Here is a 144,179-nt window from a genome sequence, read left to right on the forward strand (position 1 = left end):
CAAGGACAAGGAACAAGTAGAGATATAGCAACAGAGACTGAAGGAGGTGGTCGAAGCCACTTGCAAGGAAATTCCAGACATGGATGTCTGCGAGGATGAATTAGCAGAAGACAAGGTCGTGAAGCTTGACCTTGCAGTCAGGGAGCAGAAGGATAAAATTGTCGCATTACAATTCAAAAATGAGATGCAAATTAGTGAGTTGCAGATGAAGTTGCAACCAACCACGCCACCATAAGTATGAAAATAGAGGGAGGTTGAATTAAAGAATGGGATGGCCAACATCTCCGCAACATTGGAAGACTGCGAAAAATTGTTGGATGAGAGCATGCAAATTTTGACTTCAGTGCAGGAAGATCCAAATGTTCAAAAGCTGCATGAGGAAATGCATCAAAAGCAACATCAGTTGGAAGAGAGTCGGGCAGCTGTAGAGACTTTTCCAATCTCGCAGAGGCTCGCAAAAATTAATGAGTCGAAGGAGTTGCAAAAGAAAATCGAAGAGATGAAGAAGGAGGAGTAGAGTTTGATAGAAAGGACTTAGCCTTGGCAAGATGAGTCCCTTCAGCTATCTTAGGCAGTTGACGAAAAGCTTTAGCAGCTTTGACAAAGGGAGACAAACTTGACAAAGAAGGTTAGTGCACATGTCACAGAAGCATTATTGGAAGAAGTGTGCAGCAAGGAAAAGTCATTGGCAGAGATTCTGCAACAATTCAATAAGGCATACAACAACATTGCAGACAAGATCAGAGGCAAAGCAGCTAAGTGACTCAGGATGAGTCACATGTGAGTGTTGGGGGCCTATTGGGCACAGCCCAACATGGACAGATTTTTGGCAAGGAATCCGAATTTTGTGGAGCGCACAGTACAAAGGATGTTGGAGATTGCGAAGTGGACCACACAACAAAGAAGCAGAGCACAACGAAGACCGTGCACCAAACTCATTGCGCAATATAGGGGCTTCACGGTGAAGCCCCTCACTTTTTGTATAATCATATAATAATGTAAAAGTTGAATCATTTTAGACCATAGTCCCTTGTATTTTGGAAACCATGGTATTGAGTCCATGGTAATGTAGCGATGTAATCCCTCAATGTAATAGTATATATAGGGATGAGTAATAAAGAAGGAAGGCATATATCCATGAATTGAATCCAGATCTATGTTTATGGATGAATCCTTGTGATCTGTACTTCAGAAAAAAGGGGCGAGGGTCCGCAGTTGAGTGTGCGGAGGCCTAGGTCTGCAACTTAGTGCACAAATTGTATGCAACTTAGTGCGCAGACAATCTGTAGCTGTGTGCACACGTGAAGAACTGTTTGTTGTACCAAATTCTCTATTATAAGCAACAGTTCTTGTGGATGTAGTCCCACATTGGGTTCAATCTCCAAGTTGCTTCCCTATATTATCGGGTTGATTTCCTTTTGGTTTCCAAACAAGAAGAGCCTCTATGGCATATACATCATTGAAACCTCTCCCCCCTCAAGTTTGAGAGAAGATGATTTTTTGTCTCCGCTAGAAATTGTTCCCTTTCATCTAGTTTCCAATTCTTAAAGGCCCAATCCTTTATAATCCCTTTGATAATTTTTAGGTTTTACTCAAACTGACTTGTTATTATGACTCCTACTTGTGGATCATACACTTTCCAATGTTATTTTACAAGAGAAAGTAATCCCTCCTCCTTCAGCCAAGAAGAGTTCATTTGGAATGAGCTTGTAGGATTCACCTCAATCCCTTTTACTTGTAGCATAATAGGAGAGTGCGCATAGTTCACAAAATAGAAGAAGAAATAGATCAAAGACTTCAAAATAATCCTCTTTGAGGGGGCAACCTCCTTTACATTACACAAATGCACAACTTGTATGATACAAATGACAATACCTCCTTTCTATATATAGGAGTCTAAGGGGTCACAATATAATCAAAGTCGATATAACAATAATAATGTATGGGCACAACAATAACAATAGTGGGCTTCTATGGGGCAGAATAATAAAATATGGGGACTAGATGGGCACAAAAATACAATAAGTGGGTTGCACTAATAACAATAAGGGGCTACACTAGTAGTATAGGGACCTAACACATCATAATATCCTGATTGTTTAACTGAACAAGTCTTCTAAAAGCAAGTTTTTTGAAGGACTTGTTAAACCTTTGTAATTGAAGGAAGAACTTTCATTAGGAAACTCCACTAGGGGATTTCACTACTCTAAGTGCCCTGTCAATAGATTGTTGAGTTCCTGCAATCAATTCTTTGCATGTTTTTTCTTTTTCTTTTGTGAGGTGAGATTTTATTCCCTCCCCTTCCCCCCAATTAAAGAGATAGAAATCTTCCCAAGACCACTCATCAGAACTTCAGTGACAGGAAACATCGTTATAGATCTTAAGTTTCACATGATATCACCTTCTACCGCCTCATCACATAGACCTTTTAAGGTTGATACTACTAGGGAGGATTAGCTAGGGTTAACCTCCGAGTAGGGACACATTGCTAGGGTGGGGGAGAAGGATGTGACCAACGAGGGGTTTGCAGGAGTTTCCACAAAAAACTTCACCCAAACTTTTCCAATCTTTGAAAAATAAGTAACTAATAAAGAAATAGAAGGAAGCATAATGGAATTACCCAATGAGAGTGTCGAGTTGTTTTTGTCGATGATCATCTAGATCGAAATTGGTTCCTCAAGCCTTAGGAAGTCTTATTGTTGTGGCCTTATGTCCATCATCGAAGAAGTGGAAGATCTTGTGGGAACTTCTTGTAACTCTCTATCGACTTGATCTTTCATTAATACCACCTTACTTAAAACATAATAATCTAGAGCATCTTTCTTTTTCTAGGAATTGGCTTGTCTGTCTAGGGTTTTTTGTGCATTTGCAAGTCACAATCCTTTGCCAAATGCCCATATTTTTGGCACCTTCTATGCTTGAAAGGTACACCTCTGTATTCTAGAACCTGTAGCCTTTCTTCATCTTTGCCAATGTCAATAGTCTCTGACAAGCCTTCATGAAAATGTATTTTTACTAGAACTCAAGCCATAGTTCTATCTCCAGTTTCCTCATATGAAGAATTGAGTTCTAGGTAAGTGCCCAAAGAGTTCCCCAACCCATCCTTTTACCATTTTAAGGTTGAATTTCCAGCCTCTTGCTTGACCCTTTAGGGCTTTTTCACTCATTTCATCTACATTCCTCATTGAGACATCCTCTTCCACCATAAGATTTAACTTTGTTTGTATTTGTTTCTTTTTCAAGACTCGATTCTTCGTACTCTTTTCACTTGTAGCTCTTTCTACCTAAACAAAGGGTTTTGTTGTAGCCTTACTTGAACCCTCTTTTCCTGAACAAAATTTAATAGCCATAGTATATTTCAGGGCTCCATTTCCTTCAGATCCAAAAATCCCATTGGCAAAGCTGCTTGACACATGTTGAAAAACCTAGCCGAAGAGAGGCCTTCAAAAAGGGGTAGGGACATAAGGTTTTGAATACTGAATCTCTCAAAACCTATGTATGGGACTGCAAAACCCTTGGAGATTATTGGAAACCCCTGCATGTTATGAACCATCAAACTTATGATAATGAAGGGTTAAAGGACATCATAAAACATAAGGGGGGCGTTTGAGATTGACCCCAAGAGAACCCACAACTAGCTTACTTCCAACGCACTGCCTCAAGGCTTGGAACTTGTGAAAACCTTAGATTTTTTTGTAGAATGTGAGGGTTTTGAGCCAAAAATTGAGCCCCCAGCCACGAATGTGACCCCATTTCAAGAAGAGAAATATGGTTGGGCATCCCAATTCCTACGCTAAAAGCGCCGACCTCCACCTATCCTTACTTGATAATTTGCAGTGGTTATCCAGATCAATTCTTCCACAAATTCATTAGGTTCAATTCACCTACTCCCCCATGAAAACTCCTAAGAAAAACCAATAAAAAAAAACTAGATCAACCCTTCCACAGATTCATTAGGTTTATAATTCATCTGCTCCCAACGAAAACTCCTAAGAAAAACCAATAAAAAATTCTAGATCAACCTAGGATCTGATCCACACACCCTAGAACAGGCAACTGACCACACACAAAACCGTTTACTGCTAGAAAATTGTTAGAGCCTCAAAAGTAACAGCATGCTAACAAAAGATGTCGCCCTACCTAAAAAAATTCTTGTCATGTTCCCCTAAATCTATCACTGCATGTGGAACCTAGTGGAGGATGCAAAACCACTCTTAACATGTGTCTTCCCTCGACATATCAAAAACCCATTGCTGCAATAAACCCTTTTTTTCTTCACTATTGTTGCTTTGTGCATGACTACCCTTTCCTTTCATTATAGTGGCTACTCTAAACTCATGACCTTGACCATCTTCTAAAGAGGAGCCTTCTAGAATTATGATCATCCTTAGCCATCGTTGTTGAACTCATTTTTCATGTTCCCTTAAAACTATCAATGCATGTGGAAACCAGTGGGGGGCGCAAAACCACTCTTAACGTTTGTCTTTGATGTGTATTTCCTCAACATTTCACAAACCCATTGAAGCGATACACCCTTCTTTTCTTCATTATTGTTGCTTGGCGCATGGATACCCTTACCATTCATTAGAGTAGATACTCTAGACCCGTGTCCTTGACCATACTTCAAAGAAGATCCTTCCACTATTGCGATCATCCCTAGCCATCGTTGTTGAACTGTAGAAATTTCTACAAATATAGCTCTGATACCATGTAGAAATTCCTTGTAGATTCAAAATGCTAATTGTAATTTACTAAAACAATAGACTTGAATCTACTCTACTCATCAGCGGAAACAATTAAAATGATCGCAAAATCATGAAGCATACAAGAGAAAGAATTCAATCAGCACATTACACAATGATTTCTTTGGGAAAGCCACAGCTAAAACCCCCTTCTATCTATATATTTCATTAGTCAAAAAATATGAGAATATTACAATGCTTTGCTCAAGCTCGAGCAACTTCTGCACTATCTCTATCTGTCTCACAACTTCCTAGGCAAGCCGAGGCCAATATTTAAACAAATTTTGGCTTGCCCAAGTCCCTATATCCTTACGTTGTTTCCTTAGGAATTAGCCCCTATTAATTAGAGAAATTCCTCAATTGGAATTGCGCAATCCGTCATAGGCCTTCCTCTCGCTGCATGCACCACTTTTACAATTCGAATGATTATACAACTGATAGTACACTATCTCTGGACTCCAATCTCAACTGGGTAACTCTCAGATCTAACATGCATGAGTTATTTATGATTGAATCATTAGTTAACTAGTTGATCACTGTAGGCATCACCACACTACTAGACCTCCCACTAGTTCCTCCAACAATTGGAACTAGTTTAACTGAATTTAACTGAGTTAAAATGAATTAATTAATTACAACTCAAAATAAACTCAACCAAGGCTCATATAAAGTAGGAGACACTCTACATGGCTCAAGTTAGGCCCTCAATTCGAATTAATTGAGCCAACTATATCAAATTAAGTTAGTTAACTAATACAAGTTGTCATGTGATGTGAAATTACAATTTTATTCCTAATTTAATTCAAGGACAAAATTAAATTAGGATTTTCTTGTCGCATTTTCAACACTCCCTCTCAACAAGAAAGGAATTATCTGCTACCCTAATCCTGCCTCTATGAAACTTGAATTTGTGTATTGACAATGCCTTTGTCAAAATATATGCACCCTGTTCCTATGTAGGAATGTACTCCAACAACATGATTCTCCTATGCACACAATCTCGTAGATGGTGATACCGAATGTTGATATGCTTGGACCGATTGTGAAAAACTGGATTCTCAGAGAGTTTGATACAACTCTGATTGTCACACTAAATCACTGTAGGATCCACTTGCTGACCAAATAACCCAACAAGGATCCTCCTCATCCAGATAGCCTCACAAGTTGCTTGGCTAGCAGTCATGTACTCTGCTTCTGCCGAACTGAGTGCAATTGATCTCTACTTCTGCTATACCAAGAAACTACTGTTGATCCTCATCCAAAATTATGTAGGAATGCAACAAACTATAGATATACACATAAACATAGAGATGAAACATAAATAAAACTTCCTTTCATTAATATCAAAGAACCGAAATATGCTTAGATACAGAAATGGGAATAAACTAGATTAGGCTATGGTAGCTTATGTTTGTGAAGATATGTGGCGGCTACATGCCTCTGAACTGTGTTATAATGAGGCTCAAAGGCATATTTATTATTGAGAAACAATGGAAATTCCTAAACATCCAAAAACCTAATCCTAGGAGATGAAGCGCCAAAATTGTGGGCCCTATTTGGGTAATTTGGTACATCTACTTACCGGGGTTGTAACTTTGGCATACGATCTCTGTTTGGCTATCATAATACCTCGTTTCGAAGATCTTGAAGAGGAGTCCGAAAATAAGCTTATACTTTGGTTTGGGGCATTTTTAGTCTTTGCATTTTCCCTAAAAACATCTTTTAGTCCCTTAAACGACTCTGAAAGTTTAGGACCCGAAAAAACTAGCAAAAATAGTAAGTTGTGCTAAAATTAAGTAAACTAAAAAGAAATAATGGTGGGGTCCAAGTGGAATAGGTGGGTGGCCACCAATATCCACCTGGATCAGTCCAACCCCCTTAGGAAGCAATGGTCCCCATTGCATTGAGTGCCTTCATGAGATGGGGAAACTTCTGCTGAACTTGGTCCCTGATGAGCCACTTGCCTTGGTGTAGGTGTTGGCTAGCTTTGACAACCCGATACAGTTGGATCTTCTGCTGGCGAGTGTTCTTGATTTGCTCGTCCATGATCCAATAAGTTGTGGCATGTTTCATGCATTCTGCATTTTACTATGTTGGTATCAATTGTTCTGCAATGTTTGATGTGTCTAGTAATGGTGGAAAGTATGGTCGAAGGCGGTCCACATTGAACACTTGGTGTAGACCAACAAATGGTGGAATGTTGATCTCGAAATAATTGTCCCCTACAACCTTAGTGATGGTTTAAGGCCCATATCGGAGCGGGTGAAGCTGTAGTGGGGCCCAGTGAGGTTCTCCTTCTACAAATGTAACCAAACTTTGTCGCCCACATGGAACTTGTGTGGCACCCGATGCTGATCGTGATGCTACTTGTACTTAGGATTGGCTCTGTAAAATATGTCATGGACCTATTGGCGGTTGTGCTAAATGTGCTCAATGGTGTTTTTAGCCCTGTCATCTTTAGACTAGACATGAACCTAATTTGCTTGAGTAGCTGCAAATGGTATGGCCACATCAATGGGACATAATAGTTGGAATCCCAACCCCACCTGAAAGGGTTTATGGCCAGTTGAGCTATGGAGAGCTCTATTTTCGTTGTGCTCGACATAGGGGAGGCTTTCATCCCATGTGCGTGGATGCTTCGAGTTGTACATATGCAAAATGTGTACGATCATCCTGTTGACAACCTCTGTTTGGCCATCAGTTTGGGGATGGAAAGTCGTGGAATTAGTGAGCTTGGTATCCAACATCGACCATAGACTTGACCAAAATGTACTTAGGAACATGTTCTCCCGATCTGAGATAATGGACTGTGTGATACCAAAATGTATCCACACTCATTCAAATAAGAGCTTAGCAGTGGCTTCTACTGTGATACTCTTCTTGTAGGTCGCCAAAATGGCCATCTTAGAGAATCTAACGGCGACCACGAAAACAAACTCGTTGCCATGCTTAGTAGAAGGAAGTCCCGACATGTAATCCATGCAGATGGATTCCTAAGATCAACTAGGAGTAGGCAAAGGACTATATAGGCCTTGCTTCTTGATGGTCAGTTTGGCAATGGCACAGGGAGTGCATGATCTGATGTACTTCCCAACATATTGTCGAAGGTTCAGCCAATAAAAATACTTTTGTAACACTGCCACTATTTTCTCTATCCCGAAATTTCCAACTACTCGACTATATTGTGCCTCGCAAATCATCTTGGCACACTCTCTTAAAGGAACAAAGAGGTGTCCCAGGTGGCATAACAGTGCATCTTGGAGGTGAAAATTTGGAACTTGCCTTCTAGGAGTGTCTGGTATGTGTTGCTAAATTATGGATGGCTCTTGTAAAGATGTGGCCACCTCACAGTCCTGTGCCCACAAGAGTCGAGCACAATGGTCAACGCCATGACCGATGGTCAGTTGAGGCTATCTGCAACATTGTTGTTACTGCCCTTATTGTACTTAATGTTTAAATGGAACTGTTGTAGGTATGTGGACCATTTTTGATGGTGATAGTTCTGCAACTTTCCTTGTGTCTGTATGAACTGCAGGGGTCGGTGGTTTGTGTGGATGACCATTTCCTTCCCCAAAATGTAATGCTTCCATTGTTAGAAGACTTGCACAATGGAATACATCTCTTTGTCATAGGTGGGATACTTTTAGTCTATGTTTGAAAGTGTCTCACTGTGACATGCCACTAGATGCTCCTGTCGAGAAAGAACTGCACCAATATCATAGTCGGATGCATCTATCTCGGTTTCAAATGGTTGTTGCATATCTGGTAATGTGAGCACTGGTGCAGAGCAAAGGCGATGCTTCAACTCGGCAAACGCCTTCTGTTGGGATTTAGACGAAAAGAACTTTGCTTTCGCTCCTCCCTTGGTGACTTGACTCAAAGGCCAAATTATATGAGAGAACCACAACATGAACCTATGGTAGAAGTTGGCAAGACCCAGAAAGTTGCGAAGCTTTGTTAGAGTGGTTGGGGCTAGCCAATCCCGAATGACTTGTATCTTTGTTGGGTCCACATGCACACCCCGCTCATCAATGATGTACCCTAGATATTGAACATGGGTCATACCAAAAGTGCATTTCTCCAAATTGGCACAAAACTTGTGTTTTCGCAAGGTTTGGAGGACCTGTCAAATATGGTGGAGGTGTTCTTCCCAACTCTGGCTAAAGATCATAATGCCATCCAAATACACCACCACGAATGAGTTGGTGAAGGGTCGCAAGATGTCGTCCATCAACCTCATGAAGGTTGTTGGGGCATTCGTCAACTCGAAAGGCATGACTAATGATTCAAAAAGGCCCTCCTTGGATTTGAAGGCAATCTTCCACACATTGGAGGGTTCGATTGGTACCTGGTGATAACTGGACTTCAAGTCAATCTTGTTGAAATATTTTGCCCCCATGAGCTCGACTAGAAGGTCATCAATATGTGGGATTAGATACCTGTTTGGAACAATGATCTTGTTCAGCACCCAATAGTCAATACAAAATCTCCAGGTCCTGTCCTTATTTTGTACCAACACGATCGGGCTCCCACAGGGTGATGAACTTGGCCCGATGTGCCATTTCTACAACAACTCTGCCTCTTGATTTAATTATTCTCCAGAACATAATCAATAGATCTGCCCATTGGGTAGCAGCACACCCGGGGTCAGATCGATGGAGTGCTTGACCTGACAATGTAGAGGTACCCTTGTGGGTGAGGTGATGATGTCCCTATACTCCTCTACATCCTTGTCCATCTGTTGCTGTCATGTGGAGGAGCCCTGCCTGGAGGTCGTGGCCACAATATTCTTCTTGCCTTGAGGGCGAATCATAAGGAAAATAAATTTACCGGTCTGGGAAATGATCTTACCGCATTGCTTTGCGGTGATCAAAGGAAAGGCGGTAAATGGTGCTACCTCTGGTATCCTCTACAACTTATTGCGCAAAGTAATAATAATAGTGTGAGGCCTACACTCATACACAAAAAGTCACTTCCACAAGTATGGTTGGCCTAATAAAACATCACAAACTTCAAGAGGATCAACATCACACAATACCTCATATGTGAAGGGCTTGATATTGTAGGGAAGGTGACACTATTGGTTGATGCAGAGATCTCGCCCCTGGTGAAGCCACCCAATGGTGTATGATTGTGAGTGTGGTGTGGTCGGTAGGCCCAACAACTTCACGACCTTTGTTGAAATGAGGTTCTTTTGGCTCCCGTTGTCGACAATGAATTGCAACGAAGAACCCTTCACCCACATATGTGAGTGGAAGAGTCGCTCCCCCTCCTCTAGATCTTTGGGGTTGTCCTTATGGATCTTGGTGGTGGCAACGGTGGCACTAGGCTTCACTTCGATAATCTGCGTCCCTTTCTCATTCCCCTTGTAGGAACATGCATCTGATTCTGAAACCTTCAGCACCACCACCAATGACTACTTGGCTCGACACTCACTTTTCTTATGAGTGGGGCTCTTATGGAACTCACACCATTTCCCTGTGTCCTTCTTTGTCTTCGTGGTGTTGTTCTTTTCTTGCAGCTTTGGCGGGTTGTTTAGGTCACCCTGCCTTGGCTTTGTCCTTTGCTTTGTGGTTTAGGGGCACCTTTCCCTTGCTTCAAATTCGCAAATCCAAAGTCTCGCTTCTACTGTTTAAATTTATGCTCAATCTTAACAGCATATCGATAGGTGACGAAGGAGGAGATGTCCAGGAAATCCATCTCATCTAGATGTACTTGTGTAGACAGTCATGGTACTTGAGTACCAAAATCCACTCAGAATCCTTGATACCCAACTTTGTGCAAAGGGTATGGAAAACATTTGTGAACTCCGAAACATCTTGGTCCCTTCCCTGCTGTAGCGTGGTCCACTATTTATCTTCATAGCTCCCAACAGGGTAATATTGTTCCTTGATGGCATCATTAATTCCAAGTGGGTGCGACTAAAAACAATGAGGATTCCCTCTCGTACTTTTGTTCATAGTAGGTTTCCCACCAGTTCTTGACATGTGGGGTGGCTTTGAGGAGTGAAAACGTAATATTTTCTAGATTGGAAAAGTCATGAACTGAAAAATATCCTTCCAAAAAATTTAACCGTCTATCTAAGAACTATGCATCTATCTGTTCTTCAAATATGTGAATGTCAAAGTAAACTTGTACCTTAAAAGGAGTGGTGCCTCCAGAATGGCTGCTGGATGAAGATGTGTTGCCTATGGGTAGTCACCGAAGGATTTAGGCAAAGTTATCCATCATCGTTTTCCTTTTTCGCTCGAGGGCTTCCTCGAGCAATATTTTGAAAGGATATCCTGCTCCCTCGTCTTTCTTTTCTTCCACCATGGGAGGTCGTCAGGGTTTGCAAGGTTGGTCTTGCAAAGGTTCAACCAGTTTGAGCCCTAACTCCTTATATGACCTCGTTGAGGACATGCAAAGAAAAACATAGAAAAAGCAAAACACTCTGATACCACTAATCCAGACTTATGCAAGAACGCAACAAAATACATATATACACATAAACACAGAGATGCAACAGAAATAAAACTTCCTTTCATTAATATCAAAGAACTGAAATATGCTTACATACAAAAATGGAAATAAACAAGCTCGATTGATGGTAGCTTATCTCTGAGAAGAGATGTAGCGACTTACATGCCTCTGAACTGTGTTACAATGAGGCTCAAAGGCCTATTTATTATTGAGAAACAGTGGAAAACCCTAAACATCTAAAAACCAAATCCTTGGAGGTGAAGCGCCAAAACGGTGGGCCTCGTTTGGCTAAATTGGTACATCAACTTCCCAAGGTTGTAACTTTGGCATACGATCTCTGTTTGACTATCATAATACCTCGTTTCAAATATATCAAAGAGGAGGCCGAAAAAAAACAAGTAAACTAGTTTAGGACTTTTCCGGTCTCTTTGTTTTCCCCAAAAACGTCTTTTAGTCCCTTAAAATTACTCAGGAAGTTTAGTAAATGAAAAACTACCAAAAATATAAAGTTGTGCTGCAATTAAGGAAACTGAAAAGAAACAATGGTGGGGGTCCAAGTGGAATAGGTGGGTGGCCACAAATATCCACTTGGATAATACCCAATACTGAAGATTCCCCTTGATGTGCTCTTCATGTGGGATGGACTCCCTGCCCAATCTACATTTGTGAAGCCTTGGAGCTTCACTCCCTCTATCCATTTGTACCAAAGACCAAACTGAGTGGTGCCTTTGAGGTATCTCAACACATATTTAGTTGCCTTCCAATAAAGTTTGGTTTGCTTAACCATAGCTTGACTAAGTTGGTTAACTGCAAAACATATGTCTTGTTGTGTGTTCACCAAATACATAAGTGAACCCACAAGTTGCCTGTAAATATTAGCCTCCAATACTTCACCGGAAGTATCATCTTCCTTCCTCCAATTCCCTGCTAGAGGAGTCTCCATGTGGAACTTATTCAATATCTCATTGACATACTTGCCCTGAGAGACAAACAAATCCTCATCTCCTTGCCATACTTCCATAGGAAGGAAATAATGCATGAGCCCCAGGTCCTTCATCTCGATTTTTCTTGCAAGATCCTCTTTGCAAGATTTTACCAGCTTCTCATCACCTGTTAGAATTAAATCATCAACATATAATACTATAATCAACAATTTACCTTCAATCACAATATGGTAAAGGTTTGCATCTCCTTCACTTTTGGTGAAGTGCAACGTGGTGAAATAACTGACAATCTTGGTGTACCAAGCATGGGGTGCTTATTTCAATCCATACAACGCTCGATTGAGTCTGTACACATGCGAATCTCTATTGAAGGTCTCAAATCCTTCCAGCTACTCATTGTACACCTCTTCCTCAACCACTCAGTTGAGGAATGTTGTCTTCACATACATCTGATGTATCTTCCATCCCATTTGCGCTGAAAGTGCTAGAATAGATTTGATTGATGAGTACCTTGCTACTGGAGCAAAGGCCTCCTCGTAATCAATTCCCTCCACGTTAGAGAACCATCTGGCCACAAATTTGGCCTTGTGTTTCTCCACACTCCTATCTGCTGCTTGCTTTACCTTGTAAAGCCATATGGAAGTAACCACTGACTTGTCTGTTGGTCTTGGGACCACTTCCCAAACATTATTTCTGATTATGGAGTCATACTCCTTTACCATGGTACCAAACCATATTGGTTTTTGCACTCCTTCTTCGAATGAGGATGGCTCAATCTCTACAATCTTGCTCATCAGAGCGATGTAGCCAATGTACCGATCTGGTGACCTCCTCTGCCTGCGCTGTGATGTGGGTGCTCCCACATTCTCTCTAGCATCATGCATTAATCTGTCAGCCTCTTTGGTGTGCTTCCTTCCATCTCTAGAATTCTTTACATGAGTGGCTGCTTTCACTCTCTGCTCCTCTTCCTGTGGCCGCTCCACATCATCTTGAGGTTCTTCCTTTGGAGCTAAAATATCCTCATCTGCATGCAACTGATATCCCTCTCAAGGGAACATCTCATGGCCTTCTCTTCATTGAACTTCACATCTCTACGAACCACTGTCATCTTGTGAGATGGCAGGTACACCCAATAGTTGTGAGGTATATCAGTGTACCCCACAAATATGTCCAACTCAGTGGTTGGCTCTAGCTTTTTCCTTGCATCCTTGGTAACATGACAGTAAACTAATGAACCAAAGATCCTGACGTGTGCCACATCTGATTTCTTACCTAGAAAAGCTTCTTCTGGTGCACTCATCCCAAGAATCCGATGAGGACTCCTGTTCTGCAAATATACAACTGTGTTGCATGCTTCAAACCACAAGTGCAACGATAAGCCCTGATCATGTAACATTTCCCGTGCAGCTCCCACAATACTCAGTTCTTTCTCTCAGCCACCACATTCTACTGTGGGTCATGGGGTGCTATTAACCCCTATTGAATGCCTTATGAGGTACAAAAGTTCTTGAATTCATTCGACACATATTCTCCATAGTTATCGCTCCTGAGAGCCTTCACTTTCATGCTAGTGTCTTTCTCAACAAGTGCTTTAAATTCACAAAATTTAGAGAACGTATGAATTTTCTTCTGCATGAAGAAAATCCAACACTTACATGAGATATCATCTACAAACATTACATGATACCTGTGATTGGCCGTGGAGGTTGTTGAGAACGGTTCGCACACATTTGAGTGAACTCTTTCAAGGATCGCTTGCACTTGACTATCCTTATCAAGAAAGGTGGCTTTAGTGTACTTCCCTAATGTACACCCTTTGCGTGTATCTCTCTTCTCTAGTGCACCCTTGGGAAGTCCTGTAGAAATCTGCTGCATGACCTTCAAAGCTCTGTGGTGCAGGTGACCCAATCTTCTATGCCACAATTCACCGATGTCTCGGCTCCGCACCTTCTCTACTTTTGTGCTCAAAGCAACATAGTCTTCTACATCTAATTTGTAGAGGTTCTTCACTCGAACCCCAATTCACTTCACTTATCCTGAGGTTATGTGACGAATGAAAACATTTCCTTTGCTAAATATCACATCATAGTCACGATCCTCCAACATAGCAACTGAAACCAAATTCTTCTTCAGACGTAAGACATGCATGACATCTTTTAATGTGAGAGAAGAACCAAACTCCCTCTGAAAAGTAACAATACTGATTTCGGTCGCATTATAGCTTCCATCATCTCCCATTTCAATGCACATCTCAAGGTCCTTCTCCTCCAAGTCACTAAAGAATTTTTTGTTGCCGGTCATATGGAATGAGGCTCCACTATCCATATCCCACACATTACCCATCACCGATGTCACCATGCAAGCGATGAGGGTGAAATCCAACTCGAATTGTGAAGCAAGAGCTTCACCTGCTGCTACTCTTGAGGGCTTCTTGTCGACCTTCTTGTGTAGACACTTCGTGGAATAATGTACCAACTTATGACAGTGAAAACATTTAATCTTCGACAAGTCCTTCTTCTTTCCGCCCTGACTGGAATATGATTTGGAATGGGATGACTTCCCTTTCCCTTTCTTTACCTTTCCAGCTAAGGCACAATTCTCCTCCTCATCATGCTTGGATGAGGATCCATCTCTGGTGTTCCGTCGAATCTCTTCTTGCACCAAGTCGGACCATAAATGCTTCCACTCTAGTAGCTTCTCCCTCCCATTTACCGAATCCTAGTAGCTGTGCCAGCTCTTGGGAAGGCCTAAAAGTGCTAGGTTGACTATATCATCTTCAGCAACTATAACACCAACACTTCCAAGCTCATCCCGACATTGGGTGAACTTGGTCAAGTACTTTGGTATTGTGTCACCCTTCTCCATCTTGATTTTTCTGAACTTGTCCTTCAGTGCCAGCTTCCTGTGGTCACTGCTGTTTTGAAACAGGTATGCCAACGCATATGGAGTCTCCTTACCATGGAGTTTTGAGGTAATATGATCTCAAACTCCTTCTAGGATAATCCTTCTCGCCTTTGCAACACATTTTCTCCACTTTGTTAGATCTTGAGCATCAGTTGTTGGAGGCTTAGGAATATCTTTGTCTATGAATTCCTTAAACCCGTTGTCTTCCAACACTGCCTCCATCCTGTCCTTCCAAGCAATATAGTTTGAACTACCCTCAAGGGCATATTCGAGTCTCAATCCGTAGAACAACAACTCGCTGACTCTGAAGTATGATACTGCAAATTCGATTTCACCTGTAAAAGACAAACTCGTATTCTCCTCTTCTAGAGTGATTTATGCTCCGATACCATGTAGAAATGTCGACAAAATCTGGCTCTGAAACCATGTAGAAATTCCTTGTAGATTCAAACTACTAATTGTAATTTACTAAAACAATAGACTTGAATATACTCTACTCATCAGCGGAAACAATTAAACGATTGCGAAATCACGAAGCATACAAGAGAAAGAATTCAATCAACACATTACACAATGATTTCCTAGGGAAATCCACAACTAAAAACCCCTGCTATTTGTATATTGCATTAGTAAGAAAATATGAGAAGATTACAATGCTTTTCTCAAGCCCGAGCAACCTCTGCACTATCTCTATCTATCCCTATTAATAGACGGAAATTCCTCAATTGGAAGCGTGGAATCCATCATAGGGCTTCCTCTGACTGCATGCACCACCTATACAATTCATATGATTATACAACTGATAGTACATTGTCCCTAAACTCCAATCTCAACTGGGTAACTCTCAGATTTGACATGCATAAGTTATTTATGAGTGAATCATCAATCAATTGGTTGATCACTATAGGGAGCACCACAGTATTAGACCTCCCACTAGTTCCTCCAACAGTTGTAACTAGTTTAACTGACTTTAACTCAGTTAAATTGAATTAATTAATTACAACTCAAAATAAACTCAACCAAGGCTCCTATAAAGTAGGAGACACTCTACATGACTCAAGTTATACCCTCAACTCGAATTAACTGAGCCAATTAAGTCAAATTAACTTAGTTAACTAATACAAGTTGTCATGTGACGTGGAATTGCAATTTTATTCCTAATTTAATTCAAAAACAAAATTAAATTAAATTAAGATTTTCTTATTGCATTTTCAACATGAACTAATCTTCAAAAACCAAATTTCTTACTCATTATACTACCATTGAACTCATTTCCATGCCACTCTCCATGGTTCCATTTCATATGGCCACTTCTCCATGGTTCCATTTCATATGGCCACTTTCTTAATGAATGTTTAAAACAATAATATTTTATACATATATTTTAAAATTTAAATTTACATTAAATTCGCTAAAACGGTTTCAAATTTCAAATTTATATTCTCTAACATAAAGTTCTCAACAAATTTATCAACCGATATATTATATAACACAAACCACTCAACAAAGTTATTAACCAAATTACACTTATATAAACAATAATAATATCTATAACAAATATTTTGAAATTTAACAAAATTACACTTATATAAACAATAATAATATTTATAACAAATATTTTCAAATTTAAATTTAAAATTGCCTCATAGAAACTTCTAACAAGAGGTTTATATATAATAAATATAACTAAGAGGTTACACCACACAACACAAAAAGTTATTTATATAAAGGGTATTTACTTAGGAGTTGTCTATAATGCGAATTTTTGGAGATTCCGGTGACGGAATCCGGTAGAAGGAATTGAGATTAAATCATGATTTGTTGCAGTTAAAATGGTTTTTTAACTGCATATTCGGATTTAGCACCCTGAAAAACCCCTGAGACGCTTTGATTGTGCAGAAACTAGCTATCAAACTTGCGATTCCAATAAATTGCTGCCGGATTTTCACCGGAAAAACCCGCCGGAAAGGCTTTCAAAAAGTCGCGTTATAGACAACTGCATTTACTTAGTTAAATGGACTAAGTTCACATGGGATTTCCACGAGACCTGGTCCATATAACACATTTATATTTGTATTACGCTGCATAAGAAATTTTCAAAGCTTAAATTTAACACACTTCTCGAAGAGTGTTTTAGTTAAGAGGTTACGCCACATAAGACAAAGTTAGCTACAAAGATATTATTCTATTAAATTCACATGGAATTTACTGGGAGACAGTCCATTTTCTCGCATCAGTGTGATGCCACGGACAATTCTAAAAATGGAACATAGCAACGACATCACTTATAAACCAGGGCCCAAGGAAAGACACTGTTTAAACTTCGTTGGATCCAGATATTCAAGATTGCTTATCACTTCAGTTCAGGCTTTAAATCTGAGAACTGATCTGTGGTTTGCTGGGCTATGACTTTGTCTCTGTTACTGCTATTTATTAACTATGTCAAGATAAAATAACCTTGCTCAACGAGGGAGAAAAGGGCATACTTGATTAGTTCAATTTTCTTTTCCCATTGACTGCTTCATCGGCTTTGCATTTACCCACAGGGGCCGCGGGCAGAAATTCAGAACTTTCGCATACTTTGATCAGTTCGATTTTCTATTCCAATTGACTGTATCATCGTCTTTGCATTTAGACAAATGAACTGTGGGCATTGCAGTGCTGGTAATGATGTTAAATAATATATATTTGACGAGGAATCAGGATATAATGCCAAGGAGTGATGATGTGGGTCCATTTCACCGAGTTGACCATGCACAACATGTACCAGAACAGGCAGAGGACCAGGTAATCGATGGGGAGTACCAAGCTCATTATTCCCCATATTAAGCTATGACATCCAATACAAAATTTGCCTTTGAACTCTACATATTCCTGGGGTACTGTTGGAGATGGAGATACATTGAGAGCATATTTCACAAATCTGTATTAGCATCCCTATCATGAACGGATCTCCTCTGTATCTGAAACTTTGGTGGCAGCAGATCTGGATAAATTAGAGGGAAGGAGACATGGCGTTCAAATGGGTTCATGGAGGACTTGTTGGGACATGGTTTATGATGCTTATGGCAGGTGTGTTCTTCTCTGTTGGCTCTGAAGAAGGCACGGTGTTGGAGTATGACAGGACCCAACAAGCACCCTGGAGAATTCACACGTTATTTTCTGTGGAATGTAACAACTATTTTGACTGGCAGACAGTCGGACTCATGAATAGCTACAGGAGAAGTGGACACCCAGGCCCCATAACACGGTTGTTGAGCTGCACAGATGAGCAGCTCCAGAAGTACAAAGGCATGGATCTGGCCCCCACTCATTCTGTGCCATCTATGAGCCGTCACCCTGTCACAAATGATTGGTAAATACATTGTTATCCCTTTCTTTGTGGTTTTTGTACATTAAGTAGAAGTGATCGTTCGCTGGTTCAAGTTCCTATGTACTTGTTCTTCATATGCACTGTCTGCCTCGTGGGCCTGTGATTACACGTGCCTTTGAATTTGTTCACAAATTGGCAAATGATTTTGATTTTGGGCTGATGATGTTCATGGCTTTACCGTAAACGGTAATTCTATGCTTATTAGGTACCTACGTTCTCATCATCCCGCTGGCAGATCTGCATCCTCAGTTTACAAATTTTAGAGTGTCACTGCCTGTCTGTTCTCAATTTGCTTCAGGTGGCCTGGTGACTCTGAGCATTGTTCTAGTCACCTCTCAAAAGGATCCAACATAGTCATGCAAAATGTTAAAAACCATGAGCAACCAGAAAGATAAATAGCAGAATAAACACATACATCATGCACAAAACATGATTATTTAGCCTGGAAACCCTTAACTGGGAAAACCAGCATTCAAGATTCCAAGTTGGCCAAATAGTAGGCCACTTGAGGCATCTTACCCTAGAGTCTCTCAAGCCTTTAAACAGGTTTCACCAAATCTAATACCATGGGCAAATACCATGGGTTGTACAAAACCATGGGCCCATAAACCATTACCGACAAACCTATCAATGACCATATCAAGGTTATCTTATTTGCTTCATGACCAAGTCAAGATTAACCCAAGATTCTGTTGGAAAATGTAACTAGGTTCGGTCTTCATTTAATGTATTTGAGTCATCTTGTAATGTACTTGTCAAAAGAATAAAGAAAAGAATTATATTATTATTATTATGACTTATTAAAGCATGGGTTTCATGGTTGGGTTATCACGTTTTAGGTCAAAGTCCCCATTGAGGACTTCTCGGATTTATTTTGGGTCAATAGAGTCATTGTACTTTTAGAGAGATCCTTCGTGGGCTTTTGAATCATGTAAAAAGGTTAAGTATTGAGTCATATATGAATTATGTTGTCTCCACACCGAGTCAGCCTTAAGATGATCAACTCGGCCTTGAGAAGGCTATTCGACCTCACCAAAGGACTATAAAAGAAGCAGTTTGAACTCCATTTGAAGCACTTACTCTCACAAGCAAGTTCGATATCTCTTGAAGTTGGAAAATGTGCGAATTGGAAGAAGGGAAAGGAAGTGTGAGTTTGGTCTAGGAGAAGGAAAGGAAGAAAACCGAACCTTTGGTGCAACTATCTCTCTCTCTCGTGCCCTAGTTTGGAAGATTGAAGTTCTTTTGTCAATGCCATAGCCAGTTGTCATGTGACGCTGCTACCATTATAGGTCGAAGTTGCTATTGCTGGGTGTTGCTGCCATAGGAAGTTATACTGGGTCAATATTGAAGTTTCTAAGAGAAGATCAAAGTATTCCAGTGAAGATCGAAGTCTCCAAGGCAAGATAGAAGTGACTGGGTCAAAGAAAGTGTTGCCACTCGTGCTAGGTCAAGAAGGATCATCTGCAAGAGAAGAGGAAGGTTGACTTGGTGTGGAGGAAAGTTTGTGTCAAGGTCTAGAGTCTTGGAATATCTCCGGAAAACTATTGAAGGAAGAATTACTGACTAGTTTTCTCCTAAAGAGGGGTTTTGCCCTGGCTGTGAGCCTACATTTGTTGTCCATTGTTTTATGTGCTTTTGCTTTGGTAATTGCTTGATGAACTAAAAGAAAGAAGATATAAAGAAACATAATAAGAAATCAAGAACATCACAAGTAATTATCAAGTATAAGAAAATCTTTTTGCCTTTCTGATTTTCTAACATGGTATCAGAGCTTTGGTAAATAAAGAAGGAAAATGCAGTCCCAAAGCACTTGATCAAGGAATCATTCAAAAGGGTTATTCAAGAGAAGAAGTCTACCATCTCCAAAGACAATGTCTAACACAATCAAGGGAGAGAACACACTAAAGGGGCCTCAAAGTTCAGGTCCTGGAAAAAGAGGATTGACCTCATCCTTGAAAAGAACAAGGTATTAGACTTGGTCAAAGGAAAAGTAAAGAAGCCTACAGAAGACTCCAGTGATGCTAACAAAGTAAAGTTCAGGGAATTAGAATTGGTGGCCATGACTCTAATGGTAGAAGGAATAAATGACAACCTTGTCCCATTCATAGCCAACATCAATCATGCTCAGGAAATGTATGAAGCCTTGTCAAAGTTATTCACTATTAAGAACATTGGTCAAGTAGCAAGTTTGAAGAACGAGCTAAGGACCACAAAGATGACTAAAGAAGACACAGTGGCTTCCTTTGTGAAGATAGCAAGCACTAGGGATGATATTTTGGCCATTGATGAAATTGTTCCCGACAAAGAACTCGTGATCACTGCTCTATTAGGATTACCACCTTCTTGGGGAGCATTTGCTGTAGGACTTAACAGTTAGAAGGAAGCTCCCACTTTTGAAGAACTATGGACTGCCTGTAGTCAGGAAGAATTAAGGGTCTCATTAGTTGCAGTCCTGAAGGAGTTTCAAATGCCTACACAACTCAATATAAATGAAAGAAATCGAAAGGACCAATGAAGAAACTTGACATGTCCAAGGTAGAATGCTATCAATGCCATAAGAAGGGTCACTACAGAAGTGACTGTCCCGTCAACCCAAGAAATAAGAAGAGAGAAAGAGATCACGCTAACATCGCTGAAGAAGAAGATCCAAAGAAAGCCAAACACGAAGAATCTGACATATGGAACTTACACTACTAAGTCCTTTACTTTTAGTCTTAGATGTCCTATTTTGTATTTTTGATGTTTTAGAGTTTATAGGTTTTAACATGTTTTTGGAAAAATACATTTTCTTTTGTTTTGATAAGTTTATAGGTATCCCTCAAGCTTTGGAGGGGGCCCCCAACATCTCCCAAAGATAAGTATCTCATTTCCTTTCAGTTTTTGGTTTCATATACTTATTTAAGTTTTGATTATACTAAATATTAATCACCATTCTCCCTCTATTGCCTTGATTAGGAAAACATTTTCTATATCCTCAGGGAGTATTGAAGAGAGCCACCCAAGAAAAGGTTTGTCAAGAAACAAAGGTATGCCTGAAACTACAAAACATTGATTTCTTTTAAATATTTATTCATTTGACAATCTATTACTAACATTGTTATGTTTAGCTATATTGAATCATAATGATTCTTGTTTTGGGTGATTCATCACTTGATAAATCCACCCCACTCATATTCTTAACTGATTTTATGGAACCCTAGATAGGTTCTTTGAAAAACCCTAACCTAAGGGTATGCTAATGTTAAATGTCTGAAACCCTAAACTGCTTAGGGCTATTGAGAAATGCTATTTGAAGTCTTTATTGGTTATGTAATGTTTGGGATTTTGGTATGATCAGGAAAACCTAACTTGTTAGGGTTGAATGATAAAGTCTAAAATCCCAAATCTTTGAAGTTTTGGTAAATTTTGGGTTAGCTATGTTCTTATATTGAAACCCTAACTCATTAGGGTTTGGTGGAATGTGTAAGCAAGACCCTTATAATGTCTTAGAAATGATTTCCTTGGAATGTGTGTTTGTCCGATCAAACCCTAGTCTAATCAAGTTTGTTTGTCTAACTCTTATTGATATTTGTGAAGTTGGGTTTGACTAACACATGATATGAAATGCCTATGCATGATGATGAAGTCCTAGATGTATGAGTCGATCTGTTTATTGATGATCATGAATCCTAGGGTTTGAAACTAAGCCTTAGTCAATGTTTGTTTCTCTAGGATGATAGTATTTGTGAAATTCTAGGGTTTTGGAGTTAAACCTTAGTAGAAGTGAAAATCTCTGATGACAATGTGATAATTTGAGATTTGTGTAAGATTGTTGAAATCTGAGTTTTAAGTTGTGATTGATGTTTGATTGAAAAATCTAGGGTTTGCAACTGACCCTTGTGGAGGTTGGTCATGTTGATGACTAAGTTGTGATTAATTCTCATGTATGAAATTTAGGATTTGTATAAAACCCTAGTGGGAAGTCTAACATATGAATTTTGAAAGTTGTTAGATGCTTTGTAGATCTATATTTGTTTGAATTATTTCTAGGGTTTGCTATATGTTGTAGTAAAAAACATTGAAACCCTAGATGTAATGAAAGTTGTTATGAAGTAGTCTATGGTTTATGACAATCTCCCTAGCAAGATGTTGAAGAGTATGTGTCTCTTGTTTGTAAATAAGTTTGAATATCTGATATATATAAGGTTGAAATGCTTTCGTAATTCTGATATGGCTAACTTCATGCTTCTATAGATTTGGTTGTACTTGCTATCTAAGTTGTGCAGGTACATAATCTTCAATATGGTGAAGATGTTCGTTGATAAGCATGATGTGGATGATGATAACTCTGATGAAATGGTTGGAAGCCACAAAAGATTCTCTGATGTCGAAGTAAAGAAGTTGATCTCCCTAGATTAAGAGGGAGCCTAGATAAAAGGAATATCCCTAGTTGAGAGGGAGGGCATAGAATAGTTTTGATTGGAGAATGTTTGAAGATATGTTGCTATATATGAAGTAGGAAAGTAAAGTAATATTCTGTCAAAGATTCGATTGATAGTCCTACTATGTTGAGGAGCAACATTTGTTGTCTGAAAAACCCCGAAGCTTTGTATTTGATTATGTACATGTGAAAGTATATTATTGATTGGGGTTGTGTTTGTACAGGTGAATCTCTCGAAGGTTTTGATAGCATGCTAGTTACCAATCAATTTGATTGGAGAGAGATTTGTTATCCTTGCCCGTTGGATCAAGGAGTGTTCAGGCTTTGTGAGTGAAGCATTGCCTGGCAGGATATCTGGCCAACACTTTGTGTTGATGTCTAGGTCCCGAAGTTGGAAAGGTGGTGTTGATTATAGAGCTCTGTTTTGGATACACACCTGGATCCCTGGGTTGATGGTTAGCAAATAAGCCTAATGGTACCTAGAGAGGTTGAAAGCTTGAGTCCATCTTAGTTCCACTTGGATAGATTGCCTTGGTAAGGAATCTAGTCCATTGCATTGCGGTGCCTAAACTGTTGAGAGAACAATGGATAGATTGCCCTCGACAGAAATCTAGTCCATGACATTGCAGTGCCTAAAGTTCTTCATGATTCATATAGTTGAGATCTTCCTTGTACTTGTATATGATGAATACCTCCCTAGTTAAGAGAGAGTGTTGGAAAATGTAACTAGGTTAGGTCTACATTTAATGTATTTGAGTCATCTTGTAATGTTCTTGTCAAAAGAATAAAGAAAATAATAATAATTATTATTATTATTATGACTTATTAAAGCATGGGTTTCATGCTTGGGTCATCATGTTTTAGGTCAAAGTCCCCATTGAGGACTTCTAGGATTTATTTTGAGTCAATAGAGTCATTGTACTTTTAGAGAGATCCTTCTTGGGCTTTTGAATCATGTAAAAAGGTTAAGTATTGAGTCATATATGACTTATGTTGTCTCCACACCGAGTTAGCCTTAAGATGATCAACTCGGCCTCAAGAAGGCTATTCGACCTCACCAAAGGACTATAAAAGAAGCAGTTTGAACTCCATTTGAAGCACTTACTCTCACAAGCAAGTTCGATATCTCTTGAAGCTGGAAAATGTGCGAATTGGAAGAAGAAGGGAAAGGAAGTGCGAGTTTGGTCTAGGAGAAGGAAAGGAAGAAAATCGAACCTTTGGTGCAACTATCTCTCTCTCTCTCTCGTGCCCTAGTTTGGAAGATCGAAGTTCTTTTGTTGATGCCGTAGCCAGTTGCCATGTGATGCTGCTGCCAGTGTAGGTCGAAGTTGCTATTGCTGGGTGTTGCTGCCTTAGGAAGTTATACTGGGTCAAGATCGAAGTTTCTAAGAGAAGATTGAAGTATTCCAATGAAGATCGAAGTATCCAAGGCAAGATAGAAGTGACCGGGTCAAAGAAAGCGCTGCCACTGGTGCTAGGTCAGGAAGGATCATCTGCAAGAGAAGAGGAAAGCTGACTTGGTGTGGAGGAAAGTTTGTGTCAAGGTCTAGAGTCTTGGAATATCTATGGAAAACTATTGAAGGAAGAATTATCGACTAGGTTTTCCCCTAGAGAGGGATTTTTCCTTGGCTAAAGAGCCTACATCTGTTGTCCATTGTTTTATGTGCTTTTTCTCTGGTAATTGCTTGATGAACTAAAAGAAAGAAGATATAAAGAAACATAATAAGAAATCAAGATCATCACAAGTAATTATCAAGTATAAGAAAATCTTTTTGCCTTTCTGATTTTCTAACAGATTCCCCCTTTAAACACGACTTAGGATAGTCGCAAACCCCCTCAAAGTTTATCTACGATGTTTCCAAAAATACATGTTCCCCTTATCACCTAGTTCTATGTCTAGACTTGATCGGTGAACCATTAAACCAGGGGAATGGATGCCTAAGTAGGTTTTACAGCCATATGCCCATTTAACATTTGAATTAAAAGAAATCGTCTCCATAAAAAACACTATATGCTCAAGTAAATGATGCAAAAAACATCTATCTACTTCTTTATCCACATCCTTGCTACTCCAAATACAGTAAGCTGGATTAAACATTCTTTAATCAAGTATTATTTTTCTACATCCATATGGTTTCACTGTGTCATCATCAATCCTCATGATAACATTCCTCGTACTTTCCATTGTACTCACCATTGAAGTGAATCAACCTCACTCAACCTTCAACAATTGGTTAGGTTATTGCTGAATCTTGTAGCCTGGGATCCTACCACAAACTCTTCTAGTGGATAAACCTCATCAAAGAATTGAATAATTGGCTTGTCAACAATAACCAAAGACACTAAAACCAATAGTAGCTTCATAGCCCATGCTAGTGACACACACACACCAAGATCCTTCTCTCAGCATGGACACACCAAACCACTCATGTCCATCAAGCAACAAAACATGAGACCCATGCAATTGCATAAATGGAGGCTTGCCTTTGTTATTCATCAAAAATAAGAATCCAACAATCCCTCTAGCACATATACATGATGCACTCAACAATCAATCAATATCCAACTCTGTCTAGGGCTTTGCTCTACATGCAGATGCACCCAATAACCATGTAGTCCTATATATATTGGCCAACATGATGACCCCAATAACCAAATCAAGCTACCTCAATAACCATCAGAAATTTAGGCTTCTAGAATGACCATAAACCACACCAACATTTCACCATATTGAAATACCTTGACCAAGCAAAGATCAAGTTGTTGACTGACTCATACTTATTATGGACACCAGATAAGGATGAAAACCTTCACGATCTATCTTCAACCCTAGAACACTTGGCATTGGCATTATCATTGGCACTGCCTCACCATGATCTCTTGAGCTCTCTACTCCAACAATCTAGACTATCTGCTACCTAATGCACAAGTAGTTGACAAGAGGGATTTTGATAAGGAAAAGCACATTCACATCTCTAGGTGCCCGACGGGATTTTGTCCTTCGATAATTGTGATGGCAACAACAACGACAATTGGAGGGGAGAATTAGAGTCAAAGTGCTTCTTACAATGCCATTCCATTACCCAGAATGCAGATCTTCGTGATGCCTAATGGAGGCTTGCCTCATCCAGTAACTGATTGGGAAAATAGTCTTGAATTCTGCCACAGTCAAAATCATAGGAAAAATAATGGCCACCTATATCAAAGTCACGATCACCATGATCAATGTCATGGCCATGAATGTTGGTGCGACAGGACTCCTCGTGCCTAATCTCCTTGGGCTCGTAATTGTTTCCTCCTCTGCTCTCTAAGTGTCTCATTACTAGACTACTAACACTTCTGTATACTGGGTCTCTTGACATCATCTCTCCTTTGCTTACATACCCAAGCAATAGATAGTGAGTCCATCATTAGAGAAATACCCAAGCCACTCTCGTTAAAGAATCCAAGCCTACGCTTTGATACCACATATTAGAAACCAAGAGCAACTAGAGAGATAAATAGCACAATAAACACATATATCATGCACAATAGATAGTGAGTCCATCATTAGAGAAATACCCAAGCCACTCTCGTTAAAGAATCCAAGCCTACGCTTTGATACCACATATTAGAAACCAAGAGCAACTAGAGAGATAAATAGCACAATAAACACATATATCATGCACAAAACACTATGATTTATCTGGGAAACCCTTAACCGGGAAAACTGGCATTCATGATATATATCTTTACTGACCTTATCCAGGCTGTCCAAATAGGAGGCCACTTGAGGTATTTTACACTGGAGTATCTCAATCCTTTAAATAGGCTTCACCACACCTAATACCATGGGTTGCTCGATACCATGGGCCTGTAAACCACCAGCGGTAAACCCATTAATGATCGTATCAAGGTTATCTTGTCTACTCCACAACTGAGTCAAGATTAACCTAACACAAAAGCAGGTGTGTTGGGGAGGGGCAATGATAAAACCCCACTAGTCTGCCTCTGGGTGCCTTGAAGAGGGGGTAGGTCCTACCCATACAGGCATTGGTAAATGCTGTGTCCTTTAAAATTAGCATTTTTGATTCGTAAATGTATACAGGCCAACAATCCTTGAACCCTTTTCCTGGAGATTATGGCACACTGCTAACTTTTTTTGGGTTAACACCATCTGAATACTAGATAACATTTATATAAGTAATGCCATATTAAAACTCATGGACGATAAAAAAGCCAGACCTGAAGAAGCTCATCATCTTCCACATTGATGACAGATAACTGCTTAAACACTATCAACTTTATAATGTACTGAGTTGCTTCATCCCTAGCAGCTACTGGCATGGGAATGAGGGAACACATGATTCTTTGAAAGATTTAGACATTGCATGATGTTTTATGATTCTCACAAGCTTGCCGTGCACTGCATTATCAACCCTCTGCAATATCAGAAGAGCAGCTGAAATGAAGATTTATTGTGCATTTGTAAGATATCACAAATTTGGTGGACCTATAAATCCCTTGGATAGATCTCATATATATTGTGCAATAAGAATAAGGTCTCTGTGATGAATACTCTATACAACCATTTATGATCCAAAAAATAAGATAACCTAGAACAAGTCTCTCCAGCAATTACTAACAGTGGATGAATTCAAAGTCATGAATGGAGATCCTAGATTATGGTTCTTGGTACAAATATCTGTGAAAACTCAATAGTATCACTATATTTGGATAGAAAACTCTTTATCTAGGTGGACAACTAGTGAAAAGGGGACTGATTTCACTTGGAAAAGGTTTCTAGTTTCTTGCAACATCTTTTATGACATTATTGAATAACATTTTGTGAGACCTCAATGACAGTTCAAGTGATAAAAAACGGTGGCATTGACCGATGCCAGAAACATCCAAATTTCATGGGAATGATCTATGCGGGTAAGAAGCTTTCAAGTTACAGTGCTTGAGGAGCTATATATGCATGAGTAAGAGTGGGGTCAAATCTTAAAACCAGGCATGCTTTAGTGCTTTGGGGTTTTAAAGTGGTAACACTTTTAGAGAAAAAACTGACTTGATGAGTAACAATAACTCTACAAAAGCCAACAGTTGTCTAATCTAGTAATCAACAACGTGTATTTTTGTTGGCATTTCTTCTGAAGGAAGGAGTGCTGAAATGTCTTCATTATACTTATTTACCAGCAAGAAGGCAAGAAGAACACTTTAACTTTTGGATCAGACAAATTTCACCCATTATTTAATATATTTAATCACCTTGTTTGAGCTATGCACGTGTAATAATGGTCAAAATGCACATGATCAGTTTACTATTTCACTTTATTCCCTATTCTATGAATGCCACAATTAGTTTCATCTTTGTTGCAGTTTTTTTTGTTTTGTTTTTAAAACCTCAAGAGTTTTTATATTGTAAAATTGTATCCAGGTATCCTGCAATAAATAAACCAGCAGGTGTTGTACACTGGCTTAATCATAGCCAAGATGTAAAGAATGTTGACTGGGTTGTAATTTTGGATGCGGACATGATCATTCGAAGACCAATAATTCCTTGGGAACTTGGTGCAGAAAAAGGCAAGCCTGTGGCTGCATACTATGGGTATGTACTTCAAGTTTCTTTTGGTTCAGCTTACCTCAGTCACTCTTATTGCATTAATCATTTTAGAATTTTTGATAAATGTTTAAGTTCTATTGTACTTCTTACAAGATCCAAACTGTGGGCTTCTTCACGCAAATCTCATTTTTCTTTTCTTCTAACCCAAGTGCTGTTGCAAAAGAAATGAGTATATCAGTTATTGCAATTGATTGTTGAAACATGTAGCTCTTTATCTTCTAAAGTCCTTTTCGAGGCTCATAGCGAGTGACATTATTAAAGAAAAACTATTAGAGGGTTTAAGATGAGGCATCTCTACAATCTTGATTTCAAAGTCGCTGTCAAATTTACTATTTGGCATGTCCAAATTGAATAGCCTGAGCTGGCTTGACTGGCCTGCCAGCTTTGGCAGAAGGCCTGAGGTAGCCTTTGGTATCTCTTCCACCTGCTAGTATTTATCCGATTATTGTAGAAGCTGGCAGCAGAAACCCTGAGAACAATGATTGTGCTGCCCAAAATGCGAAGAAAATTCGTACTGAGGTCTACCATGAGGTAATCCTGATTCTGAAGAAACTCCCTTGGATATATCTGTTTCTGAATACAGTGTGTGTGTGTGTATTTGTGTTCAGAAATATATATATATATATATAATATACAGAAATAGAAATATCCATGACATTGTGTATAAAGGAAAAACCCTGTTGGACTATTTTGTGGGTAGAGCCACCCCAGAAATTGTCATTAACACTTGGGTAAGGGAGTTCTGGGAATCTCATAGCTGGCGTTGTACTCATTCTAGCTGATTGAATGTTTAGGATATTGTCACCATTGGACCTTGGGTGTGTAAGAATAACTTCATTGCTTTCTCCCAGTGGGATGAGGGTATTTGTTAAAATTGGCAACTAGGGCCAAACTCCATGTGGGTCTACTTATTCATGGCAGCTGATATTTTTCTTGGATTCCTCTCGTCGAGACGTGTAGGATTGATCTGAAGGTCATCCGATTCCGACATGTATTCAGGGAGATATGAATTTATTTGTGTTATGGGACAATTTGTCAAGCTCGGCCAACAACCAAATTGCCCCAACTTGTGCTCAATGTTTTAGTATAAAAAGAGGCGGCTTGCTAGTCATTTGAACACACTCTTCTTGTGATCTCTTCCTCTCCACTTGTCTTTGGGTTTTGAGTGGGAGGAGAGATCCTAAGAGACAACGCTGCCCTAATGAAGAGATGCCCTAGATCTGAATGCTGCCATGGGAAAGAAGGATCTACGCAGCCCTAAGCTGTCCTAAACGCAGGTCTAAGAGACCCTATGACGCTGATCTATGAGACCCTAAATCTGTTGTAAATGTGCCTTAGCCGCAGGCTTGTGAGAAGATTTATCAGCAGAAAAAGGAGACATATATACAGCCTATCTAACGCTGTCCATGTGCCCCAAAAGCAGGTCTAATAAGAGACCTTAATACGCAGTTTGGAAGGCTTATATTTGCTGTCCCTAGCCGCAGCAAAGTAGCCTAAGTTAAGGGTCTGTTCCTTCTTAGGAGGCCGAGTCAAAAGAAGCATTGGATCAACCTGCTGGGGTATCATTGTGCTTCAGGAAAACTGTGTGTTAGGCCGCAGGCCATAACACCACAGTCATATATCTCTTATGGGCATTTGAGGGCTCAGATGATCATGATCTAAGGAGCTGTCAATAGATGGACAGTAATGATAGATGCAACATGCTGAATATAGCACAGGTATGTTGGGTACAACATAGTGTAAATGGCAGCAGCATTATATTGCAGCAACATGATGATGATGTACTGTGTATGCATTGAGAGCATGAAGGGTACAGCATAGTGCAGCTAGTAGGATGCAGCAGTATGATGATGAATGCTGCAATGAGGTGCAGCAGAATTGATGATGCACTGTGTATGCATTGAGTGCATAAAGGGTACAACATAGTGCAGCATGAAGGATGCAACAGAATGTTGATGAAGTACAACATGATGGGCACAGCATGATGATTGGGTGCATCACAGTGATGGGTGCTGCATGGTGATGGAGTCACCTTGGAGGATTAGTTGAAGCAGTATGCCTTCACTTGAGTTCAGATCAGCGGCCTCATGTGCCATCTTCTTAGAGAAGATCTCTGCTCGTATTTAGATAAGTCAAAATGTTGACTTCTAATGTTTATGTACTATCTCTCTCTCTCTGCTGAACTATTGAAGAACATATAAGAAGAATTGATCAAGGGTTTCCCCACATTGGGGTTTGTCCTTGGCTGACGCCACATCTTGTGTCCTCTTGTCTTGGTTTGTCTTCTGCGATTTATGTTTATGTTCTATCTGCAGTTTACTATCATGCTAAATGTGATTGCTAATCTGGAATTGATGTTGAGTTAATGTGAAAAATTGAAGTAAATTGCTCTAAGCATAGAACATACCTAAAATTAACATGGTATTAGTGCTGAGGTGAAGACAAAGCCCAAGCAAGAGTGAGAGCAATCACTGAAGACAGTTAGAAAGGGAAAAAAACGCTCAGTGTGTTCCTATTCACTGTTGATTTGGGGTAGCATTGGATGTACTCTAGCCACAAAATTTGGTGGAAAGGTTGGGGCACATGAGATCTCCAATACCCAGAAAGAGTTTGGGCAGATTCTAAACATATCAGGAGATATTAAAATAATTAATATTTTTAATGGAGTCACTTAGGGAAAATAAAATATTAATGTGTATTATCTGTGTTAGAGTGGTCCAAAAGACATGGATCAATCCAGATCTAATCTTAGCCGTTGATCAGGGACTTAATCTCGGTCGTTGAGATGTCAACAGGAAAAGTATAAGAGGAGGTTTGAGGGTCACTTGGAGAGAAAACCAAAGTGATTAGTCATTCTATTCTTTAGAGTAGGGTTTGCTAAGAGAGATAGAATCAGTGATTAAGAGAGCAGCTGAGGGGCATTGAGTACAGAGGAACAAAGAAGGCAGAGATTGTGGTGGGAGAGTAGCGCAACAGCGAAGGAGGGTGATGCAGAGTCAGCAAGGGCTCACGCAAGGCCACGCAGAGGCAGCCAAGTGTTGCGCAGAGCACCAGAGGGGCCAGCGTAGCTGACGCAGAGGCTCCCAGAGCTGACACAGGGCCTCCTAGGGCTGACACAGGCCAAGAAAGGCTGATGTAGGGCCAGCGTGAGACAGAGAGGGGTTGACGCAGTCCAGATTGGGCAGATGCTGGGGTTGCAAGAGCAGTTTTGTGTTGAGGAGCTGCCAGAAGGGTTTTCTGGGGTTTCAGCCAGGAGATTTCTCTCAAACTGTGAGGTATAGCTGCTAAGGAAATTCTTTGTTGGGAAAGCCAGTTACGGCACCCAGATTGTACTCTGATATTGCTTAATAGGAAGACCCTCAGATAGTTGCACCGATTTTCCCGCATTGGGTTTTTCCAGGGACATTGGTCCAAAAATAATGGTGTCATGTGGTGTGTTTGTTCTTGTTTCTTTTAGTTGTTGATCTGTAATATGTTGAGCATGCACTGGTGTTTATTTTTAGTGTTTACTTTGTAAATAACTTGTTAAAGAAAAATAACAAGTAGGTAGGAATAAATCAGAAAAGGTGCATGAAGGGTTTCTTAACTAAGTAAACTTAGAAACTTCAACATTCACCAAGGGTGAAGTCGATTCAAAGAAGATTATCAGAGTGGCACAGCGGAAGCATCTGATGGCCTACCTAAGGGTGGAAGGAAAAGCAGATGCCTTGTTTGCAATGAGCTTGGCCATTATGCAAAGGAGTGTCCGAATAGAAGGGACACATCACTTGTTGATGATAACAATCATTCCAGGGGCATTTTCAATGACTGAAGGAATGACAAGATCATTTGCAAAGTGAAAAAGAATGCAGGTGATCAAGGAAATGGCCAACTCTTCAAAGAAAGCAAGGAACTCTAGGTATAAAGAATCAAATATTGTTTCTGATAAGCTAAAGAAGTATTATCTTATATTGGCCCTCTCCACTACTTCTTCTCCAGACTCTTTGGGAATCTGGCTTATTGATTATAGTGCTTCAAGGCACTTCATCGGATAGAAGGAAGCTCTCTCTAATTTGATAGAGAAGGAAACAATCGTGGAGATTATGCTTGGAGTCAATGCCACCTATCTCGGAAAGGGTGTAGGGAATGTTATCCCTCAATTGAATAAGGGTAACACGATTCATTTACAAGTTCTTTATGTACCTGATCTCAAGAAGAACCTGGTGTCCATTTCGGCAATTGAAGTCAAAGGTTTCAAGGTGGCATTCATTAATGGACAGGTACGTGTTTGAAAAAGGAATTTTTCAAGATGCTTTAATTCAGGGTTGGCAATTTGTATCAAGTTGTAGGAAGTCCATTGGGGACCATGTTAGTTGACACATCTCTTCTATAGCATCAGAGGTCTGCTCATTATGGGGCCCTACCTGATGTGAGTCAGATGGTGAAAGGGATGCTTGAATTCAAAAAGAGCATGGAGGTACATGTACGAGATGTACCGAAGGAAAACTTACAAGGGGACCATTCCCCTCATGTAGCAAGACCTTAGATTTGGAACAACCTGAGGGGTTTGAGATTCATGATCAGGAATCTTATGTATTCAGGTGGAAGAAAGCCCTCTATGGCTAGAAGAACAACCCGAGGGGTTTGAGATTCATGATTAGGTTTAGGAATCTCATGCATTCAGGTGGAAGAAAGCCCTCTATGGCTTGAAGCAAGCACCCCAGGCTTGGTATGAAAGGATAAACAACTACCTGATGAAGATGAGATTCAGTAGGAGTGAAGCCGATCCAAACCATTTCTTGAAGGCGGTGGATGATAGACCTCTCATACTGGCACCTTATGCGGACTTCCTCTTTCTAACAGGTGCAGACCCTCACATTTGCAAAAGTAAGAGGGAGTTGGATCCTAGATTTGGAATGGTGCACTGCAAGCCCGTGACTACCTCGATGAAGCTTAAATTTCAGAAGTTATGTGGTAGCAATGCTGGACCTGATTTGGGAAATGCCTCTGAGTTTCATAAGCTCATTCGCGTTGATGTTCTTGGTGAACTCCTGTCCGTATATATGTTTTGGTAGTTAGAATGTTAGGCTCATATATGGTTGAGCCTCACTGGATTGGTGCCAAGAATCTTTTGAGATATCTTCGGGGCACAATATCTCATGGATTGAGATACATTGCCGGAAATTTGAAGCTGCATGATTATTCTGATGCTGAATAGGCAGGCAGTATGGAGGATCACAAGAGCACTTCTTGGTGCTGGTTCTCTTTGGGTTCTGCTTCGATATCTTGGATGAGCGGGAAGCAGAAGTCGGTTGCTTTGAACACCGCTGAGATCGAATACATAGTTACGAGTATGACCTCGTGTGAAGCTGCCTGCTTGAGGAAGCTCTTTAGTGAGCTGTCTGGACACATGCTAGATACCATCGTGATCTTTTGTGACAACCATAGGGGGATTCGATTGTTGAGGAATCCCGTATCGCTCCAAGCATATAGACATCAGGTACCACTTTATCTGGGATATGGTACATCGAGGAGCAAGAAGGCTCCATCGCATTGGGACTGATGTGCAGGTCGCCGACATTCTGTCGAAGCCCTTGGGAAAGGTCAAATTTGTGACTTTCCGAGAACGACTAGGAGTCGTGGAGAGACTCTCTCCTAAGGGTCCTGTATGATATGGACATTGAGCTCTGGGAGCTCCGGGGGGCTTGGGGGTACATCTTGGAGCGATGAGCAACCATAGGGTGAGTGGTTCAGCCTTCCCCTAGTGGTCTGCTATGTAGGCAGGATGAGTGGTTCATCCTTCTCCTGCTGAGACACAGTCATAGGGTGAGTGGTTCAGCCTTCCCCTAGTGATTTGTTGTGTACAGGGTGAGTGGTTCAGCCTTCCCCTGGGATACCCCTAGCGACATGTAGGCAGGATGAGTGGTTCATCCTTCTCCTGCCGAGACATCCTACCCATGTAGTCTGGGACTCATGGGAAGTACCTCTCATCTGGCCAATGAGTAGGGAAATGAGGATAGGGACCATAGTAGTACCGATGGATGCATTGTGTTACTACCGTACTCCCTATGCTAGGATGATATTGATTTGGGATCAATTGGAACTGACTTCGGGTCAGTAAGAGTGATATAACTCACTCTCTTTTGGAATTGATTTCAGATCAGTAAGAGTGGTATGACACACTCTCTTCATTGGGACTGACTTTGGGTCAGTAAGAGTGGTATGAGACACTCTCTTTTATATGGGACTGACTTCGGGTCAGTAGAGGATGGTATGATACATTCTCGATCACTTCTTCTTCTTCCTAGTTTAGCAGAGCAGAGCAGAGTAGTGCAGGGGACTGATCGTAGAGATAGTACAGTACTACAGTGTGGCAAATGGATTAGCAGATGGAGTTCTCCCTAGTTGAGAGGGAGTGTTAAAATTGGCAACTAGGGCCAAACTCCATGTGGGTCTACTTATTCATGGCAACTTATATTTTTCTTGGATTCCTCTCGTCGAGAGGTGTAGGATTGATCTAAAGATCATTTGATTCTGACATGTATTCATGGAGATATGAATTTGTTTGCGTTATGGGACAATTCGTCAAGGTCAGCCAACAACCAAATTGCCCCCACTTGTGCTCAATGTTTTAGTATAAAAAGAGGTATCTTGCTAGTCATTTGAACACACTCTTCTTGTGATCTCTTCCTCTCCACTTGTCTTTGGGTTTTGGTGGGAGGAGAGATCCTAAGAGACAACGCTGCCCTAATGAAGAGATGCCCTAGATCTGAATGCTGCCATGGGAAAGAAGGATCTACGCAACCCTAAAAGAAGATGACCTAGCTTCTAACGCTACCCTAATAAACGTTGTTAATGGAGGAAGTCCCTACACTGTCATGGAGGACAGCCCTAGTTTCTACGCTGTCATGGAGGACAACCCTTATCTTAGCCACAATAAAGCCCTAACGTTGCCCTATATTACAGTCTAAGAAGAAGTCCTAAACGTGGCTACGTTATGACCTTAACGCAGTCATAAAGGAGGCTTACATAACACAATCCATGTGCCCTAAACATAGACCCTAAGACGTTGCCATATGCTGTCATATAAGGATGCCCTAGACTCTAACACAGTCATGGTGAAGAAGGCTTTAATGCAGAAGAGAAGGCATCTATATCGTTGGTCTAGAAGAGACCCTAAGCTGTCCTAAACGCAGGTCTAAGAGACCCTATGACGCTGATCTATGAGACCCTAAATCTGTTGTCAATGTGCCCTAGCCGCAGGCTTGTGAGAAGATTTATCAATAGAAAAAGGAGACATATATACAACCTATATAATGTTGTCCATGTGCCCTAAAAGCAGGTCTAATAAGAGACCTTAATACGTAGTTTGGAAGGGCTTATATTAGCTGTCCCTAGCCGCAGCAAAGTAGCCTAAGTTAAGGGTTTGTTCCTTCTTAGGAGGCCGAGTCAAAAGAAGCATTGGATCAACCTGCTGGGGTATCATTGTGCTTCAGGAAAACTGTGTGTTAGGCCGTAGGCCATAACACCATAATCATATATCTCTTATGGGCATTCGAGGGCTTAGATGATCATGATCTAAGGAGTTGTCAATAGATGGATAGTAATGATGGATGCAACATGCTAAATATAGCACATGTATGTTGGGTACAACATAGTGTAAATGGCAACAACATGATGATGATGTACTGCGTATGCATTGAGAGCATGAAGGGTACAACATAGTGCAGCTAGTAGGATGTAGCAATATGATGATGTATGCTGCAATGATGTGCAGCAGTATGATGTATTGCAGCAGCAAAATTAATGATGCACTGCGTATGCATTGATTGCATAAAGGATACAACATAGTGCAGCATGAAGGGTGCAACAGAATGTTGATGAAGTACAACATGATGGGCACAACATGATGATTGGGTGCAAAACAGTGACAAGTGCAGCATGATGATGAGGTGCAGCATAGTGATGGGTGATGCATGGTGATGGAGTCACCTTGGAGGATCAGTTGAAGCAGTTTGCCTTCACCTGAGTTCAGATCAGCTGCCTCATGTGTCATCTTCTTAGAGAAGATCTTTGCTCTTATCTAGACAAGTCAAATTGTTGACTTCTAATGTTTATGTACTATCTCTCTCTCTGCTGAACTATTGTAGAACATATAAGAAGAATTGATCAAGGGTTTCCCCACATTGGGGTTTGTCCCTGGCTGGCGCCACATCTTGTGTCCTCTTGTTTTGGCTTGTCTTCTACGATTTATGTTTATGTTCTATCTGCATTTTACTATCATGCTAAATGTGATTGCTATCCTGGAATTGATATTGAGTTAATGTGAAAAATTGAAATAAATTGCTTTCAGCATAGAACATACCTAAAATTAACAGTTTTTCAGTAGACTAGACAACCCAACTTTCTTTCCCTGTGTGGGTGGAGTTTCCTGGCCTTCCCACACAATTTTGTGCTTTTCTGGAGCACATTTCTGTTCTAGTTGGAGGTTTCTTTAGCCATGAACTTTCGTGCTTTTTCTACCCTACACCTCAAAAAATGGGTGTGCCTTTGTATAACCCTCTCTAAAGAGTTCAAAGAGTTTGTACATTTTTGGGTAGGGGACAATATGATGAAACACCTGGTAGGTATATGAACCTGCCAAACACATTCTTATGTTGCCAGAGTCTGGACCATAATACTTGTAACTGCTCATTGATAGTCCAACCTAATCTCCAGGAAGCCCCTGCTACTCAGGGAAATCAGGTTCAGAATGGTCCCTATTGTTTCCCAAACCTACTTCTTTAAGATGCAAAGTCGTTGCATTGCTTAGAGCAATTCTAGGTCAACTTTATAGGCAATGCCTGCTGTCACCTCGGCATTCACCTCTTTCACATCACAGTTGGTGCTTTTCTAGTCATCCGGGGGTGTCCTTGATATTTATTTCAATGAAGTTTACCTCAATATAGAGCTCATAGTCACCTTAAACAGATACAAAATAAAGACTACTGGCTGAACTGATCATCAATGGTGTTGCAACCACTATGGAGTTAATATATTTGCTAATTGGGGTCCATAATGGGAATGGAGAAATCTAATAGTGGGTTGCATTTTTAGTGAATCCAACAAGTGAGCTTTCTCAGCTTAATACTAAAAACAATGATGAAGACATTTGACTAAGTAAATGACCATTCATTAACATCCTTAAACACTAAATTAAAGAGAACAAGGAGTAGATTCATTGAACAAAGCTGCATAGTTCCAACAAAGTATGATCAATTTGTCTACTAACCATTTGATGCTCACAATGAGATATTGGGGGATTGATAGAAAGATCACTTCGGCAATTTTCCCTCTTGCTGCACATTTTGTGTTGAGTTCTGTTGCTTGGAAGGTACTTCTAGTCTTGTGTCTTGACTAGAAGGACCTTGATTTTCCTCTTTAGGAGCTTGCATGCGACATGCAGAGTGTGCAAGTGAGTTGCACGCATGCGAATGTGTTACATGTGACATGCATGAGATGTGCATGTAAAACAAGCTAAATTTATGACTTGTACTCGAGTTAAAGTAGAGAAATCTAAAGATAGGATAGTTAACTAAAGTAAAGTCACTTATCTTTAGTTAACTTGAACTAATTTTGGCCGTCAATCTTAGCTTAGGAAAGTTATAAATTGAGCCTAAGTGTTGAGGCTAAGACACAAGAGTAGCACAAGATTGAGAGAGGCTTCTCAGTAACTATGTGTTGGGTTTGAGAGAGTGCAAAGAAACTGGTGATCAGTTTGTAATTTGCATTTTCTCAGTTGGGCCATTATCCCTAGTGCGGGAGCCCAAGTAAGTTCCGTGATTAATTTATTAATGAAGAACTCTTGATTGGGCAGAAATTTGTTTATGTGTGATTCAGACCGAGTAATTTTGCTTCCACATAATATTTTTGGTTAGGAACTTAGCCGTGTTTTCGTTCAATTAATAATTGTTATGAATAGAATATCGGATGTTGGGTTCGGGAAACTCAACATTTCAGGGATCAACATAAGGATACACCAACAGATAAAACAAAGGATAATTCTCTAAAACCCTTGAATGCAGTCGTGGGTACAAGTTTGAGATACCGAAAATGAAGAAAAGAAAGGACACTTCTAGATATTCAATACAAGAACAACACATAATTAATGGTCCTTTGGAAATCCTTATTTCCTCAATTAGATGTACAAATCTGATCATTATTGACATGGTAAGAAATGCTCATTTCTCAATAACCCTGTCATGTGTTTGTAAACTTGATCATCACGCCAAAGTAAAAGATGTTCAATCTTTTATTTATGTTAATGGCACATTTTCATTATTTCTCTGTAGGTATTTAGGACAGTTTGCCATCTCTCTTTTCATTATAATCAATCATCTTAGTTTTGCAGGCGACTTTTCAAGAAGTGGGAATATTCAATGGCAAGCATTTTTGTACATGCTACTTTTATAGAAGAATGGGTGTTGTCACTTATTTCAACTTTAGAATCCTACCCTTACATCACCTTTAGAATCCTGCCCTTGCTTTGAATGAAAGTGTGGGCTTGCTTTCTCTGTTCTTTGATGTGAATCTCAGATAGGTTGACATGTTCTTGTGCAAAGTTTGGAGATGGCTTGATTCTCCTCTTGTACCTGCAGATAAATGCATGAAGATTTCATAAGCCCATCCTCTGATAAATGAAATACTTGATCTCCATGACTTGTTGAAGATTGGTCATTTGGAGGTCCCTTTTATCAAAGCCACAATGTCTATGTTGTACGAGTTTCTAGCTAATCTACTGAGTGTAATAGATGCATGGGCAAGCGTTTAAAGCATGTCTCCATTTTTGTATAATTTCATTGCATTAAACCATGAGTCCCTCCATGGCTAATTGGGATATTATTGCAAAAAAGGACATTGCTATTCATTTTCAATAATGGTGGGTCCTAGTGTCATATGGCATTGGTTGATTGTTCCACATACACAATGATCAGTGTTGATCTGTTGTCTTTGTTGGCTCATTTTGATTGAGCTTTGGGTTGTATATGCTCTCATGCTCATCCAATGATGTGCACACTTTCCCTTGGCAAGTTGGCTCTAATGACAACTATCCTCACAGCATGAACATCCATGCCAAGTGTCTCCTCTTTCCACCTCATGTGTGGGTCACTTTCCTTCTTGTTAAATTGGCAACTAGGGCCAAACTCCATGTGGGTCATCTTATTCATGGCTGATAATATTTTTATTAGATTCCTCTCGTCGAGAGGTGTAGGATTGATCTAAAGATCATTCGATTCCGATAAGTATTTATGGAGATATGAATTTATTTTGATTATGGAATAATTATCAAGCCGACCAACAACTCATGTAGGCTCAGAAGCCCAAGAGATGCATCTATTCATCATCAACATTTGTATATAAATACAGGAGGTCTTTTCCTCATTTGGACACACTCATCTCATCACATCTCTCTCTCTCTCTCCTGCGCAGAAAAGAGGCTCTTCTCCTACTACGCAGAAAGGGACTCTTCTCTCACACGTGTGGAAGGAAGGACACAGAATTTAGGGCTGCAACCGCAGATCGGAAGTTTGACTAGCGTTGACCATCAAACTCTCTCTCAGAACTGCACTATAGGTGGAACTGACTCTCTTGAGAAGGCTGCATTTTTTGGTGAAAGAATCAAGCCGATCCGACGGTCGGTTTGCAAGATATTTCTGCCCTATTTTAGGGTTTGCTGTTGCTGATCTAGGGTTTGTTGCTGCTGATGTAAATCAGATTTATGTACTATTTCTCTTCGCTGAATTATTGAAGATAAAGGAAGATTTGATCAAAGGGTTTCCCCATATTGGGGTCTGTCCCTGGCTAGCCGCCACATCTTGTGTCTCTTGTCTTGGCTTGTTTTCTGTCGATCATTGAATGTTCTATCTGCACTTTACTTAATGTACATGTGATTGCTAATCTGTGGAGAATAATAATAAAAAGAAGTAAACTGCTCTAAGCATAGAACATACCATAACTTAACATGGTATAAGAGCTGAGGTGAAGACAAAGCCCAAGCAAGAGCAAGAGCAATCACCGAAGAGAAGATTGGCAAGGCTATCCTAAAAGAACTATGGCGTCCTCAACACTCTTCCCTACCGAAGACAAGTTTCGTGAGAAGTCTGACTATCACGGATGGAAGATGTCTCTCGATCTAACCTTAGAAGATCAGGAGTGTTGGACCATGTGAGAGGCAATATTGTTGAGCCTTCATCAAATGCACCTGCTGCTGCCAGGAACAAATGGAAAACTGGTGAAGTCAAAACAAAGAAGATCATCCGGGACTCTATCGACAAGCGATTGGTGGCGTACATCTCCGACTTGAACACCTCCAAGGAAATCTACGATAGACTGGTAAGTTTATTTAAAGTTAATGATGCAAATCAAATCTTGTTTCTTAGAAATAAGCTGAAGGAAATTAAGAAGGGCAAAGATGAGAGTATGCAAGCATACTTCTTAAGAATCACCGAGATCAAGAACGATCTCCTATCTATTGGGGAGATTATTACTGATAGGGAAATGGCACTCACGACTCTTGGAGGATTACCATCCGAATGGTACGTGTTCAGGACTACTCTTCTCAACAATAATGTAATTCCTGGTTTCGAGGAATTAATGGCAAGATGCATTCAAGAAGAAACAAGGATAGAAGAGTAAGAAATGCCCATGCCTAAAGGTCCTCCTGCTGCCTTTTCTTCTCATGCTAAGAAAAGAAATAATTCCGGGACTAAATAAAAAAGAAAGGCTGGACCTAAGGGTGGAAGAAAAGGACGATGTTACATTTGCGATAAAGCAGGTCACTATGCAAGAGAATGCCCTGATAGAAGGGACTCACACCGGGACGATGATCAAAATCCCTCTCATGGCAATCAAAGGAATGGAAAATCTAATAGTAGAGGTAAAAGGAGTGCTGGAAATCAAGGAAGAGGACAATCATTCAAGAAGGCTAGAAATTCCAGGTATGAATCTAACACTGTTGACAATAAGCAGGATGAATATTATCTACCAGCTGCTCTATCTACCTCTGCTCCTTCGGACTCGCTGGGAATTTGGCTTATTGATAGGGATGTCTCAAGGCACTTCACTGGTTACAAAGAAGTTCTCTATAATCTGATAGAGAAAGAAACTAACCTGGAAATTGTCCTTGGAGATAATATGAAATATCCCGTGAAAGGTGTAGGCAATGTCTCTCTTAAATTGAATCAAGGTAATACAATCCACTTACAGGATGTATTATATGTACTTGACCTCAAAAAGAACCTGGTGTCCATCTCGGCAATGGAAGACAAAGGCTACAAGGTGACCTTCAGCGATGGCAAGGTACGTGTATGGAAAAACAATGTTAAAGATGCCTTCACTCTTGGGTTTCGAGTTGATTCATTATATCAAGTCGGTGGAAGTCCGTTAGGTGTCATGTCTTGTGACACATCTCTTCAGTCTGAACTTTGGCATCAGAGGTTTGCCCACGTTCATTATAAAGCTCTCTCGATGCAAGACAAATGGTGACAGGGATGCTCGAATTCCGAGTAGAGAAAGAAGGTGTATGTCCGGGATGTGCCGAAGGAAAGCTCAAAAGGGGACCATTCCCCTCAAGCCAAAGCAAGACCTCTGATATATTACAGTTGGTTCACTCAGACATATCTGGTATGATGCCTGTGAACTCCTTGGGAGGATATTCATATTACCTTACTTTTACAGATGACTATTCTCGAAAGACTTGGATATACTTCTTGAAAAAGAAGGATGAAGTGTTCTCTTGGTTTCGACACTTCAAAGCCTTGATCAAGAATCAAACCGAAAAGAAGATCAAGATCTTAAGGACTGATAATGGGACTGAATATGAATCTAACGAGTTTCATGACTTTTGTAAAGAGGCTGGCATTAAGAGGGAGACTACTACACCATATACTCCTAAATAGAATGGTGTGGCGGAAAGGAAGAACCGTATGATTGTGGAAGCTGTCCGTGCCATGCTCCATGATCAAAGACTTCCGAAGTTTCTATGGGCCGAAGTTGCAAACACCGCCGTATATGTACAAAACCGATGCCCTCATCAAGCATTGGGTTCTAAGACTCCTGAAGAAATGTTCATCAGTAAGAAACTTGACGTATCTCATTTTAGAATTTTTGGAAGCCTTGTATATTTTCATGTGCCGAAAGAGAAAAGGAATAAATTGGGTGCATCTGGAAAGAAAGGAATCTTCGTGGGCTATGGTGAAAATACTAAGGGCTATAGAATCTATGTAGCCGGTCAAAGGGAAGTCGTGATTAGTCATGATGTCACCTTTGACGAAGATATGGCTCTCAGCAAGGTGAACAATCTTCCTACTTTAAGGAGCTCTCAAGAAGTTGACACCAGGGAACCAAAAGAAAAAGATGATGTAACAATGCCCGATGTGGATGAACCCATGGATCCTATTGATCCACCTGAGCCTTCCTCTTCTAGGAAGAGGCCCTCTTGGCTTAGGGGGCTACTCGATGATGCTGAAGGACACACTGCACCCCGAGGAACCTTCCGTGAAAGTAAGAAACCTAACAGGTATCAGGGATACTTGACCATCATAAGCACGATCATACAAAATGAGCCTTCGTCATTCTCAGATGTCGTCAAGCATCAAGTATGGAAGGATGCTATGACCGAAGAATATGAGTCTATTATGAAGAATGATGTCTGGGAAGTAGTTCCCAGACCCCAAGACAAGACAATTGTCACTTCTAAATGGCTTTACAAGATAAAGCATGCAGCAGATGGAAGTACAGAAAAGTATAAGGCTTGTTTTGTCGCTCGTGGCTTCTCCCAGAAGGAAAGTATAGACTATGACGAGATATCTGCACCTGTTGCCAGATATACCATCATCTGCTTGATCATAGCTCTTGTGGCTTCACAAGGATGGAACCTACATCAGATGGATGTCAAGACCACGTTCTTGCATGGTTCGATCAAAGAAGAGGTCTACGTGGAGCAACTTGAAGGATTTGAGATTTATGATCGAAAATCTCATGTATGCAGGTTGAAGAAGGCTCTCTATGGGCTGAAGCAAGCACCCCGAGCATGGTATGAGAGGATCGATAGCTACTTGATGAAGCTGGGATTCACTAGGAGTGAAGCCGATCCTAACCTTTACTTTAAGGTTGAAGATGACAAACCTCTCATACTGGTGCTGTATGTGGATGACCTCTTTCTAATAGGTGCAGACCCTCTCATTCACAAATGTAAGAGGGAGTTGGCTTCTGAATTTGAAATGAAGGACCTAGGACTGATGCACTATTTCCTAGGACTTGAAGTGTGGCAGAAGCTAGGGGAAATTTTCCTATCTCAAGGAAAATATGTGGTGAAGATATTGGAAAGATTCGGTATGGTGGACTGCAAGCCTGTTACTACCCCGATGGAGCTTGACTTTAAGAAGTTAAGCGGTAGCACTGCTGGACCTGTTTTACGAAATGCCATCGAGTATCGTCAACTCATCGGAGCATTAATGTTCTTAGTGAACTCCCGTCTAGATATATGCTTCGCAGTCAACACGTTGAGTCAACATATGGTTGAACCTCACCACATACATTGGATTGGTGCCAAGAATCTGTTGAGATATCTTCGTGGCACAATTACTTATGGGTTAAGATACACTGCCGGAGATGTGAGACTACTTGGATACACTGACGCTGATTGGGCAGGCAATGTGGTGGACTGTAAGAGCACTTCCGGGTGCTGTTTCTCCTTGGGATCTGCTTTGATATCCTGGATGAGCAGGAAGCAGAAGTCGGTGGCTTTGAGCATTGCCGAAACAGAGTATATTGCTGCTAGCATGGCCTCTTGTGAGGCAGTCTGGTTGCGAAAGCTCTTCAGTGAGCTGTTTGATTTTTCATTGGATACCGCAGTGATCCTATGTGACAACTAGAGTGGGATTCGTTTATCAGAGAATCCCGTATTTCATGATCGCTCCAAGCATATCGATATCAGGTACCACTATATTCAAGATATGGTACTGCGAGAAGCAATAAGGCTACAACATATTGATATGGATGAACAGGTCGCTGACATTCTGACAAAGCCCCTAGGGAAGGTCAAATTCCTGACTTTCCGAGAACGACTTGGTGTCGTTCAAAGACCCTCTGATGAGGGTCTTGTATGATGTATTGAGCTTTGGGAGCTCCGGGGGGGGGGGGGGGCGGGGTACTTCTTGGAGCGACATATGACCACAGGGTGACTCACCATCCCCTAGTGGTGTATGTGTACAGGGTAAAAGAATCAAAACTTTCCCTATGACACCCCGTGGCGACTATGTAGCAGGATGATTAGTTCCCCTGTGAGGTCTGGATGATGTCTTCTCCATGACGATTGTGTAGAAGGATGATTAGTTCTCCTGTGAGGCCTGAATGATGTGTTCTCCATGGCGATTATGGAACAGGATGATTCGCTCTCTGGTGGGCCAGGATGATTAGTTTTTTGTGGCACCCACTGGACATGATGATTCACTCTCCCGTGGACAGGATGATTAGTTCTCCTGTTGAGGCATCCTACCCATGCAATCTGGGACTCATGGGAAGTACCTTTCATCTGATCAATGAGCAAGGAAATGGGGATAGGGACCATAGTAGTACCGATGGACGCATCGCTGTATCTACCGTACTCCCTATGCTAGGATGACCTTCATTGATTTGGGATCAATGATACTGGTCTGGGACTAGTGGTAGGAGTTGTACCCACTATGACACTGACTTCGGGTCGGTTGAGGACTGGTCTGGGACCAGTGGTACACACTTTGAGACTGACTTTGAGTCAGTGGAGGATGGTATGATACATCCTCGATCATTTTTTCTTCTTCATAATTTGGACAAAGCAGAGCAGAGCAGATCAGAACAGGGTAGAGCAGAACAGAGCAGAGCAGGCAGAATAGAGCATAGCAGAGTAGGGGTCACGCTGTACAAGGCAATGCATTTGATGGATGAATAGTAGCAACCGACTGACGAATTGCAGATGGAGTTCTCCCTAGTTGAGAGGGAGTGTTAAATTGGCAACTAGGGCCAAACTCCATGTGGGTCATCTTATTCATGGCTGATAATATTTTTATTAGATTCCTCTCGTCGAAAGTTGTAGGATTGATCTAAAGATCATCCGATTCCGATAAGTATTTATCGAGATATGAATTTATTTTGATTATGGAATAATTATCAAGCCAACCAGCAACTCATGTAGGCTTCGAAGCCCAACAACCGTATCTATTCATCATCAACATTTGTATATAAATACAGGTGGTCTTTTCCTCATTTGGACACACTCATCTCATCACATCTCTCTCTCTCTCCTGCGCAGAAAAGACGCTGTTCTCCTACTGCGCAGAAAGGGACTCTTCTCTCACACGTGTGGAAGGAAGGATGCAAAATTTAAGGCTGCAACTGCAGATCGGAAGTTTGACTAGCGTTGACCATCAGACTCTCTCTTTGAACTACGTTGTAGGTGGAACTGACTCTCCTCAGTAGGCCGCATTTTTTGGGGAAGGAATCAAGCCGATCCGACGGTCGGTTTGCAAGATATTGTCTGCCCTAGTTTAGGGCTGATCTAGGGTTTGCTGCTGCTGATGAAAATCAGATTTATGTACTATTTCTCTCTGCTGGATTATTGAAGATAAATGAAGATTTGATCAAAGGGTTTCCCGATATTGGGGTTTGTCCCTGGCTAGCCGCCACATCTTGTGTCTCTTGTCTTGGCTTGTTTTCTATCGATTGTTTAATGTTCTATCTGCACTTTACTTAATGTACATGTGATTGCTAATCTGTGGAGAATAATAATAAAAAGAAGTAAACTGCTCTAAGCATAGAACATACCATAACTTAACACTTGTACATGTCAGCTCCAAAAGCCCTTGCCACATTTCAATCCCTTGCTTCTTGGGCCTCCTTAGGTTTCTATCACCTTCATCTTGATTATAGGCTGTTGAGCATGAGAAACTTTGTTGACCGGCCCTAACTTGGCCAATTTGACAATTTACCATAGTTTTATGCTTGGTGGATGCATCCCAATCTTGCTTGCAACTCTACCTCTTTGCTTGGTGAGGAGAAGGTTAACACTCTAGCCCACTCACTATGCACATGATTTGCACAATCAACTAGAAAAAGGTGCCAAACTTGGAGCCTTATATTTAGATGAATTTCTCAAATTTTCTTTTGACACCGTGCTAAGGAATTGTGCATTGGCTTGCGATTTGCTTGAACTAAATGACCTTCCATAGATATAAGGATCACAAACTCTTTCTTTTTGCCCAAAATCCAATCAAGATGAGTCACAAGATGAATTCTTTCGACAATTTTCATTTCTATGATAGCTCGCATGGAAGTGGCATAGTGATTGTCAATGTTTGTTGGAGCTTGAAAAAAAGGGTAATTTTGGGCTCTAATTGTGCCCAAGATAATAACGACAATGATGGGGAGTGAGTGTACCTTGTGCATAAGAACCAAAACAAAACATAAGGCCATACTAATAAATCCCCCATCGTCGGAGGTCATAATCAAAGCAAGCTATCAACCCCTAATAATGACAATATGGTGGCATGGATGCCATTGATGTCCTCCTTGTGAGGGTGTTGCTAAAGGGTGTGCCCTTTGCCTCCCTTGATTGACCATTAGTTGAAGATGTGGCAAATGCTTTGCTAAAAAGGCCCAAACCTACTACATTGGATCAATGGCTTGAATGTTGGAAGGGCCTAAAATTTTGAACCCCTATAGAAGGACCTGTGTGGAAGTACCTGTCTGAGTTGTTGAAAAGTGTAACTAGGTTCGGTCTTCATAATGACATGTAATTATGATTTTATGTAATGAGATGTAAAGAAGAAAAATAAAATTATTGTATTGACTTGCTTCATGGGTTTCATGAGCAAGAGATTTTATTTTTGAGTCAAGTCTTTAGGAATTATTTGTCATCTAGTCATAAAATGATAGAGTCATTGTCATGTAATGAAGTCATGTTACACTTTGTAAAAGGTCAATTTTGTCTATGTAAAGTATCCTCCAAGACCTTGTCACTTATCCTCTTCAAGTCAACCTACAACGATGGAAGAACATGCTAGAAGAAGTCGGCCTCACTACTTGTCATCATGTCGGCCTAAGGGTCATGAGTTGATGTGTATAAGTAGCCTCACTTAGCGTCACTTGAAGGCCAGCAACTTGACATACATTCGGTGAAGAAGTGCGAAGAAGAAGGGCTACAAAGAGAAGTGAGAAGAAGTGATAAGGAGAGTCTCTTCTGGGCAAGCGAAGGAAGTTTCTTCTAGGAAAGCGAAGGAGGATTCTTTTGGGCATAGCAAACAAAGTTTCTTCTGGGATCAACGAAGAAGAGTTTCTTCTGGGGCAATGAAGGAAGGATTATTCTGGGATACTTTTTCTAGGTAACCGAGATAGAGATCTGGAGACTGAGATTCTCTAGTGGAAGCTAGTGAGATCATAGAGACTGAGTTTCTCTAGGAAAAGTTGAGAAGAAGCAGTGTGAAGTATAGAGACCGAGTTTCTCTAGAAGGAGCCGAGGAGAGTAGTTCAAGATCAAGAAGAAAGTCGAGAAAGGGAAGAGGCAGAGCATCAAGGTTGGTGACAAGGTTCTTGGGAGGATACTAGAGTCAAGGGTCTTTGTCATGGTCTTGGTACTCATTAATTGAAGATCTAAAAGAAGAATTTTGATTGGGTTTTCCTCTCAAGAGGTGAGAGGTTTTGGCCCTGGCTAACAAGCCTACATACTGTGTCACTTGTCTTTTATTGTGCATGTTGGTAATTGTCTTGATGAAAAGAATACAATAATAACATAATGAAGAAAAGACTATAAGCTAAGAAGTAAAAGTATATCACAAGCAATTATTAAGCAGATAAATATTTTAACTATTCATGCCCTAGATTTCTCAACATGGTATCAGAGCTTAGGTGCTAAAGTCAAGAAGGGGCATTCAATCAAGAAGACATCAAGTACTGGAAGAAGGATTGTAGCAGATTCAAGGGCTACCAAGGTCGAGATTTTAAAAACCCTAGATCGAAGAAATCTACACTAGCAAGAGTCTTGAAACTATCTTCAAGAAGGAAGGAAGACTAAATCATTCAAGGAGTATCGTGAATCAAGCTCTCTCTCATCAATCTCTCAATAGGCAAATCCTCTATCAACATCAAGATTAAGGAGGAAGCAAGCATTAATTTCTCAAGTAAGTCTATGACTATATCTGATAATAACAAAATGTCTTTTTGTAAGGAAAGCAATAAATTGGTTGGGGCTGCAAATTTCCTTGCATGGAAGAAAAGGACAAACCTAAATCTTATTGAGAATGAGGTCATGGATCACATCAAGGGATCGATAACCCAACCTCCAAAGGAAGATACTCAAGCACATGCTAGATTCATGAAGGGAGAAGTAAGAGCCCAGAGGATTCTTATAGAATCTATAAAAGACTCTCTAATCCCATATGTGTCAAAGTTGGAGACTGCAAAAGCAATATATGACAAATTGGTAGAGTTGTTTTCCGTAAGTACTGCAGGAGAAGTAATCTCATTAAGGCAAGAACTGTGACCTCTGAAGATATCGAAGGAAGAAGGAATAACCTCATACTTCATGAGGATATCAGAGATTCGAGATCGACTACAAGAGCTGGGAGAAGTCATGTCTGATAGAGAGATGACCACAGTGGTATTGAATGCATCACCGGAAGAACGGGATAACTTTACTTCAAGTTTATATGGGAAGAAAGAGACTACTCCATTTCAAGATCTATGGTCACTCTGTAAGATCGAAGAAGCTAGACTAAAGGCAAAAGTTGATGTTGGACCAAATGAGAAGAATCAAGCATATGCTGCTATGGCATGAAGAAAAGGGAAATTTGGAAAGTTCGGTCCTCAAAAGAAAAGGAAGACATGGCTAAAGTAAGATGCTATGGATGTCAAGAACTTGGGCACTATAGAAGAGATTGTCCTAAACATAGTAAGGACAAGAGGGATAGGGAAGAAGCCCACATTACTGAAGAAGTGAAAGAGCCTGAGACAAAGAAGTTTAAGAATGAAGAAGTAAAAGATCTCTACTATGACTAAGATGATCTTCTTCACTAGAAGGTACTTTTCACTTGTAATTTATAGATAGGAGGTAGTGTAAATAAGATAGGATGCATCAGATTAGAAAATAACATTCTGATAGAAGCATTAGAAGTAAGAGCTCGTGACATGGGAAGTAGAAAGGATGTCTGGAATAAATTCTATTAATTACAAAGAATGGGAGCTCTTAGAAACCTCATTAAAACCTCAAGTGATACTTATAGAAAGAAGTAGAGGTCATCATCAACTGGGATCATCATACAATAGTCAATAAGGAAACATCTGCCGGGTAAGGATATGAAAGATTCTCAAGTTTATATGATGGAATCCTTATCAAAGGATTCACTGATCTAGAAAGGAAGCAAGAGTTTCATCAAGAATTCCAACTTGTGGGATTCAAGGGATGATGGTATGATGACATAACATGAAAGTAGGTCTAAAGGATAAAGTTCTTTCGTTTAAATGACGCTGCTACATGAAGTTTGGATGACTGAAAGGAAAGATGAAGTATGCATGCTTACATAGATTATTATGAAAGTCATGTCATATGGTTGCAGATAATATGGATCACTATTTCCATCTTGGGAAATATGATCAAAAGAAGAAAGGATCTCCTCCTCTGAAAGATTGTAGAAAAGCATAAGTCACACTAGATGAAATCAACATAATATGTTCTCATATGAATCATGAGGACGCTGACCGCAATTGAGGAACTCTAATTGGAAGCTCTTGGGAATGAAGTGTGAAAAGAAAGGAAGAGATCGTGAAAATATGCAACAAAGGTAGAAGGCATTCAACATCCGAGACCAAGAAGAATTGACTAGAATATCTCCTAGAAAGATATGAAGACTCTGATAAGAGTCGGGAAAAGATGGAGACCCTTGACAATGAATATCTTTGAGAGATGTGTCAACATGTATGCAGGATGTTGATACCTACAGGAAGATGTCATGAAGAAAGACCATCACAAAGGTAATTTTGATTTAAGTGTTCATTTCTTATTTTTGAACTAATATCTGGATGGGCTTATGTAGGATTGCCAAAGGGAAGATCTGTGGATGACTTCCAAGAGGACCATATTGAAGGATGTAAGATCCTTCCGAAAAATATGGCATGAAGAAAGCAGCATGACATGAAGCAAAGCCAGATGGAAAACTAATGGATCACTTTCTGATGAGATGAGGACATGACTAACTCATGGATGAAAGTGATGGATGGTCTGTGCCCTATGAAGAAGACCCAAAAGATGAAGACTCCATGACAAAAGAAATTTATGACATCAAGGAAGAAAGGAGTTCTTCAAGTAGCTGGTTGTTCCATGTTCTCCACATGAGGAGCTGCTGTAGGTCCCTAGTTAAGAGGGAGCCTGAAAAGAAGTTTCTTACTTGGAAGAAACTTGGAAATTCCTAAGACAAGAGGGAGCTTAGGTACATTCCTTTTGTAGGAATGAGTACATTCCTTTATTGGAATATGTACTCCCTATTTGAGTGGGATAGTTAGACATGTCATTCTGGTCTTCACCTAGGAAGACAGAATGGAGGATTGGGTAATTATTTGGCATCTGATACTCTTTGAGGATGAGATAGGGCATCCAATAGGAGAGTAGTCGTGGAAGACCGATATTCTTTGAGGGTTGGGGAGTCCAAGATAAGAATAGTCCTCATGGAACACATCCTGAGTACCCGGGTAGGAAATATTCCTAGAGAGAATGATGAGAGTGTCTATAAATCATTGGTCTTGCCAGCATTGAGCTCAGATCTTGTGGAGAGATGGAGCTGTTAGTCAAGGCCTTGCTATGTAACAATGTTGGTTGATATGATGCTATACAAATGAGTTACCAATCCGAATTCTTCTTATGAGAAATTCTTCAGATTGAGAAAGTCCAAGTACCATTATGAATACCTCCCTAGTTAAGAGGGAGTGTTGAAAAGTGTAACTAGGTTCGGTCTTCATAATGACATGTAATTATGATTTTATGTAATGAGATGTAAAGAAGAAAAATAAATTATTGTATTGACTTGCTTCATGGGTTTCATGAGCAAGAGATTTTATTTTTGAGTCAAGACTCCCATTGAGAGTCTTTAGGAATTATTTGTCATCTAGTCATAAAATGATAGTCATTGTCATGTAATGAAGTCATGTTACACTTTGTAAAAGGTCAAATTTGTCTATGTAAAGTATCCTCCAAGACCTTGTCACTTATCCTCTTCAAGTCGGCCTACAACGATGGAAGAACATGCTAGAAGAAGTTGGCCTCACTACTTGTCATCATGTCGGCCTAAGGGTCATGAGTTGATGTGTATAAGTAGCCTCACTCGGCCTCACTTGAAGGCAAGCAACTCGACATACATTCGGTGAAGAAGTGCGAAGAAGAAGGGCTACAAAGAGAAGTGCGAAGAAGTGATAAGGAGAGTTTCTTCTGGGCAAGCGAAGGAAGTTTCTTCTAGGCAAGCGAAGGAGGATTCTTCTAGGCATAGCAAAGAAGGTTTCTTCTGGGATCAATGAAGAAGAGTTTCTTCTGGGGCAGCGAAGAAGGTTTCTTCTGGGGCAACGAAGGAAGGATTCTTCTGGGATACTTGTTCTGGGTAACCGAGATAGAGATCTAGAGATCGAGATTCTCTAGAGGAAGCCAGTGAGATCATAGAGACCGAGTTTCTCTAGGAGAAGTCGAGAAGAAGCAGTGTGAAGTATAGAGACCGAGTTTCTCTAGAAGGAGCCAAGGAGAGCAGTTCGAGATTAAGAAGAAAGTCGAGAAAGGGAAGAGGCAGAGCATCAAGGTTAGTGACAAGGTTCTTGGGAGGATACTAGAGTCAAGGGTCATTATCATGTTGATTTTTTGTAGCATTGAATGTGCTCTAAGTCTCAAATTTTGCAGGGAGGCTTGGGCACATGTATTCCAAAGAACCTAGAAAGCATTTTGGAAAATTCCACTCAGAGACAGTTTTATTAAAATAATTAATTATTTTTAATGGGACCCTAAGTCTAAACTTAGGAAATTAGAATAATTAATGGGTATTAATCTAAATGTGGGTGTAACTTCTAGAAAAGAGGATCAAGCATAAATGATCTTAGCTTCTAATCTGGGTCGTTAAATGTCAATGAGGAGATTATTTAAGGAGGACTGAGGGTCATTTGGAAAATACACAGAGAGTTGATCAGTCAGATCGAATTGCTGAAGCTAGAGGCAGCGCAGTGATTTTTAGTGATCACGCAGAGAGGGGCAGAGAGAGTTTTGGTTGGAGGATCTTCTCCGGAGCCAAGAATACTCAACAGAGAGGCAAAGAGACACACAGAGGAGGCAATGCAGAGGCCAAAGAGGGTGACCCAGAGCTAGGAAGGGCTCACGTAGGGTCCACGCAGAGCAGCCAGAGCTTCCTACGTAGAAGTTCGAAATTTGTTGGAGAGTTGCACGTTTTGAGTCGGGAGGGCTGGAATCAACTCTAAAGAGCAAATCGATTCCCAACAGAGGTGACACAGTGCCTTAGAGGTTGACGCAGGCCCACGCAGGGGCAGTGCAGAAGTAGTCGGGGAACTCGTTGGTTCAGTTGCCAGATCAGCGGGGACTTGCAGTGTAGAGTGAGGTAATCTCACTAATTTCTTTTGCCGAGTGATATTCTTTGTACTGGATTGCCAGCAAGGCATCCAGAGATTGTATTCAGAAATAACTTCTGTTTAATAATAAAAACCGTCAGATCTGCTACACCGATTTTCCCACGTTGGGTTTTTCTGGGGACGTTTGTCCAAAAATAACTGTCATTTGTGTTGTATCTTTCTCTATTGTTCAATTTCTTGTTTCTTCATATTATATTTAAATGGTGTAGGTTGCAGTGTATGTATTTCAATGTTTGCCGTAGGAAACTGCGAATAACTTGTTCATGTAAATCTAACAAGTAGGAGAAATATCACTAGTTGCTGCAATAGGGATTACTGAGTTTAAGGAATTTTCACATATTATCAGAGGAGTGCAGGTGAAGCAAGAAGAGCAATGCCAAAGAATCCAACGCTGAGCAGAAAAGGAGGTCGAAATAGTTGCAGGAGGCAGTAGTTTGAATCCCTAGAGGGGCTTGCGCAATCTAAGCTAGGAGGGTTGAATTTTCGAGGACAGTCTCTCTCTGAGTTAGTCGACAGAGAGGAAGGGATTCTAGGTCGAAATCTTGCCGTGGGAGAGGGAGCAACGCTGAGCCTCAACATGAGGAAGAGTTGGTGGGACGTAGTTTTTTGGCAGGCAGATTGTTGGGTTGAAAGACGTCAGAAGAGAGAGGAGAAGCACAGTGAGGGAATTTTTCCTCAGTAGACTTCCCGCCAAGAAGTCCGTTTTCTTATTGGCTGAGCAACAACAGTAAGAAGCAAAGAGGAGCAGTTCGACATTTTTCGTGGTAGAGATGGCAACCAGTGGGCTAAGAGATTAGGACAAGTTGGATGGAGCATCCAACTACGTCATCTGGAAGGCAAGGATGTCATTCCTTCTAGATGAGCATTCTCTCAAGACCTATGTCGACAGTGTGGTGGCTGTGCCTGTAGATCCAGATCCGCTGAAGAAGTACTGAGCAGAAATGGCAAAGGCCAAGAGGATGATCCTTGATGGAGTAAAGGATCACGTGGTTTGTCACGTCGCTAGCAGAGGGACTGCTAAGGAGATGTGGGATGCCTTGGCAACGCTATATCAAGGATCTTCTGAGCAGCGGAAGATGTACTTAGAGCAAAAATTGAGATCTGCGTAGATGCAGAAGGGGGAGTGCATAGATTTGTTCCTCACGAAGCTTCAGGAGACCCGGGACGGGTTAGATGCTGTGGGGTCTACACCTCAAGGGTCCGAGTTGGTAAGATTAGCCCTAAATCCTGTTTCTGAAGATTGACAAGTCTTTGTCCAGAGTATCTTGGGTAGGGCGACTTTGCCAAATTGGGATGAGATGTGGGCAACTCTTAAGCAAGAGGAGCTGAGGAGAGATCTAGTCAAGTGTAAGCTTGATAGAAGCAACAACAGTGGGTCGAAGCCCAAGGAGGAGGAGGAAGAGAATGCAACCCTTGCATCCAAGGGGCAGCAGGAGCAACAGAGGCAGAAGAAGGACGTCTTGAAGATCAAATGCTTCAGGTGTGGTGAAATGGGTCACTACGCAACACAGTGTCCTCTTAGGAAGAAGGACAAAGATGAGAAGCACGATTCGAAGGCTGCACCCATGAAGATCGAGGAGGAGGAGTTTTCCATGACAACCGAGATACCTCCAGGAGGGAGGTGGGTTGATTTGGAGCTGTAGTTCGAAAGAGCTATAGATGGGCAAGATCCTTGAGGAGCCCACCTCTCGGATCAATTCCTTGCTATGGGAGCCCACCTCTCGGATCAATTCCTTGCTACAGGAGCCCAAATCAGTAGTAGCAGGATGGACTAAGTGTCAGATGGTGCAGAGGAGTGTTGGAGCGACAGATGCAGTGGCTAGAACGCCAAGTCTGAGCAGCATAGTGCAGAGTTGCAGCAGTGCAGGGAGGCATAGTGCAGTAGCAGCAGTAGCGCAGTGGCTTCAGAGGGATAGCGTGGGACTAGCAACAATCAGATCTTCAGCATCAAGATGCATCTATGCTGAACACTTGTTCAGTAATTTGGGATGTTTTTTCGTTGCTGATGTAGTAGAAACAACAATTTGCAGTGCAAGGGCAGTTGGCAGTGGCAGTGGCAGTGCTAGCAATGACATGGATGCAGAAATTCAGAGTGGGTTGTAGTACAGATTAGTGTTGACAGTGGCAGTATCAGCAACAATACAATTGTAGCAACAATGCAGTAGTTGGTGGAGATCATGTCAAACATCAACAACGCAGAGGACGATGTTATGAATTCAGGGTGATGCTTCAGTGGGAGGCATTGTTAGAGCACATTCCTCGCTAAGAGGGAGTGTTGATTTTTGGTAGCATCAGATGTGCTCTAAGTCTCAAATTTTGCAGGGAGGCTTGGGCACATGTATTCCAACGAACCGTGAAAGCATTTTGGGAAATTCCACCTGGAGATAGTTTTATTAAAATAATTAATTATTTTTAATGGGACCCTAAATCTAAACTTAGGAAATTAAAATAATTAATGGATATTAATCTAACTATGGGTGTAACTTCTAGAAGAAGACGAGGATCAAGCAGAAATGATCTTAGCCATTGATTAGCTTCTAATCTGGGTTGTTAAATGTCAATGAGGAGATTATTTAAGGAGGCCTAAGGGTCATTTGGAAAATACACAGAGTTGATCAGTTAGATCAAATTGCTGAAGTGAGAGGTACCACAATGATTTGTAGTGATCATGCAAAGAGGGGAAGAGAGAATTTTGGCTGGAGGATCTTCTATGAAGCCAAGAATACTCAACAGAGAGGTAGAGAGACACACAGAGGAGGCAACACCCGGGTGGGTTTGTACCTTGAGAGACAATGATGAAGGTGTCTATAAATCATTGGTCTCGCCGGCATTGTAGCTCATGGTCTCATGGAGAGATGGAGTTGTTAGTCAAGGCCTTGCACTATGACAACGCTGATTGATATGATGCTATATAGATGGGATTACCAATCCAATTCTTCTTATGAGAAATTCTTCAGATTGAGAATAACCAAGTACCATTGTAAATACCTCCCTAGTTAAGAGGGAGTGTTGAAGAAAAGGGTAACTAGGTTTGGTATTTGTCAATGTAATTTTGATCTTTGTACTTGTCAAGAAAAAGAATTATTATTTTTATAAATTATATGAATGAGTTTCTTGCTCATTCTATAGGTCTAGGAAAGTCAAAGAGTCAAAATTATATTGAAGAGCTCTTCTTGAGCATTTATGTAATGAACATGAGTCAACCTAGTGTCAAGCAACCCTCCAAGACAAGCACCATCCTTCAAAGAAGAAGCCTGCAAACAAAGCGATGAAAAGACATCATGTTGACCTGCAAAAATATATTAAATAACTAAAGGATGACATGTCGGTTCACTTGGATAAGTTGGCTCAAACTGGAGACATAACCACTATATATACCCAACTGGGGTATCCGCAAAAGACACAAAAAATCTTGGACATCTCTGAAGTTTTCGGAGGTATGGTACAGGACTTCGGATAGCACAGTAAGACATAAAATCTCGGATAGCCCAGTGAAGAAGAAACCTCAAATGGGTACGTGACATATTTTCAAATGGGTGCAGGACAATAAGGTGCAATCTCGGTGATAGTTACAATGAAGTCCTTGCATATCTCTCTGTTGTCTCGGCCTAGTCACAGGGTCACAGTAATAGTTTTGGCATTCATAAGGATCTCGGTGAAGTATATATATATATATCGTAGACACGGTCATCACTATAATCATGATATCAATCATGATCCTAATAAGGATGAAGATCTTGGTTATAATCCTAGTGAAGATAAGGTCATGACGTAGATCTTGGTGCATTGGTGAAGACATGTTATAAAAGTCATGACGAAGACAAGGTAGAGATCTCGTTGACATGATGATAACCTCAGCAAGAGTGCAGCTATGATTTCGGTGAAGGCGTAGCTATGGTAAGACAATCATGATCTCAGTTAGTCTAGGAGTAGACCTCACAAAGATCTCAATGGTATGGTGAAGACCTTGGTGAAAGTGCAGCAATGATGTTGCAACAATGAAAATCTTGATAGTGCAGCAATAATGATGATCTCAACAGTGAAAAGGAAGAAGAATGGTGTCTTGGTCTTGGAGTGGCATAGAAGGTCAAGTGTCAAGGTCTTGGTGTTCGTCAATTGGAATCTATATAAGAATAATTTGTGAAAATTCCTGAATCTAACACATCAAAAACCCCTACTGCAATTACTGGTTTACAATCTCCTACTTGTTCTTTACATTAACAAGTTATTTAATTGCATAAACATCGAAGTAAACACTATTGCAGCCTTCACAAATATACAGATCATGCACTGAAATAAACTGAGACAATAACACAAGGGACATCGTTATTTTTGGACAATTGTCCTCAGAAAACCCAATTCGGGAAACCAGTACATCATATAGAGGGTTTGTATTATTAAGCAGATTTTGTGAATATATCTAGGGTGCCAGAAATGGCTCACCCAACAGAGAATATCCTTGGCAGTAGTACCTCTATCCAGAGACAGATACTCTGACAAATCAACAACTAGATGATTAAACCTCACAGCGACTCCGACTGTTCCCTATGTTGGACAGCGAAAACTGCTCCAAGCACTGCTCTGGAACTACTTCACTCCTCCAGGAACCGCGTCACCCTTTCTTGGCTCAGAATTTGCTGATCTGCTCCCAGTCTGCCCACAGAATCTCCCTAGCGCCGCCTTTGAGGCCCAACGTCAACCTCTACAGCGTCTGTGTCACCTGCGTCAACCTTCTCCGTCCTTTGCATTAACTCTTCGGCCTCTGTCTCAGCCCTTCTAGGAACTGCGCTGTCTCTACCGACACTGTGCTGTCTCTCTGCTATGTATTCTTTAGCCTCGTATGAAAATCCCTCGCTGAACTACCCCTCATTGCAACTCTGATCACTAGCTCGATTTCCTCAACAAACCTCGCCCTAGAAAATCGAATTCTTTGATCACTTGGTGTGTCTCTAATTGACCCTCAAGCCTCCTCTTATACTTTTCCTGTTGATGAATCAACGCCCGAGATTAAGTCCTTAATCAACGGCTAAGATTAGAACTAGCTTGATCCTCGTCACTTAGAACTTTCTCACCCATATTTTATTAATACACATTAATATTTTTATTTTCCTAAGTTTAGACTTAGGAACACATTAAAAATATTTATTATTTTAATAACTCTTCATTCGGTTGGAATATCCCCAAACAATTTCTGGGTCTTGGAGATCTCATGTGCCTTAGCCTTTCCACCAAATTTCATGGCTAGAGCACAGCCGATGCTACCCAAAAGCAACAGAATTACGTGCGGGTTTTCCTCTCCAAAAGGGAGAGGTTTTGGCCCTGGCAAAATGCCAACTTTTTGAGTTCTTGCCTCTTTGTTTTTTGATAGCAGTTTGATGAAGTAAACACATACACTAATAATAAAAGGGAGATCAAGCTAATATAAATTGTAAAAAACACTTCACAAATTGTTATCAAGTTTAGAAGAATCTTACTAATGCTAACTGCCCTAGATTCTTCAACACTTTGTACCTAGTGAAGTGCCTTGAGGCACCACTATCAATCAACCAATGGTCCAATGTATCTGGAGGAGAGGCAGTGGAGAGGGCAGAAATAAGATAAAATTCCTTTTGCTTAACATTAGCTTCATCATACCTGGATTTGCTCGACTTCTTGGGAGGACGACCACCTCCATTTCGAGCAGCAGGAGCATTCCTCTTTCCTTTGTTACTGAACCTGTTGTTTCTTCGATTGCCATTGCCCTTGATGCTGTTGTTGTTATTGTTGTCATCATCTCTTGGAGTATCCTTCTTGTGAGGACACTCTCTAGCGAAGTGGCCAAATCTGTTACAATTGAAGCACCTTCCTTTTCTTCCTTCTTTGAATCCCGACTTGAACCCTTGTCCTTAATTCCTTGGACCAACATTGTTCCTTCTTTTAGAATGAGCGGAGAAGGTAGTAGGATTGTTTCCATTTGAGGGCTTCTCTCTTTCTATCATCCTTATCTCTTTTTGAGTACATCTGGCCAATAGTTCCTCAAATCCTAGAATCCTTTCATTGTTGAGGATGGGAGTGTTGAACACATCCCATTCTCTTGTAACGCCTCCAAGTGCAATAAGAGTGAGCTCCCTGTCATCAATGACTTCTCCAATAGATAGGAGATCATTCTTGATCTCGGTGAGCCTCATGAAGTAGGATTGGATGGATTCTTCCTCTGTCCATCTTGATGTCTTTTAACTTGTTCTTGAGAAAGAGAAATTGATTTGCATTGTTCATTTTGAACATCCCAACCAACCTTTCATACATCTCCTTAGATGTTTCCAAATCAGAAACATATGCAACCAAAGGTTTATGAATGGAATCAACAATAAGCTTCTTAGCTTTTACCTCACCTTTCTTGTACTTGGTTTGAGCAGCAGTGGATGCATGTTAAGGAGGCTCTGCTATTCTTCCTTTGACATAGTCCATGACATCATTCTCTTCCAAAGTCATCTTCCAGGCATGATAGTCTAACTTGTCCTTAAGCTTGTCATCAAATTTGAAGAAAGATGTGGTCGTCATTGGGACTAGTTCCAAGTCCTTGTCCAACATCTTCCTTTAGTGATTGCTTTGCCTCACTCTTGCTTGGGCTTTGTCTTCACCTCAGCTCTGATACCATGTTAATTTTAGATAGCAATGGTATGTTCTATGCTTAAGACAATTTACTTCAATGTTCCTTTAGCAGCCCAATGACAAATTCCAATTATATATAGTAGCAATCACATTATATAACACTGACAGGGAATGCAGATAGAACATAAAATCATATGCAGAAGACAAGCCAAGATAAGAGGACACAAGATGTGGCGGATGCCAGGGACAAACCCCAATGTGGGGAAACCCTTTGATCAAATCTTCTTATTATTCTTCAATAGTTCAGCAAAGAGAGAGAGAGTACAAATATCATAAATGTAAGCCCAAAATAGATTTGCCAAATCAGCAGACAAACCAGCAGTCAATGTAGCCCTAACTAGAAAGTCAACGGTGGTCAAAGCTGCCCCAAAATGTCCTCCAATTAGCTTGGTCAACAGCAGTCCAATTCGGCCTTCCAGGAGAGTCAAAATCAGCCCAAAACAAGTTGGTCAAACCCAGTCAAAGGAGAGAGAAACATTGCTATAATTTTCAGTAGTCAAATCTGAAGTCAACACTGGTCAACTTGTCCCAAACTTCTCGATTTTTGTGCCAATAAATGCAGCCTAGATAAATCAAACTTTTGGCCCAAAAACCGAGGTCAGCGCTGGTAAATGCCCTAAAAACTTTGACCTGTTTTACCTAGAAAAACTGGCCCTCCTGCCACACGTGCGAAGAAGAGAGAGAGCGCTGCCTGCCACACGTGCGAAGAAGAGAGAGACCTCCAAGTTGTACAAACCAATCAAGAGAGAGAAGATGATGATGCAATGAGATGATGTCTATTGAAATTTCTAAGTCTATCCGTTAGAAATTTTATCTGTATTCTTCTGGTTTATTTCTCCTACTTGTTAATTACAAACAAGCTATTTAAACAGATAAACATTGAAATAAACACAATATAGTCTCAACCATCTTCAGTTCAACCACTGAACGCACAAGTGACACTGTTATTTGGACAACTCGTACTCGGAAAAACCCAATGCAGGAAAGCCGATGCAACAATTTTGAGGATTTATTTATTATGCAGTATATCCTTGAGTACATTTGGGTGCCAAACTAGCTCACCTGACAGAGAAAAATAACTAGCAGTAATACCTCTCTTTTTGGAAGCAGGTATTCGGAAAACCTGCCTCACGAAACCCTCTCCAGCAACACTGAAGCATTACGTCAGCCCTCTGAGGCACTATGCAGCTTTTGGGACCCTATGCGTGGATGATGCAGGCCCTCTAGCCTCTGTGCTGTCTCTGCTGGGCTCTGCGTGGCCTACTCTGGCTTCTGCGTCTGCCTCTCTGCCTCTGCGTTGGTCTCTCGGCATTATCTTTGCCTCTCTGTCCAGTACTCACTGTTGATCACTGATTCGACTTTACTTAGCAACCCCGCTCTAGTAAATCAAATGACTGATCACTCTAGTGTGGTCTCCAACTGACCCTCCAACCTCTTTTTATACTTTTCATGTTGGTCCTTCAACGATCGAGATTACATCTCTAATCAACGACTAAGATTAGATTTGGCTTGATCCATGTCATTTGGAACCTTTTAACCCAATTTTATATTAATACCCATTAATATTTTATTTTTTCTAAGTTTAGACTTAGGAACTCCATTAAACATATTAATTATTTTAATATCTCTTAAACCGGGAAGAATCTGCCCAAACCATTTCTGGGTCTTGGAGATCTCATGTGCTTTAGCATCTCTAGCAATTTTCATGGCTAGAGCACATTCGATTGTATCCCAAATCAACAATATCCAAATGAGGAAAAGGTCACCTCTATTTATACAATTCGTTGAGGGTGAGGAGACCCATCTATTGGGCTTCGTGAGCCTACATTTGACTGTGGCCAACCTTGACAATTTGTCCATAAGGGAAATAAATTCATAATTTCGTTTCTGCTTGTCAGAATGAGATGATCTTTATATCAAAATTGTACCTTTTCGAAAGAGGAATCCAATGCAATAATCAACTCCATCATATGAGTTGTCCTAAGGTGGAAGTTGGACCTAGTTTCCAAATTTAACACTCCCTCTCAACTAGGGAGAATTTCGCCTGCCAATCCATCATCATGCCAATTTGTCATCACTGCCCTGCTCTGCTGAACCATGAAGTAATAATGAAGAAGAAGTGATCGAGAGTGTATCAGATCACTCTCCATTGACTAAATTCAGTGCTTGATCCCAGATCAAGTTGTTGAACACCATGCATCCTAGTCATAAGGAGTACGACAATACACGATGAGTCCATCGGTAGTGCTATGGTTCCTAACCAACTTTTGCCAACTCATTGGCCAGATGAGAGGTACTGCCCATGAGTCTCGGACTCTATGGGTAGGATGTGTATCGGGGCATCAACAGGAGAAGGTGAACCACTCATCCTATGCATATGTTAATCCTAGGGGAAGGTGAACCACTCATCCTATGCATATGTTAATCCTAGGGGAATTCGTCCTATGCATATGTTAATCCTAGGGGAAGGTGAACCACTCACCCTACATGCATGTGTCTGGGTAGGGGAAGGTGAACCACTCACCCTACACACATGTCAACCATAATGGGGTATCGCAAGGGAAGGTGAACCACTCACCCTGTATCTAGCGTACCACTAGGAGAAGGCGAACCAGTCACCCTATGGTCGCTCATAGCTAGCTCCAAGAAGTACCCCATGCCCCTAGGAGCTCCTAGAGCTCCGTGTCCAACTCATATAGGACCCTCATAAGAGGGTCGTTCCACAACTCCAAGTCTCTCTCGGAAGGTTAAGAATTTGATCTTCTTGAGAGGTTTCGTGAGAATATTTGCAACCTAGTTATCTGTCCTAACGTGTTGGAGCCTAACTGCTCCTTGTTATACCATATCCCGAATAAAGTGGTACCTAATATCAATGTGCTTGGAGTGGTCGTGGAACATGTGATTCTCTGATAGACGAATTCCATTCTAGTTGTCACAGAAGATCACGGTGGTATCTAGCACATGCTCAAATAGTTGATTGAAGAGCTTTCTCAACCAAACTGCTTCATAGCAGGCCATACTCGCAGCAATGTATTCGGCCTTGGCGGTGCTTAGTGCAACTAATTTCTGCTTCCTGCTCATCCAAGATATAGAAGAAGGCCCCAGAGAGAAGCAGCATCCATACGTGCTCTTATGATCCACTACTCTTCCAGTTCAATCAACATTTGTATATCCATGTAGCCTCAAATCCCTGGTGGTGTATCTTAGTCCATAGTGCGAAAAACTCGGCCTCTTGCCACACGTGCGAAGAAGAGAGAGAGAGCTGCCTGCCACACGTGCGAAGAAGAGAGAGAGACCTCCAAGCTGTACGAACCAATCAAGAGAGAGAAGATGATGTGATGAGATGATGTCCAAATGAGGAAAAGGTCACCTCTATTTATACAATTCGTTGAGGGTGAGGAGACCCATCTATTGGGCTTCATGAGCCTACATTTGACTGTGGCCGACCTTGACAATTTGTCCATAAGAGAAATAAATTCATAATTCCATTTCTGCTTGTCAGAATGAGATGATCTTTATATCAAAATTGTACCTCTCCGAAAGAGGAATCCAATGCAATAATCATCTCCATCATATGAGCTGTCCTAAGGTGGAAGTTGGCCCTAGTTGCCAATTTTAACATGGATGAAAGTGATGGATGGTCTGTACCTTATGAAGAAGTCCCCAAAAGATGAAGACTCCACAACAAAGAAGAAATTCATGACATCGAAAAAAAAGGAGTTCTTCAAGTAGTTGGTTGCCCCATCATCTCCACGTGAGAAGCAACTAAAGGTCCCTATTTATTGAGGGAGCCTGGAAAGTTTCTTATTTGGAAGAAACTTGGAAATTCTTGAGCCAAGAGGGAGCTTAGGTACATTCCTTATGTAGGGGTGAGTAAATTCCTTTAATGGAATAGATATGTCTTCCCTAATTAAGAGGGAGAGATAGACACATCATTCTGGTCTTCACCCGGGAAGACAAAATGAGAGGATTAGGCAATCATTTGGCATCCGATACTCTTTGAGGATGAGATAGGGCATCCAATAGAAGAGTAGTCGTGGAGGAATGATATTCTTTGAGGGTTGGCGAGTCCAAAATAAGAATAGTCCTCATGGGACATATCCTGAGTACCCGGGTAGGGTATGTTCTGAGAGAGACAATGATGTGAATGTCTATAAATCATTGTTCTCGCCAACATTGAGCTCAGACCTTGTGGAGAGATAGAGTTGTTAGTCAAGGCCTTGCTATGTAACAATGCTGGTTGATATGATGCTAAACAAATGGGTTACCAATCCAATTCTTCTTATGAGAAATTCTTCAGATTGAGAATGACCAAGTACCATTATGAATACCTCCCTAGTTAAGAGGGAGTGTTGAAAAGTGTAACTAGGATCGGTCTTCATAATGACATGTAATTGTGACTTTTGTAAATGATGTAAAGAGGAAAATAAAATTATTATTGTAAGGCTTGCTTCATGGGTTTCATGAGCAAGATATTTTATTTGTTAGTGGCTCCCACTTAGAGCCTTAGGCTTTATCATTAGAGTCAATGTCATGTATGAAGAGCTCTTCTTGAGCATATGTCAAATGTATATGAGTCTATAATAGCCCTCCAACGAAAAGCACAAAGTCTTCCACTTCATGTCGGCTTCAAGTCACTGGAACTAACTCATGTCGGCTTCTTATTATGGAGACACATTGGTTCATAAACTCATGTCGACTTATATATACGGACAGACAACTATAAATAGGCACCTCGACCTATTCCTTACAGACAGAAATTCAGACATCTTTCTTTGAGTTTTTCGGATGATTGTGATGGGTGATAAGTTCGGATTATCTCTTATTTGCATAACCATTTCAGTGAACGCTAGAATTCAGTGAAGACTACAATTTAGTGCGAGGTAAGTGAATTCAGACCCCTCTGAGATTTAGGTCACAGTGACAGCGAAGAAGTGTCAAGTTCGGATAGTAAAGGAATGGATAGCGAGGAAGAAACGAAGGGGTAGTAAGGGCTGATCTTAGTCAACAGAAGTTCAAATTTCTTTCTGAGTTTTAGATGGATACATTACAGTGACAAAAAAAGAAGTTAGAATCACAGTGACAAGGGCTCATTACTGTGACAAGAAAGAAGGTCTCGATGGCACCAAAAGGAGGTAGTGACTTTGGTTCAGTATTCGCTGTTACTGCTGAAGGAGAAAGTTTGGTTTCTTTGACAAACATAGTGATCACAGTTGGGTATCATCACATATGGTGTGAAATCTGAAGCAGAAGGAACCGAGAAAGAATGAATGAGAAGATGGAAGAGGACTCATGTCTTGGTCGTGGAGGGGCTACTAGGTCAAGGGTCTTGGTCTTGGTATTCGTCAATTGGAATCTTTATAAGAAGAATTTGTGCAGGTTTTCCTCTCAAAGAGAGAGGTTTTGGCCCTGGTTCTGTGTCTCTTGTCTATTTATGTTTTGCATTGGTTACCGTTTGATGGAGAAGAACACTAATAATCTATGGCGAAGAAGATTCTAACCTAATGAAGTAAAAAGCATTCACAAGCAGTTACTAATCTAAGAGAAATCACCTAATGCTAATGCCCTAGATTTCTCAACAATGGGTTTGATGCTATGCATATTTCCTTATGATGAGACTTGTTCATCTGATATCTCCCTTGGGTTGTTATTGAGAGACCAATGGATTGGTTGGTGAGATTGATCTTGAGAGAGAGAATGAAAAGTACCTCCCTAGCTAAGAGGGAGTGTTGAAAATTGGTAGCTTCGGTCGATATTTTCATTGGCAAATCTAAGGAGAAAAATTGTATTTTTCATGTTGACCAAGTTGGCCTCATTTGGTCAAGTCAGCCCCACTTATTTAATGGGTTTGACCCTATGGTCAAAACCCTCCTCCTAACTTCACATGACTTCATTTAGCATCTCATCCATTACATCAGTTTGATCTAAAACAAGGAGATTCATCCACATGTGAGAAGGAGAAAAGAGGAAAACTGTTTCTGCGTTGACCAACTCTCTTATCTTCTGTTTGACTAGTGTTGACTTGGGATTATTTGCTTCTGTTTTACCGAGATTTTGACTGGTTTTGAAGGCTGAGTTTTTCAGTGGTTTGTTGACTCTGTTTGACGGAAAATCTGCTCCTGTTTTGGCTCATTGACTGAGGGTTGACCGCAGGTCAACTTCTATGATTTGACCATACTTTTGACTGTGGCTCATTGACTGTAATTTGACTGAATTTCGGCCCCTTCTGTTTAGCTACCTCAGGCCGAAATTTGGCCCCTCTGTTGCAGACTTTGACTTGGAAAGTGCATTGACTTTTCTCTCTCATTTGACTGGTTTGACTGGGCATTTATTAAGGTCAGAGGTTTGGAATCTTGTTTGGAATATTCTGATGTACATTTTGATGAATTGAACTCTCTCTCATAAGGAAAGATTGTTGGGTTTTCCCCTGGTCGCTGACCTAAATTTTGGTGTCTCTTGTCTCATTGTTTACTATGATGTCTATTGCTCTATTGAAGAAAGTTAATGGTTGAAATTTTTCATGTATAACTGATTAATGGTTGGAATGCTATAAGAAGTTTCACTATATCATTGAATGTAGTTATCAATCTGAAAAATTGTACCAGTCTTGATTGCACTAGGAAATCGACACACTCCAAGAGCATCCCTCCCCCCTAGAAGTACCCTTGTCATGTGAGGATGCCCCTGGAGCATCCCTCCCCCCTAGAAGTACCCTTGTCATGTGAGGACGCCCCTGGAGCATGTGAGGACGCCCCTGGAGCATCCCTCCCCCTAGAAGTACCCCTTTCACGGGGGGGGGGGGGGGGGCGACACTCAGGAGCACCCCTTTTCTGGGGAGGATATGTAAAAGTCCCCCTTTCGTGGGAGGACGCCCCATAAGCAGCCCTTTAGTCCCCTTTTGTGGGGGGACGCCCCATAAGCACCCCTTTTCTGGTGGGGACACCTAGAAGTCCCCCTTTTGTGAGGGTACACCCCAAAAGCACTCCTTTTTGGGAGTGACGTCCAAAAGTCCCCCTTTTGGGGAAGCACATACCCCACATTAGGGAAATGTTCCCCCCTGTGTTTCCCTAGGTTTCCTCATGAGGGCGACCTGGAGAAACATTTCCCCAGGCACCCCCCCATCCTAGGAGTGTGGGAAACATGGGTGGCGTGCTCCTCACCTTGGGGGATGCCTCCCGCAGACCACTGTTAAGTTCCTGAGTGCGGAATTTTCATACTATGGTCTGGTTTTTGTCAAAAAATGACCTAGAGTACTCCCCAGGGAGGGATTTCTTCTTTTAGTGGTCCTATTTCCATGGCTGAAGGTTTGAAAAGGCCCACTAAGCCACATGTCATTTTCATATGCCATAAACTCCCTCAATATATGTCTATACTATGGAGTGCTCCTCTCGATGAGTGCAATTTTTTTTCCTTGTGAAGTGTGCTGAAGGGTCCAGATTAATCATCCTAATGTGAAATATGCCTCCAAATATGTGGAACAAGCCTTGAAGAACGCATCCTTACCACCAAAGACCTCAAAGATGAATTATGCCTCCAAAGTAGAAATGTATCAATATGTGGAAATGCCCTGATTTGACATATGAATGAGGTTAAGTTTCACATGGTAACCCTCCTAGGCAAGCACACCTCTATAGTGTGTTGTTTGCCTTCCAAATGAGCCCTCTACTATCCTCATTAAGCTATGAATGAAGGATACGACATGCCAGGGCTAAAGATCAAATCCAAGACTCTGCAATTGAAACCAATCTTCAAAGGGTGCACACTTCTGTGCATTGCATGCTGACCTTAGGAGCCTCCTAAGGTAGAAATAAAATGGTCAATCATTTCTTTTGAGATGTGCAAAATAAACTGCACACTTTCAGGCAGCAATGGTATTATTAAGACATTTGTACATGTAAATATTGGCTTAACTTCTAGCAGTCAACACTTTCACCGTGAGTAATACTGGTATTTATTGTGCACTGATAAAATATGAAAAAATATTTGGAAAGCTTTTGTAACTATGTCTTGAATTGCTTTTTCATTTCTTTAATAGCTTTTGATAGTTTAATTCAATAATTAATATTTATTTATGCTAAAAAAGGTCATTAATGGAGGTCTGTCTGATCTGATGTGTTTTAACTTTTCAGATATCTTATTGGATGTGATAATATTCTGGCTCAGCTGCACACAAAGCATCCAGAATACTGTGACAAAGTTGGTGGGCTTCTAGTATTTCATATTGATGATTTAAGAGCTTTGGCACCGTTATGGCTTTCAAAGACTGAAGAAGTACGGGGGGATCGTGCTCACTGGGAAACCAACATAACAGGGGACATTTTTGGTCAGGGATGGATCAGTGAGATGTATGGTTACTCTTTCGGTGCTGCAGATGTAAGTAACTTTGCGTTGAGTTTCCAAAAGCATAATAATGAAACTTTTGTTCATTGTTTACTATATGTAACCACAAAGCCATTTTTTAGTCATTCAGGGAGATGTATGGTTACTCTTTCGGTGCTCTAGATGTAAGTGACTTTGCTTTGAGTTGCCAAAAGCCTAATACATATAGTTTTTGTTCATTGTTTATTATATCTAACACATCCATTTTTCAGTCATTTTATCATTTTTGCATTGGTGGTGTCTATTGAGATATTCTTTCACAGATCTCCCCTTTCAAGATCTGTTATTCTAAGTAGCAGTTTTTTCTCACTATGATAATGCATTTAAGTTTTCTGGTTTTCTTTGTATTTAATTATGAGTCACAACTTGTCAATCCTTATTCCATGTATCTGGATATAATGATTCCATTACATGCTGCAATTTTGCTAGTTAAAACTTAAAATGAATTTCATGTAGATTCCTTGCCCCTTTGGAGTGCAGGCTCATATGGTAGCCTTTATGCGTTGAGGATCTTCATGCACTTCTTGTGTCTCTCTGTTGTAATTATGATGCCTATCCGCTGAAACTTTGGTGTTTATTTGAAGTAATATTGGGTGCATTTGAAAAAAAAATTCCACAATAAAATCATATATTGATAGCATTATCCTTGAATTTGACTGATGATTGTGAATAGTTGCTTTTTTTCCATTTCTACAGGTTGGACTCCGCCATAAAATAAGTGATGATTTGATGATTTATCCAGGATATGTTCCACGAGAAGGGACTGAACCTATTCTTTTACATTATGGTCTGTCATTTACTGTTGGAAATTGGTCCTTTGATAAGGCAGAACATCAGGATGATGACATTGTCTATGACTGCAATCGTCTTTTCCCTCCACCACCTTATCCCAAAGAGGTGAGGCATCCAAAGAAAAAAGAGTTTTATTTTATGATTCTGTTTTCAGTTAAATAGATTTTTAATGCAGGGATTGATTCTGCACAGATCAGGAAATTCAGCCATGTAAACATCTTAAGATGCCAATATTGCTTTATGTTTGATTCATATTTTCAACGACAATGAGATTTTAAGGAGTTGAAATAAACATAATATCTGATCATTTTTTTTAACCCAAGCAAAATCTGGGCAGATCCACCCGAAGGGATCACATCTTGCTGACCAAACTAATCAGAGCCTAACCCCGAGGGCATTGAGGAGAATTGACCCCGTGACCTCCCAATGGCGAGGTGCTTTAGCAATGGGACCTCGACCAATTGAGCTAACCCTTGGGGCTTAAACAGAAGAGCTGATCATGATCAGATTATTATTATTATTTTTTGTGCGGATGTTGTGCTAATTTCATTTACAAATTAAAAGATATTCAACCTTCCCTTAACAAAGATGGTTATTATATGTCCAGGTGCAAATTATGGAACCTGATTTGAACAAGAGGCGAGGCTTATTTCTTAGCATTGAATGCATTAATACTATCAACGAAGGCCTTATGATTCACCATGAATCACATGGATGCTCAAAGCCATTTCGATCAAGATATTTGGAATTTTTGAAGAGGACATTTTCTTCCTCAACGATACTCATCAAGAATGGGCGCATGCAAAATGCAACCAAGCAATTGCCAACTCCAGGACTGGGAAGGACATATTATCCCAAAATTCATACACTTTTCTCCACAGAGTGCTCTGCATATTTTGATTGGCAGACTGTAGGATTTGTTCATAGTTTCCATCTGAGTGAGCAGCCAGGTCAGCTTACGCGCTTACTTAGTTGTACAGATGAGGAACTAAAGACATACACAGGACATGATCTGGCACCTACACATTATGTTCCTTCAATGAGTCATCATCCCTTGACAGGTGATTGGTAAGACTTATGCCTTTGGCCTTTAGATCTCTGTTATTTTTAAAGTAGCACAACCACTGGAATGAGCTCTTAAGGATTTTGCTTCAGCGGCCTTCACGTTGCCTTATTGAAGGGACATAAGGCTTTTGCTTATATCAATCTGCTTGGTGATTTTGATATTTTGTATTGTTAGATTATGCTCAAACCAGTATAACTGTTTTCGAGCATGAAAGGAAAAACAGTAAGTGGACTCAATATATGGATTTTTGAAATCCTTTGAGTAGAATTAAGAGGTTTTTGGACCATTGTGGTTATATCATTTGGGCAGGAAAGCAGAAAGTTGGGAGAAAATTCTAACTACAAGGACTCTTGCTATTGATTGCAAAGTTAGTTATTGTTATTATTCATGTATTTGTGTTGTATCAACCTTCTCAGACATGATTGTTGAACCAGGTACCCTGCAATCAATAAACCTGCAGCTGTATACCACTGGCTTAATCATGCATCAACAGACGCAGAATATTTAGTCATCTTAGATGCAGATATGATAATGAGAGGCCCCATTACACCTTGGGAATTTGGTGCAGAGCGTGGACATCCCGTTTCAACTCCTTATGGGTAATTACTTAAATTTTCTATTAGTTGATATTACACACGCAATGTGGATGGGCATGCTTTCTAATTAATGGTCAGTCATTATATAGTGCAATAATATGACTATCCGTAAGTTAGTTTCATAAGGTTTGAGTTTCATTTAGTGTTAGTGATCATTTGGTACACCGATATGCGTCAATGTCATGCTTGGATCTCATTTATCTCTTTGGCAATGAGCTTGCATGCTTTCAAACTAGGGATCAGTCATTCTATAGTCTAATAATGTGACTATTTATAACTTTCCTCAAGGTTTGAGTTTTGTGTTGCTTGACTGATTGCTTGGTACACGGATGTATGTTAATGTCATGCTAGGTACCTCATTGGCTGTGATAATGAGCTTGCACAAATTCACACAAGGCATCCAGAAGCTTGTGACAAAGTTGGTGGTGTTATTATTATGCACATCGATGATCTTCGAACTCTTGCACCATTCTGGCTTCATAAAACTGAAGAAGTTAGAGCTGACAGAGCCCATTGGGCAACTGAAATCACTGGAGATATTTATGGACAAGGTTGGATTAGTGAAATGTATGGGTATTCTTTTGGTGCAGCTGAGGTATGTAAACTTATGTTGAAGTCGGTTGATGTCGATTTTTGATAAATGCTTCTTTCATTGAGTTAGAGTAGCTTAATCGCTATTTACATGATTAAATTGGAATCAAAATTGATAGTTACTCAGAGAATCAGTGCATAAGGTTGCTTTCTAATAACATTACCAAGTTGTCAATACCATTTGAAGGAGAAAACTGTATCAACTATCTTATGAATTTCCCATTGAAAAATGTCTTATTTTTCAATGAAACATGTATATCTCAGTAAATGCAAGGGGCTTTATATATTTGTCGTGAACAATGGTCCAGGCAATCCCCAACTTGTTAATAGATTCCTAATGATATCTTTTAAGATCAGAATCATCAGAAGGAATCGATCTTAACTTCTTTAATTGAGAGTTAGGTCTTATGTATGGTTCATATTGATTTATATGAACATGTCTTGGTTTGTGTGACAGAAACCAATACTGAATAATGGTTGTCATTCGATTTCAAGGAACCATGACTTTAATATGTTCTTGAGTTTGAACCCAGGTCTTTAGAAGTATTAGGAACCTAGGACAATTGACCATGATTTTTGATCTCTATTAAAAAATCTCCGAAACCTTTGTTACATCCATTTGATCATGCCAAGCTTCCACTAATAACAGGTCACATCATACAGGATAGAATACTAAGTTTTTATTTTTATTTTTATTTTGTTATTTTTCTTTCTTCTTAATCTCCAAATTGAAACTTAAAAACTTTCATCCTATCAAATAAATAAGCACATGATTAGAATAGTTGAATCAGGACTTTAGCACAAGCTGTGATTTATTTGTTAACAGCATTCTCATCTGCCTACTTGTTATAGCTCCTGTCTTTGATGAAGCCTTTCTCCTACAAAACTTACTGAGTACTGAGCTCAACAATATGTTCTCCTGTGCTCTTCCAAAACTTGGTATCTTTTTTGTCTTCCTTTATTCCCTGCTGCAATTTTCTTTAGTGTATGATGGTAATAAGGTATCCGTATATCATGGTATAGTGTATGATGGTAATAAGGTATCCGTATATCCTGGTAATAAGGTATCCGTATACACAAAGAATTCTAATTACTTAAATAGTTAGTGTGATGGAAGATGACGGTGGTGGACGATGATGGAAGACTGGTTCAAATGGCCATGATGAGGTATTGAAGGATGGTGATGGAGGTATGGAGGATGGTGGTGGAGCAAGAGGATTTGATCTGTCATGGAGATAGGAAAAATGCCCACATGCTGGAGGAAATGGATGTGCCCTGCAGTGGATAAACGAAGAAGGATCGTGTGAGGGAGGAAAAGGGGATTGTTTTAGTGACTGGTGCTCTTGATACCTATGACTATGCACAATTACTGAGTTGCACAATTACCATATGAGTGCTGGCGATATGGATGGGAGTCGACGGTTGTATGAATGTCAATAATGCTGTAGGAGACTTTGTAGGGTATGTGAGTCAGTATAGTCTAAGAGGTCCTTCTCCCAGATCACCCCATCCAGAAGGAATCACATTTGAAAGAGGCTGATTTGTAGATAATTCTCTCTATGAGAAGGTGTATTCTAGGGATAACAAATTGTGAGATTGCTACCCTATTCTGGGTTTTATCCCATTAAATGACTCAAAACCTAAGAGATTTGTGGTTTGTTCTCTTAATGGAAGCCTGGATCTTCATTCTTGGCCTTTTTTGGCAGATAAGGTTCTGCAGAATGAAAATCCCTTGCAGACTATCTCCTTATATGACCAAATTTCGTGTTTTGGTTCTAGAGCTGTCATGGAGGAAATTACCTTGATGGTGGAGAGATTTGTGAAACCCTAGAGGGTGTGGATTACTATTTGATCGTGGCCTGTCTAAAGCTTTCGGGAAAAAACTCATATTGTTGAAAATTGTAACTAGGTTCGGTCTTCATAATGACCTAATTGTAATCATGACAGTGTATACTCTTTATAAAGAAAGAAAAAGAATGAGAAATTATATTTGATTTTTGGAGTATGAGTTTCATACTCAGGTTTGAGTCAAAAGCATATTCTTTGCGCTTTTAGGTTTTCTAGGTCTTTCTAGGATAAAGAATATTACTGGTCATGTGTCATAGTCCCATTTGGACGCTTCGTAATAAAGAAAAATATTTATTTTGTCAAGAAAAAGCCACTTAGAAGCCCAAGACGAAGTCGGCCCAAGGAGCAAATCAGGTCAGCCTTAAGGGAGGGAATTTGACTTTCAAGAAAGGCTACATAAAGGAGAGGAGCTCGACTCATTTGAACACACATCAAGCACAATTTTGATCTGCAACAGCGAGGAGCTCGACTCATTTGAACACACATCAAGTACAAGTTTGATCTGCAATAGCGAAGAAGAAAGAGAGTAGCTGGAGGGACAAAGAAGAAGAATAGAAGCTGAAATTTGTCTAAAGATCATCTTCTCTTGTTTCGCTTTAGGGTTTGTGAATCTACCTGTTGCAGGGGGCTGAAATTCTATGAAGCAGTTGCAGGAGGCCAAAGTTTTAGCATCATAGTAGCAGTACCAAAGTTCTAGAAGCTCCCTTGAGAAAGATCTTGCTGGGGGCTGACTTGGTGCTTGGTAGGGTTGTTGGCTTTGGTCTTTGGGTCTTGGAAGTCTCTTTTGTAAGTTGATTCTAAAGAAGAAGAGAAGCATTTTCTAGGTTTTCCCCCTTGTAGGGGTTTTTCCCTAGCTTGGAGCCTATATCTTGTGTACTTTGTCTTGTTGTGATCTTCATTGTTTTGGTAATTGCTGGATGAACAAAGATCTAATAAAGTAATGAAAGGGAAATACATATGACAAGTAATTATCAAGTTAAGGAAAATCATATAAATACACAAGTCTCTTGATTTTCCAACATGGTTTTAGAGCAAAAGTGCAAGAAGGAGACTGAAGATCGCATCTTTGCTGGCACTATGGAAAGGGCTATAAAGAAGGGTTTCAAGGTTCTTGGAAATCTCGCTACATCCATCAAGAATTGTCTGTTGAAGATCATATCCAAGCTCACAAAAGAAGTAATATATGGAAGTTTGTTCTTTGCTTTATCCGACACTTTCAAAGACGAGAATGTATGGGTTATTGACAGTGGTGTCTCCAGAGATATGATAGGAGAATGCAATCAACTCCAAACCCTATCTAAGGGTATCTCATCTCATTCAATCAAACTTGGAGACAAGAAGAGCTATCTAGTGAAAGGGATTGGATCCACTTCGTTGGAGCTTGAGTCTGGTGGAAGCATTCACCTCAACAATATCTTGTATGTTCCAGGTTTGAAGAAAAACTTACTTTCTATTTATTGTCTAGAGGATAAGGGTGATAGAGTTGCTTTTGTTGATGGCAAGGTTTTGGTTTGGGGTAAGGGCTCAAGTATTAATGATGCTAGGGTAATTGGGATTCGTGAGGGGACATTGTATAAACTCTTTACACCTCTATCTCAAGCCCTAGTCCACTTGGAAGTGAGTCCTTCCAAACTATGGCATAGAAGGTATGGACACCTTCATTTTAAGATTTTTCCATCTCTAAGTCAAATGGTCAATGGCATCCCCGAGTTGAAGGAAGAACATGAAGGGACCTGTAAGGGATGTGCTCTAGGCAAGAACGTAAAGAAACCATTTGCAAGTAGTGACACCAGATCTAAGGAAATTTTAGATCTCATACACTCGGATGTATGTGGACCTATGGCAGTCAAGTCTCTTGGTGGGCATCAATATTATGTAACCTTCATTGATGATTATTCAAGGAAGACTTGGTTATACCTTCTCAAGAATAAGACAAGGTATTCAAAAACTTTTAGGAGTTCAACAATGAAGTAGAAAACCTAATCGTGAGAAAGATCAAAATGTCATGTCGCTTCTCAAAGACATCAGTGACAGGGTGCTGCTACACAATTTTGCACATTTTTTACTAAGGAAGAGGACCCCACACTTCAACTTAGGGACTTAGGGGCCAAATCGACTTTATTTTAGCAGCTAGTGGAATGTGGGGGCCACCCACATGGGAGTTCGAATTAGCGATTCGATATGCTTGGAGGGAAAATCGAATGGGTGGATGGAGGGGCCCACATGAGGCTAAGGTGGCCCAAGGAGCTACAAGGAGAGATCAACTCTCATTTTGTTCTTCATCTTTGACATTTGCAAACAAACACTCATCTGTTCTACTCGTTGTTTAGCCACGAGTCTCTCAAGTGGGAGATTCAACCTCTACTTCGGGGGACCATCCATGCCCGCCCTAGGGAGGCTGTTCCACAAGAGTTTTCAGGAGTTCCGGGGCAATGACATACACCAACAACCAATGCAGAGCAAGGAGTGCGTATTTCTGGGTAGCCAGGAAACACGTAGAGGGAGATTGAGGCCAATAGAGATCATATCGCTTGTACGGGAGCCAGGGAGCTGAGGTAGCAACACTAGACTAACATTCTTGCTGTGTTTTACAGCCAACATTCCAGCAATTCGAACTGCTGGGCTGAGGGACAGTGTAGAGGCCACTCAACAGATTTTTGTGGTGCTTGGGAGTAGCTGATTTGGGCCAAGAGATCATCCGGGGAGTTAGGGATTGGATAGCAGGGGTGAACTCAGCATTTTGGAGGAGTTTTCAGGTGGATTTACAAGCAGTTTCCAGCAGGCCGAGTTTTGCAGCTACAGTTGAGGTGAGGCTCCAAGGGGGTCAAAAATCAGAAGTCCAAACTAGCTAAAATCCCTTCTGGGTTTTTCTAGGTTTTGGCCAAGGAGTCTGGGGTTAAAAGCATATAAATTTCTGGGTAGTTTTAGTGCACTTACCAGCCATTCGAACTTCAGCAGAGCAACAATTTTCTGGGCAGTGTAGTGCAGATTGGTTCAACAGCTGGGCAGCCTTCAGCTCAGCAATTTTCCTACCTGGGTTTGGTCCTGCTTGTCCATTGAGACAAGCCCAGGCGCACCATTCCATCATCTATTGTATTTGGCTTATAGAAATTAAATAAAATGGCTTAGAAGTTCTCCATTTGCAGCTTTTATATGGGTGTTTGCTGAATATTTCGTTTTTGTAATTTGTTGCATATATTATTTGCTTGTTATCACTTGTATTCCTATTTAGGATCATTGTAGTGGTATCAGAGCCTAGTTCTTGGCTCAACTGTGGGGATTGTTTCCTATGAGAGAAGGGAACCAGCAGCACATCACCTATCGGAGACAAAGGTACAAGAGCAGAGAAAGGGAGTTAGAGATTACTCTAGATACATGTAGAAATTTCTGTTTTCCCACCCCGGTTTTCAGTTTCTCCTTATTTCTCCCATGTAGTTAAATGCCCATTCCCATAACCATACATTTAACAGACTGAAAAAAATAAATATTGCTGAAAACACAAATTCTGGAAATTTTTCAGAATGCTGGAAATTGCAGAATTAAAAATCAGCAATAAAAAACAACCATTAAAACACATTAAAACACTGATATTTTTGGTCAACTTGACCCTGGAAAAACCCCCTACAACTCTTGGGGAAAACCAGTTTGAGAGCTCTTCTTTATTTCTGAAAATTGCCTTTTTACAGTGAGAATTATTCAGCAAAAAATCAGCAAGCAAATTTACAACTTATCTCCTTTCCCGTGCCTCACAGCAATCTGGAAATTACAGCAAACAGGACAGCAATAAATGCTATACGGCCTCCGTTTTGTGTGCAGAAAAAATCAGCAAACTGCTCCTCGATTTTTGTGCAAAAATCTGCCTTTCACTATGTGCTGAATCAGCTGTACAAATCTGCTCAACTGCTGCCTTGGAATGTGTGCCAAGCTGCTGTCTCCTTCTCCTCCCTGCTCAGAAATCTCTCTTGCTCTCTTGCTCTCCTTCTCCCAATCTGCTCATGAAAGAATGAATGACCTTTTCCTCCTTTAATATAACTCCAAGTGACTTTTGGGTGATCTCTAAATCCAATGGCTGAAATAGATTTAGATCAATGGTTGAGATTAAATGCTCATTTAAATCTCACTTTCTATTTTTTAATTCACCCCACTTTAATAAAGACCCACTTAGTCATTTATTTCCAAAGTCACTTTTCCTTTCTAATTTTTCATTTACTTTAAAATTAGACTTAGTAACTTTATCACTTAAAGTCACTTTTAAATTAGATTTAACTTTATAAAATTATAAAGTCACTTTAGGAGAAAAATTAAATTCTTTTGGACACTTTTCCCTAGGCCAAAGATCAAAGCCTAAGGGAACCACCTGTCCTCCGGTACCAAATTTCAACACTCCCTCTTACCGAGGAAGGTGTTCCTCACCACACCCATCTTGTCTCTGAAGTAGACATGCTTGCCCCGTGGTAAGGCTTTGGTAAGAATATCTGCAACCTGCTCATCAGTGGAAATATACTCAAGTTTCACAACTCCCTTCTGAACATAGTCTCTGATGAAATGATATCTGATCCCGATATGCTTTGACTTGTCATGAAATACTGGATTCTCCGTGAGTTTAATGCAACTCTGATTATCACAGTAAATCACTGAAGGTCTCAACGGCTGACCAAATAAGCCAAACAACATCTTGCGAAGCCAGATGGCCTCACAACTAGCTAGACTGGCTGCCATATACTCTGCTTCCGCTGAACTCAATGCTACTGACTGCTGCTTCCGGCTGAACCATGACACTACTGCTGAACCCAACCCAAAACAACACCCTGAAGTGCTCTTCCTATCAGAAGCACAACCTGCCCAATCAGAATCAGTGTACCCTGCCAATCTCACTCCATCTCCCTGCCTGTAGTCCAGACCATAATCCACTGTCCCCTGCAAGTACCGCAAAATGTGTTTTGCAGCCACCCAGTGAACCTTCCTAGGTTCACACATAAACTGACTCATCGTGTTGACTGCAAAACAGATATCTGGTCTAGTGTTGACCAAATACATCAAGGAACCAATCAGCTGCCTGTACAATGTGGGATCCACCAACTCGGAATCCGAAGCATGAAGCTTCTTCCAGTTGGTGATCATCGGTGTCGACATGGGTCTACAATCCTCCATGTGGAATCTGCTAAGGATGTCCACAATATACTTCCCCTGCCCCAGGAAGAAATGCCCCTCCTCCTGCCACACCTCCAAACCCAAAAAGTAATGCATCAGGCTGATGTCCTTCATCTCAAACTCCGCCGCAAGATCTCTCTTGCAGTGCTCTATGAGTCTCTCTGCACCTGTAATGATCAAGTCATCCACATACAACACCAGAATGAGAGACTCCTCACCAATCACAATAAAGTAAAGGTTCGGATCTGCCTCACTCTTTGTGAAACCCATCCCCTGCAAGTATGCATCTATCCTGGAGTACCAAGCTCTGGGAGCTTGCTTTAGGCCATAAAGGGCCTTCTTCAATCTGCACACATGGGACTCCTTCCCATGCACCTCAAAGCCCTGTGGCTGCTCAATGTACACCTCCTCCTGTATGAAGCCATTGAGAAATGCGGTCTTCACATCCATCTGGTGGATCTTCCAACCCATCTCTGCTGCTATCGATATAATGGAGCGGATCGAAGTATATCGAGCCACGGGAGCGAAGGTCTCCTCATAATCAACTCCCTCTACCTGGGAGAACCCTCTAGCCACAAACCTCGCTTTGAATTTCTCAATGCTGCCATCTGCAGCATGCTTTACCTTGTAAAGCCATCTGGAAGTAACCACGGATTTGCCCTCAGGCCTCGGCACCACCTCCCAAACATCATTCTTCATGATAGAAGAATACTCCTCCTGCATGGCCTCTCTCCAGACCTGCTGGCTAGCTGCCTCCTCATAGCTAGAAGGCTCAGAGTCAAGGATGCTGGTAACCATCGCCATATAGCTACAAAACCTCTCAGGTGGTCTACTCTCTCTGACCGGCCTCTTCGGCCCAGCAACAGATGTGGCATCTCTCAAGGTGTCCTGAAGCCACTTGGGCTTCCTCTTCTCTGAGCGCACTTCTCCCATTGGAGAATGAAACTCCTCCTCATCATCATCAGTAGCCTGAACTCCTGACTGTCTGTCTGCTGTCCTCCTGCCTGCACCTGAACCTGTAGAAGCTGAGGTACCATGTGAACTGTCCATCAGTGGACTCTCTAGTGAACTGCTCTGTGAACTGCTCTGCATGCTGCCCGGAGCACCACCCCTCTGGCTCGGCGAGCCACTGCTCACTGATGGACCTGACATCCTCATAGATGTACCTCCGGATCCTCCTGATCCCTGCCCACTGGATCCCTGCGACTGACTCAACTGCTGCTGAGGGTCTGGCTGATCCAGATACTCTAACTCCCGTGACCTCCTAAAGGCCCTGTCCTCCTCGAACTTCACATCCCGTCTGACAACAACTCTCCTCTGTGCAGGAATGTAAATCCGAAAGGCCTTTGAGGTCTCACTGTAGCCCACAAAGATACCCTTCTTTGCAGTGGGCTCTAGTTTGGTCCTCTTCTCCTTGGGTATATAGGAGTATGTTATGCATCCAAAGATATGAAGATGACCAATATCAGGCTTCTTCCCAGAGAAAGCCTCCTCCGGAGTCATGTGCCCCAAGGCACGATGCGGACTCCTGTTCTGCAAGTAAACAGCTGCGTTGCAGGCCTCTGCCCACAAGAACAATGGTAACCCCTGATCATGTAACATGGCTTTGGCAACCCCTATGATGGATCTGTTCTTCCTCTCTGCAACCCCGTTCTGCTGGGGGTTGTAAGGAACAGTGAACTCCCTCCTAATGCCTGCCTCCGCACAATAGTCAACAAACTCTCCAAGGGTGTACTCTCCTCCATTGTCCGACCTCAAGGACTTGATCTTTCGACCTGTCTGAGTCTCCACAAGAGTTCTGAACTCCTGAAACCGCTTGAAGACGTCACTCTTGGTCTTCAAAAAATAAATCCAGGTCCCCCTGGAGTGATCATCAATGAATAAAACATAGTACTCATATCCACTCAAGGAAACATGAGACATCCGACCGCTCACATCGGAATGAATCAAATCAAGTATCCCAGTCGCTCTGTTGTCACTGCTGGGAAAAGGGGATTTGGCAAACTTGCTCATCGCACAACCTCTGCAAGTATCAACGTGATCAGTACTGAAATCTGGCACACCTGTAGTGATCTCCCGCAATGTCCTCAAGGCTCCATGATACATATGTCCCATCCTGCGGTGCCAAATCTCACACAGCTCAGAACTGCTAGCTCTGTTGTCGGTACTACTGCTCAATGCCAAAAGGGGCTGAAATGCAAACTTGTACACCTTTGCATGGCGTACACCTATCACTCTAGCTGAATCAGCTGGAGTGCCCCTGGGATACATCAACACCTGTCCTCCCCTGAACAGTACCTCATATCCTCTGTCCTCCAAAGCTGAGACGGATATGAGGTTCTTCCTCATCCCTGGCACATAAAGAACCTCTGACACCTTCAAGGGAGGTTTGGACTCCCTCTGAAATGTCACTGTCCCCACCCCGACTGCTCTAACAACTCTGTCATCACCGAGTACTACCTCGATATCAGTGCCACTCTCTGAAAGCTCTGAGAACTACTCACGGACTCCTGTCATATGACGTGAAGCCCCACTGTCCACATACCAGATACCTGTAGATGCTCCGCTAATCGAGGGAAAAGCATGCTCCCTCTGAACCTGTGTGGCAGGTGATCCTGCACTAGAGGACTCACACGTAGTGAACGCAAACTCTCGGTCAAAACGACTAGCAAAGTCCTCAATCTCTGCTGAAGCTGCCATGTCCTGGTTCTTCCCCTTCTTATTCTTCTTCTCCGGACACACAACTGCATAGTGTCCCATCTTTTGACAATTCCAACACTTCACCTTGGAATAGTCCTTCTGTGTGTTCCCCTGTTTACCTTTACCTTTGCCTTTGCCTCCACCACCGCTTGTGGAAGCCTGCTTCTTTCCTTTGCCTTTCTTGCCTCCTGCCACCAGTGCTACGTCCTCATCCTGCTCAACTGGCTTGGTTGCTCCAAGCTGTCCTTTCCTGATCTCTGTTTGAATACAATCATCCCAAAACCTCTCCCATGTGGGAAGGGTCTCACGTGCACAAACCCCATCAGCAAAATTCAACCATGAACGGGGGAGGCCATTCACTGCAATACGCACCAACTCAGTGGATGGAATGGCCTCTCCAATCGCTGCCAACTCATCTCTCACATTGGTAATCTTTGTGAGATATCCAGCTGCACTATCATTACCCATCTTAATGTTCTTCAGCTTCTCCTTCAGGACCATCTTCCGGTTCTCATTGGTACTCTGGTAGAGATTGGACAATGCTGTCCACATCTCATGGGCATTGCTCTTTCCTCTCACATGAGGAATGCAATGGTCTTTGATTCCGTCTAGAATCATCCTCTTACCCTTATTGTTCTTCTTTTTATACTCAGCCAACTGAGTAACATCAGTGGGCACAACAACAGGGTTCTGTGCAGTATGCACCATGATATCCCAGACTTCTGCCTCCTCAAAGATACTCTGCATTCTCTCCTTCCAAACGCTGTAATTTATATGCCCATCCAACCTATCCTCCACCCTCAATCCCAATGACATCCTGTTGTAGTAAAGATAAAACTGCTGTTTATGAAAAAATCAGCTTGCTGGAATTTTCTGAGTGAAAAATCAGCAACTGTAACTTTTCCTTTTGCTGTCCTAAACTGCCCTTCAGCACTCAAGCTCTGATACCATGTAGAAATTTCTGTTTTCCCACCCCGGTTTTCAGTTTCTCCTTATTTCTCCCATGTAGTTAAATACCCATTCCCATAACCATACATTTAACAGACTGAAAAAAATAAATATTGCTGAAAACACAAATTCTGGAAATTTTTCAGAATGCTGGAAATTGCAGAATTAAAAATCAGCAATCAAAAACAGCCATTAAAACACATTAAAACACTGATATTTTTGGTCAACTTGACCCTGGAAAAACCCCCTACAACTCTTGGGGAAAACCAGTTTGAGAGCTCTTCTTTATTTCTGAAAATTGCCTTTTTACAGTGAGAATTATTCAGCGAAAAATCAGCAAGCAAATTTACAACTTATCTCCTTTCCCGTGCCTCACAGCAATTTGGAAATTACAGCAAACAGGACAGCAATAAATGCTGTACGGCCTCCGTTTTGTGTGCAGAAAAAATCAGCAAACTGCTCTTCGATTTTTGTGCAAAAATCTGCCTTTCACTATGTGCTGAATCAGCTGTACAAATCTGCTCAACTGCTGCCTTGGAATGTGTGCCAAGCTGCTGTCTCCTTCTCCTCCCTGCTCAGAAATCTCTCTTGCTCTCTTGCTCTCCTTCTCCCAATCTGCTCATGAAAGAATGAATGACCTTTTCTTCCTTTTCCTCCTTTAATATAACTCCAAGTGACTTTTGGGTGATCTCTAAATCCAATGCCTGAAATAGATTTAGATCAATGGTTGAGATTAAATGCTCATTTAAATCTCACTTTCTATTTTTTAATTCACCCCACTTTAATAAAGACCCACTTAGTCATTTATTTCCAAAGTCACTTTTCCTTTCTAATTTTTCATTTACTTTAAAATTAGACTTAGTAACTTTATCACTTAAAGTCACTTTTAAATTAGATTTAACTTTATAAAATTATAAAGTCACTTTAGGAGAAAAATTAAATTTTTTTGGACACTTTTCCCTAGGCCAAAGATCAAAGCCTAAGGGAACCACCTGTCCTCCGGTACCAAATTTCAACAATACAGAGGACAGACGGAAAGCAGTAGCAAAAGAGGAGGGAATGGCAGAACCCGAGAGCAGGGAAGAGATGGCTTTCGATAGCCTTTTGAGGGCCCTGAGTGACTTTGCCAAGGGTCAGAAAGACATGCTGGAAGAGATCAAGTTACAGAACAAAGAGAGGACCACGCCTAGAGGGTTTTTTGTGGGGAAAATTCTAGGGCCTCTCAACCATTCGATCACCCCTCACCAACAATGTAACGCTCTTCAGTCAGTGTGCCAACTCGTGCTACACTACCTACCTTTGTGTTAGTGGCACAAATCGAGCCTCCTAGGGAGGAAGGCCCCCCTCAGATCGAAGATTACTTCAGAGAGTGGCAGTTTATGGATGAAGACTTTAAAGAAGCCCTCTCCTTCAGAGATTACTGCAAGCTCAAGTAGAGTGAGAAGAACAAGGGGTATGGAGGACAAGGGACCCAGAACTACGAGTTGCAGAGAACCATAGGGAGGATGTATTTCCCTACTTTCGAAGGCATTGCCAAGTGCATGGCCAGAGCTTGGGTTGAGAAGATAGACACCTACTTCCAAGTCAACTGGATGACAGAGCAGGAAGCCATTAAGATGGCCATGCTGCACATGGAGGGGGAAGCCCATGATTGGTGGTTTCATGGTTTGACCACCCTAGGGCATGGCCACATAGTATCTTATGAGTACTTCACCAGGAGAGTGGTGGAGCGATTTGATCAGAGGGATCTAGAGGCTCATTTCAGAGAGTTGACCCAACTGCGCCAAATAGGCAACCCGAAGCAGTACTTCTCAGATTTTCTGTGGGTGTCAGTGATGGTCCCGGATCTATCCGAGGCAAGGAGGGTGTATACCTTCATTGAGGGCTTGCTTGAGCCCCTGCGTGGACTGGTGAAGTCACGCAGACCCTCCACGTTGTAGGAAGCAGTCTTGTGTGCCAGAGATCTGCAGGGGGCCATCCCCAAGACTAGAGCACCATTTCCTGCACGGACCCCTTTCCCACAAAAGGGGCATGAGACTAGACCTCCACCTCAGAGGACCACACAGGGGAGGGGGCAGTTAGATGAGGAGACATGGAAGGACCTCCGGAGGAGGAAGTTGTGCTTCACATGCAAAGAGCCCTGGGCACTAGGCCATCGGTGCACTATTGGGAGAGCACACTACATTGAGGTTTTTTTTGATAGTGACCAGGAGGATGAGGTGGAGTAGGATTGCGGTGGGGCAGATGGCGAGAGTTCGACAGACAGAGGGCCACCACCACCACCTCCACAGGGTGGGGCATCCCTTGCCCCAGCAGGGGGAGTTCTCGCTTCCTTATGCAGGATTCCCAAATTTTTGACACTGAGGATTAGAGGCACTGTACAGGGACAGAGGGTGTCAGTGCTAGTGGACAGTGGGGCTACCCACAATTTCATAGATGCCTAGTTGGTCCAGAGGAGGGGCCTCACCACAACAGAGTTCGAGGGATTTTCAGTCCTAGTACTAGGTGACCGTACCATATAGTGCACTAAATATGTGCCCTCCTTGACAGTAGTTATGGGGAACTACTTGATGACCGACCAATTCTTTGTGGTCAATGTGCCAGACACCAACGTGGTGATGGGTGTCCAGTGACTATATTCCCTTGGGTGAGTCACGACAGATTGGAGGAAGCCGAAGATGGAGTTCATTGGGTCGGATGGAAAACTGGTAGTCTTGAGAGGCATGCAGTCTTATCCACCTTAGACAATTTTGGCCCACACGATGGAGGCAGATTTACGACATGGGGACATTGCATGGGCAGTTGAGTTGAGGATCTCAGAGGCTGGAGAATAGGCTCAACCACCACCGGTAGACATACAGGCCTTGCTGGACAGATACGTAGTAGTGTTTGGGGACATTCCACTAGGGCAACCACCAGACAGAGGGTTTGAGCACACTATTGAGTTGGAGCCGGGTGTGTAGGAAGTGATCACCACTCCTTACAGGCATCCCAAAGCCTATAAGGACGAGATAGAGAAGGCCATCCAGGAGCTGCTAGCATTGGGCCATATCAGGCCAAGTTCCAGTCCTTTTCGCTTCTTCAGTGGTGCTGGTGAAGAAGAAGGATGGAACCCTTCGGATGTGCATTGACTACTGGGCCCTCAATCGGAAGACACTAAAGAACCGATACCCCATTCCCCGCATTGATGAGCTGATGGATGAGCTTAGAGGAGCCAAGTACTTCTCTAAGATTGATCTGTGTTTAGGGTACCACCAGATCAGGGTGAGGGATCAGGATATCCCTAAGACAACGTTTCGGTGCCATTATGGGCACTTTGAGTTTCTGGTCATGCCATTTGGGCTGACCAACGCTCCGGCCACGTTCCAGTCTTGCATGAACCATGTCTTCCGGGGATAGTTGAGGAGGTTCGTGCTAGTTTTCTTCGATGACATTCTGATTTACAGCCGGACATGGGAGGAGCACCTCCAACACTTGGAGGAGGTATTGCGCATTCTGGAGGAGCAACAATTTTATGCTAAGCTCTCCAAGTGCGAGTTTGGGTTGACAAAGATGCTCTACCTAGGGCATATCATTGGCGCTGATGGGGTGAAGGTCCACGAGGAGAAGATTCAGGCCATCCGGGATTGGCCATTACCTTGAGATGTGACTACACTGAGGGGCTTCTTGGGTATTTGCACCTACTATAGGAAGTTTGTCAAGGGGTTCTCACAGTTGGCAACACCCTTGACCGACTTGACCAAGAAGGGGGCCTTCGCATGGACTGATGGAGCACAAGTTGCCTTCGATCGCCTCAAGGAGGTGATGAGCAGTTGCCTTGTTTTGGCACTTCCAAATTTTTCCCAGCCATTCACAGTGGAGTGTGATGCATCCAGGGTAGGAGTTGGAGCAGTATTGTCACAGGAGGGGCATCCCATTGCTTTCGAGAGTCGAAAGCTCCTACTGCATGAGCTGTCATATTCCATATATGACAAGGAGATGTTGGCCATTATGCATGCATTGGCCAAGTTTTGCCAGTACTTGGTGGGAAACCGGTTCTGAGTGAAGACTGATCACAACAGTCTTCGACATTTCATGGGGTAGCAGGGCCTCAATGACAGGCAACAAAGATGGGTCAGCAAGGTGCAGGCCTATGACTTCGATATAGAGTATGTGCAGGGAAAGCACAATGTGGTGGCCGATGCTCTATCTCGAAGACCAGCTGGGTTATCTCTCATGAGCATCTGCCATGATTGGAAGGCTTAGTTGTTGGTGGAGTACTCCAAAGACAGGAGGGCATGCGAGGTATTGGAGGGTACCCATGCAGATGAGCGTTACCGTGTGATGGATGAGGTCATCTATTACAAGGGGCGCATTTACTTAGTGCCCAACTCGCAGTTGAGGGAGAGGGTACTCCAGGCAACACATGATTCACCACTGTCCGGGCACCAGGGGTTTTAGAAGACTTATATGGCTGTCCGAGAGAGATTCACGTGGAAGGGCCTCAAGGAGGACGTGCTGCAGCATGTACGGGAGTGTGAGGCTTGTCAGAGGAACAAGGGGGAGCTGACCCACCCCACAGGATTGCTACAGCCACTTCCCATCCCGGAGGGGAAATGGGAAAGTATTTCGATGGATTTCATCACAGGGCTCCCCACAGTGCAGGGGAAGGATTGCATATACGTAGTGGTCGACAGGTTGACCAAATTTGCCCACTTCTTCGCCATCCCCACCAGGTACATGACTGCACAGGTTGTCGAGCTGTTCTTTCGGGATATTTTCAGATTGCATGGGCTCCCTAAGAACATAGTGAGCGACAGGGACAACAGATTCATGGGAGGCTTTTGGTAGGAACTCTTCAGGTTGGTTGGGACGACAGAGAGAGTCAAGCAGTGGTTGGACAGGTACCTGAGGAACTACGTGACCGGTCAGCAGAGGACTTGGATTCGGTGGTTGCATCTGGGCGAGTACTGCTACAACACCACGCACCACATGTCCATCGGTATGACTCCTTTCCGTGCCCTTTATGGATATGATGCATTGTCTTTTGCTGATATTGTTTTTGGAGATAGCCGGGCCCCAAAGGCCAAAGACTGGGTCCAAGAGAGCCAAGATATCCTCAAGGCTCTCAAGGATAATTTGGTGACAACCCAAAATTAGCAGAAACTTTACGCAAATCGGCACAAGACAGAGAGACACTTTGAGGAGGGGGACTTGGTATACCTTCGGTTGCAACCTTACAGGCAGTCCACGCTAAAACAGAAGGGGGCCGAGAAGCTACAACCACGCTTCTATGGGCCCTACCGGGTGATTAGACGAGTTGGGGAGGTGGCTTATGAGCTGGAGCTGCCTCAGGGGAGTAGGATCCACAATGTTTTTCATGTCTCATGCCTTAAGAGGGTGTTGGGACAACAGGTGACAACAACAGTTGATCTACCCCCACTAGATGATGAGGGCCGCTTGGTATTGGAACTAGAGACCATTTTGGAGAGCAAGGAGAGGAAACCGAGGAGCAGGACCATCAGGGAGATTTTGGTGCGCTGGAAGAACTTGCCAGATGAGGATGTCATTTGGGAAGTTGAGCACATATTGGAGCCAACCAGCTTTGAGGTTGCTTGAGGGCAAGCAACATTTGGGAGGGGAAGACTGACATGTCCCTTCTCAAAGACATTAGTAACATGGTGCTGCTACACAATTTTGCACTTTTTTTACTAAAGAAGTGGACCCCACACTTCGACTTAGGGACTTAGGGGCCAAATCGACTTTATTTAGCAACTAGTGGAATGTGGGGGCCACCCACATGGGAGTTCGAATTAGCCATTCGATATGCTTGGAGGGAAAATCGAATGGGTGGATGGAGGGGCCCACATGAGGCTAAGGAGGCCCAAGGAGCTATAAGGAGAGATCAACTCTCATTTTGTTCTTCATCTTTGACATTTGCAAACAAACACTCATCTGTTCACTCTGTTGTTTAGCGAGTCTACCGACTGTTTAGCCACGAGTCTCTCAAGCGGGAGATTCAACCTCTACTTCGGGGGACCATCCGTGCTCACCCTAGGGAGGCTGTTCCACAAGAGTTTTAAGGAGTTTTGGGGCAGTGACATAGACTAGCAACCAACACAGAGCAAGGAGTGTGTATTTCTGGGTAGCCAGGAAACATGCAGAGGGAGATTGAGGCCAACAGGGATCATATTGCTTGTTTGGGAGTTAGGGAGTTGAGGTAGCAACACTAGACCAGAATTCTTGCTGGGTTTTACAGTCAACTGAGCCAACATTCCAGCAATTCAAATTGCTGGGTTGAGGGATAGCATAGAGGCCACTCAACAAATTTTCGTGGTGCTTGGGAGCAGCTGATTTGGACCAAGAGATAATTCGGGAGTTAGGGATTGGATAGCAGGGGTGAACTCAACATTTTGAAGGAGTTTTCAGGTGGATTTACAGGCAATTTCCAGCAGGGCGAGTTTTGCAGCTATAACTGAGGTGAGGCTCCAAGGGGGTCGAAAATCAGAAGTCCAAACTAGCTAAAATCCCTTTTGGGTTTTTCTGGGTTTTGGCCAAGGAGTCCGGGGTTAAAAGCATATAAATTTCTGGGCAGTTTTAGTGCACTTTCCAGCCATTCGAACTTCAGTAGAGCAACAATTTTCTACGCAGCGCAGTGCAGATTGGTGCAGTAGTTGGGTAGCCTTCAGCTCAACCATTTTCCTACTTGGGTTTGGTCCTGCTTGTCCATTGAGACAAGCCTAGGTGCACCATTCCATCATCTATTGTATTTGGCTTGCAGAAATTAAATAAAATGGCTCAAAAGTTCTCCATTTGCAGTTTTTATATGGGTGTTTGCTGAATATCTCGATTTTGTAATTTGTTGCATATATTATTTGCTTATTATCACTTGTATTCCTATTTAGGATCATTACACAAAACCCCGAGGTTCGACAATGGTGGAGAATACACCTCCAAGGAATTAATAGCTTTCTGCAAGGAAGCAGGGATTAAGAGGGAGCTCATTGTTCCTTATAATCCTGAACAGAATGGCGTGGCAGAAAGGAAGAATAGAACTATTGAGGAATGTGTTAGGGCTATGCTGCATGATCAAGATCTCCCTCAATTCCTATGGGGAGAGGCATGTATGACAACTATTTACTTGCAGAATCAAAGTCCTCATAGGATTCTCAACAATATGACTCTGGAAGAAGCATTTACAGGAAAGAAGCCAAGTGTGGATCATCTTCGAATATTTGGGTGTCCTGTGTATATTCATATACCCAAGGACAAGAGAAAGAAGTTAGATCCTACCAGTCTAAAGGGCATCTTTGTGGGATATAGTGCTTCATCTAAAGCATATAGAATCTATATTAAGGAGGACCGTCGAATTGAAGTAAGTAGGGATGTCATCTTTGATGAAAGTATAACTTACAAGAAATCAAAGGATGTTCCAGTTGACTCTGATGAAGAAGAGATACCTATTTTTGAAGATATCTCGAGGGACAATGATGGTCAAGATTCGACACCTGCTAAAGAAGATGTTGAAGGTCCTAGTGAGCCTATACAACAAGTGATTATTCCAGAAAATCATAAGAGGCCTGCTTGGTTGAGAACTACTCTACAAGAAGCAGAAGGACATACAACATCTATGACTGTCAGGGAAAGTAAAAGACCTAAGAGGTATTCTGGGTATGCTTCATACATGACAAAGCTTATTGAAGCAGAACCTTCCTCCTATGAAGATGCATCTAAACGTCAAGAGTGGAGGAATGCTATGCAAGAAGAATACCAATCCATAATGAAGACCGATGTCTGGGAAATCGTTCCTAGGCCAAGTGACAAGTCTATAGTCACTTCAAAAGGGATTTACAAGATTAAGCACGCTGCAGATGGGAGCATCAATAAATACAAAGCAAGGTTTATAGCAAGATGCTTCACACAGAAATAAGGGATTGATTACGAGGAAACATTTGCTCCCACAACTAGATATACGACAATAAGATCGCTTGTTTCGTTGGCTGCTACTATGGGATGGAACATCCATCAAATGGATGTCAAGACAACTTTCCTGAATGGGACCATTGATGAGGAGGTTTACATTGAGCAACCTCAAGGATTTGAAATAAATCAGAGGGAGACTCATGTCTGCAGGTTGAAGAAAGCTCTATATGGATTAAAGCAAGCACCTAGAGCTTGGTATGCAAGAATGGATGCATATCTGTTGAGACTTGGTTTTACCAAGAGTACTGCAGATCCTAACCTATATATCAAGGTGGTCCAAGGTGAACCAATTATCATACTCTTGTATGTGGATGATCTACTAGTCACAGGTGTAGAGAATCAGATTCAAGAATGCAAGAAGCAGTTAGCAATCGAGTTCGATATGAAGGATCTTGGGATTATGCATTATTACTTGGGACTAGAAGTATGGCAGAAGCCAGGAGAGATATATCTTGGTCAAGGTAAATATGTGATCAAGATACTTCAGAAGTTTGGCATGATGGATAGCAAGCCTATGATGACTCCTATGATTACAAATTTAAAGAAGTTGAGGAGTTTAGAGTCTAGTCCTGTGGATCTTGCTTGGTACAAAAAGTTGATTGGGTTCTTGATTTATTTGGTGAATACGAGACCAGACATTTGCTTTGCAGTGAATGTCCTTAATCGGTTTCAGATGGAGCCAAAACATGATCATTTGATTGCAACCAAGCACATCTTAAGATATTCGCGTGGAACCATACATCACTGCCTCTAGTATACCTGGTAATGAAATCCAACTCATGGGATATACAGATTCAGATTTGGGCGGCAGTGAGACAGACAAAAGAAGCACAATAGGTGGATGCTGCAGCCTGGGATCTTCCATGGTGTCATGGATGAGCAAAAAGTAAGATACAGTTGCTTTGAGCAGTGCTGAAGCTGAATATGTTGCTGCAAGCGAGGTCTGTCCAGAAATATTTTGGCTCAGGAAGTTGTTATCCGACTTATTTTAAGGAATGCTTAGCCCTACATGGATACATTGTGATAATGAGAGTTGCATAAGATTGATAGAAGACCGATCTTTCATGCTAGAACAAAGCATATAAATAATAAGTACCTCTACGTCAGAAGCTTGGTATGAGATGGAGTCGTGGAGCTGCACTATCTACCTATAGATGAATAGGTAGCCGACATACTGACTAAAGCATTACCAAACAAGAAGCTTGAGTACCTAAGAGGTAAGCTTGGTTTGGTGGACATCTCTTCCCTAATTGAGAGGGAGTGATGTTGGATAGTTCTTGTCTTTATGGGTTAGGCACTAGGCTAGGACTAATAATCGTACGTTAGTGAAGGCCATAAAGAAATAATAGAGTCCGGAGGATTGGATAAGCATCTAGGTTGGAACTTCTTATGGATTATAGAATCGAAGGAAATAAGTTTTTGACCGATGCTCTTTGAGGATGAGGTAGGGCATCCAAGATAAGAGTAGTTGAAGAGGACCGATATTCTCTGAGGATCCAAGTTTGGGAATCCAAGATAAGAATAGTCCTAAAAGGACATGTTGTCGCGCGGATTGACACGACAACCCTCAGACCGGGGGTTGTCACTCTGATCCCTGATCTCTCCGTTTAAGCCTGTCTCCCGCGGCTAAGGGGGGTAGTCCCTGTGAGATGATGAGACCAATTGTCGACCAGTTGGTTGGGAGACACAAGACACGATTAAGATAAGCGCTAAAATGATTTGATTAGTTAGCAGACCAGTGCCTTAAGAGATTGTTATTAAAATGATTACTTGTTAAATGATATAGAGAAATAAACCGTGACCAGCAATCATTTGTCATCAGCGAAATCACATGACCAAAACGATATCCAGCAACTGAAAACTTCGAAAAGATGAATGCTTAAAACCACCACGAGAGCCATAAATTATTAACCAGATACCAATTTCGTGTCTCGACTTGAAAATTTTAGATCTCAGCATGAAAGATAATAATTGAAAACAACTGAATCTGGCAAAAATAATTTTCCACGAAATTTTTATACTTTTTCAATTTTTTTATTTTTTTTTTAAATAAAATCTAAAAAAATGAAAATTAGAAATCTAACTAATATCTAAAATCTAAATAAAAAAATAAAACTAAGGCTTAAAATTTTTATAAATAAATCTTTTTATTTATTTTATTTATTTATTTTTTTATTTCAAAACCAAAAATAAAACAAAAATTAAGATCTAATTAAAATCTAACATAACCTTAAAACTCTAGAAATAAAATCTAACTAATATCTAAATCTAAGGACTAAAAACTATTTTAAATAAAAACAAAACTATACAAATTTTTTAAATCTAAACTAACCAAAAAAAATCAAATTAAAATCTAAATAAACATAAAAAAAATCTACGTTAAAAAGACTAAATAGAAATCTATTTTAAATATAAAAACTATACAAATTTTAAACCTAATCGAAACATGAAAAAACTACACTAATCTAAGCTGCTAACATGAAAGCTCATCAAATCGGAAATGAGAACCAAAGCTACAGAGAAACCCTAGCCGAATAGACGTGACTGCGCAGAATGACCAGAACCAAAATCGACTTACCTGCAAACCGCAAAACGACTGTCTCTTGGCCACCGGAGGAAGGAAAACCCAGCATCGAAGCTCAGCGAAGAAATTTTACAGTCGACGGCAGAAGGATAGAAACCCGAAATCAATCTGAGGGTTACGCTATATCTCTCAGCAGAATTCGAAAAACGATTTGCGATGTTACCTGCGTGATGGCCTGAAATCTTCGACGGATAGCTGAATGCGGATTTGTTTAATGCTTGCCTGAGGGTTAATACCTTGTTTCCACGCAAATCTGGCGCTGTCGGCAGCTTGAACACGATGCTGGAGTAACCTTTTCATACAGTCATTCCCACGAGAGATTGAAAGCACGATGCTGCACTGGACGTGAACTGTCTGCTACGCAAAATGGAGAAGAGATCAACGCTCATTTGATAATGAATCGATTGCGCAGATCTGTCTGTCGGCAGCGTAAAATTTATTCGATTCTTCCAGCCGGTAACTGATATCTCATTACAGCATTCAAGACCATGAGCTGAGAAAACAGAACCCTCCTGCTCACGCTGACGGGAATGAGCTTTAGTCAATGTAGAGTGCCATTTACGCGCAATCCGCAGGGTGAAAGTGATCTCTTTAGATGCGTTCAGCCGTTTCTGGAGATAACTGGCTGAGAAAATTTCTGCGGTGGACAATTTTGATCTGGAACATATTTGCTACCTCATGCCACGGCGGTGATCTGAAGAATTTCTGTCTATTGAAATACTGGAGCAGAGTAATTTCACGCCAGAAGATTTGCTATGCAATCACGCCCTTAGTAGAAATGGACACTGAGAGACATTACCCTGGAGGTACCCTGCCCCTGAAATGAAATCACCCAAAAATAATATGTACATAAAAAAACAAAATCAAAACCCTAAGTAAACCTGACCTAAGCAAAACTAAAATTGAAACCCTAAGACAGCTGATTAATTTACAAATTTGGCCCCTTAGCAGCCAGATTCATCAATAAGCACAGAAAATATTTAAAGAACAGAAATTTCAGATTGTCACTGTGAAAAACTTCAAAAAATCTCTCATGCAGATCAGAAAAATAAAACTGAATGATAGAGCCAGGATCAAATCCAACTGGGCTCAGCAAAAAATGCTTGCGGGAGTTGGCTGGTTCAGCCGAGAACTTCCCCGAACGCCCACAAAATTCCTTCAGAAAATGTTTTCTGCACAGCTCAAAACAACCGTCAATAAAGAGGGCAAAAATGCTGCTAGATCTCAAACAGTAATGGAGATACCTGCCATTACTTCCGAAACCCTAACAGCACTCAAACCCTAGCAAGTGAACAAGATACCTGTGCCCACAATACTCTACAAAAAGCTATTATTAATGGCTGAAAATAACATATGCAGAAAATTAAACAATCTCACAACATTTCAAGAGAGTAACACCAGCAAGATATGGACCCCATAGTCTTCTTTTATTAACCAGAAACCGATTTACAAGAGAGCTTCTTCCGTCTTGGACTCACAGATCGAATGATCTAAAATGACCCCTAGCACCCTATTTAAAGGAAATGATCCCAACGGCTAGTTCGAGTGATCCATGCTGAAATGATCTCGACCGTTGATGAGGATCAAGACATCTCTTGATCTCATCCGTCGATTTATTCACTTAAAATATTATTATTTTATTAGTTAGGGTTTTTGCTTTATTTATTTTTTTAATTTTTTATTTATTTTATTATTTTTATTCATTTTTTAATTTTTTAATTCATTTTAAAATGGATAATCGAACTAAGCCTTCGGAAACATCACCTAGGACCTAGGACTTAGGACTCATGAGGGGATTCAAAACATTTTTCGACCCTCAAGACACATTTCATGATGACTTTTACAAATTTACATCTTAAAGGGGGAAAACCCCTTTAATACAGACCCTCACAAATCACCCAGTTCTGCGACACAACCATAATCTAGCAGATCAACACACTAGGATTCTCCTAAAGTTCTAATGACAAAATCAATCCCGGCTTTGGGGTCAGGTTTGAAGGAAAACTCTGTCGATCCATGGATCGGTGAGACGAAAAACCTTCCGGGACGTAGATTACCACTAGAAAGTTAGGTCCACCTAGGCAATTTTACATACACGACTCGCATCTGCTAAGATTATTTACAATTAATACATGTAGACTGGGTTTACAATCAAAATGATCAAATTGCTGATGATGGCAGGATGGCACGGACATGCTGATCAGGTGCTGCCCCTTTTTGCAAAGAAAGGGGGGGTACTGCATGGGTAGTTGACCGGTAGTGGTCAACAGGACATACCTTGTAGACATCTGGATGGGGTATGTGCCTTGAGAGGTAGTGTGGCAGCTCACATAAAGCCTCCCAGCATAATGCTCATAATTAAAGATGAGCTTGTCTAGTTAAGGCCTTCAAGGACAATGTTGGTTATGATAAAGATGTTTGACAAAAAGATGGCTTATCAATCCGACTCTTCTTATGAGAATGCTTCAAGATTGAGATTCCTTGTACCATGTAATGGGATTATGAATACCTCCCTAGTTAAGAGGGAGTGTTGAAAATTATAACTAGGTTTGGTCTTCATAATGACCTAATTGTAATCATGACATTGTATATTCTTTATAAAGAAAGAAAAAGAAAGAAAGAGAAATTATATTTTATTTTTGGAGTATGGGTTTCATACTCAAGTTTGAGTCAAAAGCATGTTCTTCGTGCTTTTAGGTTTTCTAGGTCTTTCTAGGATAAAGAATATTATTGGTCATGTGTCATAGTCCCATTTGGACACTTTGTAATAAAGAAAAATATTTATTTTGTCAAGAAAAAGTCACTTAGAAGCCCAAGATCAAGTCAGCCCAAGGAGCATATCAAGTCGGCCTTAAGGGAGGGAATTCGACCCTCAAGAAAGGCTATATAAAGGAGAGGAGATCTACTCATTTGGACACACATCAAGCACAAGTTCGATCTGCAATAGCGAAGAAGAAAGAGAGTAGATGGAGGGACGAAGAAGAAGAATAGAAACCAAAATTTGTCTAAAGATCATCTTCTCTTATTTCACTCTAGGGTTTGTGAAGCTACCAGTTGTAGGGGGGCGAAGTTCTATTGTAGGGGGCTGAAATTCTGTGAAACAATTGCAGGATGCTGAAGTTGTAGCATCATAGTAGTAGTATCGAAGTTTTGGAAGCTGCCTTGAGAAAGATCTTGCTGGGGACTGACTTGGTGCTTGGTAGGATTGTTGGCTTTGGTCTTTGGGTCTTGGAAGTTTCTTTTGTTAGCAAATTCTAAAGAAGAAGATAAACATTTTTTGGGTTTAACCCTTGGAGCCTATATCTTATGTACTTTATCTTGTTGTGATCTTCATTGTTTTGGTAATTGCTTTATCAAAAAAGATCTAATAAAGTAATAAAATGGCAACACATATGACAAGTAATTATCAAGTTGCAGGGGGCCGAGATTCTGTTAAGCAATTGCAGAAGGCCGAAGTTGCAACATCATAGTAGCAGTATTGAATTTCTGGAAGCTGCCTTGAGAAAGATCTTGCTGGGGGATGACATGATGCTTGGTAGGGTTGTTGGCTTTGGTATTTGGGTCTTGGAAGTCTCTTTTGTTAGCATATTCTATAGAAGAAGAGAAACATTTTCTAGGTTTTCCCCTTGGAGGGGTTTTACCCTGCCTTGGAGCCTATATATTGTGTACTTTGTCTTGTTGTGATCTTCATTGTTTTGGTAATTGCTTGATGAACAAGGATCTAATAAAGTAATAAAATGCCAACACATATGACAAGTAATTATCAAGTAAGGCAAATCATCTAAATACATAAGTCTCTTGATTTTCCAACACATATAGCCTCGATCATCTTCCCATAGACAAAGGTGTTGAGGTGCATACTAGCATCACACAACTTTTGTCTTTCTTTGGAAGTGCCAGCAAATTCGAGAGTGGAGCCTACTCTTTCTGATGGAGTTGTTGAGAAGCAAACTGAATCCAACCCTAGTATTGTGTAGTGGAATCAACTAGAGCCAAAGGAGGATTTTAACTTCTTCATGAACCACAATAAATAGTATGAACAAGGTTGTTAGAATCTAGAGCATAGAGGAGTTATGTTGCATTTTTTGAGGCATATGCTAGAGGAAGCTGCCTTCAATAAATGGGCTTTTTGGAATTTGGAAACCAAAGGGATCTCTCTTTGCACTTATTGGGGTATGTGGTCCAAGTATCTTTGTCTACTTTAACTTAAATGTTGCTGCTAGTAACGTTCTTCAATATGGCACAAGGAATATTGATGTATCTTTCGTTTATGTGTACTCTTGGAGGTTTTATTTTAAACTTGGTGATATCTCTCGAACTCATTACCTTTTGCGGCCTAAGTTTCTTGGGTTGCACGTTGATCTTCGACCCTTTGTGGACTTGTCTATCCAATGGTTTAGTAAAGTCCTAATCCTCGATGACCATTGTATCTCGTTTAGACCTAACCCAAGGTTTTGTATTGAAGTTGATCTGTAGTGTAAGTTGCAACTATTTATTTTAGACTTTATTAAAGATGGATTTTGCTAGCAAAAAGTCCATTTTCTAAACCTCCCCAATGCCTGCTTTGCTTATCAAGCTCAAGATGATCTAAAACGAAATAAGAGCAAGGAAAGGAAGTGAGGAATGAGGGCTAGAATATGGATCTGTCTGCTCACATGTGCGAAGTAGATTGGGAACTCTATTCTGTTGCAGAGCCGAGGTTACAGACTGAAGTGCAGATTTGAAGGTGCAGACTGAGATTTCGCAGATATGAAATTACAAGATCGAGACTTTGACTGGAAGGCTGACTTGATGTTTGGAGAAAATTTTGACTTTGGTGTTTGGGTCTTGAAGGTCTCATTTTGATTTGATTCTATGAGAAGGAGATTGTTCAGGTTTTCCCCAAGTTGTGGGGTTTTTCCCTGGCGTGGAGCCTATATCTTGTGTCTACTGTCTCTTGTGATCTTCATGTTTATATTGGTAATTATTTGATGAAAAAAATGAACAGAAAAATTAATAAGAAGCCAACAAAGTTCACAAATAATTATCAAGCTAAGGAAAATCAACATATTGCCTTTGATTTTCCAACAGATATCTCCCTAGTCTCAATTCAAGAGATTGGAGCAGATTCTTAAGTTCTTGGTTTGGTCTAAGTGTGGTGGTAAGTGGGGCCTTTCTATGATCTTGTGGGATGTGTGCATTATGCCAAAGGAGGAGGGTGGTCTTGTTATTATTGATGTCTCAATCCAGGAATCCGGGCCCATGGCAGATTCTCTTGCATCATTGGGTTCAATTAGCTCAATATCTCCTTTCGATTTGAGACCCCTTTGGGTTATGTGATATCATTTGATCACCTGAGTTTTTTAAGGTATTTGGATCTATGATTTGTTGGAGCATTTGTGATGCTTGGAGGTTTGTTGTGTTAATGGTTAGATGGATTTCTTTTGGGATTTAGGTGGGATGGGATTTGGTTTGCTGCCTATTTCGAGCTGGATTGACCAAGGGCAGAGTATTTTGTAGTGCGACTAGATTTCAGGCTCGTAGGCTAAGCCAGAAAGGTGTCTTCTTGTGGAGGGATCTCTGGGACTTCTCTACTAGATATTGGAAGGAGTGGAGAGTGCTTTCTCACCAGAAGGCTCTTCTTTCCTTGGATAGGCCAGCAGTTAGAGACATCATTAGTTTTCTCCCAGTGGAAGATTTGTATAACCTAAATATTGACATGTAGGGGCCCTTTCGGAGAGATTGGGGATGAAGGTTTGGGAAACCGCTTTACCAGTATGACTCCAAGAAGCTCTACTCTCTTCTTCATTAGAGACACCCTTTATCTGTGGTTCTTAATGCTTGATGGCCTCTTCTTTTAATTTACAAGCTTTGGGTCTTTGCTTGGTTGCTTCTTTATCAGGGGCTGCCCTTCAAAGCTCACCCTGTCAAATTATTCAAGCCATCAGATGGATTGTGCCCCCTTTGTTATTGTTCAGAGACTTTGAAGCATCTTTTAGGGCACTGTAGTTTTGCTAGATCATGCTGGAGGGGGGGGGTGCAGTACTTTCATTTTGTTTTTCTTCATGGGCGGATTCATTGGCATGCAGATCTTGTAGGGGATTCAGGGTCCCTGGTTTTGTCCTACCTCTAGGGAGTGTGGGACTATATTTGGATTCCAGCTCTTTTCACAATTTGGAAGCTACATTGCAAGTTTGCTTTTGCTGATGAGGTCAGTTCTGTCAACTCCTTTTGTCACTCTTGTTGAGAAGAGGTATGTATGCGGAGGTTACCTCCTTATCAAGGATGCCAAAGAGTTTGGTGCTATCATTCTTTCTGAGTTTATTGCTTCCTTAGTTTTTCTGAGGAAGATGATATGGTTTCACTTTGTGTATACCCTTATGTTTTCGTTTTTCTTTGTCTTAACTGCCATTTAAATTTTTTTACTTGATAATTTATACGTTTTTTGCAAAAAAGGAAGTATGAATACCCAATATGATTAGACAAACTTCTGGTTTTCCCCCTCAGTTTAGCTGTTCACTTTCTAGGTGCCCTTCTATGTGAGTCTCTTGTTCTTTCAGTCCTCAGTCCTCATTTGCCTCCCTTGATTCTTCTAAGGATTATTTGGTTCCTATTGCAGTGTTTCTTAAGAATGCTCTTCCAACAGTGGTTGATCCTGGTTTCCTTCTATTTGCATGGTGCAGTAGTTCACTTCAATTGATATACTCTGACTGACTGACCATAAGGGGATTCACTCTTTGTATTCTTTTTTCTTTTTGTTTAACGTCCCGTTTCTCTTTCTGTTTGCCTCTTTTTTTTCCAGTTGTTTGCTAGCCTTCTGATTAAGTTGGACTAGAATCCCATGGTTCTTGCGTTTTTGGGAAATTTTTTGCCAACCGCTCATGTTCAAAGCACCCCCTACATTTGATGGTGTATAATTTCATATTCTACAACATGTTTCTGAGTGTACATCAGAAATTGTGGATTTAACGAGGCCGGTAACCCTTGTTCCTACTCCAAATCTGCATATATTCTAGCATATTGTGTGATCTTTTCTTTAGTGGATTTTGATATTTTATAAGTTTGGTTAAGGTAATGCCGATGACAAACATCTGCTCATGCAAGATTTACAGCAGCAAGTTTGGTAGTCTCATCCTTAACATGGTCGTTGAAGGGGAGTGGTTCAATGGGTCAAAACCTACCGTTCAGTATTTCAGAAGAAGCCTACTCGTATGAACCATGTGCCCTATAGAAACCCATGTTGAACTAGAAAGGAAACTATACAATAGATCCTACTTAGCAGTGTTCCCTTTATAGAGCCTTGAAGATTTTGGAACGATGATATTGTCTTCTAGTGGTTCAGGTCCTATGGTGATTGTTGGCTTCTCTACTTGGAACATACCTTTTTTTTAGAGATCGGGGAAGCTTCTTTCTTTTGACTTTTCTTTGCAAAAAGAGTTATCTAATTTTTTATGTTTCCATGGTGGAGGAAGGGTGGGAGGGGTATTTTACTGTAATAATAATGATAATAATAAATTTTAACGCCACAGTCTAGCCAGACACCATATTGATGTATGAGACACCCTTGTTTTTGGGAGAAGGGACCCCCTCTGCTCAGTGATTGGACTGCTCAGTCTGTAGTGGTTTACAGACCCTATTCCCTCTGGATTCAAATATTGATCTCCAGGATGGAAGCACTGTTCTCAACTGTTAGGCCCACTCATGCTGTGCTACTTTGCTCACCATGCTTATGTGATAATTGTTCGAGAAGCACACTTTATCTAAATACAGATTAGACCAGGTTGATATTTATTATTAACCAACTCCGAAGTGTGCAAATATCCTAACAATAATGTCTATTCATTAACGCTCAATCAGATACTAACTGAATCCAGATTTTTGCACATAGGTGTTGTTTCAACATTGGACCTCCAAAACTCAAACCCTTAAATAAAAAATAGCTCTGAACCTGTGGGCACCCTACGGAGTCAAAGTTGCCTCATGCACATACCTCCAACTGAAACAGCTTTTGCTGGTTGCCGAATTTTAAACTGCTGCCATCTCCCGCTTTCATTTTTTGCCGCAACCTGCCTGCTCACTTGATCTTTCCAGATTTTAACAATAAAGTTCTGATTCTTTTCCTAAATGGGTTTAGGTTTCTCATCACACTTAGTTTCTTTTGTTAACCTTGTCTTACAGTTTGAGTCCCTTGAACCTTTATCATGAAAATATTTATCAATAAAATCATAGCCAGAAATAAATATAATCTCAGTGTTACTCTCATGTGGCAGTTCAAGTTCAACTACTTATAGTGCATTTTCATTTTCTTCCAAGCTCTTCCTTACACCATGAATGTATGTTTATAAATAAGATGGTGAGTGGTGAATGTAATTTATAGGTTTAACATGGTTTTGATCTAGTTTAATGTTGTATTGCTACATATATCTTCAGTTATGTTGATCTTCTTACTACCATTGCACTGGCATTTATGATTGATATTATTACCATCAATCAAAGGCATGAAATGATCCTTAGTATAATTTAGGGTTGACAATAATGGGCCGGTCATTATTTGGTGAACATGTGTAGACATTCTCAAAATTTTTCAGTCCATCTTCTTGAAATTTTGTTGAATGGATCTTCCTACCTATAGCTCAAGTCTATCCTTTTTATCCACAAATGGCTGAATTCCATTCAATTATGATTTTATTCTTTCATCTTATTAAAGCCTTTATATATTTTGCTCTTTCCACATTTATCTGATTATGACAGATTTATTTACTTAGATTTGTTTCTTCTGTAGATAAACTTGAGGCATCGGATACGAAATGACATAATGCTATATCCGGGCTACATTCCTATTCCAGGTACTGAACCCAGGGTTCTTCATTATGGGATTGAGTTTGGTGTTGGCAATTGGAAATTTGACAAGGCTGTTTGGAGAGACACAGATATGACAAATGTGTGCTGGAAGTTGTTTCCAGAACCACCTAATGCTTCTACACTGACATCAACTGATGACAACAACTTGAGAAGGGACAAAATTAGCATCGAGTGTGTTAGGACATTAAATGAGGCTCTGCGTTTACATCATGTAAGAAGGAATTGTCCTGATTTGCATTCTGAACAGATCTTTGACAAAAATATTGTACATGTCCAAACTCCACCAGCTTTATTTGATCAAGACCAGATTAAAAACAATTCTTTTGAAGATTTGAAACAAATCCCGTTGGAGAAAACAAAGTCTTATGACAATGTAAATCATGATAAAAGTGATGAAATTCTGAAGATAACAAAGGAGACAATTAGGAATAGAAAATCTTTCAATCAGGGAACAATTGCCTTGCAAGAGGATGAAAGAGTCTTAAAAATTGATGCTACTGACCATCTTGTAGCTGTCACTCCAAGGTATTGGATGGTTGCACTATGGACTATTTCTGTTTTAGGTTTCCTAGTGGTTGTTTCAACACTATTTTCAAGACAGAAAATAGATGGACCTCGGAAAAAGAATCCTCGCAACAGACAACGACATTCTCATTCCAGCAATTCAGACACAAATGGGGATTTCCAGCATTTCTCAGAGAAGAAATTTGACCTCAACGATCTTGTGGACAAACCTTAAAAATATCTGCTATTCTGTACTCTTGGAGAATGGGGATCCTTAAGCTATGTATTTAAGAGAAAACGGCAAAGGAAAAGGGAAACAGTCATCATTTCCAAGATATGAAGTTTCAAATATCCTGAATTTAGAAGGATGTAGAGTGTTGGCAGAAGTTTCAAGCCAGCAAATCATGAAAGGTACAGTAACGAGGATTAAAACAAAGGAGCGGTGAGAGATGGCACTTTTGTGAAGACAGGTTTTCCTCATTTTACAATGAATAAAATGCCAGCTTGAGATTCTCTATTCCAGGGTTTCAAATGCAATAATCTTTTTATTGATGAATTGCAGCTAAAATGCAAGGTTATAGTTTTTTAAATGGACATGAAAATTCTTATGAGAGAAGCATGATTTCTGAAGCCTACGTTGCCAAGTTAGTTATTTTCTCTATGACCTTTCATGGTTCCCGAGTTTAGACTTTGAATTCTTCTTTCATGGTTGATAAACTTGATACTAGATAGTTATTTTGATCCCACAAATGCTGCCATGGAAAATTCATAGAAGCATTTTTGTCCATGTATCCTTTTTCTCTTTAGGAAATGCATCACATATGACATTATGGAACAAAAAAGAGTATATCGAGTTATTTACATCATTGGGTCATGCTTTTATTTTACAGACAAGTCCTCCCTATATTTACTAATAGTGCTAGTGTATATGCCTCGACCCTGATCTCAAGAGAGTCTAAATCCTTGTGGAAAACTGCTAACTCTGCATGAAATATGGGCTGCCAACTTTGTTGTAATTGTTCTTATCCCAGTCAGATGAATGGAGAGCATCCACATTGAATGTTGCATGACATTTCCATAGAAATGAGATACCTGTCAATCTTATAGAGTTCCATATTGTCTACCACACTGTTTAATCACCTATCTGTCCCTAGAAGTGGCCCCTATTCAATGGAAACTACTGACAAAGAGAATGTCAAATTCAGCGGTAACTGTTATGTATAGTGACTCCAAATATCCAAAAGACATGCTTGATTCGTACAAACATACTAACCGAGAAACCTTATTATTGATTCGTACAAACATACTAGTTGAAATTTGTACAGATTAGTTACAAAAGTATTTTCTGTATAGTCAACCAAAAAAACAAGGAAATTTGTGTAAACTGTCTTAGCATTCGAGAAGACGGGGGTTAGTGTTAAATTTGGCAACTAGGGCCAAACATCACTTTGGACAGCTCTTATGAGGCAACTGATATTTTTCTTGGATTCCTCTCTCTGAGAGTTGTAGGATTGATCTAAAGATCATCCCATCATGATATATACAAAATAAGTAATGAATTTATTTTGATTATGGACAAATTGTCAAGGTCGGCCAACCATCAAATTAGCCTCCTCCAGCGTTCAACGTTGCATATAAATACAAGGTGCCTCCTCCTCATTTTGGCATCTCATCTCATTTGTCTTTCTCTCTCCCATCCTGATTGGGTACAAATTTCTGGGCCTCTCTCTCTTCGCACGTGCGAAAGGAAGACTGTCTTTTCTTGTTGCTGCGTTGAGCAGATTTGATCGAAATTTCAGGAGACCGAAATTTCAGGAGGCTGACTTTGACCAGCGTTGACCCTGTTTGACTTCGGTTTTGTGAAAGACTTCTGTTTATGCAGGCCGTTATTTTGGGTACACAAATCGAGGCAGTTTGACCCCTGCGTTGACCAGCGTTGATTGCCCTAATTCAGGTTGTTGCATTGACTTTTGTTGACCAAATTTGACTGGTTATTTTTGGATTGTTTTGGGCTGCATTATCTTGTTGTTGGAGGCTGAGTTGACCAAGGTTGACCGAGCTGTTTTGGAGGTCAATTTCAACCCTATTGACCAACGTTGACTTTCTGGTTAGGGCTTTTTGTTTTTGCTGTTTTGACCGATCAATTTGGGCAAGTGAATATTGTAAATTGTACTCTTTTTCTGAACTTTTGAAGAATTATAAGAAGAATTCATTAAGGGTTTACCCAATTGCAGTTTGTCCCTGGCTGGTGCCATATCTTGTGTCCTCTTGTATTGGCTTGTCTTTTATCGTTATTGTTTATGTTCTATCTGCATTTTACTATCATGTTGATGTGATTGCTATACTGGATATGATATTGGGCTAATAAAGAAAATTGAAGTAAAATTGCTTTAAGCATAGAACATACCATTGTTATCCTAAAATTAACATGGTACTAGAGCTGAGGTGAAGATAAAACCCAAGCAAGAGTGAAGAGCAATCACTAAGAGGAGCAATCACTGATCTAGAACAAGTCTCAATGGACTCCACATCCTACTTCAAGTTTGATGATAAGCTTCATGATAAGTCTGATTATCATGCATGGAAAATGTCTCTTGATTTGACTTTAGAAGAACAAGATGTCATGGATTATGTGCAGGGAAAGATTCTAGAACCTCCTTCAAATGCACCGACTGTTGCTAAGACAAAGTACAAGAAGGATGAAGTCAAAGCCAAGAAGATCATCAGGGATTCTATTCATAAGCACTTAGTTGTTTACATCTCCGATTTGAACACATCAAAGGAGATATATAACAGGTTGGTTGGCATGTTCAAATCTAGCAATGCAAATCAAATGATTTTCCTCAAGAACAAGTTGAAGGATATAAAGAAGGGAAAAGGTGAGGATATTCAATCCTACTTCATGAGGATTACCGAGATAAAAAATGATCTTCTTTCGATTGGTGAAGCTATTGCTGACAGGGAGCTCACTTTCATTGCCCCTGGAGGTCTTCCTCCCAAATGGCATGTGTTCAACACTACTATTCTCAATAACGACATAATTCCAAGTTTTGAAGAATTGCTGACTAGATGTTCTCAAGAAGAAACAAGGATGATGGAATTGGAGATGCCTTTGAATAGGAATAATCCTATCGCATTCTCCACTCATGCCAAGAGGAAGAACAATGTAGGTTCAAGGAAGCAAAGTTAAGGAAGACCGGGTTTCAAAAATGGAAGGAAGGGAAGATGCTTCGTTTGCAACAAGTTTGGTCACTATGCCAGGGAGTGTCCAAATAGAAGGGACACATTTTATGATGATGATCACAATCATTCCAGGGGCAACAACAACAATCAAAAGAATGACAGGTTCAACAACAAAGGGAAAAGGAATGCTTCCGCTACTCAACTTGGAAATGATCGAGCTTCTAAAAGAACAAGAAACTCCAGGTATGATGAGTCTAATGTTGTGAATTCTAAGCAAAAGGAATTTTATCTTATATCTGGCCTCTCTACTGCCTTTCCTCCAAATACTTTGGGAAATTGGTTGATTGATAGTGGTGCCTCAAGGCACTTCACTGGGTACAAGGAAGTTCTTTCAAATCTGATAGAGAAGGACACAAATTTGGAAATTATCCTTGGAGACTCTGCCACATATCCCATGAAGGGAGTTGGGAATGTTACCCTTCAATTGAATCAAGGTAACACCGTTCATCTTCAAGAAGTACTATATGTACCTGATCTAAAGAAGAATCTAGTGTCTATCTCGGCGATGGAAGACAAAGGATTCAAGGTGGCATTCATCGATGGAAAGGTACGTGTGTGGAAAAGAAATTTCAAAGAAGCATTTACTCTTGGATTCAGGGTTGACAGTTTATATCAAGTTGGAGGAAGTCCACTGGAAGCCATGTCTTGCGACACATCTCTTCAATCCGAATGATGGCACCGTAGGTTTGCTCATCTTCACTATAAGGCTCTACCCGATGCAAGGAAGATGGTTATAGGTATGCTTGAATTCAAAATAGAGCATGAAGGTGTATGTTAGGGATGTGCCGAGGGAAAAGATACAAGGGGACCATTCCCCTCAAGTGATAGCAAGACCACAAACAATTTTGCAATTGGTTCATTCTGATCTATCTGGCATGTTGCCTGTGACATCATTAGGAGGATATTTATATTATGCTGTCTTTGTGGATGACTTCTCTCGCAAAACTTGGATATATTTCTTGAAGAAGAAGGACAAAATGTTCTCATGGTTTCATGCCTTCAAAGCCTTGGTGGAAAATCAAACAGGGAAGAAGATCAAATTGAGGACTGATAATGGAACCGAGTATGAGTCAGATAAATTCAATGACTATTGCAGGGAAGCTGGCATTAAGAGGGAGACTACTACTGCATATACTCGTTCCATTATAGAAGCCACTCGTGCCATGCTTCATGATCAAGGACTTCCAAAGTTCCTATGGGGAGAAGCTGCCAACACTGCTATATATGATCAAAATCAATGCCCTCATCAAGCATTGGACTCCAAAACTCCCGAAGAAGTTTTCACCGATAAGAAACTTGATGTTTCTTATTTTAGAATTTTTGGTAGTCTTGTATACTTTCATGTGCTGAAAGGAGAGAGAATTAAATTGGAGGCATCTGGGAAGAAATGAACTTTTCTGGGCTATAGTGAAACTTCTAAGGCATATAGAATCTATGTTCCTGGTCAAAGAGAAGTAGAGTTGAGTCATGATGTCACCTTTGATGAGGATGCTGCCCTAAGGAAGATTAACAACCTTCTTATTCCAAGGAAGGACAAAGAAGCAGAAGCAAGAAATCAGGGAGATTTGCAGGATGAGCTGATGCCCGATGTTGAAGAACTGATGGATCCCACTGATCCTCCTCCTCATGAGCCCTCCTCCAAAAGGAGACCCTCATTTCTGAGGGAAACTCTCGAAGAGGCCGAGAGACATGTTGAATTGAGGGGGACATTTCGTGAAAGCAAGAAGCCTTATAGGTACCAAGGGTACGAGTCAATTATGAAGAATGATCTCTGGGATGTGGTCCCTAGACCCCAGGACAAATCTGTCGTCACCTCTAAATGGCTCTACAAGATCAAGCATGGTGCTGATGAAGTGATGAGAAGTTCAAGGCCAGATTTTTTGCTTGAGGCTTCTCTCAAAAAGAAGGTGTAGACTATGATGAGATATTTGCACTTGTTGCTTGCTACACCACTATTTGTTCAATTATAGCCCTTGTTGCCTCGCAAGGATATTTACACTAGATGGATGTCAAGACTACCTCTTGCATGGTTCACTTAAGGAGGAAGTCTATGTGTAACAACCTGAGGGGTTTGAAGTTCAAGATCGTCAGACACATGTATGCAGATTGAAGAAAGCCCTCTATGGGTTGAAGCAAGCACCCCAGGCTTGGTATGAGAGGATCGATAGCTATTTGATGAAGCTGGGATTTACAAGAAGTGAAGCTAATCCGAACCTTTACTTTAAGGTTGAGAATGATAGACCTCTCATCTTGGTACTCTATGTGGATGATCTCTTTCTGACAGGTGCAGACTCTCTTATTCATCAATGTAAGAGAGAGTTGGTTTCTGAATTTGATATGAAGGACCTAGGACTGATGCATTACTTTCTAGGGTTGGAGGTCTGGCAAATGTTAGGGGATATTTTCCTTTCTCGAGGAAAATATGTTGTGAAGCTACTTGAAAGATTTGGGATGGTGGATTGCAAGTCCGTGACTACTCCAATGGAACTTAACTTCAAGAAGTTATGCGGAAGTGTTGCTGGGCCCGATTTGGGAAATCCTTTTGAGTATCGTCAACTTATAGGGGTCCTGATGTTCTTGGTGAACTCTCGTCCAAACATATGTTTTGCAGTGAACACATTGAGTTAGTTTATGGTCGAACCTCATCAGATACATTGGATTGCTACCAAGAATCTCTTGAGATATCTCTGGGGCACAATCACTTATGGACTAAGATACACTGCCAGGAATGTGGGGCTCCATGGTTACTCTGATGCAGGCTGGGCTGGTAGTGTGGTGGATTGCAAAAGCACATCAAGATGTTGCTTCTCTCTAGGTTTTGCTTCAATATCATGGATGAGCAGGGAGCAAAAGTCGGTTTCTTTAAGCACCGCTGAGGTTGAAGTTTGGCCTCTTGTGAAGCTGTCTGGTTGAGGAAGCTCTTTAGTGAGTTGTTTGGACATGTGCTCGATACCACCGTGATCTTTTGTGACAACCAGAGTGGGATTTATCTTTTTGAGAATCTCGTGTTTCATGATTGCTCCAAGCATATTGATATCAGGTACCACTTTATTAAGGATATGGTATAACGGGGAGCAATAAGGCTCCATCATATTGGGATCGAAGAGCAGGTCGTTGATATTCTTACGAAGCCCCTCCCGAATGTCAAATTATTAACCCTCCGTGAACGACTTGGAGTCGTGGGGAGACTCTCTTATGAGGGTCCTGTATGAGATGGATAGTGAGCTCTAGGAGCTCCGGGGGCTTGGGGTACTTCTTGGAGCAATGAGCGACCATAGGGTAACTCACCTTCCCCTAGTGGTGTGCTGTGTACAGGTTGAATGGTTCACCTTCCCTTGTGATACCCCATGGTGGCATATGCATAGGCTGAGTGGTTCACCCTCCCCTTTGGCATATGAGCAGGATGAATGGTTCACCTTCTCCTGCTGGCACATCCTACCTATGCAGTCCCGAACTCATGGGAAGTACCTCTCATATGGCCAATGAGTAGGGAAATGAGGATAGGGGCCATAGTACTACCGATGGACGCATCGTGTACTATCGTACTCCCTATGCTAGGATGTTGATATTGATCTGGGATCAATGGAAACTGACTACGGGTCAATTAAGAGTGGTATGACACACTCTCTATTGTTGGAGATTGACTTTGGGTCAGTGGAGAATGGTATGATACATTCTCGATCATTTCTTCTTTCTTCATGGTTCAACAAAGCAGAGCAGAGCAATGCAGTGACATGGATGGTACAAATTGTCAGACAGTTTGGCAGGTGATGTTCTCCCTAGTTGAGAGGGAGTGTTAAATTTGGCAACTAGGGCAAAACATCACTTTGGACAACTCTTATGAGGCAACTGATATTTTTCTTGGATTCCTATTTCCGAGAGGTGTAAAATTGATCTAAAGATCATCCCATTCTGACATGTACAAATGAAGATATGAATTTATTTTGATTATGGACAAAACCTTAAGGTTGGCCAACCATCAAATTAGCCTCCTCCATCCTCCAACATTGCATATAAATACAAGGTGCCTCCTCCTCATTTTGGCATCTCATCTCATTCATTTTTCTCTCTCTCATCTTGGTTGGGTATGGATTTCTGGGCCTCTCTCTCCGCACATGCAAAAGGAAGACCGTCTTTTCTAGCTGCTGCATTGATCAGATTTGACCGAAATTTCAGGAGGCTGAATTTGACTACCGTTGCACTTGTTTGACTTCGGTTTTGTGAGGGAGACTTCTGTTTGGGCAGGGCGCTGTTTTGGGCACAAAAATAAAGGTAGTTTGACCTCTCTCTTCGCACGTGCGGAAGGAACACTGTGTTTTCTAGTTGCTTCATTGACCAGATTTAACCGAAATTTTAGGAGGTGAAATTGTAGGAGACCAAAATTTCAGGAGGCTGACTTTGACTAGCATTGAGCTTGTTTGACTTCAGTTTTGTGAGGGAGACTTTTGTTTGGGCAGGCTACTGTTTTGGGCACAAAAACAAAGGTAGTTTGACCCCAGTGTTGACTGCCTCAATTTAGGTTGTTGTGTTGACTTTTGTTGACTAGATTTGACTGGTTATTTTTGGATATTTTTGGGCTGCATTATCTTGCTGTTGGAGGCCGAGTTGACCAAGGTTGACCAAGCTATTTTGGAAGTCAATTTCAGCCTTGTTGACTAGCGTTGACTTTTTGGTTAGGGCTTTCTGTTTTTGTTGTTTTAACTGATCAGTTTGGGCAAGTGAATATTGTAAATTGTACTCTCTGCTGAACTTTTGAAGAATTATAAGAAGAATTGATCAAGGGTTTCCCCACATTGGGGTTTGTCCCTAGCTAGTGCCATATCTTGTGTCCTCTTGTGTTGGCTTGTTTTCTATTGTTATTGTTTATGTTCTATCTGCATTTTACTATCATATTGATGTGATTTCTATACTGGATATGATATTGAGATAATAAAGAAAATTGAAGTAAAATTGCTTTAAAGATAGAACATACCATTGTTATCTTAAAATTAACGGTTAAAAATATTTAAAAGATTTGAATTATTAAATTGTGAAAGGTTACTCGAAAAATTGTGAAGGATCGTAGCCCTTTAAATCATACTCCAATTTTTGTGTTAATAGTTGCACATCTTATTAATTTAACAAGGCATGATATTTTAAGAGTTAAAAAATGTCTATAAATCATACTCCAATTTTTGTGTTAATAGTTGCACATCTTATTAATTTAACAAGGCATGATATTTTAAGAGTTAAAAAATGTCTATAAATCATACTCCAATTTTTGTGTTAATAGTTGCACATCTTATTAATTTAACAAGGCATGATATTTTAAGAGTTAAAAAATGTCTAAAAATAATATTTTAGATGCATGTAGATTATATAGATAAGGCTAAAGGGAAGGGACACTCGTTTTATGAAGGTATTTATAAAGTCGAAGGAAATAAATTATTATACTTCTAAAAGTTCATAAAGGAGGTATTTTCCAAGGTATAATGGAGGAATATTTTAATTGATATAAGAAAATATATTTATAAGAAAAAGGAAAAGGAAAAAAGGTATTATATTATTAATTTTTTTTTTTAATTATATTTTGGAAAGTGACTGTGGTAAGAATTAAGAGATTAAGTTAAAAAAATTCAAGAAAAAAAGATTATAAAGAAAAAATATATATATTTAAGTGAAATTAAGGAGTTAAAAGTAGTGAAGGAAAAAAAAAAAATGCAATCAATAAGAAACTTTGGTTTCTTTTTAAAATGTCATTTTTATTCAGAGAGATATCTTAATTGTCACAAATCATTTAGAAATCAAAATGTTGAATGTTGCAAGTGTCACAAAACTTTTTCTTTAGTTGAATATTAAAGTGACACAAAAACAATCGTTAGAAGGATATATGAAGTTTCGTGATTCGTGAAGATATAAAACAATTAATGGCTACACTTGAGCAACAACATGCGGATTTTGAAAAAAAACTTATGGCTCAAGAATTGAAACACAAAATCCTGCGTGCAAGTTGAACACCCAATTTCGCTCTATAATTCCATGTAATCTAGTGTACTAAGAAATTGTCATTGGAAGATCAAGAGAATTCACATATTAAAAATTTAAAAGACAAAATAGCGAAACTTCATCAAAACAACAAAATGTCACAACAAAAATAGAAAGATTTCGAGGTTATGCATTATTAGGAAGTAATAGAAAAGGACAAAGAAATTTCACGTCTTAGAGATCATAGTGAAAAATCACTCGAACAAGTCAAGAAGGCTAAGATTACAAAGAAAGAACTCAAAAAGCACCTATCAGAACAAAAAGAAGAAAATTTATGCTTAAAGAACCTTAATTAAAGGTTATTAGAACAAATTAAAAGTTTAAAAGATGAGGAGGACATTAAGAATAAAGTCAACAATTCAAAAAATGAAGAACTTTCTTTTCTAAAGAATCATAATCAAAACCTACTTACACAAATAAAGAAGCTTAAGAGTAATAAGAAGTTGCTAAAAAACAAGTTAGAACAACTTATTCAAGAATAAGCATCCAAATCTTCAAATGTGCAAATTCAAGTTGAAGAAAAGGGAACAAACAATGATCCAAATAATACCACAATTCAGAAAGATCCCAATCCAATTGAAGTCAAGATGTACTCAAAAGTTGGAGTTCAAGTGACGAAAATTTCAAGCGAAGATATAACAATTAACCAAGTGACTTTTGTACCTTAAGGAAATCAAATACCTTTAGTAAACCAATAAATCGACACAAATAGGTTAAGGGGAGATCAAACCACAATAACTCCTTATCGACACCCAAATCATAAAAGTAGACATCTCAACAAGTCTGCAAATCCATATCACTCAGACAAGAAACAAGTAACTTATGTTCCCAAGAACATCAGTGACACCATAATCTAGGCTTATGATAACAATTCATCCCAAGTTTCTAGCAACCATAAGATTTCACATAAGATTAATTTGGGATAGCTAAATCATTTTACTATATGACAATTTTGTATCACACTCAAAAATTCATATCTTCTTGTATCATCGAAGATGCTAGTTCCACGGGTTGAGGAGATGAAGAGACATTACGAGACAAAAAAAATATCAAGCCTTTGATTAATAAGCTTTGAGGACAAAACTTTTTTAAAGGGGAAGACAATGTTGTGTAATATCCTATTTAATGAATTTCGATGAATTCGCAGAATTTTGCTTCAAATTTACTATACAAATTTTTCGAATGAAATTAATAGCACAACAAATAAAATTTGTAGAGAAACCCATAAATGCCATGCTTGCAAATATCACAAGAAATGGAGAATAACACAAACTTTATTTATTTACGTGAGCAATTACATACAAAATTCTCAATAAAAATAGCCGCGGTGATGGCCACAAAAGATCTGCTGCAATATTAAATTGGGCCTCCAAAATAGAAATTGGAAATCAATAAGCTACACCTATGAATTCTATATGAATTCACTAAGGGGAGAGATGGGTTCTCGCCCACTCTCACTAAATCGCCCTGTCGTCACCCAGATTGTATAGGGACCGTGAGAATGCTCAGGACACGGGTTGTCACTCTGATCCCTGCCCATCCCGTTTTAGTTGTTTCTCAGCAACGGGCTATGGGGGGTAGTCCTTATGGAATGAAGTGAAGGAAAGCAAGTTGAGAATCAATTTACTTGGGAGATATGGATGAGTGGCCTAGCCACTTGGTTGAGATTAAGCAAGATTATTGATTAAATTAGATTTTCTATTATGAGACTAGTGCCTTAATGGAGTCACAAATTCTTGCTTCTTATGAATTGGAACCAAATGAATAGATGGACACCCGCTGCCTGAATGATCGACTAACTTATATGATATACAAGTCCTAGGACCTATGTGAGATGCAGTGAACTTGGTAAATTTTAGTTAAATGCCTAGTCTAAGTGTAACCTTCCTTTAACTATTTTGAAGCTGGGCTCCAAAGTAGGTTGTGGGAAGGAAACTAACAAGAAGCATGCTAGGGCTTGATTAATGATACTTTCTGTTAGACTTCTATCACCCGATGTCGCTGGCGTTGCAGAGACTCTGGCTTTGGTGACTGCAAAGTCATCGTGTTAACCATCGAAGAGTTGCCGAGGCCCCTCAAGCTAGATAAAAAGGGTTGTCCTATATCTCTATCAACCTAGCTTATGCTAGAAGGTAAATTATTAATGCAAATCTAGATCTAATATGCTTATGCAAGAGATTATGAGTGAAATTTATCTTGAGCTAATATTTTCTTAAGCTTTTTAAGTACTTAATTATAATTGATTTAAGAGTACTTAACAATAATGAATTACAATCTTAGACAAGATAAAATGTTTAGAGATACAAGTGTAAATTTCAACAATATGCCACAAGATACCAAGTAACCCAAGATGCCAAATGCTTAAAATAGTCAATCAAGATGCTGATCACAGATTTATACTAGCAATACTACTTCAGAAAATTCAGATCTTATCAATGTTGTAACAACAGTGCATAAACCACTTCAAATGATGAAACTTGCCCAACACATAAAACACTGAAATTCTAATGACTAGCAAATGTACTTTAGTCTGGTTAGATCACTTTAAGATGATGTATTCAGTCAAATTTCAAATCTGATTTCTTGATTTACAACAGTAAGTAAAGACGGGTCAACAAGATAAAATTGCCAAAAATAGATATGCCCAAAAATAGTGAAATGCACCAGAGCTTGAAAATTTCGATTTTAGGGCTTTTAGAGAGTTTGACTCAACAATTTTCAGAAATGATATGTTTGTTACAACAGTGAGTTAACCACAGATCAACAAACTAATCAAGCCAAAAATAGATACCCAATATTTCTAAAAATAGAAAAATTTCGCCAAACTTGAAATAAAATAAATTTTTGAGTAATTTAGGGGATGTGATTAAACAATTTGAGAATTGAGATGTTATTACAATAGTGAAATAGTGATAGATCAACCACCCAACAATGCTTAAGACAAGCCCTCCAAAAATAGTAAAATTTTCCGGAAATTGAAAATTTCAGTTTTTGGTCCTTATTAAGTATTTGATTCAAAAATTTTAGAAATGCAGAAAATTTTAGTTATGCAAAAAAATCCAGCTAACTTAAATGTTAGATCTAGGCCAAAACTCATACCTAAGAGACCAAAATTTGTGAAAAAGAAGAATTTGCAATTTTAAATGATTTTGACCATTTAGTTTGTTATTTTAGGGCCTAATTATTAGTAATTTGCTTGCTGTGATAAAACTGCATAAAACAAGGGTTTAGAGGTCAAACCCTAGGTCCAAGGCCTTGAAGGTCCCACCATTGAAAATTGATAAAAATTTGGAATCACTTTGCCACTTGAAAAATAGGAATTTTGAGACCTTAATCCTGCAAAACTGCCAAGTATTTACCCTTAAAACTTCAGATTAGGGTTTCAGGTCAATTTAGGGCAAAATAGACAAAAAAAATGGAGAACAAAGTTAAGGGAGACAAATTTGTGGGGATAAAAGGGCTAGGATGATAGATCAGGGTTTGAAATGGTAAGAGGAGGCCAAAAAATGAAAACCCTTGTCTTGATGTATATATATATATATATATATATATATATTTATTTATTTTTTTGGTTTTGAATTTTGCTGTCAATTTTTCGGTAAATATTCATGCAAAATTGTCTAGATAGTAGAGACTAGATCTTATCCTCAAGGGCTTGGATCTAGCTCTTCTTTTACTTGATTCCTTGATCCAACCTGCAAAAATAAAAATAAAAAACATTTAAACTCCGAATATATACAAAATACTAAAAATCCCCAAAACCTAAGTTAGAAAAAATAATTTACAAGGTAGATCTACAAAATTATTTACAAGATCTACAAATATACAATGGTTTTAAAAATTTTAATTATTTGAGAAAAATATTTTTATGGAGTTTTCCCCTTTGAAGCATGGCTAAATATATTTTAATAACCCAAATGTATACTATAGCCTTAGCGAAGATTTAATCCACCATATAAATATTTAGAATCCATGCAACATTGCTTCTTGGCCAAGTTTGTGAACTTGGAGGCTAAGGACTAAAGCACTTGCAAGCACTATGAATTTATTTCAAAATAATTTGTGAGATCACATGGGGAATCAAACCACTTAGGATTAGCCCAAAACTATCAATATTATGGTTCCATATCTATCTAATAAAAAAACAAATCTTACCAATATTCAATACAACACAAAGATACTCGTAGTCAACGCACCATAAATCAATAAACAAGAACACCTTGAATTGCACCCCAAAGTCTTTATTATAATTGAAAAATAGTTCGTAACGGGACAATAGCTACAAAGCTACTTCGGTGAAATTTTTCTGGAGATTCAACTTAGTCTCCAATTTACAGATAAATCCTCCAAAAGGAAAAATAACGGCTAGCTTCTTTGATCCTTGTCAAAATAATCTTGGCCGTTGATAAACACTTCAAAATCTTTTAATTTTGGCCATTTTTTTTTATATTTTTGAGGAATTGTCGAATTTATCATTTAATTCCATTTTAATTAGCTCAACATTGATTACTTTGAGTTAATTTCCTCAAAAAATTGACTTTGACTTAACCACCAAAGTCCAAGGGTCCAAATTTTCTTGAAAAATACAATATTCCTTTGGTGGAGGAACTTTAAAAATTCTCTTTTAAGACCCACAAATTTTTCCATTTGGAGAATTTATTTTTCCTAAGACAATTTAACTTGACTCTAATTAATTAATTTTATGGTTTACCATTTAATTTTATTTTACCAAAAAAAATAATTAATTTACATATGAGGGGATTAATTATGTTTCCAACCCTCTAATACATATGATTTTTCATTTACAAGACTCAAAGACGGAATAAACATTCGTCTTAGACCCTAAAGACACATAACCTACCCGTGGCATAATATGATCTAGTAAACCAAGTGATTTGTAATAAAATAATATAGCAAATAGCTTAAATTATTCCCAAACCACTTTTACATCAGACTCAACTAAAACACTAGGACTCACCTAATAATTCGACAATAAATTTCACCCTAGCTTTGAGGGTTTAAGCTGGAGGGAAAAAACTTTTCTGATTAGCTATGTCGAAAAACATAGGTAATCAGTGAGGTTAAAAAACCTCCCAAGATGGAAATTTTCATCAAATTATAGGCTTACCTAGGTTGTTACAAACACTCAAGGTTTACTAAGATCATTTACAATATATAACTTGCAGAATGGGATGACCATGAACACGAACTGCTGATATGTGATCTGATTCTTGTTGAAAAAGTTAATACTTCCGCTTCTCCAGAACTTTGACAATTTGAGTGAAACACACCCAAGGGTTTCCGTCCTAGGGCTATAGCTGAAGCCGGGAACTCCCGGTTCTCCAAACCTCTCCATAAGAAAAATATTCAACTCCAAGATGTCTTCAAATGGTCTCCTCTTTTATAGATTTGATGGAATCCTCTAGAAGCCTTTATTTTATTATTATTTTAATGACTTAGTACTTTTCTCTCCTTTTATTTTAATTAAAACATTTTTTTTAATTCAGCAAAATGGTAAATCCGTCACTATCCCTCCTCAAGCCACTTCTTTCCATCCCATCTTGTAGATCTTCTCGTCCTGGTTCGACGAGCTATTACACTAAGGTGTTCTGCCAATTATTCCTTTTGGAATGCCACCTTAATTATATTTAATTGAGTTAGGCTCAATAATAACCTCGTTTTATGAGAATTATCAGATTGCAGTGAAATGAAAAGCAAGTTGCGTGAAACTGATCATGATGATGGAATATGGCAATCAAACTTCTCCAAACCCCATAAAGCCCATTCATAAGCCCCCTCAGACCGTTGTTGGAGTAAATATGTTCATGTGACCTAGCTGCCTCCGACCTTGGAAGTCCATCATGACCAAATCATAAGGGAAACAGAAAAAAGGAACATCATGAATCCTTCTGCCCCAAGATTTCTTGCCCTCAAGCAATCCATATCTGTTGGCCAATCTGGTGGCCCAGTGTAACTGAGAACCAATACCCAGATCGTTAATTTTCTAGGGCATGTTTTAGAATGAAGTTTTTCTTCACCTGATAACTACTTCAATGATTAATTATACATCAGATTCACATATCATTAAATTCAATATCATTTAGGTAGCTATATAGAAGAAAAACATCAACTAATAAACTTGAAAGAGCAGTAAAGTAAACTTGAAAGAGACAAGAGACATAGAAATTAGGCACACAACCAGGGAAAAACCCACAATGGGAAAACTTAGAAAAGTTATTCCTTGTGTGAGAGAGAGTTTCCAGATTCATCTATGCATCATAAATAATAACCAAACCAGTAACCAAAATCATGATCAAATGCCATGTCAAAAACCAACTCCTTGAAATTTCGATCCTCCCTAAGATTTTGCCCACCTCTTGAAATTTCGACCTCCTCCTAAAATTTCGGCCCTCTTATAATTTCGCTGGATCAGAGATGTATGAGACCAACAAGATGTGTCCAAATGAGGAGAAATGATCTCCTTTATATAAACTTCAATTGGGGCTCAAATGGGTGCCATTTAGGGGCCCAATCGACGTAATAAATTTGGAGGCAAATTTAAAAATTCAATTTTCTATTTATTTTTCAAGATGAAAATACATACCATGGCTACCATATTTTTCAACAGTCCTTCTTAGCCAGGGAGGCAATTTTCATTCTCTCTCTCAAGATCAATCTTTTCGACCAATCAAAGGCCTCACAACCCACAACTTAAGGAGGAGATGATCAGTCTCATAATAAGGAAAAATACGTAGCATCCATTTCAAATAATCTCCTTGACCAAAAGGTCTCACAACACACAACCTAAGGGAGGAAATGACAATACATCTACCGAACCACAAGGTCTCATGGCACACAACTTACAGGTGGAATCAACAATACATCTCCCAGACGACAATGTCTCACGACACACAACCTACAAGAGGAATCAACAATACATCTCCCGGACCACAAGGTCTCATGCCACACAACTTATAGGAGGAATCAACAATACATCTCTCGGACCACAAGGTGTCATGACACACAACTTACAGGAGGAATCAACAATACATCTCCCCGACCACAAAGTTTCACGACAGATAGCCTACAGGAGGAATCAACAATACATCTCCCTTACCACAAGGTCTCACGGCACAACCTACAGGAGGAATCATATAATACGTCTCCTAGACCACAAGGTCTCATGACACACAACCTATAGGAGCAATCAACAATACATCTCGCAGACCACAAGGTCTCACGACACACAATCTACAAGAGTTGGTCCATAATATGATGCTATGTAATTAGTGCTCCCTATTCAAGTCATTCCAGTTTCTTCACATAAATATCAACATCGAATTCATCATAAAAAAATGTAGCCATGGTGGATCTCAAATATTTCAACAAACAACAACATTCAATAGTTCATTTAGCTTTAGCCAGGGCTTCTCTCATAAGTAAACATCAACAACTATTAATAGACATAATAGATTTCAGTAGTGGCTTCTCTCAGAAGCAATCATTGACAACCACACAAGTGAATATCAGTATCCATAGTCGAATCCAGTAGAATCCAACAAAACATAATTGAATCTAGTAGATAACATGTGGCTTCTCACAGAAGCAGGCATCAACAACCATAGTAGAATCCAGCATACCATAATCAACAACTATAGTCGAATCTAACATACCATAATCGAATCCAGTAGATAACAATAAACTTCAAAGGAAATAAACATCATCATCAATGAACCAATCAAAGAATCAACCAAGTCAATATCAGAGGCTTGTAGCTTCTTCAAATCATTTATCAAGGAGATGTCAATGGACATGCAGTCCATTGTGCCAAAGATATCACCAGGCTCATGCCTTTACAAAAAACAACTCCCTCTTACACAAAAGTCCTTTACATAGCAGAAAAATCACGGGCTCATCTTTAGTCTATCAACATCGCTCTTCAAAACTTCTATCCATCTTCATAGATCAGAAACATGCTTTAATCTGACTGTTCTTGTCTGCTCCCTCTAAGTCCAATCACGAGCATTCTCATCACATTGTTCTTCCATTCATTTCCAACAATTTCCAAACCTTGGCAATCTCCATTGTGTACCTGCAATCCTCACTAGGAGGCCATGGAAGAACAAGAACAATTAAGAGACTCATAATGAAACAATCAATAGAAATAATTAAGATAATACTTATCTCTAGAGAGTGTATCAACTCCCTCTTGATCATAGCCTTCTCAAATCTAGTCAACCTTGTCCACATCATTAAGGAGTTAACTTCGTTTATACCATCATCAAGGAGTTCACATCAAGGAGTCCACAACATCAAAGAGTTCGTGGGTTCAGATCGTCTTCATCAACAATGAGTCTACATCATTATTATTATTAACGAGTTGATATCATCAATGAGTCTACATCATCAACATGAGTCCACATCATTATCATTGAGTCCATATCATCAATAAGGAGTGCTTGTCATCGTCAAAGAGTTCGTTTCATTATCAACAAGGAACATATATCATCCAAAAGCATACATCAACATTAATGTGTTAGGGTTCTTCTATCAATCGAGCATCATGGTTCATAAGCCTTTCTCCAAACCCTACCTAGGGTTTACAAATCATGAACAATCCAATGACAGTAATAATTAAAACAGTAAAAAAAACACAAGATACTTATCTTTTTCGGATAAAGATAACTCCCTCTTGATTCCAACCTGCAAATCAACCTTATCATCAAGATGTCAGATCTTTTAGCAATCAATTCATAAGACCAAAATTTTCTTAACCCTTTATATCGAGGTAGGGTTGACAAGTATTGGCTTGGGTTAGAAATTTGAACAACTAGGGTTTTAAGTTCAAACCCTAATCAATCTATCAACCTACACATCCTTGTAATTGTTTTCCAACTTCATCGTTTTGCTTTTTAATATTAATATCAATCCTAGGGTTTTCTTGTTGAGAGTTACGGTTCATATAAAATATGCACTACTATACATCAAAGTGCCACTGTTATATGTTATGTCAAGGTCATTGCCATCACAGTCACAACCATCAAGGTCATCATCATACATCATAGGTTATACATCATGTATCATATTGTCATTGCCATATAAACAAGGTCACAACAATATCATCAAAGTTACATTCACATCATCAATGGTCACAACAGAGATATAACTCGTACTACTGTCATATCATGCCTTAGAAAAAGACAACACATACCACTGTTATAACTTTGCATCATACCTCAGAGAAAGCAACTCAGATTGCAGTCATACCTTGGATTATATCTCAGAAGAGAGACTCACATTACTCAGAAAGAGTAACTTATATTACTGTCATACCTTAGGAGTTAATTCGCACCTCCAACCATCAAGGATAAACTTCAGAATACTGAGCAGAAGTGTCTTGGATCAAAGTCATAAGCAACTCGCATTGCTCATGAGAATAAGGTCACTAACCTATTCGCATCACATGACTTCATATTACATGGATTGATGTCACTTCATATCAACAAAGATTAAGTATTTGTATCATCAAGTGTTTAGCATCTCAAAGATAAGGCTTCGTATCCACAAAGATCTCACATCACAATGATTAGCATTATTATCATAGAAATCATACTTCGTATCATACAGTAGTATCCTCCTCGCATAGAATCACAAAGATAGTAATACTTTCTTGCATCTTCACAACAATGTAGATAAGGAGGCCACTGCCATTAAGATTGTTGTAATACGTGCCACAAAGATAGTAGTGTGAGTCAATGCGAGCCGCAGATAGTGCGAGCCATTGTTATGTAGATTGTGAGCCATTGGGATCATCTGTAATGTGAACCATTCCAGAGATAGGTGCGAGTCTTAGTGTGAGCCATTGTAGGTAATGCAAGCTACACCACATATGTGCAAGTGATACAAAGAGATATTAGAAGCGAGTCATAATAGAAATCAAACCATAGAGAATGTTGAAATTTCGAGGTTCTATGCTGCAACAATTGCTTATTCCAAAACTTATTTCTTCTGCAATATTAATTAAGCAATTGTAGATATAACATACACCATATAGACACAGAGAATTTAGGTCCAATGACCAGGGCAAAAACCACCAAGGGAAAACCCAACAAAATTCTTTTTCAATTAGAAATCAAATGTTTAGCAGAGATATAGAGTAAAATGAGAGATCAAGAGAATGATTAACTTCACCCAAATTTGAAACAAGTTGTAGCATGAAGATCAATGGCAAAAACAATAGATACACATACTGAATCAACCTTCCCTTGCACTGAATCAACACTAAAATACTAACGCACTGAATCAACCTTGGCTTACTAAATTCTACTCTTACTCTCCAAGTCTCTCTCTCGCAATCTTCTTCACCTCTTTCCAACTCTCTCTCAAGTTCGAATTCTTCTTTCACAAGGCACAAGTAGTTAGGGGAGAAAGAACGAGGCACACATATGTAGGAGGAACAACGAATCCGTGCCATAAAAGAGGAGTAACTCGCATGCCAAGTGGGAGAGTAAAATATGCCTTTGTAACTTATGTTTTTGAGAGAGAGTAACATATCCATTAAAGAGTGCATAAGAGGAATCTTTTATGACATGTTTCTATTGAGTGTAAGAGAATCTTTTATGACGTGCTTTAATGAGTGTAAGAGAGTGAGAGCATTAATGAGAGTGGAAGAGGAATATGCCATGCCAATAATGAGAGTGTAAGAGAACATTATTGAGAGCCATGATTGAGTGACTTGAATTTTTTTTAATAATAATATAATGGTATCATAAGAATACTAATAATAATATTAATGATAAAATATTAAGTCGAGATTGAACTATTAGGATTGATTAAAGATAAGAAGTGATTTTTCATCAACAATACTTGATTACCAATTGATGCAAAGATGATTTACTATCTTGAGACTTTCTAATTTTAAACTTTCCATTTTTAGAAATTCTATTTTTAGACTTTCTGTTTTTAGAAATTTAATTTTTAGACTTTTTATTTTTATTTTTAGAAATTCATCCCTGAGCTGCCAATTTTCAACAGAGAATACCACACAAGCCACTCAAATGTGGCACAGAGCCACAAAGAATATTAAAGTGAACTTCAGAATAGTAGATAAGACAAGTCACAAAGATAAGTGCCCTTAACACTTTGTCCATTGCTACATATCGTACAAAACATATGCCCATACTTAAACTTTCATCACAAAGATTTGATTAAGCCTTTGCATGAGGAAATTAAATATGAATCTAGGTCTTTGAGAGAATTCCAAGAGGTCTGAACACAAACCTAATATATTTCCTCAGAATTAACACAGGAGAGGGAATAAAAACTCTTTGCATGAGCCTTAGGGATACAACTCTTCGTAGGTTACTATAGTGAGAACTTTGGACCTTAGAAGATTTCAATCTCAGGGAGCTCAGATCACAAAAAAGAGAGCTCAGATTGGCCACAGAGAGGATAATAGATGCCACTGAAATTCAACCCATCAAAAGTTCCACAGAAATCGTAAGAAAATTCAAGTAAAATTGCTCTAAGCATAGAACATACCATTGTTATCCTAAAATTAATAGTTAGAAATATTCAAAAGATTTGAATTATTAAATTGTGAAAGGTTACTTGAAAAATTGTGAAGGATCGTGGTTCTTGAAATCATACTCCAATTTTTGTGTTAATAGTTGCACATCTTATTAATTTAATAAGACATGATATTTTACGATTTAAAAAAAAGGTCTAAAAATGATATTTTAGATGCATGTAGATTATATAGATAAGGCTAAAGGGAAGGGACACTCGTTTTACGAAGATATTTATAAAGTCGAAGGAAATAAATTATTATACTTCTACAAGTTAATAAAGGAGGTATTTTTGAAGGTATAACGGAGGAATATTTTTATAAGGAAAAAGAAAAGGAAAAAGAGGGTATTATATTATTAAAAAAATCTTATTATATTTTGAAAAGTGACTATAGTAAGAATTAAGAGAGTAAGTTCAAAAATTTCAATAAAAAAGGGATTATAAAGAAAAAATATATATATTTAAGTGAAATTAAAGAGTTAAAAGTAGTGAAGAAAAAACAAAAAATGAAATCGATAAGAAACCTTGGTTTCTTTTCAAAATGTCATTTTTCTCCAGAGAGATATCTTAATTGTCACAAATCATTTAGAAATCAAAATGTTGATGTTGCAAGTGTCACAAAGCTTTTAGTTTAGCTGAATATTAAAGTGACACACAAAAACAATCGTTAGAAGGAGATATGAAGTTTCGTGAAGATATAAAACAATTAATGACGACACTTGAGCAACAACATGTAGATTTAAAAAAAAAACTTATGGCTCAAGAATTGAAGCACAAAATCTAGCGTGCAAGTTGAACACCCAATGTCGCTTTATAATTCGATGTAATCCATTGTACTAAGAAATTGTCGTTGGAAGATCAAGAGAATTCACATATTAAAAATTTAGAAGACAAAATAACGAAACTTAAACAAAACAAAAAAAATGTCACAACAAAAATATAAACATTTTGAAGTTATGCATTATAAGGAAGTAATAGAAAAGGAAAAATAAATTTCATGCCTTAGAGATCACAGTGAAAAATCACTCGAACAACTCAAGAAGGCTAAGATTACAAAGAAAGAACTCAAGAAGCACCTCTCAGAACAAGAAGAGGAAAATTTATGCTTAAAGAACCTTAATTAAAGGCTATTAGAACAAATCAAAAGTTTAAAAGATGAGGAGGACATTAAGAATAAAGTCAAAAATTCAGAAAATGAAGAACTTTCTCTTCTAAAGAATCATAATCAAAACCTACTTACACAAATAAAGAAGCTTAATAGTGATAAGAAGTCGCTAAAAGACAAGTTAGAACAACTTATTCAAGAAGAAGCATCAAAATCTTCAAATGTGCAAATTCAAGTTGAAGAAAAGGGAACAAACACTGATCCAAATAATACCACAATTCAAAAAGATCCCAATCCAATTGAAGTCAAGATGTACTCAAAAGTTGCAGTTTAAGCGACGAAAATTTCAAGTGAAGATCTAGCAATTAACCAAGTGACTTTTGTACCTTAAGGAAATCAAATACATTTAGTAAACCAAGAAATCGACACAAATAGGTTAAGGGGAGATCAAACCACAAGAACTCCTTTTCGACACCCAAATCATAAAAGTAGACATCTCAACAAGTCTACAAATCCATATCACTCAGACAAGAAACAAATAACTTATTTTTCCATGAACATCAATGACACCATAATCTAGGCTTATGATAACAATTCATCCCAAGTTTCTAGGAACCACAAGATTTCACAAAAGATTAATTTGGGATAGCTAAATTATTTTACTATACGACAATTTTGTATCACGCTCAAAAGTTCATATCTTCTTGTATCATCGAAGATGATTTTTACACAGGTTGAGGAGATTAAGAGACATTACGAGACAAAAAAAATATCAAGCCTTTGATTGATAAGCTTTGAGGACAAAACTTTTTAAAGGGGAAGGCAATGTTATGTGTAATATCCTATTTAATGAATTTCGATGAATTCGCAGAATTTTGCTTACAAATTCACTCTACAAATATTTCCAATGAAATTAATAGCACAACAAATAAAATTTGTAGAGAAACCCATAAATGCCACGATTGCAAATATCACAAGAAATGGAGAATAACACAACTTTATTTATTTACTGGAGCAATTACATACAAAACTCTCAATAAAAATCGCTGCAGTGATGGCCACAAAAGATTTGCTGCAATATTAAATCAGGCCTCCAAAAAAGAAACTGGAAATCAATACGCTGCACCTATGAATTCTCTATAAATTCACTAAGGGGAGAGATGGGTTCTTGCCCACTCTCACTAAATTGCCCTGTCGTCACCCAGATTGTACAGGCACTGCGACAATGCTTAGGACAAAGGTTGTCACTCTGATCCCCGCCCACTCTGTTCTAGCTGTTTCGTAACAACGGGCTATTGGGGGTAGTCCTTATGGAATGAAGTGAAGTAAAACAAGTTGCGAATCAACTTACTTGGGAGACACGGATGAGTGGCCTAGCCACTTGGTTGAAATTAAGCAAGATTATTCATTAAATTAGATTTTCGATTATGAGACTAGTACCTTAATGGAGTCAAATTCTTGCTTCTTATGAATTAGAACCAAATGACTGGATGGACACCCGCTGTTTGAATGATTGACTAACTTATATGATATGCAAGTCCTAGGACCAATGTGAGATGTAGTGATCTTGATAAATTTTAGTTAAATGCCTAGTCTAAGTGTAACATTCCTTGATGTTGGGCTCCAAGGTAGGTTGTGGGAAGGAAACTAACAGGAATCAAGCTAGGGCTTGATCAGCGATACCTTCTGTTAGACTTTTATCACCCGATGTCTCTGGCATTCCAGAGATTGTGGCTCTGATGACTGCAAAGTCATCGTGTTAACCACCAAAGAGTTGCTGAGGCCCCTCAAGCTAGATAAGAAGGATTATCTTATATCTCTATCAACCTAGCTTATGCTAGAAGGTAAATTATTAATGCAAATCTAGATCTAGTATGCTTATGCAAGAGATTATGAGTGAGATTTATCTTGAGTTAATATTTTCTTAAGTTGTTTAAGTACTTAATTATAATCTATTTAAGAGTACTTAACAATAATGAATTACAATCTTAGACAAGATAAAATGTTTAGAGATACAAGTGTAAATTTCAACAATATGCCACAAGATACCAAGTAACTCAAGATGCTAAATGCTTTAAATAGTCAATAAATATGCTGATCACAGATTTATACTAGCAATACTACTTCAGAAAATTCAGATCTTATCAATGTTGTAACAACAATGCATAAACCACTTCAAATGATGAAACTTGCCCAACACATAAAACACTGAAATTCTAATGACCAGCAAATGTACTTTAGCCTGCTTAGATCACTTTAAGATGATGTATTCAGTCAAATTTCAGATCTGATTTCTTGATTTACAACAGTAAGTAAAGACAGATCAACAAGATAAAACTGCCAAAAATAGATGGCCTATATGCCCAAAAATAGTAAAATGCACCAGAACTTGAAAATTTCGATTTTAGGGCTTTTAGAGAGTTTGACTCAGCAATTTTCAGAACTGATATGTTTGTTACAACAGTGAGTTAACCACAGATCAAAAACTAATCAAGCCAAAAATAGATGCCCAATATTTCTAAAAATAGAAAAAATTGCGAAACTTGATTTTTTATTTTTATTTATTTATTTCTTTTTTGAGTTATTTAGAAGATGTGATTTAGCAATTTCAGAACTGAGATGTTATTACAACAGTGAAACAATGATAGTTCAACCACCCAACAATGCTTAAGACAAGCCCTCCAAAAATAGTAAAATTTTACTTCCACTTTCTTCTGTTTCGAGGGTGAGTTCTTTGAACAGACTTGTGGTGTTGCCATGGGTTCCCCCCTTTCCCCTATTGTCGCCAATCTCTTTATGGAGGATTTCGAAGCCAAAGCTCTAGCCTCGGCTCGTCTCCTTCCCAAGCTTTGGAGAAGGTATGTGGATGACACTAATGTCATCTGGTCCCATGGCCAGGAGGAGCTGGATCGCTTCTTCAATCACCTCAACTGTCAGTACTCTGCCATTAAGTTCACCATGGAAAAAGAGGTCAATGGTTGCCTCCCTTTCCTAGATATTCTTATTTCTAAGAATATGGATGGCTCGCTCTCCCACTCAGTATTCCGGAAGAAAACACATACTGAGCAGTGTCTTCATGCCGATTCCCATCATTTCCCTGCTCAAAAGATGGGTGTTCTTAACACCGTTGCTACTCGTGCCCTGAGGATTTCTGATAATAAGAGCTTTGATAAGGAGAGATCCCATCTCCTTAATGTCTTTGTGGAGAATGGCTACAGTAGGCGCCTAGGTCAGAAGGCTTTCCTTAAAGCCTCTAAAAATGCGTTAATTAATAAAGAACCGAAGGAGCGCCGACTAGGTGTCCATCTTCCCTATGTTCAAGGAACCACAGACAAAATTGCTCGGATCCTTAAGAGGTATGATATCCCCTCTACCTTTAGGCCCCTCAACACCATTCGTAAATCCCTCCGATCGGTGAAAGATCCTGTTGACCCTAAGGACATGAAGGGTGTCTACTTGATCCCTTGTTCTTGTGGAACCCCCTATATCGGGGAAACAAGATGCTCCATCCATCAGAGGATCAGCGAACATGCAGCTGACCTAAGACATGGGAGAACCAAGTCTTCAGCGTTAGCAGAGCATGTGGAAAAGACCAAGCATCAGGTTTGTATTGAGGAGGCCAAGGTTGTTGCTAAGGTTGCTCAATTCCATCATCGTAAATTCAGGGAAGCTATTGAGATTGAAAGAAGGCCTAACAATCTCAATAGAGATGACGGCTGGAAAATCAGTAGCTGTTGGATCCCTGCCCTGTCGTCTTAGTCTTTCTCCTTCCCCCCCCCTTTTTATCTTTGTGCTAGCTTTCTGTGTTCCCCCTGGAGCCTTCCTTCCTCCTAGGGTTGATCCGTTTTGCTCTGTGGTTTTTATTGGTCTTTTTCCTGTCCCTCCCCTTTTTATTTTTTGTGTCGTTCTCTCTATTTTATTTTTATTTATTTATATACCTTATATATACATATATTATTATTATTATTATTTTTTTCTCGGTATAATTATCTATTTATTATTTTTATTCATTTATTTTACTTAAATTTTCAACTATCTTTTACCTTATCTTGGTTCTCTATTATATACTTTGATTTTTATTATTTTTATTTTTTATTCTTTTATTATTATTATTATTATTATTATTTTTTTAAACTAACCTTTACTAGCCACATTCTTAATTTATTTCCTAGTTTTAGTTATATATATATATATATATATATATATAAACTAACTTTTACCTTTATTAGCTTTATTTTAGTTTTATATTTTATTTTTATTTTTATTTATTTGTTTTTCCTCTTTTATTTTGATTTATTATTAATTTTGTCTTTTCAACTAACTTTTACCTTTACTAGCTTTGTTCATTTTTATTTTTCATTCTTTTATTTATATTTCTGGTTTCTCATTCTAACTAACTATTATCCTATACTCTATGTATATTGTTATTATAATATTTCTTATAACTTATATTTTTATTATTAAACCTTTTAACTAACTATTAACATTAACACTTATGAAATTATTTTATTTATATAAAAATTTCATATATTTTAAAAGAATGGTTATCGAATATAACTATATTATAAAAATGACTTTTTAACCCTAAGTCAAAATTAGCCGTTGGTCAAGATAGTCGTTGGGGGCTCTACTCAGACTATTTAACTTGCATAGCTGGATCCGTTTCTTCAACTTGTCCTGACGATGAACCACACTAGTTGGTTCGAAACGCGTCGACAAAGGTCTTTCCTCATATGATTTACGCCGAAGTTCTTCTTACAACTATTATGGATCACAGAAGCCTCAATTCAATAATAGTAAAATTTTCTGAAAATTGAAAATTTCAGTTTTTGGTCCTTATTTAAGTATTTGATTAAAAAATTATCAGAATTGTGGAAAAATCCAACAAACTTAAATGTTAGATCTAGGCGAAAACTCATACCCAAGAGGCCAAAATTTGTGAAAATGAAGATTTTGCAATTTTAAATGATTTTGACCATTTAGTTTGTGATTTTAGGGCTTCAATATTAGTAATTTGCTTGTTATAATAAAACTGCATAAAACAAGGGTTTAGAGGTCAAACCCTAGGCCCAAGGCCTTGAAGGTCCCACCATTGAAAATCGATAAAAATTTGGGATCACTTTGGCACTTGAAAAATAAAAATTTTGAGACCTTGATCTTGCAAAACTGTCAAGTATTTAACCTTAAAATTTTAGATGAGGGTTTCAGGTCAATTTAGAGCAAAAGAGACCAAAACAATGGAGAACAAAGCTAAGGGAGACAAATTTGTGGGGATGAAAGGGCTAGGATGATAGATCAGGGTTTGAAATGGTAAGAGGAGGCCAAAAAATGAAAACTCGTGTCTCGATTTTTATCTTTTATATATATATATATATATATATATATATATATAATTTTTTAATTTTTTAATTATTATTATTATTTATTTATTTTTTCGGATCTAAATCTTGCGGTCGAAATTTCAGTAAATATTCCTGCAAAATTGTCTAGATAGTAGAGACTAGATCTTACCCTCAAGGGCTTGGATCTAACTCTTCTTTTACTTGATTCCTTGATCTAACCTGCAAAAATGAAAATGAAAAACACCCAAACTCCAAATATATACAAAATACTAAAAATCCCCATAACCTAAGTTAGAAAAAATAATTTACAAGTTAGATCTACAAAATTATTCACAAGATCTACAAATATACAAGGGTTTTAAAATTTTTAATTTTTTGAGAAAAATATTTTTTATGGAGTTTTTTACTTTGAAGAATGGCTAAAAATATTTTAGAAACCCCAATGTATACTCTAGCCTTAGCAAATATCTAATCCACCATATAAATGTTTGGAATCCAAGCAACATTGTTTATTGCCCAAGTTTGTGAACTTGGTGGCCAAGGACTAAAGTACTTCCAAGCACTATAAATTTATTTCAAAATAATTTGTTAGATCACACGGGGAATCAAACCACCTAGGATTAGCCCAAAACTATCAATATTATGGTTCTATCTCCATCTAATGAAAAACCAATCTTACCAATATTCAATACAACACAAAGATGCTCATAGTTAGCACACACCATAAATCAACAAAAAAAAACAACTTGAATTGCACCCCAAAGTCTTTATTATGATTGAAAAAATAGTTCACAGCGGGACAATAGCTACAAAGTTACTTCAGCAAATTTTTTCTGGAGACTCAACCGCGTCTCTAATTTATAGATAAATCCTCCAAATGGAAAAATAACGACTATTTTCTTTGATCTTTGTCAAAATAATCTGGGCCGTTGATAAACACTTCAAGATCTTTTAATTTTGGCCCTTGATTTTTTATTTTTGAGGAATTTTTGAATTTATCATTAATTCCATTTTAATTAGCTCAAAATTGATTACTTTGAGCTAATTTCTTAAAAAATTTGACTTTGACTTAACCACCATGCTCCAAGGGTCCAAATTTTCTTGAAAAATACAATATTCCCTTGGTAGAGGACTTTTAAAAATTCTTTTTTAAGACCCATGAATTTTTCCATTTGGAGAATTTATTTTCCTCAGACAATTTAACTTGACTCTAACTAATTAATTTTCTGGTTTACGATTTAATTTTATTTTGCCAGAAAAATTAATTAATTTACATATGAGGGGAATAATTATTTTTCCAACCCTCTAATACATATGATTTTTCATTTACAAGAATCAAAGACAGAATAAACATTTATCTTAGACCCTCAAGACACACAACCTATCTGCGATATAATATGATCTAGTAAACCAATTGGTTTGTAATAAAATGATTTAGCAATTAACTTAAATTATTCCCAAACCACTTTTACATCAGACTCAACTAAAACACTAGGACTCACCTAATAATTCGACAATAAATTTCACCCTAGTTTTGGGGGTTTAAGCTGACATAAGTAATCAATGAGGTTAAAAAACACCTAAGATGAAATTTGTCGTCAAATTATAGGCTTACCTAGGTTGTTACATAGACTCAAGGTTTACTAAGATCATTTACAATATATGACTTGCAGAATGGGATGACCATGACACATGGAGTGCTGATATGTGATCTGATTCTTGTTGAAAAAGTTGGTACTTCCGCTTCCCTGGAACTTTGACAATTTGAGTGCAACACACTCAAGGGTTTCCATCCTTAGTCTATAGTTGAAGCTGCGAAATCCTGGTTCTCCAAACCTCTCCATAAGAAAAATATTCAACTCCAAGATGTCTTCAAATGGTCTCCTCCTCCTCATTTATAGATATGATGGACCCCTCTAAAAGCCTTTATTTTATTATTATTTTAATCACTTAGTACTTTTTTACTCTTATTTTAATTAAAACATATATATATATATATATATATATATATATATTTTTTTTTTTTTTTTAATTCGGTAAAATGGTAAATTGGTCACCATCCCTCCTCAAGCCACTGAAAGTCACTCCTTCCATCCCATCTTGTAGATCTTCTCGTCCTGGTTCAACGAGCTATTACACTGAGGTGTTCCCCCAAGTATTCCTATCGGAATTCCGCCTTTAGCATATTTAATTGAGTTAGGCTCAATAATAACCTCGTTTTATGGGAATTATCAGATTGCAACGAAATGAAAAGCAAGTTGCGTGAAACTGATCCTGATGATGGAATATGGTAATCAAACTCCTCCAAACTCCATAAAGCTCATTCAGAAGCCTGGGGTTGCTATTGGAGTAAATATGTGTTAAGTTATGGTATGTTCTATGCTTATAACAGTTTACTTCTTTTTTTAATTATATTCCACAGATAGCAATCACATGTACATAAAGTAAAGTGCAGATAGAACATTAAACGATCGACAGAAAACAAGCGAAGACAGGAGACACAAGATGTGGTGGCTAGCTAGGGACAAACCCCACAATGTGTGGGGAAACCCTTTGATCAAATCTTCTTTTATCTTCAATAATTCAGCAGAGAGAAATAGTACAATAAATCTAATTCATATCAGCAGTAGCAAATCCTAGATCAGCAACATCAACATTAGCGGCTTTATCATCAAACTAGGGTAGACGATATCTCACAAACCGACCATCGGATCGGCTTGATTCCACCACCAAAAGTTGCGGCTTCCAGAGGAGGTTCAGATGAACTTACAGCGCAGTTCAGATGAGGAGATATTCTAGTCGACACAGGTCAAACTTTACTTCTGCAGTTGCAGCTTCAGTTTCAGCAGCATTCGGCTTCAAATTAGGGCAGTCGATATCTTGCAAACCGTCCGTCGGATTGAATTGATTCCACCACCAAAAGTTGCGGCTTTAGGAGGAGTTTCAGATGAACCTATAGTGCAGTTCAGATGAGGTGATCTTCTAGTTCACACAGGTCAATCTTTACTTCTGCAGTTGTAGCTTCAGTTTTAGCAACTTCCAGCTTCAAACTAGGGCAGTCGATATCTTGCAAACCATCCATCGGATTGAATTGATTCCACCACCAAAAGTTGTGGCTTTTAGAGGAGGTTCAGATGAACCTATAGCGCAGTTCAGATGAGGTGATCTTCTAGTCCACGCAGGTCAATATTTACTTCTGCAGTTGCAGCTTTAGTTTCAGCAGCTTCCGGCTTCACATGTGTGAAGGAGAGACCCTTTTCTGCGCAGTAGAGAAGAGACTTTTCTGCACAGTAGAGAGAGAGAGATGTGATGAGATGAGTGAGTCCAAATGAGGAATCCTCCTGTATTTATACACAATGTTGGTGTTTGAGTAGATGCGACTGTTGGGCTTCTGAGCCTACATGAGTTGTAGGTTGGTTTGATAATAATTCCATAATAAAAATAAATTCATATCTCCATGAATAATTATCAGAATTGGATGATCTTTATATCAATCCTACACCTCTCGACAAGAGGAATCTAATAAAAATATTATCAACCATGAATAAGATGACCCACATGAAGTTTTTCCCTAGTTGCCAATTTTAACACTCCCTCTCAACTAGGGAGAACTTCATCTGCAATATGTCTATCGGTTGTTACTATTCATCCATCAAATGCACTACCATATACAGCCTGTCCCTTGCCCTGCTCTACTCTATTCCGCCTGTTCTGCTTTGTCTTGTTCTACCCTGTACTGATCTGTATTGTTCTGCTCTGTTCTGCTTTGCTCTTGCATTGTTCTGTTCTGCTTTGCTTTTGTCTGAATTATGAAGAAGAAGAAATGATCGAGGACGTATGATACTGACTCAAAGTCAGTCTCAGAGTATGTACCACTGGTCCCAGGCCAGTCTCAACCAACCCGAAGTCAGCGCTATAGTGAGTACAAATCCACTGGTCCCAGACCAGTATCATCCTCCATTGACTCAAAGTCAATCTCAGAGTGCATACCACTGGTCCTAGACTAGTCTCAACCGACCCGAAGTCAGCTTCATAGTAAGTACCACTCCTACCACTGGTCCCAGACTAGTATCACAGTCTTAGAGAGTGTACCAATGGTCCTAGACCAGTCTCAACCGACCCGAAGTCAGCGTCATAGTATGCACCACTCTCAATGTTCCCAGACCAGTACTGCACTGACACGAAGTCAGTCTCAGAGTATGTACCACTGGTCCTAGACCAGTCTCAATCGACCCGAATTCAGTGTCATAGTATGGTACAACTCCTACCACTGGTCCCAGACCAGTATCATTGATCCCAGATCAATGGAGGTCATCCTAGCGTAGGGAGTACGGTAGATACAACGATGCGTCCATCGATACTACTATGGTCCCTAACTTCATTTCCCTGCTCATTGAGCAGATGAGAGGTACTTCCCATGAGTCCTAGACTGCATGGGTAGGATTCCTCGACAGGAGAACTAATCAATCCTGTCCTCACAGGAGAACACATCAATCTGACTTAGTTACCAGAGAATCCACAGTAAAAACCATTTTTCTTCAACGTTTCAAATCCCAACTGGGATCCATCATCAAGACTTCAAGCATTCATGAAGTCCTGATGATGGATCCCAGTTGGGATTTGAAACGTTGACGAAAAATGGTTTTTACTGTGGATTCTCTGGTAACTAAGTCAGAAGATATAAACTACAGATGTCTTAAAGCCAGAACACATCAATCCTGCTACAATCGCCATGGAGAACACATCAATCCAGGCCTCACAGGAGAACACATCAATCCTGCTACACAGGAGAGCGAATCATCCTTTCCACAAGAGAGCAAATCATCTTGTCCCACAAGAGAGCGAATCATCTTGTTCCAGTGCGCACCACCAGGGGAGGGTGAGTCACCCTATGGTTGTATGTTGCTCCAGTAAGAACCGCAAGCCCTCAGAGCTCCTACAGCTCAATATATGCAACATGTAGGACCCTTGTACAAGGGTTTCTTGACGACTCCAAGTAATTTGTGAAAATCACAGATTAGATCTTTCCTCGGGGCTTTGACAAGGTGTATCAACCTGTACATCATCTTAATACGAAAGAGCCTGCTTGCTCATCGACTTACCATATCCCAGATGATGTCTATCTGCTGGAGCAATCGACGAATACGGGATTCCTCAATAATCGAATCCCACCTCTGGTTGTTACAGAGAATCACAGTGGTATCCAATGTAAATCCAAATAGCTCACTGAAGAGCTTTCACAACCTGACTGCCTCACAGGAGGCCATGCTAGTAGCAATACATTCTGCTTCGACAATGCTCAAAGCCACCGACTTCTGCTTCCTGCTCATCCAAGATATCGAAGTAGATCCCAAGGTGAAATAGCACCCGGAAGTGCTCTTACGGTCCACCACACTGCCTGCCCAATCATCATCAGTATATCCAAGTAGTCTCACATCTCCGACAATGTATCTTAACCCATTAGTAATTGTGCCACGATGATATCTCAGAAGATTCTTGGCATCAATCCAGTGAGGCTCAACCAAATATGAGCTCAAAATGCTAGTTGCAAAACATATGATCAGACGGAGGTTCACCAAGAAAATCAATGTGAATGAGTTTATCAAACTCAAAGGCATTTCCCAAATCTGGTCCGACATCACTACCATATAACTTCTAAAAGTTAAGATCCTCGAGGTAGTCACAGGCTTGCAGTGCATCATACCGAATCTTTCCAATATATTTACCACATATTTTCCTTGAGATAGGAAAATTTCCCTTGGCTTCTGCCACACTTCAAGTCCTTGGTTCTTCATTTCAATTTCAGAAGCCAACTCCCTCTTACATTTGTGAATGAGAGGGTATGCACCTGTTAGAAAGAGGTCATCCACATACAACACCAGTATGAGGGGTTTATCATCTTCAACCTTAAAGTAAAGGTTAGGATCGGCTTCACTCCTAGTGAATCCCAGCTTCATCAAGTAGCTGTCGATCCTATCATATCATGCTCGGGGTGCTTGCTTCAGCCCATAGAGATCCTTCTTCAACCTGCATACATGAGATTTTCAATCATAAATCTCAAATCCTTCGGGTTGCTCCACATAGACCTATTCTTGATCAAACCGTGCAAGAACGCAGTCTTGACATCCATCTGATGTAGGTTCCATCCTTGTGAAGCCACAAGGGCTATGATCAAGCAGATGGTCGTATATCTGGCAACAGGTGAAAATATAACATCATAGTCTATACCTTCCTTCTGGGAGAAACCACAAGCAACAAAACGAGCCTTATACTATTTCGTACTTCCATTTGCTGTAGCTTTATCTTGTAAAGCCATTTTGAAGTAACAATTGTCTTGTCCTGTGGTCTGGGAACTACTTCCTAGACATCATTCTCCATAATAGACTCATATTCTTTAGTCATAGCATCCTTCCATACTTGATGCTTGACGGCATCTGAGAATGATGGAGGCTCATTTTGTATGATCGTGCTCATAATGGTCAGGTATCATTGATACCTGTTAGGTTTCTTACTTTCACAGAAGGTTCCTCGGGGTGCAACATGTCCTTCAACATCATCAAGTATCCCCCTAAGCCATGAAGGCCTCTTCCTAGAAGAGGGAGGCTCAGGTGGATAAATAAGATCCATGGGTTCCTCCACATCAGGGATCATCCATCCATAGAGACAACTTTCACAATCGTATGGTTCTTCCTTTCCGCCACACCATTCTGCTCAGGAGTATGTGGTGTAGTAGTCTCCCTCTTAATGCCAGCCTCAAATATGCCTGAGTGAACCAACTGTAATATATCGGAGGTCTTTCTTTGGCTTGATGGGAATGGTCCCCTTTTGAGCTTTCCTTCGGCACATCCTGGACATACACCTTCTTTATCTACTCGGAATTCGGGCATCCCTGTCACCGTTTGTCTTACAATGAGTAGAGCTTTATAATGAAGGGGGGCAAACCTCTGATTCCAAAGTTCAGACTGAAGAGATGTGTCATAAGACATGACACCTAGCGGACTTCCATCGAACTGATATAATGAATCAACACGAAATCCAAGAGTAAAGGCATCTTTAAAATTATTTTTCCATATACGTACCTTGCCATCGCTGAAGGTTACCTTGTAGCCTTTGTCTTCCAATGCCGAGATGGACACCAGGTTCTTTTTGAGGTCAGGTGCATTTAATACATCATGGAATTTCTAGCCTTCTTGAATGGTTGTCCTCTTCCTTGATTCCCAGCTCTCCTCTTACCTTTGCTATTGAATTTGTCATTCCTTCGATTACCATGAGAGGGATTTTGATCATCGTCACAGTGAGAGTCCTTTCTATTAGGGCATTCCCTTGCATAGTGACCTGCTTTATTGCAAATGTAACATCGTCCTTTTCTTCTACCCTTAGGTCCAACCTTTCCTTTTGATTTAGTCCTGGAATTATTTATTTTCTTAGCATGAGAAGAAAAAGCAACAGGAGGACCTTTAGGCAAGGGCATTTCTTGCTCTTCTACCCTTGTTTCTTCTTGAATGCATCTAGCCATTAATTCCTCGAAACCAAGAATTACATTGTTGTTCAGAAGAGTAGTCCTGAACACGTAACATTCGGATGGTAATCCTCCAAGAGTCGTGAGTGCCATTTCCCTATCAGTAATAGCCTCCCCAATAGATAGGAGATCGTTCCTGATTTTGGTGATCCTTAAGAAGTATGCTTACATACTCTCATCTTTACCCTTCTTGATTTCCCTCAGCTTATTTCTAAGAAACAAAACTTGATTTGTATCATTAACTTTAAATATACTCACCAGTCTATCATAGATTTCCTTGGAGGTGTCCAGTTCAGAGATGTAGGCCACCAAGTGCTTGTCGATAGAGTCCCGGATGATCTTCTTTGTTTTGACTTCTCTATTTTTCATTTGTTCTAGGCAGCAGTGGATGCATTTGATGGAGGCTCAACAATATTTCCTCTTACATGGTCCAACACTCTTTGATCTTCTAGGGTTAGATTGATAGAAATCTTCCATCCGTGATAGTCAGCTTTCTCACGAAGCTTGTCTTAGGCAGGATAGAGTGTTGAGGACCCCATAGTTCTTTTAGGATAGCCTTGCCAATCTTCTCTTCGGTGATTGCTCTTGCTCTTGCTCGGGCTTTGTCTTCACCTCAGCTTTGATTCCATGTTAAGTTATGGTCTGTTCTATGCTTATAACAGTTTACTTATTTTTTTATTATATTCCACAGATAGCAATCACATGTACATAAAGTAAAGTGCAGATAGAACATTAAATGATCGACAGAAAACAAGCCAAGACAAGAGACACAAGATGTGGCGGCTAGCCAGGGACAAACCCAACAATGTGTGGGGAAACCCTTTGATCAAATCTTCTTTTATCTTCAATAATTCAGTAGGGAGAAATAGTACAATAAATCTGATTCATATCAGTAGTAGCAAACCCTAGATCAACAGCATCAGCATTAGCAGCGTTATCATCAAACTAGGGCAGACGATATCTCACAAACCAACCGTCAGATCGGCTTGATTCCACCACCAAAAGTTGCAACTTCTAGAGGAGGTTCAGATGAAACTATAACGCAGTTTAGATGAGGAGATCTTCTAGTTGACGCAGGTCAAACTTTACTTCTGCAGTTGTAGCTTCAGTTTCGGCAACTTCCGACTTCAAACTAGGGCAGTCGATATCTTGCAAACCGTCCGTCGGATTGACTTGATTCGACCACCAAAAATTGTGGCTTTTAGAGGAGGTTCAGATGAACCTACAACGCAGTTTAGATGAGGTGATCTTCTAGTCCACGCAGGTCAATCTTTACTTCTGCATTTGCAGCCTCAGTTTTAACAGCGTCCGGCTTCAAACTAGGGCAGTCGATATCTTGCAAACCGTCCGTCGGATTGACTTGATTCTACCACCAAAAGTTGCGGCTTTCAGAGGAGGTTCAGATGAACCTATAGCATAGTTCATATGAGGTTATATTCTAGTCCATGTAGGTCAATCTTTACTTCTGCAGTTGTAGCTTCAGTTTCAACAGCTTCCGGCTTCACATGTGTGAAGGAGAGACCCTTTTTTGCGCAGTAGAGAAGAGACTCTTTTCTGCGCAGTAGAGAGAGAGAGAGATGTGATGAGATGAGTGAGTCCAAATGAGGAAAATTCCTCCTGTATTTATACACAATGTTGGTGTTTGAATAGATGTGACTGCTGGGATTTTGAGCCTACATGAGTTGTAGGTCGGCGTGATAATAATTCCATAATCAAAATAAATTCATATCTCCACGAATACTTATCGGAATCGGATGATCTTTATATCAATCCTACACCTCTCGACGAGAGGAATCTAATAAAAATATTATTAGCCATGAATAAAATGACACACATGAAGTTTTTCCCTAGTTGCCAATTTTAACAATATGTTCCTGTGACCTAACTGCCTCCAACCCTGGAAGTCCATCATGACCACATCGTAAGGGAAACCAAAAAAAGGAACATCACAAATCCTCCCACCCCAATATTTGTTGCCCTCAAGCAATCCATATCTGTTGGCCAATTTGGTGGCCTAGTGTAACTGAGAACCAATACTGAGATTGTTAATTTTCTAGGGCATGTTTTAGAATGAAGTTTTTCTTCACGTGATAACTACTTCAATGATCAATTATACATCAGATTCACCTAATATTAAATTCAATATCATTTAGGCAGCTATACAAAAGAAAAACATCAACTAATAAACTTGAAAGAGCAGTAAAGTAAACATGAAACAAAGAGACAAGAGACACATAAATTAGGCACACAGCCAGGGAAAAACCCACAAGGGGAAAACCTAGAAAAGTTCTTCCTTGTGAGAGAGAGAGTTTCCATATTCATCTATATATCATAAATAATAATAGCAGAATAATAACCAAACCAGTAACCAAAATCATGATCAAATGTCATGTCAAAAACCAACTCCTTGAAATTTCGATCCTCCCTAAAATTTCGCCCACCTCCTGAAATTTCATCCTCCTCCTAAAATTTCGGGCCTCTTGTAATTTCAATGGATCATAGATGTATGAGACCAACAAGATGTGTCCAAATGTGGAGAAATGATCTCCTTTATATAAATTTCATTTGGGGTTCAAATGGGTGCCATTTAAGGGCCCAATTGATCTAATAAATTTGGAGGCAAATTTAAAAATTCAAATTTCTATTTATTTTTCAAGATGAAAATACAGACCATGGCTACCATATTTTTCAACAGTCCCTCTTAGCCAGGGAGGCACTTTTCATTCTCTCTCTCAAGATCAATCTTCCCGACCAATCAAAGGCCTCACAACCCACAACTTAACGAGGAGATGATCAATCTCATCATAAGGAAAAATACGTAGCATCCATTTCAAATCATATCCTTGACCAAAAGGTCTCACAACACACTACCTAAGGGAGGAAATGACAATACATCTACTGGACCACAAGGTCTCATGGCACACAACCTACAGGAGGAATCAACAATACATCTCCTAGACCACAATGTCTCATGACACACACCCTACAAGAGGAATCAACAATACATCTCCCGGACCATAAGGTCTCACGACACACAACTTATAGGATGAATCAATAATACATCTCCCAGACCACAAGGTCTCATGACACACAACTTACAGGAGGAATCAACAGTACATTTCCCTGACCATAAGGTTTCACGACAGGTAGCCTACAAGAGAAATCAACAATACATCTCCCTTACCACAAGGTCTCACGGCACAACCTATAGGAGGAATCATATAATATGTCTCCGACCACAAGGTCTCATGACACACAACATATAGGAGCAATCAACAATACATCTCCCAGACCACAAGGTCTCACGACACACAACCTACAAGAGATGGTCCATAATATGATGCTATGTAATTAGTGCTCCCTATTCAAGTCATTCCAGTTTCTTCACATAAATATCAACATCTAGTTCATCATAAAAAATGTAGCCATGGTGGATCTCAAATATTTCAACAAACAACAACATTCAGTAGTTCATTTAGCTTCAGCCATGGCTTCTCTCATAAGTAAACATCAACAACTATTAATAGACAATAATAGATTTCAGTAGTGGTTTCTCTCAAAAGCAATCATTGACAACCACATAAGTGAATATCAGTATCCATAGTCGAATCCAGTAGAATCCAATAGACCATAATCGAATCTAGCAGATAACATGTGGCTTCTCACAGAAGCAGGCATCAACAACCATAGTAGAATCCAACAGAACATAATCAACAACTATAGTCGAATCCAACATACCATAATTGAATCCAGCAGATAACAATAAACTTCAAAGGAAATAAACACCATCATCAATGAACCAATCAAAGAATCAACCAAGTCAATATCAGAGTATTGTAGCTTCTTCAAATCATTTATCAAGGAGATGCCGATGGACATGTAGTCCATTGTGCCAAAGATATCACTAGGCTCATGCCTTTACAAAAAAAAAATCACTCTTACACAAAAGTCCTTTACATAGCAGAAAAATCACGGGCTCATCTTTAGTCTAACAACATCGCTCTTCAAAACTTCTATCCATCTTCATAGATCAGAAACATGCTTTGATCTGACTGTTCTTGTCTGCTCCCTCTAAGTCTAATCACGAGCATTCTTGTCACATTGTTCTTCCATTCATTTCCAACAATTTCCAGACCTTGGCAATCTCCATTGCATACCTGCAATCCTCACTAGGAGGCCATGGACGAATAGGAACAATTAAGAGACTCATAATGAAACAATCAATAGAAAGAATCAAGATAATACTTATCTCTAGAGAGTGTATCAACTCCTTCTTGATCATAGCCTTCTCAGATCTAGTCAACCTTGTCCACATCATTAAGGAGTTAACTTCGTTTATACCATCATCAAGGAGTTCACATCAAGTAGTCGACAAAATCAAAGAGTTCGTTCGTTCAAATCATCTTCATCAACAATGAGTCCTAATCATTATTATTATTAACGAGTTGATATCATCAATGAGTCTACATCATCAACATGAGTCCACATCATTATCATTGAGTCCATATCATCAACAAGGAGTGCTTGTCATCGTCAAAGAGTTCATTTTATTATCAACAAGGAACATATATCATCCAGAAGTATACATCAACATTAAAGTGCTAGGGTTCTTCTATCAATCGAGCATCATGGTTCATAAGCCTTTCTCCAAACCCTACCTAGGGTTTACAAATCATGAACAATCCAATGACAGTAATAATTAAAACAGTAAAAAAAAACACAAGATACTTATCTTTTTCGGATCAAGATAACTCCCTCTTGATATTTAGTCCTCTTGATTCCAACCTGCAAATCAACCTTATCATCAAGATGTCAAATCTTTTAGCAATCAATTCATAAGCCCAAAATTTTCTCAACCCTTTATATCGAGGTAGGGTTGACAATTATTGGCTCGGGTTAGCAATTTGAACAACTAGGGTTTTAACTTCAAACCCTAATCAATCTGTCAACCTACACATCCTTGTAATCGTTTTCCAGCTTCATGATTCTGCTTTTCAATATTAATATCAATCCTAGGGTTTTCTTGTTAAGAGTTATTGTTCATATCAAAGATGAACTGCTATACATCAGAGTGCCACTGTTATATGTCATGTCAAGGTCACTTCCATCACAGTTACAACCATCAAGGTCATTTCCATCACAGTTACAACCATCAAGGTCATCACCATACATCATAGGTTATACATCATGTATCATATTTTCATTGCCATATAAACAAGGTCACGACCATATCATCAAAGTTATATTCACATCGTCACTGGTCACAATAGAGAAATTAACTCGTACTACTGCCATATCATGCCTTAGGAAGAGACAACACATACCACCGTTATAAATTTGCATCATACCTCAGAGAAAGCAACTCGGATTGCAGTCATACCTTGGAATATATCTCAAAAGAGAGACTCACATTACTCATATAGAGTAACTTATATTATTGTCATACCTTAGGAGTTAATTTGCACCTCCGAACATCAAGGATAAACTTCATAATACTGAGCAGAATTGTCTTGGATCAAAGTCATAAGCTACTCGCATTGCTCATGAGAGTAAGGTTACTAACATATTCACATCACATGACTTCATATTACATGGATTAATGTCACTTCATATCAACAGAGATGAAGTCTTTGTATCATCAAGGGTTTAGCATCTCAAAGATAAGGCTTCATATCAACAAAGATCTCACATCACAAAGATTAACATTATTATCACAGAAATCATACTTCGTATCATACAATTGTATACTCCTCGCATAGAATCACAAAGATGGTAATACTTTCTTGCATCATCACAACAGTGTAGATAAGGGAGGCCACTGCCATTAAGATTGCTGTAATACGTGCCACATAGATAGTAGTGTGAGTCAATGCGAGCCAAAGATAGTGTGAGCCACTGTTATGTAGATTGTGAGCCATTGGGATCATCTATAATGCGAGCCATTACAGAGATAGGTGCGAGTCTTAGTGTGAGCCATTGTAGGTAATGCGAGCTATACCACATATGTGCAAGTGATGCAAAGAGATATTAGAAGCGAGTCACAATAGAAATCAAACCATATAGAATGTTGAAATTTCAACGTTCTATGTTGCAACAATTACTTATTCCAAAAATTATTTCTTCTGCAATATTAATTAAGCAATTGTAGATATAACATACACCATATAGACACAAAGAATTTAGGTGCAATGACCAGGGAAAAAAACACCAAGGGAAAACCCAACAAAATTCTTCTTCAATTAGAAATCAAATGTTTAGCAGAGATATAGAGTACAATTAGAGATCAAGAGAATGATTAACTTCACCCAAATATGAACAAGTTGCAGCATGAAGATCACTAACAATAACAATAGATACACACAATGAATCAACCTTCGCTTGCACTGGATCAACACTAAAATACTAATGCACTGAATCAACCTTGGCTCACCAAATTCTGGTCTTACTGTTCAAGTCTCTCTCTTGTAATCTTCTTCACCTCTCTCCAACTCTCTCTCAAGTTCGAATTCTTCTTTCACAAGGCACAAGTAATGAGGGGAGAAAGAATGAGGCACACATATATAGGAGGAACAACGAATCCATGTCATAAAAGAGGAGTAACTCGCATGCCAAGTGGGAGAGTAACATATGCCTTTTTAACTTATGCTTTTGAGAGAGAGTGTAACATATGCATTAAGGAGTGCATAAGAGGAATCTTTTATGACATGTTTCTATTGAGTGTAAGAGAATCTTTTATGACGTGCTTTAATGAGTGTAAGAGACTGAGAGCATTACTGAGAGTGTAAGAGGAATATGCCATGCCAATAATGAGAGTGTAAGAGAACATTATTGAGAGCCATGATTGAGTGACTTGAAATTATTTTTAATAATAATATAATGGTATCATAACAATACTAATAATAATATTAATGTTAAAATATTAAGTCGAGATTGAACTATTTGGATTGATTAATGATAAGAAGTGATTTTTCATCAACAATACTTGATTACCAATTGATGTAAATGTGATTTACTATCTTGAGACTTTCTAATTTTAGACTTTCCATTTTTAGAAATTCTATTTTTAGACTTTTTATTTTTAGAAATTTAATTTTTAGACTTTCTATTTTTATTTTTAGATATTCATCCCTGAGCTACCAATTTTCAACAGAGAATACCACATAGGCCACTCAAATGCGACGCAGAGCCACAAAGAATATTAAAGCGAACTTCAGAATAGTAGATAAGACAAGTCACAAAGATAAGTGCCCTTAACACTTTGTCCATTGCTACAGATCGTACAAAACATATGCCCATACTTAAACTTTCATCACAAAGATTTGATTAAGCCTTTGCATGAGGGAATTAAATATGAAACTAGGTCTTTGAGAGAATTCCAAGAAGTCCAAACAAAAACCTCATATATTTCCTCATAATTGACACAGGAGAGGGAATAAAAACTCTTTGCATAAGCCTTAGGGCTACAAATCTTCACAGATTACTATAGTGAGAACTTTGGAACTTAGAAGATTTCAATCTCAGGGAGCTTAGATCACAAAAAAAAGAGCTCGGGTTGGTCACAGAGAGGATAATAGAGGCCACCAAAATTCAACCCATCAAAAGTTCCACAAAAACCACAAGAATCTTGTATTTGAACACAAGGAAGCTTGGTCTAG

The 144,179-nt window shown here is 39.7% G+C and overlaps 1 protein-coding gene across 1 annotated transcript; it reads left to right on the forward strand.

Moving 5' to 3' along the window:
- Positions 1–17,254: 17,254 nt before the first annotated feature.
- LOC149144983 (peptidyl serine alpha-galactosyltransferase) lies at positions 17,255–102,514 on the forward strand. Its single transcript, XM_089447161.1, has 8 exons — positions 17,255–18,407; positions 28,265–28,435; positions 67,891–68,134; positions 68,837–69,037; positions 69,540–70,000; positions 70,433–70,597; positions 70,946–71,189; positions 101,140–102,514. Exons 1-8 carry the CDS (start codon positions 18,064–18,066, stop codon positions 101,956–101,958), a joined length of 2,649 nt encoding a protein of 882 aa, XP_089303287.1. The 5' UTR covers positions 17,255–18,063; the 3' UTR covers positions 101,959–102,514.
- Positions 102,515–144,179: the final 41,665 nt, after the last annotated feature.

This window comes from Pinus tabuliformis, chromosome X (assembly GCF_031772625.1).
Source record: "Pinus tabuliformis cultivar Carrire ecotype Pingquan chromosome X, CPIR1, whole genome shotgun sequence".
Taxonomy (NCBI): domain Eukaryota; kingdom Viridiplantae; phylum Streptophyta; class Pinopsida; order Pinales; family Pinaceae; genus Pinus; species Pinus tabuliformis.

Excerpts from the sequence above, each read along its gene's own strand:
- LOC149144983 (XM_089447161.1), top strand. The coding sequence starts at position 18,064 with ATGGCGTTCAAATGGGTTCATGGAGGACTTGTTGGGACATGGTTTATG. Across the intron at positions 18,408-28,264 it reads CACCCTGTCACAAATGATTG|GTATCCTGCAATAAATAAAC; the intron begins GTAAATACATTG and ends AATTGTATCCAG. Across the intron at positions 28,436-67,890 it reads CCTGTGGCTGCATACTATGG|ATATCTTATTGGATGTGATA; the intron begins GTATGTACTTCA and ends TTAACTTTTCAG.